Source organism: Triturus cristatus, chromosome 6 (genome assembly GCF_964204655.1).
Source record: "Triturus cristatus chromosome 6, aTriCri1.1, whole genome shotgun sequence".
In the NCBI taxonomy this organism is placed as follows: Eukaryota; Metazoa; Chordata; class Amphibia; order Caudata; family Salamandridae; genus Triturus; species Triturus cristatus.
The window spans coordinates 1,812,724,511-1,812,868,689 of record NC_140589.1 but is presented as its reverse complement, the minus strand read 5'-3'; the positions used below and the strand labels follow the sequence as shown (position 1 = coordinate 1,812,868,689).

Here is a 144,179-nt window from a genome sequence, read left to right as displayed (position 1 = left end):
GTCTGGAACGGTCCCCCACGAAGAGACGTCTTGGTCTTCCGCTTCTCGGGTTCACCCCTGCCCGTCATGTTGGAAGATGCACCCCGGAGGGGCCCGCAAGACCTGGTGAAAATGGCCGCCGGCAGGTCGGGCACCAACAGGCCAAGAAGCTGGCTCGTACGGTCCGGAGAAAGACACGACTCGACCCAAGAGGCTATAATGAGGAGGCAGCGATGACACTAAATGGGGGGGATTGGTCCCCAGCCGAGCGAAACGGTCTCTCAATCAGACCATGTCAGGATCCGGAAACGAAACCGAAAGTGGGGATCAGCCACTGATGAGGTCCCACTGCCGTTGTTTTTACAAAAGGACGGTGCACTCAAGGAAAAGTCTTTTCAAATATCTCAATGGATGTTCCTTTATTCTTATTCAAATCCCAGAAAGATCAAACTCAGCCAACGCGTTTCGTTCTTTACGAACTTCGTCAGGGCATAGATTTTTTAGGAAACGGACTCCACAAAATTCACCAGTGTTGCCTTCCAAGAGGTACAAACGTTCATGTAAAAAAGGTATATAACCTTTCCAAGTTGCTGAAAGGTATGCTTAAAAGTACGATCGTGACCCGTATCATAGGCAAAGTTAAATCAACATTGTTGTTGTATATTTATGCCAAATGTGTTGGCTCCGTATTTCTTTGCAAAGCGCGCTTCTTCTGTTTTTTTTTTTTTTTTTCGCCGGTAACCAGAAGAAGCGCGCTTTGCAAAGAAATACGGAGCCAACACATTTGGCATAAATATACAACAACAATGTTGATTTAACTTTGCCTATGATACGGGTTGACGGACATAAGAATCCGATCGTTATTTACAATATTGGGGACGTACTCACGATCGGGGGTTTTGCCGAGTTCTGGGGGCCAGTACAAATCATCCCAGGGGTTGGCCTTGTTGGTAAGTATCAGCACCTCCGTTTTCTCTGCATTTACTTTGAGGAAGTTGTTGGTCATCCAGTTAACCGTGAATCTAAGAAGATTCCTAACTGATTCTTGGGCTTCTGGTGTTTCTCCCAGCCGCACCAGTAACTGTGTGTCATCTGCGTAGTTAAAGACCTCACAGTTCCTACGCGTGAGTTCCTCCATCAGAGGTTGCAGGTAGATGTTAAACAATAGGGGAGAAAGTGCGGACCCTTGAGGCACCCCCCATGTCACATCCTTAATCCCGGATAGCTGGTCCCCCATCTGAACCCTCTGAGTGCGGCCTGATAAGAAGGACTCTAACCACTTGAATGCCTGGCCAGCAATCCCCAGCTTCGCGATACGGTCCAGCAGGATGGTGTGGCTGACCGTATCGAAGGCTGCCGACAGGACAGAATCAGAGCGCAAGGTTGTTTATTGTCTGCTCTGATTCTCAGCTCATCGGTGACCGTGGCCATGACCAGTTCTGTACTGTGTTGTGGCCGGAAGCCCGCCTGCCTGGCATGCAGAAGATGGTGTTCTTCAAGGTAGCTGGCTAATGCGTTCAGAACATGTTTTTCCAAGATCTTGCTTAGAAAAGGCAGTTGAGAAATAGGCCTATAGTTTTTCAATGCCTTGGGGTCAGTGCCCGCTTTCTTCAGAAGTGGGGAGACTCTGGCTTCCTTCAGAGATGCTGGGAGGTAACCCGCTTCCAGAGAGGCATTCAGTAAATGCAGTAGCTGGGGTTGAATGCCTGGCAGAGCCAGTTTGAAGATTTTCGGGGGGCAGGGATCTATGGAGGATCCCGATTTGATGTGACTAACCAGTTCTGTCAGGTGCTCACCATCAATATCAGGGAAGCTAAGCAGAGCCCCAGCAGACTGCAAGCTGTCTGAACAAGGTTGCGATGGCAAACTATCTGAGAGCGTAGTAATATCCATCAGGATATCCTGTACCTTCTGGAGGAAAAATCCTTGAAAGGTGTCACAGTCAGGCTGACCCAGGCCGCAGCTTTTAGCATTTAGCTGCGTGAGTTCCCTTAGAATAACAAAGGTTTCCCTTTGTTTATTCGTAGCCTCCCTGATCCGACACTCATAAAAGGCGGACTTCCTGGCCAGGATGGCCCGTTTATAGCTGGCTAAAAGAGCTTTATACGTAAATGACTCTGCAAGCCCATAATCCAGTCTCCATCTTTGCTCCACCTTCCGGAGAGCTTGCTTCTTTTTTCTAAGGGATGCGTCAAACCAGGGAGCCCCTTTCCCTTTTTTCCGAGTGAGCTCTAATCGTTCTGGGGCAAGTTTGTCTAAAGCAGAGCGAATCCAGGTCGTGATGGTCGTGGTCTCTACATCCAGATTCCCCTGCTTCATCTTCGGAGGGGGGGAGGAGAGTAGAGTTGAGACTAGAGAATCAGCCTCAATCTTTTTCCAAGGGCGAACCTTCCTCCTTGTTTGTAGAGGGGCCGCTAGTAAGGGATCTCCTGGAACCCAACACTTGATCAGATAGTGATCTGACCAGATGCAAGGACTAACTTCCAAGATCTTCATCAGTGGCAGGGGGGACCAGACAAGGTCAAGAGTATGGCCCTTCTCATGGGTGGGGACCTTTACAAGTTGGTTTAGATGGAGAGTGGCAAGGTTAGTTCCAAATTCAGACGCAGTGGGCCCCCTGGGAGTCTCGTCCCAGTGATAGTTAAAGTCCCCAACCACTACCAGGGACTTATATCTAGATGCCAGATCAGTCAACAGTTCAAAAAAGGAATCATTAAATTCCGGTGAGCTCTGCGGAGGACGATATACTGTCAGAAGTAAAATACATGCGGATTTCAGTGATATTTTTATCCCTAATACCTCTGCACCCGCACAGCTCTCCGCCATGATCTGTGTTACCTTAAGGTTCTTTTTGAACATGATGGCTACCCCTCCCCCTCTACTGTCCTTTGGGCGGTTATACCACAGAGCATCGAAGTTGGGCGGTAAGGCTGCCACAATGTCCGATGTAGAAGAAGTCCCTAGCCAGGTTTCTGAGAGCGCGAGGATGTCTATCTCACCCTCAGCCAGCAGAGTGAATACCTCTAGATGGTGTTTATGTAAGGATCGTGTGTTGAGAGTGGCAATTATCAGACCTTGTGTACTAGAGGTAACGGATCTGCCCTCTACCTGCAACAGGTCTTCCGACCGAAGGCTGGCATATGTTATCTCATCCAGTGTAGTTATCCCTTGTCGAAGAGATCTGAGGGTAGCAGGAGTGTAGACCCACGGCCCAGGGTCAGTACTGGGCTAAAAGATGCAGCCCTGGGTTCTCTCCTGATAACAGGTGAGTCAATCATAATTCGTAGTTCGGCTGATTTTAGAGGAATATTTGTACGTTTCAAAAATGGACACAAACTTTTCTGCTAAAAACCACACAATGTATTCCTATGGAAGGAAATACAAGTTACTGGTAAGTACGCATAGAATTACTTTTCAGGGTCAGTACTGGGCTAAAAGATGCAGCACTGGGTTCTCTCCTGATAACAGGTGAGTAAATCGGAATTCGTAGTTCGGCTGATTTTAGAGGAATATTTGTACGTTTCAAAAAAAGACACTTAGAAACTTTTCGGCTGAAAACCACACAATGGATTCCAATGGAAGGAAATACAAGTTACTGGTAAGTACACTTAGAATTAATTTTCAGGGTCAGTGCTGGGCTAAAAGATGCAGCACTGGGTTCTCTCCTGATAACAGATGAGTAAATCGGAATTCGTAGTTTGACTGATTTTAGAGGAATATTTGTAAATTCCAAAACTCCACACACAGAAGAATTTCCAAGTGAAAGCAGTCAACGTTAGCTTATGGAAGGAAATTCAAGTAACTGGTGAGTACGGTTAAAATTACTTTTCAGGATCAGTACTGGGCTCAAAGTTGCAGCACTGAGGTAACTCCTGATAACAGGTGAGTAAATCGGGATTCGTAGTTCGGATGATTTTAGAGGAATATTTGCACAATGGTGAAGGAAGTGGGCGGGGCCTGAGGTGACATGTGTGCAAACACGCCCTGTGGCGCGTTTTAAGTTGGGGAATTAATCCCTCTTCAATCCTGAGGTCCCCTGGGGGCCAACTAGTCCACTAAGTACCTCCAGTATGCGCCAAGGAGCTGCCTTGCAGAGAGGTGTTCAGAGGCCACGCCCCTTTTTACAACACTCTGCAACGCAGCTCCTTGGCGCTTACTGGAGGTACTTAGTGGGCTAGTTGGCCCCCAGGGGACCTCAGGATTGAAGAGGAATTAATTCCCAACTTAAAACGCGCCACAGGGCGTGTTTGCACACATATCACCTCAGGCCCCGCCCCCTACCTTCACCACTGGGCAAACGCGCCCCGTGGCGCGTTTTAAGTTGGGGGATTAAGTCCCTTTGAATCCTGAGGGTCCCTGGCGTCCAACTAGCCCACCAGGTACCTTCAGTAAGCGCCACAAGGCTGCGTTGCAGAGTGTTGTTAAAAGGGGCGTGGCCTCTGAACACCTCTCTGCAAGGCAGCTACCTGGCACATACTGGAGGTGCCTGGTGGACTAGTTGGCCCCCAGGGGACCTCAGGATTGAAGAGGAATTAATTCCCCAACTTAAAAGGCGCCACAGGGCGTGTTTGCACACATATCACCTCAGGCCCCGCCCCCTACCTTCGCCACTGAGCAAACGCGCCCCGTGGCGCGTTTTAGGTTGGGGGATTAAGTCCCTTTGAATCCTGAGGGTCCCTGGGGTCCAACTAGCCCACCAGGTACCTCCAGTAAGCGCCACAAGGCTGCATTGCAGAGAGGTGTAAAAAGGGGCGTGGCCTGGAGCACCTCTCTGCAATGCAGCCCTGTGGCGCTTACTGGAGGTACCTGGTGGGCTAGTTGGCCCCCAGGGACCCCCAGTATTGAAGGGGAATTCATTCCCCAATTTAAAACGCGCCACAGGGTGCGTTTGCAGAGTGTGCTTGTGAGGGGGCGGAGCCTAGGGACAATTGCGTCTTCTTTTTTTGTTTTTTAAAGGGGGGCTGTGTGGCCCCCCTTCCTTTTACTTTTTTGTGGCCCTGGGGACCCCATCCCCCAGGGCCTCACCACCAAATTAAAATAAAATAAAAAAATTATGGGAAGGGGGCCGCGAGGCTCCCCTCCCGTGGCCAATTCCAGGCCCCGGGGACCCCATCCCCTGAGGCATGGCCAACTTTTAAAATATTTTTATGGAGGGGGGCTGCGTAGCCTCCCTCCTCTGGCCACTTAAGACCCCGGGGACCCCATCCCCCGGGGCTGGCCATTGTTTTTTTTTTTTTTTAATGGGGGAGGGGGCCGCGTGGCCCCCCTCCCAGGCCACTTATGGCCCCGGGGACCCCATCCCCCGGGGCCTGGCCTCTTGTTGGGGATCATGGGGGGCTCCCCAATCCCCCCACGGTCCCAGCCAGCTCCCCGCCTCCTGTGGGAGCCGGCATTGATTTTCCACATGGGGAGCAGCTAATATGCTGCTCCATATATGGAAAAGGAATCTGCTTTGCTTCATTGAAGCGAGAGCAGGTTTCCCTGCTCTCTCGCTTCAATGAAGAAAAGCAGTTTGCAATCGAGGCTCCCGCCCTGCCATTGCAAACAGCAGTGTCCCGGGGGTGGACACCCCGGGACACTGCAGGAGCCGGCCCTGGGGGGTGGCTGTCCCCAGGGCCACAACAAGGCTCCAGGAGGGGGGCCGCGCGGCCCCCCTCCCACATCTGTTAGCAGACCCAGGGGGTGGCGGTCCCCGTGGCTGGGGGGGCCTCAGAGCCCCCCACACCCACTTTTTTGTAGCCCCGGGTGGTGGCGGTCCCCAGGTCTGGGGGGGCCTAAGAGCCCCCCACCCAATATTATTAAGCCCCGGAGGGTGACCGGTTCCGGGGCTGGGGGGCCTGAGAGCCCCCCCACCCAATATTAATAAGCCCCGGGGGTGGCGGTCCCTGGGGCAGTGTGGGGGGGATTGGGACCCCCCCACATTATTTTTTTAAAATGCCCCCGCGATTTGGCCTCCCGGGGGCCAATTACCAAAGAAACGCGGGAGCCCGCGCTTCATTTTTTGTTTATTTTCCGGCCGAAATTCGCGCTGGGTGCGCGAATCTCGCTGATTTTGTTTTTTAAAAAAATGCTTTTTTTGGCCCTGGCGGTCCTTGTGGGACCCCCTGAGCAGGCCTAGTGGGTCAGGGTGCTTCTACCATTCCCCCTTTTTCGCGTTTTGCGCGTTTGTTTCTGAGGTTTTTTGTGCCTCGGTAGAACTGCCAACACTTCCTGATTTGGAGTGTTGACAGCCAATTAGAATACAGCTCGTGCACAGCAGGGTGCGCGCTGGGTGCGCATAGGGTGCGCGGATCCTCCGAGGCCATAGATATATATGGACTTTTAACTGTCATTTTCTCAGGAACTACTGAACGGATTTACACCATTTAAGCAAAAGGCACAAGTCTGAACTAAGGACTACCTCTTTGCCAAATTTGGTGTAATTCCGTTCAGCAGTTCGGGCTGTAGCTGCGGCTAAAGGTCCTATGGGAAATTGCATGGGAAAACGCGTTTTGGGACCCCCCTTTTTTCTGGGCCCCGCTTGACGAATCACCGTGAAACTTTCAGGATTGGAGCGGACCGGAGCTGTCCAAAAGTTTTGAAAATTTCGCGAAGATTCGTCAATCGGCGCCAAAGTTATTCCAAATAGAATGTTGCGGATTTCCTATGGAAAATAGGTCCTAACTATATCTACCTACTGGCGAGCGCCAGTCGGTAATATATATATATATAAATTCACTGAAAAAAACATAGGTTTCAGGGGTGTTATAGTTAGGAATTAGCATTTAAAAAACCTCAGAAATTCACTGAAAAAAACTAATGTTTATTTTTTGTTTTATATATTTTTTTAATATATTTATATTATTTTCTTTATTGGTTTTTTTTTTCCACATTTTTTTGGGGAGTCGCGCACCCAAAGCGTACCTTTCTTGATCGCTGTGCGGAACCTAGACGCCATTTTAGGATTGTTGTGTAGGATCCGCGTAGGATGTGCGATGGGTGCATATTTTCGTGCGAGATCGCTATGCGACCGGTACGCGACTCCAGGCGCATACATGACTGTAGGAGAGTGGCATCGACTGCATAGTTGCCCCCAACTTTTTGCTGATGTTTTGACTGTTTTTATGACTTTAGCCAGGCTGTGGCCCTGCTATCCAGGACCCCAGCCTATCTGCTTCCTCTGTTAAACGATGTGAGTACCCTAGGTACAAACCAATTGGATGCTGAGGGTGCCCTGACAGTCCCTTGTAGATGGTGCCCTAGGTACCCAGGGCATGGGTCCCTCAGTAGGCCTACCAGGGCGGCAGCACTTATTGTGCCACCCTGGGACAGCCATACAAACTGACACCACCAGACCACTACTGTAGTCTGGGTAAGGTGGTGCTAGCACCCCTTACAGGGATATAGGTACCCTATATCCCACCCCATTACAACACATGTACTCATAGGTCACCCCTATAGCAGGCCTTGCTAATCCTACAGGGCAGGGTGCTGAGATATGTGTGAGGGGGGACCTCTACCTGAGTAGGGCCTCTCTGCAACCCTCGTAAAATCATTGCTGGGTTGTTTGTAGTGTAGCCATACCATATACTCTTAACCGCATTATAAGTCTATCGCGATAGCGTGATAACTTGAGAATGGCTACACAGAACCATATCGTGTTTGGTGTCAAACATGTAGGAATCCTACCCCCAGTCCAGCCATGGGCATGAGGGCACGATTCCCCCATGCTAGAGGGGCGATATGGGAAAAGCGGCAGAATTCGGACACCAATTTAAATGTGCACAAGTAGTACAAAATGGCTACTACCCGCCACCCACACGACTCTGGCTGGCTGTTGCTGGGGAAAATCCTAGGCTCGCCAGCTGGACAATAGGGCTCCTGTGGCAGGGAGGTGCTAGCATCTCCCCAGACAGGATATGTGGATTGGAACAGGGTGGGTGCACCAAATGTCCTTTCAGAGTTGCACGTAGGCAGCTGCAATGCCTTCATTCTGCATACACCGCTTGGAACCGGTTCAGGGGCATCCTGCCCCTCGCCCAGGTGGGAAACACACAAAGGGGAGAGGGTGTAGCCACCCTTTCCCGCCTCACCACTCATTGGTGGACACTACTCTGGACACTCCCCTAATCTTGGGGATAAAGGTGAATAACGTGGCCCCAGAGCCTCAGATTAATCTTGGACTTTACAGACTTGACCTTCGACGAGCTGCTGCCCAGCTGACTGAAGAAATCTCCCTTGGGATAAAGGAGTTATCCCCCTGCTTGGCAGGCACCTGAAACACAAGTGACCCGGTTGGATCTTCGCTGCTCTCACGAATTTCGTCGACTTCCAGCACCCTTGAGGTGGGTTTCCTAAGCATCCCAGAGGCCAGTGAGTGTGCACAGCAAACCTGTGTACTGTGGACCGCGTGGGTGCCGAGATTCCCAATACCCCAGGACACTGGCCACCTCTTGCGTAGCCCACGACCCTGACCAGTGGGGAAGTTGTGCTTTGGCCCATTATTGAGCCAAGCACCAAGCAGCATCCGTGCCAAAGATCAGCGCCCTAGCCCCCTCCGGTGGCCCGTGGGCTCCCTTTTACGCACTCCATTTTGCTGCCTTCTGCGGTCCCTTGTCTCTCAACCTGTGGGCCCGAGCGAAGGACAATCTCAACAACTAAGAGTTTCCCTGGTTGCTCCAGGCCTACTCTACAGTCTCTCCAAAGGAGACCTCTCACAGACCTCGTGGGTCTGCACCAGTAGCTGATTTGTTCATCTTGCGTGGGTTGCGGTTGCTAAGGCTTAGTGGATCCAATACAGACACTAACACCGCAGCGACCCTCATCCGACGTGGGACAGTCGCCCTCCCGAAGCTGGCCTTCCTTGAAGCCTCCCGGAGCCCGTGGCTGCAGATCCAAGCTACACCTCTTTCCACTTGAAGCACCCGACATTGAAGGGCTCTTTGCTTTGAGCTCCCTGGTCACTGTGCCATGACCCAGACTCTGTCCCCTCTGCTTTCAGGTTCTTCTCTACAAGTTCTACAACTTCAATCTTCACGGCATCATCGACGCTTTTGACTAGCAGCACTTTTGAACATTTCTCCATTGAAAATCAGCCCGCGACCCGACATCGAAAACGACCTATGCACCCGGCTTCCCTGGGGCAGGTAACAGTGGTACCTCGGTACTCTTGTGGTAGTGGGCTCTTCAATAGCTTAACTCTGAAGTTTTAACTTTGTACTCCTGCTAGAAGTGACTTTAATCTGTTTAAATCTAACCGCAACATTCTCCATAGGCTTTAATAGAGATCCCGATAGCAGCTATTTCCACTGCACGCGCCTCCTGTGGGTCCCCTTCCTCATAACCTGGGGTGGATTCTTAAGGGGCCAGCGGTCCTAAATGCCCTAGGCATTGTCTGTAGAATTGTCGTGGTTCTTATACCACTTTTTTAATATATGGTTTGGTCCCCCCCGGGGCCCTATGATTCCAGTGCTATTTTATTGTATCTATCAATGCTTGTTTGAATTGTAACTTTGCCTCAGCCTCATAAAGAGACTTGTGGGATTCTGTTTAGAATAAATATATATATTTTATATATATACCTGTGTGGACTACTCTTTCATTTGGTCATTCAAGAGGTTATCTATGGTAAAACAATAAGCTTAACACTCCTTCAAGACTTAGCCTGAAGGCTGCTCTCCACAGCTACCACTAGGATAGCTTTCTTTAAAGGTTGTCTTAAACCTATCATCAATAAGAGTCGAATTGGACTGGTGCAAGGTGTCCCTATAACTAGGAGACAGCATATGCCAGGCCAACTTCTCACAATGACACACACGTATTACTTTACGTGACGCTCAATATATGTGTTCGACGCGTTAGGAGTCGCGCACCCTGCGCGTGCACACCAGGGGCCCATAAAAAAGTAGCACCTATCACTAATTTCTATTCTCCCCGTTGACCCCATCCCCCGGGGCCTATATACAACGTTGGGGACCGTAGAGGGAGCCCCAATGCCCCCACGGTCCCAGCCGGCTCCATGGGTCCTTCTGGAGCTGGCACTGCTCCTCTAAAGTGCATGGGCACATTGTTTGACAAAATTTGCGCACGGCCGCCCAGCCGTGGGGGAGCACCATCTTCTAAAGAAGGAGAGGCTGGGGTTTGGAACTGTTCTGCAACCCGTCAGCACGACGAGCCATACTAATCTGCTTGCACCAATCCTACTATAGGAATTAAACTAACTCTGAAATATGAAAGCTGGCGATTGTGAACCCACTTAGGGAATATGGAAATGCTTGAGGAACTAAATGTCCCAGAATGCAGCAGCGCATGTACTATACGAAGCGACGCCCAAGGGAGGGCTAATAATTAACCAAAGCACCGGAAATAAAAGGAGCTTTTGCAACGCCATCAGTTTGAGTACTAAGCCTTTGAAGAAGAGGTATATACCTCGAAACGCGTCAGGCAAGCAACTATAACATTGAGGCAAGTGGATTACTAGTACCGGATGGTAGGCGAGTTTTCGAGTGATCCTCTAAAGTGCATGGGCACATTGTTTGACAAAATTTGCGCACGGCCGCCCAGCCGTGGGGGGAGCACCATCTTCTAAAGAAGGAGAGGCTGGGGTTTGGAACTGTTCTGCAACCCGTCAGCACGAAGAGCCATACTAATCTGCTTGCACCAATCCTACTATAGGAATTAAACTAACTCTGAAATATGTATGCTGGCGATTGTGAACCCACTTAGGGAATATGGAAATGCTTGAGGAACTAAATGTCCCAGAATGCAGCAGCGCATGTACTATACGAAGCGACGCCCAAGGGAGGGCTAATAATTAACCAAGGCACCGGAAATAAAAGGAGCTTTTGCAACGCCATCAGTTTGAGTACTAAGCCTTTGAAGAAGAGGTATATACCTCGAAACACGTCAGGCAAGCAACTATAACATTGAGGCAAGTGGATTACTAGTACCGGATGGTAGGCGAGTTGTCGAGTGATCCTCTAAAGTGCATGGGCACATTGTTTGACAAAATTTGCGCACGGCCGCCCAGCCGTGGGGGGAGCACCATCTTCTAAAGAAGGAGAGGCTGGGGTTTAGAACTGTTCTGCAACCCGTCAGCACGACGAGCCATACTAATCTGCTTGCACCAATCCTACTATAGGAATTAAACTAACTCTGAAATATGTATGCTGGCGATTGTGAACCCACTTAGGGAATATGGAAATGCTTGAGGAACTAAATGTCCCAGAATGCAGCAGCGCATGTACTATACGAAGCGACGCCCAAGGGAGGGCTAATAATTAACCAAAGCACCGGAAATAAAAGGAGCTTTTGCAACGCCATCAGTTTGAGTACTAAGCCTTTGAAGAAGAGGTATATACCTCGAAACGCGTCAGGCAAGCAACTATAACATTGAGGCAAGTGGATTACTAGTACCGGATGGTAGGCGAGTTGTCGAGTGATCCTCTAAAGTGCATGGGCACATTGTTTGACAAAATTTGCGCACGGCCACCCAGCCGTGGGGGGAGCACCATCTTCTAAAGAAGGAGAGGCTGGGGTTTGGAACTGTTCTGCAACCCGTCAGCACGAAGAGCCATACTAATCTGCTTGCACCAATCCTACTATAGGAATTAAACTAACTCTGAAATATGTATGCTGGCGATTGTGAACCCACTTAGGGAATATGGAAATGCTTGAGGAACTAAATGTCCCAGAATGCAGCAGCGCATGTACTATACGAAGCGACGCCCAAGGGAGGGCTAATAATTAACCAAAGCACCGGAAATAAAAGGAGCTTTTGCAACGCCATCAGTTTGAGTATTAAGCCTTTGAAGAAGAGGTATATACCTCGAAACGTGTCAGGCAAGCAATTATACCATTGAGGCAAGTGGATTACTAGTACCGGATGGTAGGCGAGTTGTCGAGTGATCCCCTAAAGTGCATGGGCACATTGTTTGACAAAATTTGCGCACGGCCACCCAGCCGTGGGGGGAGCACCATCTTCTAAAGAAGGAGAGGCTGGGGTTTGGAACTGTTCTGCAACCCGTCAGCACGACGAGCCATACTAATCTGCTTGCACCAATCCTACTATAGGAATTAAACTAACTCTGAAATATGTATGCTGGCGATTGTGAACCCACTTAGGGAATATGGAAATGCTTGAGGAACTAAATGTCCCAGAATGCAGCAGCGCATGTACTATACGAAGCGACGCCCAAGGGAGGGCTAATAATTAACCAAAGCACCGGAAATAAAAGGAGCTTTTGCAACGCCATCAGTTTGAGTACTAAGCCTTTGAAGAAGAGGTATATACCTCGAAACGCGTCAGGCAAGCAACTATAACATTGAGGCAAGTGGATTACTAGTACCGGATGGTAGGCGAGTTGTCGAGTGATCCTCTAAAGTGCATGGGCACATTGTTTGACAAAATATATATATATATATATATATATATATATATATTCCACAGGAAAAGCATCCGTGAGGATTCACCGCACACCAGGGGATATGTATATCAATCTTTAAACACTTTATTTACAAATGTGCAAACGTGCAAATTTCACCCATTACCACCATCGACGCATTTCAACCTCCACAGGTCTTGTTCACGGTTATGTGAGTCCATCTTTACTTTCACTTTTATATCTCTCGCCCACTGTTGCCCATATTGGGGCATTGTGGGACATGTAGTACACACATTTGTCACCAAAGTTCTTTGCTTGTTACTTCTGTTATACTATGTCATTTTATCCTTTTCATTGTGGTTTATAAATACGGTTCTGATACTGTTCACCGCTTTTAAGTGCCATGCACCAATTGTAGCTTGTTTGTGACACGTTATTTTGCTGATTGGAGTATAGTCTAATAGGTGTAGACAGATTGCTAGATGTTGGTATGATTATATCGGCTAAGTGCCCACAACGTTTGTCGATATTTCACTCATATAATGTTAGCTTTGTGCTTGTTGAAGCCTATTCTACTATGTAATCACGGATAGTCATTCATTACATCTCCGTGCCTTTATGATAGCTAAGTGCCCATGCTTTAAAGCTGCTTTTTAATATGACGTCTATTTGTTGTTTCCATGTTCCAAGCTCAGTGCTTTTATTGTTGCAACTGGTATGTCAGTACTCCTTTTATTATTATTTCCTTTTTATTCTGTGTCATATCCATCTACGGCTGGTACTTCAATGCATTATTTAGAGATGAATGTACAGTTCTTCATCCTCGTTCAGGCCATACAGAATTTTGGTTCTGAATCTGATGATCAGTCTCGATTCCAGTCTCCTTAATTTCAGGGTTCTATTGACGCCTCTTTCATGTTTCTGGATGGTTGCTATACCAAAGTATCTGATGTTACGGCCCTCTTGATCTTTATGAGTGGTGAGATGCTTCGCAATGACATAGGTCATATCTCCGTTTTGAATTGCTCAGAGGTGTTCGATGATTCTCTTGGCCAACAACCTAAAAGACATATTGGTACATACTTGCCCAAGGAAACCCAGCATGAATAATAGACAGACAACACTGCGGGACATACCGCCACTTTGTGGGCACTCTTCTTGCGGCAATTGCAGTATATACCCTTTCACAAAAAAGATGAACGAGGTAGATCTGGGAATCAGAACCCAATGGTTGAAAGGACTATCAAACTCATCTTCCCCAAGAGCACTATAGCTGTTTAGCAAATACCATACCCACTGTCTTAATGTGCACTTGCCCTGTACATGTTGGTTGTTTCCTTTTTCCTTTGTCTTATGGGACCTGTGCATTTGCACCATGCATAGCATTGTAGTACATTATGTTACCCTAATCACATACTGTTTACTTGATCCTTGGTACAACAACCTAGAATACCCCTGTAACCGGGGGAAGCAGACTGAGTATAACTCTGCTGGGATCCCAGAAGTGACCAACGTAATTTCCCCTCTTGTATCTCACCAGTCAGAGGAGTGGACCCACCCGGGAGTTCACTATCCCATCTCGGGTAAGGAAAAAGGACCTTGTTTCTTTAACTGGGATGGATTACCGCCAAGCCACGCCCCCAGCGATGACGAGGAGGAGGACTGGCCTGAAAAACACGGAAGCGGGACACAACCAGTGTGTGCTTACACTGGAGGAGGAGAGAGAGGAGACGGAGCGGGAACGGACGGAGAGGAAGAGAGAAACCTGAGAACAGCGAACTCCGTAGGAACGAGAGAGAACCAGACGGTGACGACATCCCAAGGACCGGACGACGAGCGACGAGAGCCAGGAGGCCAACGACTCCGAGAGCCGCCCAGCCACGTTCCCGGAGGAGCGTCTCTCTCGCAGGTACGCAAGCATTTCACGGGCTGGGTGGGACGGAAGGGGAAACCTTCACTAGATGCTTAAGGGGCCGTCTTTCCCCTAGTGTGCTTTTTGGGTATCCCGGTGAATTCCCCTCCCCAGCACCAGATCGCACTGTTTGCTGTGTTGTGCACCAAGAGGTCCCTCACTCCCTTTCCCCACCGACATCGTTTGACAAGAGAGCACTCATACTTGGTTTTTGTTTTGTTTGTGTTTCCTCAACCCCCTGCACTACGCCGCCTTCCGCGGGCCGAGCCACCCCGAACTGGACCGGACAAAGGGAAGACCGAGAGGGGAAAGAAAGAGGGGCTCTCCTGACACCGCCACAGAGACACCGTTGCCGTACTACCGACCAACTTACCTTCGCAAACGTGTAAACAGACCAATAAAACCCGTTGTACCCCCTCATCGCTCTCCCGTGGTTTCTTCAATCCCACAAGTGGTGGAGAATGCGGGCACAATAGCCGCCATCTGTACTACCAAAATGGAAGCGTTGATACAACACCTGGTGAAGGGCCAGGATCAACTTGGATGGGTGGTGGAACAGCAACTAACCTCCGCCCAAGCCGATAGAGAAACCGTGACTGCCCAAATGGAAGGGCTACAAAAGCTGTTAAGCGCCCAGGGGGTCCCTACACAACAGGAAGCGCGAACACCCACCCCGGGACCTTCCAGGATCTCCCTTCAAAAATACCAAGTAGGGGAGGACCCTGATGCATTTTTGCTAAATTTTGAACGGGTCGCCTGCGCTTGTGGCTGGCCAGTGGAAAAATGGCCGTTCTTTTTAGCCCCTTTGCTCATGGCTGAAGCCCAAGCGGCCTATTAGGTAGCCAATGGGGGGGGGGGGGTACCACCCCCTATGTAGAGATCAAAAAGGTGATTCTGGACCACCTAGGACTTGATGCAGAAGCATATAGAGTACGATTTCGCAAAGAGCGGGGCACCCCCGGAGAGAACCCTAAAACGCTGTTTTTCAGGCTGAAGATGGCAGCAGACAAATGGTTGACCCCGACTCATAGCACCAAAGAGGAAATAATGGACCGAATATATTTAGAACAGTTCCTAGAAGCCCTACCCTATAACACACAGAAATGGTTACACCAACACCCTCGTCTGACCACCGAACAAGCCATGGATATGGCTGCCACTTTTCTCGAGCCCAACCCAAACAGCCTGCATGGGAACCAGAGAAAAACAGCCGCCCCGTAGGGACCCGATATGACAGGAAATCTCGGCTGGAACCCTCAAAAGTTCTCTCCCCAAAACCGGTGGTACCATCCTTTCAAGGACCCCAGTGCTTTGAGTGTGGAGCTTGGGGCCACATCGCACGGCTGTGCCCCCAACGGAAACCGTCCGAAAAACCCATGGAAGTCGGCTATGTCCCTAAAGCCATCCTTTATACCGCCGAGATGGGGAGCGCATTCCACGTAAGTGTACGGGTGAACGGGCGGTAATAAAAGCCCTCCTAGACTCAGGTTGCCGGCACTCCGTTATACAGGGGAGGTACGTAATGCCCCACCAGATCATCCCCGAGACCATGGTTCACGTCCAATGTGTGCATGGAGATGTCAAGCCCTATCCAGTTGCCCGTATATCCCTGGGCCTACCCGAGCGGATACAGTGTTCCATCAGAGTGGGTGTGTTGGATTCCCTTCCGGAAGAGCTCATAATAGGGACAGATAACTCCAAGTTCTTAGACCTGTTCCTTGACACACTACAATAGCAGTCCACCCCCGAAAGCAACGGCCAGACCCCACACACACCACTCCCGGCCCTGATAGCCCCTGAACCCTGGATAATAGACAGGAGCTTTAAATTCGCCCAAGTAAATGATGCCTCCCTGGTTAACGCATGGGAACAGGCCCATAGGGAGCAAGACAGTCCCAACCCCGTGTATCCCCGATTCCTCATTAAGGATGGGCTGTTATACAGACAAGGGAACAAGCAAGAACCCCATCAGCTGATAGTACCGACGGCCTTTAGGGAGCAAATCATGTTTTTTTCCCATTCCCATTTAATCGCAGGACATATAGGGAGTGAAAAAACCACACAAAACGTGCTGCGCCATTTCTTTTGGCCAGGAGTGTACAAAGATATCAAAACACACTGTCAGACATGTACAGTCTACCAAAAGAAGAATACCCACCGTCCCCCGGCTGCTCCTCTTCAACCTCTGCTGATTATAGGAACCCCTTTTGAGAGGGTGGGTATGGATCTCATTGGACCTCTTCCCAAGAGCCGGCGAGGAAACCAGTACGCCCTTGTAATAGTCGACTATGCCACAAGGTTTCCAGAAGCCTTCCCGTTGAGGGCCCCTACCACCCGCCTTATTGCAGAGAGGTTCCTAGAATTGTTTTCCAGGGTAGGTTTCCCCAAAGAGGTCCTGACGGATCAAGGGACTCCGTTTATGTCCCGAATGATGAAAGAAGTTTGTGGGCTCCTGCAGCTACGGCAGATCCGAACGTCGGTTTACCACCCCCAAACTGATGGTCTCGTTGAAAGGTATAACGGAACTATAAAATCTACACTGAAGAAAATGTTATCCGTAAATGGTAAGGACTGGGACCAGCTCCTGCCCTTGGCCCTATATGTCATAAGGGGACAGCGACAGAGCAGCCTTGGTTGCTCGTCGTTCGAAATGTTGTACGGCCGGCAACCCCGGTCTCTCTTGGAGATGACCAAGGAGGCGTGAGAAAAAGAAGAAGGGGAACAGGAACGTGGAATGTTGGAATACACGAAAGCCTTAAAATCCAAGATCGGAAAGCTGAGAGACCTCGCCTATTCTAATCTGGAGAAGAACCAAAGTAAACAGAAGACTTATTATGACAAGGGGCGAAAATGGAGGAGGTTGGAAATCGGAGATTGGGCTCTGGTCCTTCTACCGTTCTCCACAAAGAGGTTCCAAGTGGAATGGAAGGGACCTTATCGAGTGGTGGGAACCATAGGGAAAACCAGTTACCAGCTACAAGTGGAGTTACGAAAATGCCAAACATACCACATCAACATACTAAAAAAATGGCTGGGGCCCCCACCAAAGGCGGCACACCTGACTCTCCCGACGCCTGGCCCCTCCCACTCCACCCTGACAGATTTAGTGGTAAATGAGGAGCTAAGAGATCCCGAAAAAGAGGACCTCCTGAAGGCCATGACTCCTTTCGCCCATCTCTTTTCGGACCAACCGGGCAAAACCACATTGACGGAACATCGGATAGAAACAACCCCAGGAAGGATTATTAAACAGCGCCCCTATCGCGTACCAGAGGCCAAGAGAGCAGCAATACAGAAGGAAGTGGAGTATATGTTGCAGTTGGGGGTTATAAGGCCCTTTAGGAGTGAGTGGTCCTCACCCATCGTCATGGTACCAAAACCGGACGGAAGTGCTCGGTTCTGCATGGACTTTAGAGCCCTCAATGAGATCTCCTCTTTTGACGCATATCCCATCCCACGTATAGACAAACTGATAGAAAAATTGGGGGAAGCCAAATACATCACCACTTTGGACCTGACCAAAGGGTACTGGCAGGTACCCTTGCGATAAGAAGACCAGAAGAAAACTGCCTTCGCTACCCCGAACGGACTCTTCGAGTTCACCGTGCTTCCATTCGGCTTGCACGGGGCCCCTGCAACGTTCCAACGCCTCATGAACACCGTTTTCCAGGACTACCAGTCGTTTTCGTCTGCGTACCTAGACGACATCGTGATCTTCAGCCCCGACTGGGAAACCCACTTACGCTATCTCCAGACCATTTTTTTGGCGCTAGACCAAGCAGGATTGCTTGGTCTAGCCAACTCCAAAAAGTCAAGGGTGGGATATCAAAAGGTGAAATATCTTGGGTACGTGTTAGGACACGGCATGATAGAACCACAAATAGAAAAAGTCAGAGCCATTGCTGAAACTCCTTTTCCTAGTACTAGTAAAGAAATGAGAGATTTTTTAGGATTATTAGGATATTATCGCCGCTTCATACCTCAATTCTCCCAAATAGCAGCCCCCCTCACAGACACGCTCAAACAAGAGATTAGAGCCCAGGCCCTCTTATCTCCCACACCCCTAATGTGGAAGGCTTTCAATACTTTGAAGCGAGTCATCACCCCCAGTCCCGTGTTGTCCACACCTGATTTCACCCGGCCCTTCATCCTCCACACGGATGCCTCCGATTATGGTATAGGGGCTGTTCTCTCCCAATTATCCGCCGAGGGCGTGGATCATCCCATCCTATACATCAGTAGGAAGCTTTTTCCCCGGGAATTGAAATACCCTACCGTTGAGAAGGAATGCCTGGCAATAAAATGGGCTGTAGATAAACTCCGGTATTATCTAGAGGGCCGTCCCTTCACCCTTTACACGGATCACGCTCCCCTCCAGTGGATGAAACGGAACATCTCCCTAAACCCGAGGGTGCTGAGATGGTTTCTCTCCCTTCAGCCCTTTTCATTCGCGGTTAAACATCGAAAAGGCGCCGACAATGGGAGTGCAGATTACCTCTCTCGTTTTCCTCTCCCCGATCGGGAGAATCCTAGGGGGGTGGTGTGTAACCGGGGGAAGCAGACTGAGTATAACCCTGCCGGGATCCCAAAAGTGACCAACGTAATTTCCCCTCTTGTCTCTCACCAGTCAGAGGAGTGGACCCACCCGGGAGTTCACTATCCCATCTCGGGTAAGGAAAAAGGACCTTGTTTCTTTAACTGGGATGGATTACCGCCAAGCCACGCCCCCAGCGATGACGACGAGGAGGACTGGCCTGAAAAACACGGAAGCGGGACACAACCAGTGTGTGCTTACACCGGAGAAGGAGAGATAGGAGACGGAGCGGGAACGGACGGAGAGGAAGAGAGAAACCTGAGAACAGCGAACTCCGGAGGAACGAGAGAGAACCAGACGGTGACGACATCCCAAGGACCAGACGACGAGCGACGAGAGCCAGGAAGCCAACGACTCCGAGAGCCGCCCAGCCACGTTCCCGGAGGAGCGTGGCTCTCGCAGGTACGCGAGCGTTTCACGGGCTGGCTGGGACGGAAGGGGAAACCTTCGCTAGATGCTTAAGGGGCCGTCTTTCTCCTAGTGTGCCTTTTGGGTATCCCGGTGAATTCCCCTCCCCAGCACCAGATCGCACTGTTTGCTGTGTTGTGCACCAAGAGGTCCCTCACTCCCTTTCCCCATCGACATCGTTTGACAAGAGAGCGCTCATACTTGGTTTTTGGTTTTTTTGTGTTTCCTCAACCCCCTGCACTACGCCGCCTTCCGCGGACCAGACAAAGGGAAGACCGAGAGGGGAAAGAAAGAGGGGCTCTCCTGACACCGCCACAGAGACACCGTTGCCGTACTACCGACCAACTTACCTTCGCAAACGTGTTAACAGACCAATAAAACCCGTTGTACCCCCTCATCGCTCTCCCGTGGTTTCTTCAATCCCACAACCCCCTCTATAGCCATCAATTTCTCTGCGTTTAAATGAGTGCACTGACCAGCTCTTCTTACAACCTATAGATATGATAGTGGCGGCTGCTACAAGACAGGGGTGGTGTGGCGAAGGGGTTGTGGGGGGGAGAGTGTTGTAAAGAAAATGAACTTATCTGGAGCGGCCAGCCGGCCTCCGACTCTCCTCTTTCCTCTTTCCTCTTCCATCTTCCTTCTTCCTGTCTCAGCCAGCAGCAGGAAGCACCCAGGCACACAGGCAAATCACAATGCTGCAATGGTGTTGTGATTGGTCTTAGCAACGTGGTTCAAAGCTCAGATAGGGACAGGGAGCCTGTGCACATTCTTCACCAGGCTGTGTAATGCAGCCTGATGGGGAACATGCAAAGTGCGCATGTTTGTTTGGCCGGCCCAAGAGGGCCAGCCAAACAGTTGTGTCCCCTTAGTGAGTGCAAACCACTCCTCCCCCTGCTCTAGCCAGCCCCGCCCTGCCGCTGACTGCAATAGTAAAAATAAAATGATAATAACAATACGTTATTGTCATTTTCTTTTTCTTTTTGAGCAGTGGGGCGATACTCCTCCGCCTAAGCAGAGGATCTTCCACTGAGCACAATAAGTATTTCTTTTAAACCATGCAGGTCACTTAAGTGAGGTATGTCTACCTCGGCCACCATACTTATAAGCTTTCAAGCTTGACAGTTAAGTGCATAAGGTAACTTGGCTTGCTGCACAGACCCCCTCCGACGCACATCTGCCTATGATCCAAACCCTGACACTTATCCCTATTCAGAGCCGCTGTGGGACATGCAAGGGACTACACCTCGCATGGTCCACAGCGGAGCCACAACCACACCCGCACAGCCACAGTGGGAACTGCTCCAGAATGGTTCCTGTTCCAGTTCCGAAGTTTTACATATCCGTAACAGCGCCTTTTTGCTTACGACTCATGGTACAGCAGTACTATTTCCTATTTTTGGCAATTAGATCGGTACCAAAAATGACGCCATATCCCACCATGGAGGGTATATTTCCCCCCAATGCCACCTTTAGTTGACCCTGGTTTCTAGGGGACAACACCATATTAATTGAATCCCGTAAAAGCAAAGTTCCTTTTGCCCATATTCGGCAAAGCAGTATCTACCCCATACCCGCCACGCACCTGTCAACTACAATCCTCATACTGCAATGGAGCAGTCAGGTGAGGCGAATTAATCAACCTCTCCCTCGACCTTAAATTGAGACTGCAGCCATCATTGCAATTGCACCTGCGCCTGGGTGAGGAGGTATTATAGGTGCTCCTGCACTGTGTGTCTCTTGATGACGCGAGTGCTTGTGAAATTACTCTAGAAATAGGGGCTACTCTTACTGGGCATTACTGCCCTTCTTTACCACAAATGGTTACTTTAACCTTTCGTTAACTCCATTAGCGAACATCAACTTTGGACATTATGAGGTGTATTTTATGTAGTTGTAATGCCCCCCCTACATTTTGGCAGATTGTGACTTAACCTTTGTTCCTCTTTTTGAAACCCAGTGAACCAGGGTAGTTTTATGTGTGACCTATGAAATTGCAGGCTGACATATACAGGGAAGAGGGTATTGTTGATAAATACTGATATTTTTCTCATATTAAATTAGTGTGCGACTACAGAGGACATTGTCTCTCGCTAGTCTAGATGGTGGGTGTCCCCTTATTGAGAGTAAGATTTGGGGCCAAATGTTTCTTTGTCACTCTTGCATATGTGTTCATGTGTGTTCTGTTTTTTGCAGTCTTTACACGTGTAACCCACATATGAGGTCATGTGCCTCTATTTGACGAAACCTGGCTGAAAGAAAATCCTGATTTTGTTTGTGTAATGTTCTAGGCTTATTAGCACTAAGATCAGGTAAAATTAACTTTCTAGTGCATGGTTTTTACTATTGACTATTTGTTAGTTTTGGTCTTTAGGGATCCTCAGCCCTGATAAATGCCCCAGACGGATATAGCCGACTTAGAATAGGGCAGAAACATGTTGGCGATAAGGCAATGATCTGAGCCATTATGCTCTAGTTCCATCTCGTAGTTGGTTTTAGATACACCAGAGGTCACCACTAATAAAGGTGAAAACATGGTTACCTCTAGGTACTTTTAACTTTATCTAGATCCCCCTGTTTTGTCCAGGAAATGATCTAATTTCAGAATTCCCTCCATCAGGTTTACTAAAAGGTTAAGTTGGCTCTGGTGGTATTGCTCTACTAGGGTGGGTAGAACTTGCCTATGATGAAGCAATTCACATTAAGTGAGTGAGGCTTTCTCTTCCAATAAGATTGGTCTTTCTCCTCCTCCTGGGCTTACTCCATCCATGCGAGAATCTTGGTAATTTAGCTATCAGTGATTTGTACCATAACACTGATAAAAACAGTGTTTCGGAAGCCACCATACATTTATGTGTTTAAGGTCTGCCTCCAGCACACACATAAAGCAACCTGACACCAGTCTTTTGTCACCTCATAAGTTTTGGGTCCTTGGCAGGGAAAGTGAAAACTTTTCCAAAACCAGATGACGGGGTAGCCAGGATGTCTTCCTCTCTTCAAAGGCTGACACAAGGTGTAAATATTGGCCCTCCTGACCACCTCTTCAATACACTCCTGGAACAGTGGAAGACTCCAGAAGGACTGCCATAGTCTCCAGATGACTGCCCTGCCGCTAGAGGCTTCTGTGGGGCCCCCATATACTGCCCCATATACTACCCTGCTTCTACAAGAGGACTGCCATGCTGATAGAGGCTCACCTAGACCCACAGAGGACTGTCCTCCTGCTTGAGGCCTGCCTTGCTGAAGGAAATGTGTACCATCTCCTTGTTCCCAGGAAGACCTGAATGACTCCGAGGGTCAGTTGGCTTACCTCCTGTTCTGAGCTACAGAGACACACACGCTCCAGAGGCCTTCTTTCAGCTGCCCAGGAGATCAGTTGCAAATGGACCTGCACCAGGACCTTCCTGAGGCATGCTGTCTTCTATTAGAGCAAGTCCATGATCCCCAAGAGGTCCCTTCCCCCAGACCAGGACCCATGGCTGGCATGAGAGTGCACTCCTCAAGAGAAGGCTACATCCTGATGTTTTGGACAATCAGGTCGTTCATGCCAACACTTTCCAACTTGCGACAACCTCCAATGCGAAGCTACGGTGAACTCAACTTTTTGTGCTATAGCATCTGCCAGCGATAACAGGCAATGCGTGATCTGCACTACGCACTACAGCAACAACCGCTCGCGGATTCCGACAACGCGAAGCCCGAGCAATGACCGTCTTCGACACCCAATTGGATCTTTGCCATAAAATGACAACTATCCACAACACTCCCACTGCTACTTGTGGCCTCATCCACCATGAACTGGAGTCTTCATGCTGGACTTTGAGAAGGTAACTTTATCAGCAGGACTAACCTAGTTCCTGTATATGGTCCGGGATTCATCCCGGTCGTTCTAAACTTGTGATTTTTTCCCAGTGTAGTACAATTAGATGAATGCAAGTATGCTTTTAGAAGCTACACTTACCAAAAACTTTGAAACTGCATATCTCAAGAGTGAGAAGGTGGCCTGATATATGCTGTCCACTAGTTCTAGTGGGCACCTTGTATCAGTCCAAACAACCCCTTATGGTGATAGCTTAAAGACAACCTTTATTGAAAGCTATCCTAGTGGTAGCTATGGAGAGCAGCCTTCAGGCTAAGTCTTGAAGGAATGTAAAGCAGCTTGTTTTACCAGTCTATAATCTCTTGAATGATCAAATGAAAGGACAACCACACCAGGTATATATTTAAAATATATGTATTTAGGTTAAAACACACCCCTCTAGTCTCTTTATGAGACTGGAGTTCGAAGGACTTAAGTTACAAGTGAGCAATCATCAGTAATAGCACAAATACACGTTTGAGCCCTAGGGGCGTACCAAACCATATACCAATAAAGTGGTATAAGAACCATGACTGAACTAGACACAAGGCCCAGAGCCTGTAGATTCGCTGGGACCCCAAGGAACCACCCAAGGTAGTGACACAGTGGACCCACGGGGACTGTATGCAGTGTGTGAACACAACCGCGGGTTCCCGTTATCTTCTATGGGCAATGTCGCGGTTGGAAATGTAAAGATTAGGGACACTTAGAATCGAGTCAGGCCCAAACCCTTTTGGACTTAAGAAGTTCTAGGGCTAGCACCCACGGGAGCACTGGAGTACTCGAGTTACCTCACCCAGGGAAGCCGGGTGCATAGGTGTCTTTTGGTGTCGGGTTGCGTTGTCAATTGCAATGGAAGCCTGCAAAGAACTGCTGCTGCCGTGAAGAGGAGAAGTGTCCAAAGAGATCCAAGCCTGGATCTGGGATGGAAGAAACCTGAAAGCAGAGGGGACAGAGTCTGGGTCACTAGCCAGTGACCGAGGGCAGGATGGACCAATGCCCACAGATGTCGGGTGCTTCAGGTGAGTTGACGGGTGTCTTGACTCTTCCAGGTCCAGGAGGCGGATTTGAGCTGTCCCACGAAGTCTGTCGAGTGCTGCGGTGTCGGCGACCAGATTGGACCCCACAAGCCTTGGCAACGGCAAGTCACTGGAATTCAGAGAAAGGACTGCGGTGCAGACCAGCAAGGTCTGAGGGACTCACCCAGCGAGGGTAAGTCAGGGCACGTTTGGAGCAACCAGGAAAGCCTAAGCAGAAGAGGAGTTGCCTTCGTGGGGACCTAATAGCCAACGAGCTAGCGATCGCGAAGGAGCCTCGAGCAGTCGCACTTGAAACTGGCCCACGGGTCACTCGTGGAGCGGAGGCCAGCAATCTTCGGTGCAGGAGGTGCTCAAGGCTGGGGCTACTCTGAGCCCAAAGCACAACTTCGAGGAAGTCCCAGAAGATAGTGTTGCTGCAAAAGTTCACGGTGTCCAGGGGTCACGGTTCCACGTCACCCACACTAGCCACGGGCTTCAGCTTTGCTGTGGACTCAGGGTAGCCTCGGGGAAGTATGGAAATCCACCTCTGGGGATGCAGAGACTTCGGCGTCCCGCGGGAGCTTCTGAATTGCAGACCGGACAGTTGCTTCTTTGGTGCCTGCCAAGCGGTGGAGTCACTCCTTGACTCCAAGGGAGATTTCTTCCGTCTTCAAGTCGAAATAGAAAGTCGAAGGTCCAGGATATATGATGCAGAGTTTTGTCCAGGGTAATCTAAAGTCCTAGGGACTGGGTTCCTATACTGATACTAAGTTTAGGGGTTGGACTAACTCTAAGGTCCCACCTAAGGGAGGACCTGGGGTGGGGGTGGTTACACCAGTGGTTTGTCCAGTTTCGCGCCAGAGCAGAGGCTGAGTGCCCCTGCAACCGGTTTGAACTGGGGTATGCACAGGGACATCTTGTGTGCCCCAGGCAGTGTCTTAAAAAGCATTCTCTGAATGCACCCACCCTGCCCCAATACACATCTGCTTGTCTGGGGAGGTGTTTACACCTCCCTGTGACAGGAAACCTATTGTCCAGGCCTCCCCTGCCGGAGTTTCCCTCAGCAGCAGGAGGCCAGACCCGTGTCTGTGGCAGTGGCATCCATTGTGTGATGCCAGGGCTTTAGAAAGTTTTAACCGGGCAGACCAGTGTGAACATGTCTCTCCCTCTAGAAGGGTGGAATGCTACCCCCGCTGCTAGGACTGGCGGGGGGTAGTATTCCAAGATGTTTGACACCAAACACGACATGTTTTGATGCAGCCATTCCAAAGTTAGCATTTACTGCGAGGTTATAATGCACTTAAGAGTATATGGTATGGCTGTATCACAGAACAGCCATAAGGATGTATTTCCGAATGCTGCAGAGGGGCTCAGCTCATGCTTGGGAACCCTCTCACACAAAACCAAGCACTCTGCCTTCAGGATTGTCAAGGCCTGCCATAGGAGTGACTTATAGGTTTATATGTGTTTGTATATATAGGTGGATATAGGTAGCCTATACCACTGTAAGGGGTGCAAGCACCACCTTACCCAGGCTGCACTAGCAGACCTGTGGTGTCGTTTGGGAGTGCTTCCCAGGGGTGGCATAATACATGCTTCAGCCCCTGGTAGGCCTCTGAGGTACCTATGCCCTAGGTACATCGTATACCATATACCATGGGCTTATAAGGCAATCCAGGATCCAATTAGAAATGTACCTAATGTACATGGAAACCATTTTACAGAGAAAGCAGATAGACTGGGGCCCTGAATAGCAGGATCCCAGTCCAACTAAGTCATAAACCAACAAAACACCAGGAAATAAGTGGGGGCAGCCATATAGTCACCTTCCTACATCAGGTTCTACCGATTCGATTTTTGTCTTTCTGGTATCATTGTATCATCAAAGTGTACTCAATTTTCTAAATTGGGTTGGGATTGTTTTCTTGTGCTGTCTTTTCACTTTATTTTTGTTTTGTGCTTCATAAATACTTAACAAAGTGCCTCTAAGTCAAGTCTGACTGCTTTGTGCCAAGACAACAGAGCGCTAAGCACAGGTTAATTTAGTCACTTTTGTGGTTCACTCTGACAAGGTTTGTGGTTATTGCCTGAGTCGGGTTTTCACCCCCAACAACAAATAACCCGATTTCTTACAAAAACTATTTGTGATAAGCAGAAAATGCATCTCTGCGTAAGGTGAGAAAAAATCATGACAGACACCAAAAGGTTAAAGAACGCTGGTGTCAAAGAGATGCAGGTCCAGGTGTAATCCTCTAGAGGACAGATCCCAGCTAATAAGCCGCCTGAATCCCATCCCTCCACACCTCCTATTTAATCCTCCACTCTATCCCTGCCTTAATACAGTGCTAGATTGCTTTATAGTCAGCTATTTTGGGACTCTATGTTATAATGATGCCTCATTCAGAGGCTATTCTTACATTACCCATAACAGTGCATTCTGGGACTTGTAGTTAAGGTTTACTTTAGTGGCAACTATTGGTTCACTCCTTAAAAGTGAAATGCCCAGAACTGTTGAGACTTTATGGCAGAGTCATTGGGAACCCTGTTGATATCTCAGAAGAGTACATTTGGGACCTATAGTCACAATTCCTTGGGGGTAGAGATAATCTTTGAGATGGTGGGTGGGGCTCTGTTGACTTTTACTGTTAATTTGAATGTGATGGTGAGCTGAAGATATTGTGAGTGCATAGACATGTACATGTTTCCACTGTCAGCCCATCTAGACTTGATTTCTATATTATTTGCTGCTTGCCATTTTTATTTTACCTCCTCAAGCAGGCCTGACAGTAGCAGCATGCCAAGGGGTGAGAGACACAGGTGGTGGCAGCTCTGAATGGGGGGACCAGGGTTTTAAATCTCAGTTCATTTCAAACCTAGTCCCTTCTGTCTCTTACTGAGGATTCGAACACTGCAGGAGTTCTGAGCTTTTTTTTCTAACTCTGGCTGTCCAATCAGGCGAGCTCTGCCAGGATGTTGGGGTGAAGATAAAGTACTGAACCAGGTTTTGTTAATGTGCGTGGACCTAGTTCTGAATAATTTGTTATGTTAGTGTCTTTAAAAAGCTACTTTTTAGATTTATTTTGTGATTTTTTGCTCTGTATTCCTCTACTTATTTAAAACGAAGACTCTTGGGGCCATATGTATCAAAATCCTCTTTTGCGATTCTCAAATAGCGATTTTTTGCGAATCCCTATTTGAGAATCGCAAAATGCTATGTATGTAGGATTTGCAATAAATTTTGCGAATCCTACATATTCCTGAATTGCGAATTTCAAATTGCGATTCACTATTAATGAATACCTCCCCATTCATTCCTATGGACCTAGAGGCCCATAGGAATGAATGGGAAGACATTCTCAATTTGCGATCAGCAATTAGAGAATCGCAAATTGAGAATGCAATTTCAAGGGTGCAAGGGTGTCAAAAGAACACCCTGTTGCACCCCTGAAATAAGCATGGGTGCACATGTGTCGCACATACATGCCCTAAAGGCATGTCTGTGCTTCACATTGCACTTTGAAAAATGCAAAAAAGTGCCTTTTTCAAAGAAATCGCAAATTACCACCAACTTGAAGTTGGTGGTAATTTGCGATTCCTTAAGGCCCAATTGCACTTTTTTGGTGCTTCTTACATTGCATTTAAGGAATCTCAAAATTTGCGATTCCTTAAATGCAATGGCTAAATAAGGAATCGCAAATTTTGCGATTCCTTATTTTGCACGCAGATTTGCCTACATACATACCACTTAGCAAAATTACGATCGCAAACACCGAAATTCACACAATTTTGCTTGATACATATGGCCCTTGGATGCTTTGTAATGTTTTCAGTAATGGATGTGGTAAATCACTGCCTCTTACCTTAGCTGTGGGTATTGATCAGTTGCTACTAAGAACAAGAGCAAAGTTTGAGACAAGCTTTCTCTTTTGTTTCAGGGATTTTAAACCACAAAACGGTGTGACTTGGTTTTCACAGTTAATACAGTGCCGTGCAACCTCAAATTTAAACCTTCCATTCTTTGCTTTAGTGTTGGCTGCAGGGTTTAGGTCTAGTGAATGGGCTTGGTGAGAGAGTTTAGGAAAGAAATCCTGTCTGACTACAATTCATGTTTAATTATGTAAAAAGAGCAAGAGAAACTTTTGAGACTTTACTATTTGTTTGTCTTTGCTAAAAGTCATTTATAAACTCGCTGCTGTGATGGTTTGCATTTCAGCAGTATTTTTTTTATTTTTTTATCTTATCATGGGGTTATTTATAATCCACATTACTTCGGCTTTAAGTTATTTGTTGATAATATTTTATTTCCAAAACAAGACTCCTACTGGTGTGTGATTAAAATGAAATGTAAAACTGAAGGCAGCTATTTGCCTATTGGCTACTAGTCCATTGCAATTGAGCCAGGGTATCTTGACTGAGACATTGGACATTGACACAAACTGGTGAGACTTGTTCAATTATTAAACCACATAGTATTGTCCGATTTTCAAATGGGACTGCTGTCCTCCATACCATTAGTGCAGCTCAGCAGATATGGTTGATGACACATGCTTGCTTTGGAGTGTGTATTCATATAGTGGATTTGTAGGTATCCTTCCCAGAAGGTTTCAAATACCCTAACTAGCATTAGTGTGAAACTGAAATGACCCAATATTGCCTGCCATGTCACAAAGGCCTGCTATAATAGACTAGCTTTAAACATGTTTTAATATCTAGATAACCTTGCCAAAGTCAATACACTGAGGATTCATCTCCTTGAACCAAATTATGTGGAAACCATAATAAGGGCATGTGAGGCTGAAAGCATTTGTATTATAATTCCCCCCTTTAAACATCTCTACAGAACATCAAATAACATTTTCAGATATTTTTTATAATGTAATTTTCGACCTGTGTAGATAGATTCTTCTTTTTTAACTTTATTGGCTACTCTGAAGTTGTGCTTTATCCTCATTTAATATATACTCATAGCAGAAAAATTGCTGTTATAAGGTCCAATGTAACTAATGTACTGAAAGGACTAGGCCCGTTGGTTCTGGGTCTGTTCTAGAGACACAATCAGATGGTTCTTTTTAGCAGCTTGAAAGCGTAGCGGGTAGAAAATTTGTTATTGAGACAATCAATGTTCCAAGAATCCTTTTGGACACATAGTAACCACAGACAACTACATGAGGTTAATTAAATTTATTACAAAGCCAACAATTACTGAACATAAAGACACCTCAAGACGAGAGTGTATAAATACATCGGAATGAGCATAAAACCAAATCAGCGCATCCAATTAAGACGATGTAGCATAAACAATACAATTAACTCAAGGATCAGAAAGCATGAGTTCAAATTTCCATTGCATTGAAGGTTGGTGCGTAAAAAGCATTAAATCTATCCCTACAATGGCACTAAAGTGACATTCCTACTTAAGCATCTTCAGCAAGAATGTAAAATTGTGTCAGTATGTGGAGTCTTTCTAAGAAGTCTCTCCAATATAGATGGGTCATACAGCATTAAGCTATCGAGATAGAGCTTGCTCTCAGATGCTGTCTTTCTAAACGCAGAAGAAGTGGGCACTTTTCCTACTCCCATCATCACATTATTCATGGATAACCTTCCCAAGATTCATTGCAGATCACGCCATCTGCTCTGGGTAAGATCCTAAAGGTGTCTTTCCATGGGACAATGGTGTTCTTTCCTTGTAACATTTTGTGCTTGGTTCCCAGGCCTTCTCCTGGGTGAAGCTCAATGACCTTCCTTTATCGACTCAAGCTACAGAATGTAACTTCTCTCCTTGTCTGACTGGTAAAATAAAGACATTATTCTCCACAATGCACATGAAATTCGACTGTTAATTCTAAAGCGAGAATTTCCAGTTTTTGCGTTTTAGGCCTACAAAGTTTAGCTAACTTAAGAAAACATCACATGAGCTTTACGAATTGCATGAAAAATGAGACACTTTCAATTAATGCATTTGCCTACATGTAAAACAACACAATTAATAAACATTTTTAGTACTTGAATAATTGTCAATTTCACAACACAAGTTCTTCATGTTAGTGTTTTCTGCTAGACACATTTACCTTCCACATTCATTTTCTATGTTACTTTTCAATGGCCTAAACACTTCATGGTTCAAGTTAATACATTTCACAATTCTAACACGTCATGTTAGCGCAACAAAGGATTATATGTGGGTGTGCGCGATACATGTAATTATAATGCACCCCTACAAAGAAAATGCAATTTTTGCTACATCAGTTCCCCACTCAGATGACGTTGAGTCATAACAAACATCCTTAAAATCACTGTAGAGTAGACCGATCATTATAGATGTTGTAGGTAGTCTTCTCTGTCTAAACTCCTCCAAACGCTTCAAATTCTCATAATGACTGTCCTGCAGTCTTTCCAGCCTTCTCTCTCTTTCCCTTAAGAAGTTCTCAACTTGCCTCTCTTTGTGCCATGTGTATGCTATTATCATACCTACAAAGATGAAAACACATACTACAACAATTATGATTGGCTTCAAGATATATCTAAGAATTCCCTTTCCTAGGTTAGCAAACAAACTTCTAACTGCACCAAATCCCTTTCCAATATTATCCCAGACTCCCAGATCATGTATATCAGTGATATTACTTACATATCCCCTTAAATCTTTACTTTTATCAAGTACATAAGTACAACACTGTTGAACATTCAGCATCCGACAGAATCCACCTACTTTTGCCAATAACACATCTAATGCAAGATGATTTTGCATCACCATTGCCCTTATCGAAACCATTTCCCTATCTACTGTTAATAATGACTAAGCTGTGGTAATCGACAACTTATCCACAATGGTAGTTAACGTCTTGATCTTGATGTCGTTTAATACCACCCCTAAACTAGGTATAATCACCCCAAATATGTCTTCTACAACTTCACCAGCACTCAGTCCACGTTTTTCTCAATGGTTCAATTTTTCCTCCAAACCTTCCAGATCTTACACATGGTATATCTTTGGAAACACAACTGCCTCATAACACGTTCCATACCAACTGTTCGGAAGCGATGCCTTCCAGAAACAGAGTCCGTAAGCCACTCAACCTTGGTGAAAAAGGCACAATCAATGACAGAAGTGCATTAGCCTCGATTCCAGGAACTCCTAGCACAGGGGTACTCACAAACTTTCTCTTGGGGGCCAAATTTACAGTGCGGTTTGTGGCCGAGGGCCGCACCTTGGGGGCGGGGTCATTGGGGGAGGGGGCGGGGCTAGAGCAACAAAAAAAAACTGCGACCATGAGGTGGAACATAGGTCCCTGCAGCGGACGCCTTCGTCCACTGAGCCACCGGACCCGGCATACACATATCTCTCCATCTCCCTCCCTCCCTCCTCCGTCTCCCTCCCTCCTCCGTCTCCCTCCCTCTTCCGTCTCCCTCCCTCCTCCGTCTCCCTCCCTCCTCCGTCTCCCTCCCTCTTCCGTCTCCCTCCCTCCTCCGTCTCCTTCCTTCCTCCATCTCCCTCCGTCTCCCTCCCTCCTCCGTCTCCCCCCTCTCCCTCCATCTCCCTCCCTCTCCTTCCGTCTCCCTCCCTCTCCGTCTCCCTCTGTCTCCCCCTCTCTGTCTCCCCCCTCTCTGTCTCCCCCCTCTCTGTCTCCCCCCTCTCTGTCTCCCTCCCTCCCTGTCTCCCTCCCTCTCTCTCTCCCTCTCTCCCCTCTCTCTCTCTCCCTCTCCGTCTCCCTTCCTCTCCGTCTCCCTCCCTTCCTCCCCCTCTCCCCCTCTTCCCCTCTCTCCCTCCCTCTCCGTCTCCCTCCCTCTCCCCGTCTCCCTCCCTCTCAGTCTCCCTCCCTCTCAGTCTCCCTCCCTCTCAGTCTCCCTCCCTCTCAGTCTCCCTCCCTCTCTGTCTCCCTCCCTCTCTGTCTCCCTCCCTCTCTGTCTCCCTCCCTCTCCTTCCCTCTCTCTCTCCCTGTCTCCCTCCCTCTCTCTATCTCTCTCCCTCTCTCTCAATCAGTTTGTCTCCCTTTCTCTCTGTCTCCGTCCCTCTCTGTCTCCCTCCCTCTCCATCTGTTCTCCCTCATTCCCCCTCCCTCCCTCTGTCTCCCTCCCTCTCCCAACTTGTCTGTCTCTCTCACGCTGTCTCTCCCTCCCTGTCTCCTGCTCTGTCTTCCCTCTCTCCCTCCCGCTTTAAACTCATCTGCCGCTCTCACTAGCTGCAATCCCCACCTCCCCCCCCCCCTGCCCGTCACCTCACCCGGCGCTTCCCTGGAACACAAACAGACGCCGCACCCAAGTACTTCACAGCTCTTTTAAAGGCCAAGTCACTTGTTAATGAGGCTTTGTTATATTTCACCTCTTCTTAGCGCCCCTGCATCTCCCCTCATTCAGAGTGGAGATGCAGGGGCGCTAAGAAGAGGTGAAATACAAAAAAGCCTCATTAACAAGTGACTTGGCTTTTAAAAGAATCGCCCGGCCCCCATAGCTCCGCGCTGCTGCAACCGGCGGTGCACAGGTATGCACAGGTACGATGTCTGCAAGGTCCGCGGGCCGCCAGGGAAGGCTTGCCGGGCCGCTGGCGGCCCGCGGGCCGTACTATGAGTACCCCTGTCCTAGCAGGATCTTGACAATCAGAATCGATATCCCGGACCTTGCTGCTGCTGGCATTTTTAACCAGATAAGTCCACTTGGGAGACAATATCTCCGACCCGGCACTTGTGTTGTCCTGGACCTCCTAGTACTTTCTGTGGCTTACTCAGCATCACTCAGATCAGACTCCAAAGATTCACGCTTCGGTGCACGTTCTCTTTCAGATGCAAGTCTCAGGTGTCCCTGTCTCACAAGCCACGTTTCATCTTCAGCATCTTTCTTTCTTGAATGCACACGACCAATTTCCACACCAGTTTCTTCTACTGAGTCAGACTCTATATCACTTGCAACAACAATAATTTTTCTACTGTAAGACTGTCACACCTTCTAGTTGGATAAGCTTCCACCCATAGAGAAAAGATGCAGACAACCACCAAGATGTATCTCAATCCAATACACACAGGCATCTCAACAAAATCGCAGATTGAAAGGACCCCCTGATACTCTAATATGGCTCAAGGCAACAACTGTTTCCTTCCCAGTATTCATTTGTTGGCACATGACACACCGGTAACACACTATTTCTGCAATCACGCGTAACCCCGGATTGAACCAAGTCTGCCCGAACAATCTCTACATTGTATACCTTCCTCTGTGGGCAGCTCCATGAATGTGCCTTGCCATTGGGTTTAACAGACAATCAGGTAAGGTTGTATGTTGGAACAATGAGTTCCTCAACAACGACTACCTCAACAACGCGGTCTCTACAATGACCCCATCTTAACAACAATGGTTTTTACCACAGATTTTTGTGGTAAAGGAATGCATGGTAAACGTAATCCCTCGCACCCCTTAAAAACTAACCCAAACCCCTCCCATCCCCTAAAAACTACCCAGTACTCCCCCACCCCATAAAAACTAACCTACACCCCGTAAAACTACCCCAAACCCCACCACCACTAAAAACTATCCCATACCCCTCCCACCACCTAAAAACTAACCCCAATCCCTCCCATCCCCTAAAAACTAACCCAAACCCCTCCCACCCCCTAAAAACTACCCCATATCCCCCAACCCCTAAAAATTAACCCAAGCCCCTTAAAAGTATCCCAAACCCCACCACCTTTAAAAACTATCCCATACCCCTCACACCACCTAAAAACTATCCCAAATCCCTCACACCTCCTAAAAACTAACCCAAACCCCTCCCACCCCCTAAAAACTACCCCATACCCCACCCCTAAAAACTAATCCAAACCCCTTAAAACTACCCCTAACCCCTCACCCCCTAAAAACTACCCTGAACCCTCCCACTTCCTAAAAACTACCTTGCACCCCCACTCTCTAAAAGCTACCCCGAACCGTCCCACTCCCTAAAAGCTACCTCGTACCCCCACCACCTAAAAACTACCCTGAATTCCTCCCACACCCTAAAAACTAACCCAAACCCCTCTCACCTGTCCTGTTCCTGTCCTTCTCTCCTCTCTACCCACCCATCCCGAACACTAGACCGACTTAGCCTTAACCACGCACAGGTGTGGTTAAGGCTAAGTTGTCATTCGGGCAAGTCGTTGTTTGCTTTGCGTGAATTCGGAACTCATTGTTCCAGAGTTGTTGTTCCGGATGTTTCCCATCAGGTAACACTGCCGTACCATCAGCTTAAACCCATATGTCATTTTCTCCTTTCTCACAAACCTGAATCAAACCCGCTTGTTCCTGATCTGTGTGTTCCATTTGCAAATACCTGAATTCATCCCATGTGTCTGCAACAACTAGCATCATGCTGAGATTGGTCTTCTCTGCACTGTCGCCAATGTATTCCCCATTGAAAATGCATGCATATGTAGCACAAAAGCATATCTGTTGCCCATGGTGAAAAAGACGTCTCCTCTTCCATGGGCTGCACACTCAATGACAGCCACTTCCCCTGGTAATTGCAGTGATTCTAGCAGTTCTCATACATATTCCCCATTCCTAATTAGTGAACCTGATGATGTTAGGAATCCTCTGTGCGACCATAGCTGTCCGTAGTCATGAACCACACCAAAACCGTACTGGCTATCAGTATAGATGGTGACTCGGATCTGTTCAGAAATTTGACATGCACGGTTCAAGGCAATGATTTCAGCTACCTGTGCAGAGTGTACTTCCTGTAAGCAATCAGCTTCCACAAGGCAATCCCAATATTACCACTCAATGGTACAGTACTATTAAAATATCACACTTATATACCTCAAGTTCCGGAAATATATCACATTTATTAAAAGGAGAGTTTAACAATAAAAAAGAGAACAGACGGAGCAAGAAGACTCCATACCGGCGGAATAAGTTGTGAGCCGTAAGGAACCAATACGAGACGTGTTATAAGGGTATGACAAACGGACCCCAGTCTCTGACAAAACAATTTGATTTTTACTAAGAAATACGCCGCGTGATACTACGCAAGCGCATCCACAGATACCGCAACTGAAGTCTGTGCACTTCGGCGTATTGAAGTAAATATACGGAAACCAGTACGTAAGCCTTCCGCCTACAATCATTTCAGGAAGTGAGCTCATAGTAGTAGGCAGTATTTCCAAAGGTTCGAAATTAAACCAGAAGTAACTCAAGCCTATAAATTTGTCTTGATAAAGATGGTCATATAAAGTTCAAACCATCGAAACGCGTCGACGCCAAAGATACACACAATCTAAGGGACCGCCGTAGAGGATTGGAGATAGCAGTTTCAAATATATCCCAAATCACGGTGTAAAATCACGGTCATTCAAGATGTGTCTTAGATGACAAAGTCTATTGTCTGTTTTTCTGTTATGCGGGCTCATAACAGTTTGTGTTTTGTAATTTTAAAAATGTATAAAATGTATGTTGATATGAATTGATTGTTTTTAATATGTACTGCATTGATTGATTTAGGATTTTTTATTGTTAAACTCTCCTTTTAATAAATGTGATATATTTCCGGAACTTGAGGTATATAAGTGTGATATTTTAATAGTACTGTACCATTGAGTGGTAATATTGGGATTGCCTTGTTGATACTTGTTATTTGGTACCCCTTTCCCTTTATTGTACGAGGGGTCGCTCTCAGTCCACTTTACAGCAATCAGCTTCCACCACTCCATAGATGGTACAGAGAGTAAAAGCTGTCCTCAAATTACCTTCATTGTCTCTTAAGCATGAACCATCAACAAAAAGGACTTGATCAGGATCAGACAATGGCTCATTGACAATGTCTGGTTTCTGCTTGGTGCAGAGCTCAGTAACATCCAGACAGTCATGGTCTTCACAATCTTCCCCATCAGCATTTGGAACAGGTAACAAGGTAGCAGGATTTAATACAGAACAATATTTCAGGGTCACATTCTCAGAAGCAAGCAAAATTTGCTCATATCTTGTCAACATGTTATTTATCAATTGCTGTGTTTTGGTCCTCGTCATCAGCAGAGGTCACGGGAGAGGGCAAGCCAAACTGAATGCAGTACATAAACAGTAAGTTGATGACCCATTACAATGCTTTTACATCGTTCAATACTACCACCTGCTGCAGAAACCGATTTGAGACATCCGGGCAATGCTGAAGCTGCAGGATCTAATGTAGCTGAGAAGTAGGCCACTGGTCTATAGGCACCTCCATGTGTCTCTGTGAATACAGAAAGAGCACAACCCTCTCACTCATGACAGAATAATGAGAATGCTTTGTTGTAATCTGGCATTCCTAAAGCTGAAGCGCAACACAGGCACTCCCTCAGTTCCAGAAATGCAAGCAAACAGTCGTTATCCCAAGGTACCAGATCACACACATCATCGTGTTTCAACATCTGCAAAGGCTTCACCATCAAGGAGAAATGAGGAAACCACTGATGGTGGTAGCCATTCATGCCCAAAAACATCCTGACCTCCTTCTGGGTAGTAGGCGGATTTATTTTCATGATGGCCTCCACTCGCTCTGGTGACACCTTCCTTTTGCCTATTTCGATTCGAAGACCCAAATACTGTACTTCAGTCAGACAATACTGAAGTTTATTCGGCGACACCTTATGCCCATTGTCTGCCAGATGGTTCAGTAAGGCGATAATATCGTCCTTACAAGCCTCCTGTGTTTCAGATGCAATGAAGAGGTTGTCTATGTACTGGACTAGCACTGCATTTTGGGCCAGAATCAAGCTCTCACGTTCAGTATCTGATTGAATACTGGTGGACTTTCATTATACCTTTGAGGGATACAACACCACGTTAAGAAACAAGTCTCCAGACAGAAAGCAAATACAAATTGGCTTTCCTCGTGCAATGGGATGGAGAAAAATGCCTGACAGAGGTCAATCACTGTGAACCATTTAGCCTTGCAAGGGATTTGAAACAAGATCACATATGGATTTAGTACCACAGGACAACATGGAATCACAACGTTATTGACCTTTCTAAGGTCCGGAACAATGCAATAATTTCCAACTTGTGTCTGCAATCCCATGATGGGCGAGTTGCACGGACTTCCCATGATCTCCTTTAAAATACCCCGTGCAATCATGGACTCAATTAGAGGTGTAATCACTGCCATACTTTCTGGGGTCAGGTTGTACTGAAGTGTTCTCACAAACTCTGCATTAGGCTTAATCTGTATGCGGTCTGGCTCGAGTCCTCGATTCATTCTGATTCCCTCCCCAGAGAAATCCCATACCACTGGAGATACAGTGTCTCACAAATCCAGTGACATGTCTTCCACTGTCAGTAAAGGAAACAAGACAATTTAATGGTAATCATTTGTCTGCAATTTAAACCCTCTAGGTGTACAATAGATGGTACAATTCAATTTGTACAAGAGGTCAATCAAGAAGGTAATGTGATGACCATCTACGTCTGCCTCCACATATAGTCCACTCTGGTCTACCTCTAAGACTGCACCAAGTGTACAGTCTTTCTCCCCCCGCAGGCACTGTCATAAGGATCAAATCTATCCAGCGCTTCCATTAAGGGCATCTGACGATAGGTTTGATTGCCTTGTAAGAATCATGGAGGTTGGTGCACTTGCACTAACTGGTTCTGATTCCCTCCCGCATTAGGGATTTCAGCCTAGTCACTGTCCCTAACTGATTTACCCCATCTTCCACTTGCACGTTTTCTCCCTGCACCTGGTTCGCAGGGTTAAGGCGACACTCGTGCTTCCAATGACCATCTTTTTTATGGTCACAACATCGATCCCTGTTTTAGGATCTGTGGGGAGGCCTCTTCCTCTTCCCTGTCACGTCGGTCCTGCAACTGACATAACTTGGACACCTCCTGGAATGTTCCCTTGACTGCAAATTATTGTTCCTCCTGTTGCCTGTACCTGCTGTCCCTTTTGTGCATTTCGCATTTGAACCAGCATCAACTTCTCCTTTATCCTCCTATGCTCGGAATCCACCACATCACTGCAGCACCTGACGTACTGTAGAATTTCATCCATGGACTTATTTTGCCAGCAGAGTAGGTGTTGCTGGATCATGAGGCTAATCTCCGGCCTCAACCCTGTTGCGCATTTTGATACGATTGTCCCTTATCCTCATGGTCGAGTGTACACAACCTGCTGTACTGCTTAAAGGCTTGCAAGAGTCTTTTGTAATAGGCATGCACTGACTGTTTAGGCTCCTGGTTCGTTCGATCTATATTACCACAGTCAATGTCTTGAGAGATCATTTTGGACTACAACCATGTGATCACCTTATCATACTTTTTTATAACCACTGGTGAGGGACCATGGGTTACTGGATCCTTCTCTGGCTCAGCAGCAGGCCACTCGATAGCTATTTTACATGCAGACCACATATCACTAGGAACCAGAATTTCAAACAAGGTATTTAAGTCAATCCACAACACCTTTAAGATCTTAACAAAGTGCTTGTACCACTCAGCAGGCTTCTCCCTTAGCCTCCCTTGACGCTTCAATCTGTGTTGGTCTAGGCAAAGGTCGCAGCGCAAACATTGCTCCTCTGAACCAACCGAAATGAACCAAAGCGTGGAAATGACAATTCACCCTGCTTTTTAGTGATGTTATGCCAATTTTGAAGGCAGATTATGGTACGAAGCCTAACATATATCACCATATAATGTGCTTGAATAGCCTCTTCGCCCACTCGAGTAATAACCCCTTCATCACCCCTGAACACATCTCGCAACACCCTAATAGATCGCATGATTTCAATTGCAATATGTTGCTCAAAATATTATGATGGAACAATCCTTTTCCAACCACAAATTCCAGATGACTCCCAACCAATCCCAGTGTGGCGTTACACCAACCGACCTATCGCAGCGCGACACTCTGACACCACATTCACTCCTCACAGCGGCTCACCCTCCTTCATAATTTCTCCATACGTATTCACTCACAGAGTTGTCTGTAATTGTCTGCCATCTAAAAGATTGATAGAATTCAATTATAAAAGAACATTCACACACAGCAACCCTCGACCTGTACACAAGGTCCACTAAAGGATTCCCATACGTCCCATTCACACAATGTTCCATGTCTTAGGTGGAACTTCTGATGAAGCCTCACAACAACTCCTTAATTCTTCGGACAGGCACTCACAATCTCAATCTCTGTGTCTTCTACACCTTTAATATATCTGGGAATCTTAGGCCTCTTCGGGACCTGCAACTCAAATCTCAATCCTTGGACCACACCTGCCCCAAAACCACATTCACTCGACTTTCACACCAACTCCTCAAAACATCACACAATCAAATATTTCCCTCAATCTAACACACAACATAGACTCTATTAATATTCACTCCTCCGCTCACCGCTGATCTAGCCGCACCATCAAACTCCGTCAGTCTCCGTCTGATTCCGTCACCTTCCGTTCATGGTGATTGGGCTCTATTTTGGGGCTTTTGGGATACTTAGTTCCACGTTTCTAGACTAATTCTGGATTTTCACATCGCTTTATGTGCTAAGCATCCTACACTGCTACCAAATGAAAGGGCCAGGCCCATAAGTTCTGGATCTGTTCTAGAGTGACAATCCGATCATTCCTTTTTAGCAACATGAAAGTGTAAAGAATTCATTATTGAGTCAATCAATTTTCCAAGAATCCTTTTGGACACAAAGGGGCACATGCATCAAAGGTAGGAATTGCGAGTCCTTAATAGCGATTATTAAGGAATCGCTATTAAGGAGTTGCAATTACCTATGCATGTAGGTTTTGCACAAAAAAATGCGATTCCTACATATTCCTTAATAGCGAATCGCAAATTGCGATTCGCTATTAAGGAATGGTTTCCCATTCTTTCCAAAAGGCGACCCTGAAGTACCCCCCAAAAAGGTAAGTATGCACATGTGGTGCACACAGATGCCCTAAGGGCATGTCTATGCACCACAATGCACTTTGAAAAATGCATTTTTCTGCATTTTTCAAAGCAATTGCAAATTACCATCAACTTGAAGTTGATGGTAATTTGCGATTCTAAATTGCGACAACGCAATTTGCAAATGCATAATGCATTGCATTTAGGGAATCGCAATTTGCGATTCCCTAACTGCATTCACTAAAAAGGGAATCAAAAAATTTGCGATTACCTATTTTGCAAATTGCTTTTGGGTTGATGCATCCCAAATGGCAAAATACCGGTGGCAAAGGGGCCAATTCTGCATGTGGCCCATAGTAACCACAGACAACTATGTGAGGTTACTTTGATTTATTACAAAGACAAAAATAACTGAACATAAAGACACCTCTAGAAGACAGTATATGAATACATAGGAATTAGCATAAAGCCAAATCGGCGTATCTAATTAAGACGATGTAGCATTAACAATACAATTAACCCAAGGAGCATGATGCACATGAGCTTGTGTCCAAATTTCCCTGTATCGAGGGTTGGTGTGTAAAAAGCATTACATCTATTCCTACACTATCACTAAATTGACATCCCTACTTAAGCATCTTCAGGAAGAAGGTAAAATTGTGTCTGCATGTGGAGTCTTCCTAAGAAGTCTCTCCACCATCGATGGGCCATATAGCATAACGTTATGGAGATAGAGCTTGCTCTCAGATGATCTCTCTCCAAAGGCACAAGAAGCAGTGGGCATTTTCCCTCTTCCCATCATCACAATATTCATGGATAACCTTTCCAGGATTCATTGCGGATCAAGCCATCTGCTCTGGGTTCAATCTTAAAGGTGTTTTTCCATGGGGCAAGAGTGTTCTTTCCTTTCAACATTTGTCCTTGCTTCCCAGGCCTTCTCTTGTGTGAAGTACAATGGCCTTCCTTGATCAACTCAAGCCACACAATGTAACTTTTTCTCTCCTTGCCTGATTAGTAAAACAAAGACATTATTCTAGCCAACAAGAACTCTTTTTCACCTGCAACACAAAACTTGAGAAAGAACAAATTTCACAATGCACATGAAATTTGACTGTTAATTCTAAAGCAAGAGTTTCCAGGGAACTCCATTGCAGGCCTAGCAAGTTTAGCTAACATAAGAAAGCATCACCTGAGCTTTACGAATTGCATGAAAAATGAGAAACGTTCAATATATGCCTTTGCCTCCATGTAAAACAACACAATTAATAAAAAATTTTAGCACATGAATAAGTGTCAATTTCACAACACGAGTTCTTCATGTTAATGTTTTCTGCTAGTCACGTTTACATTACACATTAATTTTTAATGGCCTAAACACTTCACGTTTCAAGTCAAATACATTTAACAATTCTAACATGTCATGTTAACGCAACAAAGGATTATATGTGGGTGCGCTCTAGACGTGTGATTAAAATGCTCCCCTACAAATAAAATGCAATTGCCGCTACATCAGTACTAAATGCTAAATATTTGGTAAATATTTGAGGTTGTGTTTTTATTGGGAAGAAGAGTGGAAATGCTGGATGGTAGGAATTTTATGAATCCCCACAGATTTTGGACATTTTCTTCACCGAAATTAGAGGAAAATAAAAAAATATTCAAAGTTTTGAGTTTGAAGGCCATTGAAATCTTTGCAAACTACACCACCCTTTCCTTGCTATTTTGTTTTAAAAAATGTTTGGGCCTTGAAGGTTTCTCTGGGTGCTGACCGAGTCCTGGCCTAAATACCACCGCTACCCACATCTCCAGAATTGGTTAATTTTCAGGACAAAATCTTTTTTCTTAATTTTTTTTTTTATTGAGCAACTTGTTAAACCATACAATCAGTTCCCCCCGCAAGGGTAGGTTTGCAGTTCTTTCTGTAACATTGCATCCAGTACAAGCTATCATCATACTTCAAACTGACCCTCATCCCCCAGCGCCACCCTACCCCGGCACTTTTATAGTTATTCATGGTTTCCAGTAATGATACAGTTTGGTTTACATAGTCCCATATGATAGTCCCACGACTCCCGGCAAGCGTTCAATAATCATTTGTTTAATGAAGTATGACAACTCTGGATGTGTAAGAAGAAATCCAGAGAGGGGAGCCCAAAAGTCTTTTGGGCGAGATGCCTCAGGCAGCTCTTCTGCGTATATTTCCAATTGGTCCCTAAAATATATTAAATCCTGGAGCCACGCCTTGACTGTTGGTACAGCTCGTGCCCCCCAGCAACATGCCACAGCCCTCTTAGCAAACAGAGTCACTATGGCCACTAGTCGCCTATTACAGGGCTTAAGTTTCTGCACCCACCCCAGCAAACACACCTCAGGCACACACTCAACAGGCTCCGTAATGATATCAGTTAGCACCTGTGTCACACGAGCCCAAAAATTTGAGATACCAGCACAAAACCACGCCAAATGTATAAAATCCCCGTCAGCATGGCCATAACGCATGCAGTTCGCACTCTCACGTAAGCCAAATCTGTACAATTGAGTCGGTGTGTAATAAAGCTGGTGTAAATATTTAAAATGGATGATGCGGAGATTGCAATTTGCCGTCAGGTGCCCCGTTAAGACAGAGCAAGACTTCCAAGCCTCCAACATCAGTGGAGAGGACAGGAGGCCATTCCACCTCGTAAAAGAAGGGGATTCACTTATCTCCTGTTCCCGGAGAGACACATTATATAATTTAATAATGAGACCACTCCTGTTTTCGCCTCCTAAGAACGCCCGTTAGGCTAGCAGCATTCGCGGTTCATTAGGGAACTCTGGATAAACGTCCCGGATCGCCTGTCGGAAATACCAGAAGTGCGCAAACTGCGCTTGGGCGCAAAGATAATATAATTCAGGGGCCTCGAATCCACCACGGTCAAAGGGCTGAGCCAGGACATTCCAACTGCAGCGGGGTTTCCCACCCCCCAGACAACGCTAAGAGGGCTAACTGCAATGTCACGAATAAAGCTTTATTCAAACAAATAGGAATGTTAACAAATAAATATAGGAGCTTAGGTAAGAATGACATTTTAATGACCGCAATTCGGTCCGCAAGCGAAAGTGGAAGCTTGGCCCAGTGCGCAGCTTGATCTGTAATCTTATCGATGACCTGGCCATAATTAGCTGTTATCACTACCTCCGGATCCCTATGGAACCATATGCCCAAATATTTCACTGGGTCGATGGCCCATTTCAAGGGATAATCCAAGTCAAATTCTGCAGTACCTGCCGTTAACGGAAATATGGTAGATTTAGTCCAATTGATGCCCAGTCTCGAATACCTCTCCAATTTGACATATTCACCTAGAAGCACAGGTAGGTAGGTGGCTGGTTCACAGACATAGAGCATCATGTCGTCGGCGTACAATGACACCACCAAAGGTCTCTGTCGGAACCGCAGAGCCTCCTGGGCATGCAATTGCCGCAGTTTATATGCCAGAGGCTCCAGTGCCAATGCAAATAACATAGGCGACAGGGTTCAGCCCTGTCCCGTGCCACGTTTGATAAAAAAGGGATCGGAGACCCAGCCATTCACACGGATCCGTGCCACGGGCGCTATGTACAGGAGGTGTATCCATTTTAAAAAGAATGGCGGTAGGGTAGGCCCATCCGCAGGAGGACAGTGAACATAAACTCCCACTTAAGGGAATCGAAGGCCTTAGCCACATCTAAGAGCACGGCTACTGCTTGAAAATCGTGCTCAAAGTAGTGAAGGGTTGAAAAGATTGTGCGGAGATTGTGCATTGTTGAGCGTGAGGGCACAAACCCCGACTGATCAGGTAGTACCAGCTTGGGGACCAGTGGCTGAAGCTTGGTTGCTATCATCTTGGCCAATATTTTGGCATCAATGTTTATAATGGAGAGGGGCCTGTAGGAGTCACAGACATTAGCTACCTTGTCTGGTTTCAGAAGCATAACGAGCAGAGCTTCCTTCAGGGAGGGAGGTAGGTCACCCAAATCATACACTTCAGCATATACTTCTAAAAGGCGCGGCGCCAGAGCATCCACATATGCCTTATAAAATTCACTAGGGAGCCCGTCTAACCCAGCTGCCTTGCAGGTCAGGAGGGACATTATGGCCCGCTTGACATCTTCCACGTTGAACGGTTGCGTAAGATATTTTCGGTAGCTAGGAGGGAGCAAACCTAGTGCCACATTGTCCAAGTATGTGTTAATTTCCTCCGCACCCGTCTGTTCCCGATCCCCATTTAGGTCTGAATAATAGTCCAGCACCACTTTGCTAAATTCAGTAGTGCCAAATTGCTGTACACCCTCCCCGTCCAGCAGTTCGGTGATATGGGTTTGACTACGCGGGGCCGCCAATTTTTGTTCCAGTGAGCAGCTAGGGCGTCCTCCCTCTCCGTAGTAACGAGCAGTGCACCTTCGGGACCTATGCGCCATTTCTTGATCCACGGTCTCATTATGTTTTGTTACAAGATCACGGATCTCAGCCAATGTTTCAGGAGCAGGTGTGGAGGCGTAAGCTCGCTCCGGTGCTGCTATTTTCTCAGCCAGCTGTTGGATTCTGCGCCGTAGGTCCTTAAGGACCCCTGCCTGGGCGCCAATATACACTCCCCGAATCGTAACCTTAAAGGCTTCCCACAGAATTCCCTGCTTGTCAACTGTCCCCTCGTTTTCCCCGAAGACGTTTTGGATGGCCTCCCCCACTGTGTGTCAGAATACTTGATCCTTCAGGGATGACAGCTGCAGTCTCCACGCGAAAGGAGGTCTTTCATAGCCCGGGACCTTAAGCTCCAGGAGGACGGGTGAGTGGTCCGACAGCGTTCTTGCTAAGTGTTTCACATCCATAACACAGGTGCATGCAGTCTCAGACAGCAGCCAATAATCCAGCCGGGACCAAGTACCATGCACAGCTGAGATAAATGTACTCTCCCTGGCCCCCTGGATGCCTCATGCGTCACACATCCTGCAAATTCCCAGCCTCCATTATACCCAAGAGCGAGGTAAAAGACAGTCTATGTCGCGTTGCCCCCACACCCAGTGGCATCCAAGCAAGTATTAAAATACCCCCCACAGATAATTTTCACTGTGGGGAAGGCCGAGACACGCTGCCATACATCCGCAAAAAGGGGCAGTCATCCACATTGGGACCATATACATTCACTAAGATCACACTTGTACCCTCAAGCGTTCGGTGCACAATGGCCAGCCGACCCTGATCATCTGTGTCGGTACCATGAACCTGAAATGGGCCCCCTTTCTTGACGAGAATCATCACCCCCCGGGAGTATGAGGAATAGGATGAGACACTCCGCACCCCCGCCCACGGTAATCCCACGTTCCATTCAGAGAGGGTCGTGAGGTGCGTCTCTTGTAACATGGCCACGTGCACATTTAGCCTGTCCAGGCTCGCTATCACTGTTCGTATTTTTTTAGGGCTGTTAAGGCTCCATACATTCCACGTTAAAAATCTAAAATTACCGCTCGTAGGGCCCATAGCAAAAAAAACCTACACATTTTAAATACATTATGGTGAACATTGCAGCAAGTGTCAATAGTGCCAAAGATCTGGGGACTTTGGAGGTCACATCCATGCCTAATCGGGAAGTCAAGGGACCACCATATATCCCTGCATAGATATGTAAAACACTCGAAACCTTGTGCCAAGTGGTGGACTACGCCATTCAGATAGTGCCAACTGTGCCCACTCCCCCCCACCAATCCCCACCCACTTCGGCCACCCCAACTAGCCAAAGCCATCCCTGTGAAGAAGTAACATCCCCCCCAAAGGGACCAACCCAAAAACATCCCATCCCTCCCAACACAGGAAACAAGTATACCAATACAGATGGGGTACTCCCATGTAGAGGGCGTCAGCACCCTTCTAGCCTCCCAGCTAGTAGGAGGTGGCTGAGCAACCATGGCAGCTATGCCCTGCACTTCTTAGCACATCATCCCCCCTAACCCTGGTCAAAGGATAGCATAGATCGTCAAGTACTCCCATTTAGATTCACCTGTGGAGAAGAATAATGGTGAGTGACAGTATTAGGCAATTCAAGCAATAACAAACAACCGGGCTACAGTGCAGAAATAGGCCATTGAGTCCTTAGTTTTCCTCTGTGTCAGAGGCCACCTGCGATTCTCGCCTTGTTTGTTTCAAATGTTTAACATGTTCAAGTGCGGCCTTGGGATTAGTAAAAATTTTGGAGTTCCCCTCTGGACCTATACGCAGGCGAGCGGGGTATAACATGGCATACGGGACCCCCTCGGAGTGCAGAATTTTTTTACAGCCCCAAACTCCCGCCTTGCGGTCTGCACCGCAACTTTGAAATCAGGGAAGAATGAAAGAGAATTGCCCTGGTGTACGATTTGACCCTTGTCACGGGCCATTCTGAGAATCACATCGCAATCCCTGTAATTTAACAGTTGCGCTATAATTAGGGGGGTGGGGCGCCCGGTACAGGCCGCGCCTCGAGGGATCTGTGCGCCCGTTCAACTATAAACATGGGGGATAGCTGTTCATCACCAAAAATCTCTTTGACCAAGTTCTCAATGAATAGTTCCATCTTGCCAACATTCGTAGATTCCGGAAGGCCCACGTCACAAACAGGCCTCCAAATCTTCATTCTTTGCCTGTATCAGGAATAACACCTTCACCATGTTTAATGCCTTCCCCGCTACCTTGCTCAGACCGTCCTCCGTCGCCGACACGCGTTGCTCCACTTCACCCATTTCGGGAACTGTACTTTTCAAGCTGCGCAGACATGTGATCTAGTCGGTGATTGACCGCAGCCATTGTCCCCTCTATAGAATGCAGACTACGCTGCATGGCCAGAAGTGTTGTCGCAAGGGTGGGGGTCTCAGTTGCCGGGCATCCGCCTCCGAGTCTGAAGCCACTCTCTGTGAGTACTTGGTAAATTTGCGTGCCTCAAACGTGATGCGGGGTTGTGATTTGTCCGTTCGCCCCATGGTTGAATACAGGCTAGACTCGTAGGCTCAGTTGGTTCAGACAGAGCAGGATGCACCTCGTGAGGGCCCAGTCGCCCCATCGCAAGACCTCTGCAACTCCCTCGCCTCCTACTTCCACAACAAGATCGCTGACATACACAACAGCTTCAGAACACAACCAACGCTCCCCACGACCAAACCAACGCCCCCCACCACCACCCTCAACGCCTGGACACTCTCGAAGACACCATCAGCACGATGAACTCCATCCACTCCGGTTCCCCAACCGACCCCTGCCCTCACCACATCTTCAACAAGGCCGACGCTGTCATCGCACCCCACCTGCGGGACATCATCAACACCTCCCTCAACACCGCCACCTTCCCTGAGAGCTGGAAGCACGCCGAACTCAGCGCTCTACTAAAGAAACCAACGGCGGACCCCACCGAACTCAAGAACTACCGCCCCATCTCGCTCCTCCCGTTTCCAGCCAAAGTCATCGAGAAGACCATCAACAAGCAACTGGCAGCCTTCCTCGAGACGACTGGTTCCCTCGACCCTTCCCAGTCAGGCTTCCGGGCCAACCACAGCACCGAGACCGCCCTCATCGCTGCCACAGACGACATCCGAACCCTGCTGGACAACGGAGAAACAGCGGCCCTCATCCTCCTGGACCTCTCCGCGGCATTCGACACTGTCTGCCACCGCACCCTAGTGCAGCGCCTCAGCAACGTCGGGATCAAGGAGAAGGCACTGGAATGGATCATCTCCTTCCTCACCGGAAGGACACAGAGAGTCCGCCTGCCCCCGTTCAGATCAGAAGCCACGGAAGTCACCTGCGGCGTCCCTCAGGGCTCCTCGCTCAGCCCCACCCTCTTCAATGTCTACATGAGCCCCCTTGCGGCCATCGCACGCCAACACAACCTGAACATCATCTCCTACGCCGATGACACCCAGCTGATCCTCTCCCTGACCAACGACCCCGCCACCGCCAGAGCCAACCTACACGAAGGGATGAAAAACGTGGCCGAGTGGATGACGACCAGCCGCCTGAAACTGAACACAGACAAGACGGAAGTCCTCATCCTGGGCTCCTCACCCTCCGCCTGGGACGACTCCTGGTGGCCCCCCGCCCTGGGCAACGCACCCAAACAGACCACGCACGCAACCTGGGCTTCATCCTGGACTCCTCCCTCTCCATGACCAGACAAGTCAACGCCGTCTCCTCGTCCTGTTTCAACATCCTGCGCATGCTACGTAAGATCTTCTGGTGGATCCCCACCAAGACCAGGAAAACAGTCACCCAGGCCCTCGTCACCAGTCGACTGGACTGCGGCAACGCCCTCTACGCCGGTACCACCGCCAAGCTCCAGAAGAGACTCCAGCGGATCCAGAACGCCTCGGCGAGACTCATCCTCGACGTCCCCAGACGAACTCACATCTCCAGACACCTGAGAGACCTGCACTGGCTCCCGATCAACAAAAGAATCACCTTCCGGCTCCTCACCCACGCACACAAAGCCCTAAACAACCAAGGCCCGACCTACCTCAACAGCCGCCTCAACTTCTACGCTCCCAAACGCCACCTCCGCTCGACCAGTCTCGCCCTCACAGCCGTCCCCCGCATCCACAGAGCGACAACAGGAGGTAGATCCTTCTCCCACCTGGCCGCCAAGACTTGGAACGCCCTCCCCACTGAACTACGCCTGACCCAAGACCACCTCTCCTTCAGGAAGAAGCTCAAGACCTGGTTGTTCGAGCAGTAGCGGACCCCCCCCCCCTAGCGCCTTGAGACCCTCCGGGTGAGTAGTGCGCTTTATAAATGCCTATGATTGATTGATTGATTGAGTGAGTCACCCACTTCTGCAATTAATTTCCTAGCGTTACAATCCCATATAGTGTAGTCCACCTAATCAGGGGGATGAACCTCACTGACCAAACAGGATAGTAGGCCTCCGGATGCAAGTGCCCCCTCCAAGTATAGCAGGCTGCAGCTTACATAATGTTGATATTGTACAGGCCCCAGCGGGGGCCCCCGAGGCAGGTTAGAACGTAGCCTTCCCAAGCAGTTTTCCGGTAAATACTCGAAATTTCGGATGGGGAGCCTCACCCACACGCAGATGCGACCCGCCTCAATGCGCCCCCCAGGCAGCGCCCAATGTGCCTCAATGTAATCACTTCAGGCCCCTCTCTCAATCAGTGCCAAGGCAATTCAGGCCCCAGGCCGGGCCCAGCCGACCTCTCACGAAGAGGCCACCAGCACGGTCCGACTCTCTCCCACGCACCCCAACCCTCAGTCACAGCTCGTGGGCCACAGCTCTTCCCCTAACCAGCGCCACCTCCGCGGTCACCAGTCACATGGTAGGCCACCCCCCACTCACCGCAACTGACGCCGAGGGCCACCGCTCTTCTGTGTAGCTGCGGGTTGTTTAGGTTGAAGCGTCCTGGCCCTCCGTTGTCGTCTCTCCGGGGACTGGCGTGAGTCCTCTCGTGCAGAACAGCGGTCCGGTGATGGGGTCGCCTGGAAGCACAGAGTGCGAGCAGTCTTCCTGGACGACTCCACCAACGCTGCAAGCCACAGGTTAGGCCGCTGCACAGCGATCCTTGGGTTGCGCCGGCGACGCCATTTTGGGGGATAATCTCCTGGCGATGCCGCGGCGGTTCCATGCGACAATTTTGGCGTCAAATCGGGCAGGACACAGCAGGGGTAGGAGTCGCTCCGTTTTTCAGCGCTTACTGGCAGTGCTATAGGCGGATTCTTGGCGGATTGTAGGCTCAGCCGGGCAGAGCCTCTCTAATGAGCGGCCATCTTGCCGTGCGTACAAGCCTCGCCCCAGGACAAAATCTTAATGTTACCTTGTGCCTTAGGGGCCTTAGGGATCCTTTCATTTCACGGGGCAGCATTTTCCTCCCATACTGACTATGATTTTGGAAAATAAAACGTTTCTGATGTCTTTAACAGAAGCAATTCATTTTCCAGTACTGTCAATGACCCATTGAAGTCCACTGCACTGTGAAAGTAGTGCGAGGGTTGTCAACGGGTCATCTGCCCTAAATCAGTTAAAATCCACCAAATTCATGCAGCCTGATGTCCTGTCCAACAAGAATTGCTGACAAGCTGTGGGAATATGATAGCTATATGTATTAACGTCTTTGTTCCATGATCATAGGGGACTTTTCCAGTTCCAGGAGGACCACAGTATGGTAGGCTTCTGGGACTGGGGAACAGCAAAAAGCACAGTGGTCAAAGAAAGGTGGATTGTGTTTCTAATAGCCATGCACAGCCAAGAGAAAGTCTCAGTTGCCATACATGGTCTATGCAGAAGAGGGCTAGAGAGAGCATAAAACTTATTGAGAAGTACAAAGAAGATAGAAGACAAGCTAGAGAGGAGAAGCCTTAAAAAAAGAGAGAAGAGTAAGAGAAAGAAGGCAGAGTAAATAGAAAAAAGCAAGAGAGAACTGGATAGATAGGAATGGGAAGATAGATGCAGTGGGAAATAGAAAGGGATAGCGGGGAACAGGTTGAGAGAGACAGCAGGGGCAGAGATTGAGAGTGAATAGAGAAATTAAGAGAGAGCCTAAAGGAGTGAAATGATAGGTACATGTAAACAAATGGTGACTGGCTATTTTGAGTGAAATGTATAGCTTATGTTTTGGCAAATACACCTAGCCCAGTGTGATTTCAAAGCACAATTTGGCACTTTATTTTCTAAAAGGGATTATAGTGTAAGAGTCACAGATCACCTTGCATAGTGGTCTTTAAAATTCAGCTTTTTGCTAAATGCTTAATAATGGCACCCACTTTTTAATTGTGACTATATACTCTTTGTGAGAAGTGCCAACACTTTCTCTTTTAATGCATATCAGCCATGTCTACATTTGTTGGTATAGTCGCTGAAAAGTACAACCTACTGGCTGAGAAGGTAAAGTTCTGTTAAGGAGTTGATTTTGCATTCTAGTGTACATTTAAGTATGCCAGTGTCTTAACTGTTTCATAAGATGAATCTTGACTTTTATCTGCACTTGTAGTAATGGCAAAAAATCTCTCTGCAAGTAAATATTTCCAATTTCTAGTACACATCGCTTTCTACATTCACCACTCAGAAAAGTGCATTCTCGTTCAAGTGATGTTAACCACATATTGGGTGCCACCTTGAGGTCCTATGCAAGGAGTCTATTGCATGTGAAAGAGTAGAGGGAGTCCATAATTCTGGAAGCGGAGGACTCTGAAGCATTCAAATGAGAGGTACCATACCATCACCATCAAAGAGACAAGTTATTATAGAGCAGGATCCTAGATGCAAACTGTGAAACCACCACTAAGAGCCTTAGAGGCAGTGCTGCTGCTAGTGACTTCAGCCAGGCCACAGACCTCAAGTGGACCCATCACCAGCTCACACTACCACATATCCTTTACCATGCCTACCTGTATTGCTGGTCGATATCTAACAAAGGTCTTCTTTTGTACAACACCTTTGGCACAATCTGCCTTCTAACTTTGAGGGGTATATGCCAATGTCAGAGCCTGCCTCAAGTCCATGCAGTTTTTTGTAGTGCTTTGATGAAATGTAATTGAAGTATCCATCTTTCTTCTCCACCCTATAGTGAAATTAATTGAGGGACTTCCCCTGTAAAGTGACATCTTAATTATATTCAATTTTCATCATTGGTGCATCCCTAAAATGTTGAAAACACACTGTTTGATACTAATTCGCAAATATGTTCTTGATGGATATACAAGGTCTTTGAAAAGTTATTTTAAATTAGTTGCAAGTTAAATTAAAACTTCACTTACAAAGTTGCTCTGAATTAGGAAACTCCACAATTTATGAAGCAAATGAAGTTTCCTAACTTTCCTTGATGTGAGGTTTATCCTTTCGGGCCGTCCAGGTGTGATGATTTCCTGATGCAGAATGTCCCAGGTAAAACGTCCTCCAGGAGAAAAGAAATTTAGTTTTGAGGTTGTACATCCAGCGCTTCAGGTAAGAGTGTTGGAGGGAGGGCTCCGAGCAGAGGTCAACTTATTTTCTTTTAAATGTGAAAAGCTTTGCATTACACAAAAATTAAACAGTTTAGAAAATACACTAAGCTACCACTCTGCCTACTTTACTTTACATCCTTCTACTTTATTAACCATCCAATCATTTGGATTTAGCGTTGATTCTCAAAAAGCTTTTAAGTCCTTTAATTTGTACCTCAAAAGATCTGTATATTCCTTCACATAGAATCACACTGTGTGCACCCTGAATATCAAAACCAGAATACCAGATTATCAAAGACAGAATATCGCTTCAGAAATATCTACAGGTAAGTAAGCATAGTTTTTCTATTCCTTACGCCACATATTTGTATGTACGCAATATATATATATATATATCTTCCAGGTATTAAGATGGGCAGTTAGGAATAGTAAATCTATATTTCCCTATATGCATTTACCTTTAGATATTCTGTCCTTCATATTCTTGTACCTCGAGGTTCTGAGGGGGTCAATCTTTAGTAGTACAACCAGTATTTGGGAAATAATGCACCTATAGAGCACAGCTTTAATGTTTGGTCTACTATGCCCCTGATCTATATACATGCACTCCTGCTAGTGCACACCTGAAGGTCCGTAGAAGCATACACTCTTCTATCTAGATATTTCTTAAGGGTCTGTTCCCACAAAGCACCTGCAGATAAATAAAATAGTATTTGTACAAAATCCTTCTTACAAAAACTATTTGTGATAAGCTGGACATACATCTCTCTGCCAGGAAGGATAAGGATGAGAAAGAACCATGACAGAGGTAGATAAGAGTAAGTTATGTTCTGTGAGGGATATAGGGCTAAATCACATTTTGAAAAGCTTCAGCTTTCCCATTAAAACTTGTATTTATTTATTTTGGGGGTGGGGACGTTGCTAAAGATCCTAACTGCAAGATGGCTGCCGCGTAGCGTGGCTTTGACTGCCAAGAACTACAATCTGACATTTATCCTGACGATATGCGAGGAATCAGACTTGCTGCCACCCTAGCTCCTAGCCCAGCAGGACTGACGACCGATTGAGCCAACTTGGGGCAGAAATTTGGCACGGGGATCCAGGTTGCAACATTGCAGCTAGTGACGCCTAGCAGACCACACTGCTGCCTTGACCTTGATGCCACTATGTGCTGCGCCCTACTTGCCCAGGTGCGATGTGCGAGATGGGAGAATGATCAGCACCGGGGTCGGGAACGCTGGCCTGCGCTCCAGACCAGAGGACTTATGAAGGCTGCGTGGATGGCCAACCTGAAACTGGGAGGCAGCGCAAGGTGAGTCCTCAGGAAGGCCCGATCTTGTGATGCTTAAGCTCTACCGGACCATAAGGAGTGGGGCCAGCCGTGATGGTGGTAGTAGCTCTAGCTGCCCCTGCTTCCTCCGCGGCGTGTTGACTGCCAGGCGTTGCATCCATCTCGAAGCCCCAGGCCTCTGCCTGTCCCCCAGTGGTGGGGGCATATTACTGGACTTACCTGCCTTAGGCTATTTAAAATCGTGTGGAGCCTACACTGTCATTGTGACCCCTCCCCCCAGGGCTGGATGAACGCATGCCTGAGCCTGCAGAGTGGGCACCATTACATAAACTGCATTTGGGTCTGCTCTTGCCTCCCGGGGGCCTTTTCCTGGGAAGTGAGGGGACCTGAATGCCTTGCAGACGGCTACTCTGAGGGCGAATTGCCAGAACACACCTGAGGATATTGACTTTGTCCCAGACCCTCAGTCTCTGTCAGCTATGATAGCTTCTCGTAGAGTTCGTTGAACACCTCGGAGTTGGTTCGTTGCACAAAGGGTTCCACCTTTTGATCGTCTCACCTCTGTCTGCTATTATAGCACAGATGATAGATCGAATCAAGCGAGGGAAGGAAAGGATGGGGACAGCAGGGAGGGAGACCTGTGAAATAGAAACACACAATTAGATAACTGTATCTATGCGTATTCTAACTAGAGGACATTTACTCTGGAGAATACTCTTTGGAGGCCTTTAATACCTGTAAAAGAAAATAACACCGGATCTCATTTTCGTCATGAAAGGTTCTCTCTTCTGTGATTTTACCAGGGCATGCCTTCACCCTATACTTCAGAGGGGGGATGTGACTCACAGGGAACTTCCAGCCTCTTGAAATGCCCCCTGCCTGTTACTTAAAACACAACAGGTAACAGATATTGATTCAATCAAAATAAACAATGTGTCTTAGTAAGCCAGTCGTTGTGAACAATTCTGACTGTGCAAACAAAATCACATTTAGTGAACTCCTCCGTTTCTCAACACGGCTTCGGCAAGGTTTATTATGCACTCTGTAGTTGCCGGTTCGAATCCCGGCTTCGGCCCTCAGTGCTCCACCCAGTTATCAACGTGCTCCAAAATTCATACTGCTCTATCGGAGTATGAGGTATTTGCTTAAAGTTAGTGCCAGAGCCGTTTACTTCACGGCTGCTCTCTCACACTCCAACTCCGCACACATACAGGTTTACTCAGTACATTCCATGAACTCGCTTCCAACCTTTGTCGTTTGTGCCAAAATTGTAGCCTCCCCATGAACAGGAGACTCTTACTACGTGAAGATTCACAAACGTGGGTAATACCTCAGCCGCCAGCGTTCCACCCGTACCCAACCAACACTTGAATGTACTGGAGTCTTTTTTGGTGCTGGTGCACCCTTACCCGACCACTTCAGCCCACCGTTTGCTTTACCAGACTGTCTGCACTCGGAAACACGAAAGGAACATCCAGCACCGGCTTGGCGTTTCAGACCCTCCTTTATGGGCGAGTGGCGCCGGAAAACAGCGTCACGCGCTGGACACTGCGTCATCACGCCTCAGGCGTGCCGCATTGCCCACCGGGAAATGTAGTTTCTTCCCTACGGGCCATTGCAGAACGCACTGACAACGTTCCCCTTTGGTGCTCCTAACAGTCTCACACCATAGGGAGAAGTGACAATAAGCAAACCAAACTACAGTTTGAGTCCTGCCGCCTCAAAATCACTGTGGACTTGGATCATGAGGCCCAGGGATAGGAGTCCCTGGACTGCGACCATGCCTCAGTGCTGCATCACATTTGCTCCATGTTCCTGGATCTTAAACATAGCGTCGGAGGTTGACCCTCCCCGCTGACTGGTTTGATCATTTGAAAGAAAAACGTGAGGAGCGCATAGATCATTAGAAGTGCTGTACATCAGACGTTGAAGATAACTCGTCTGCTGGGCAGCAGTTACTCAGAATGGAGAAAGTCATTGAAGTAATTAGAAATAAAAATGAGGATCTTGAGGTGCGCTCCCGATGGTATAATTTGGGGATCACTAAATCAATGGCGATGGATCGAATGTAAACTTACGTGGGAAGCATGCTCAAGACACTATTTGGAGAAGTAGAAGATGCGCACCGCTCCTCAGAACAGCACTCGCATCCTTGTGCTCCAGTATGACCAATAATTGCTTGCCTCCTGAATTACATGGACAGGGATACCACATTATGCTTGGCTCGGGACCGCGGTCCTCTCCAATATTGGGGAAACGCCATCTCCCTTTTCCAGGATTTCATGTTGGAGAGGCAGCTTCCCAGTGAAATGCACGCTGCAGAAGACTAGTGCCATGTACTCATTACGAACCTTTGGGTCCTCCATAAGGGGAAACCATTTCACGTACCCCAAGACTGCAACCAAGTTTGCTCAGAGCATCGATCCTCTTACCACGAAGGCTGCCTCTTCATCAGACGGGTCGAGCTGTGACCGCTTAAGAAAAAATGTCTAATCATTGTAAGAACTCTGTGCAGTCTCCTTCCAGATCTGGCTGAGGTCTGGGGGTTCCCCCGACCTCTGGATCCGATTGTGGTAGTGGGTGGAAACCACAGTCACTGAGGGACTACCGCATGAACGAGTTTGACGACCCATCTTCGGAGCTGTGGGGATGGCATCTTCATGGCTCCAATACCCCCCCTCACCTTTCCTGGCCACCCAGACTTCTAAGCACTGGGGAGTATGCTGGGACCTCTTGATCCGTCTTGAGATGATTCCCAATTTGGTTCTGTTTGTGAGTTTCTTTGAATGTATGGTGGGAGGGGTGCTGTGATTCAGCTTGGTTAGGGGGGCCAAAGTGGGAGGGGGGAGTTGTGTTGGGTTATTTGTTGTTCTCTGTTCTGCACCACTTATCTCTTTGCTAGCCACACTGTCATGCATCCTCACAAACATTTGCTGTAAAGGTAGTTTCTATGCTACAAGGTTACTTGCCACTTAATTCTTGATGGCTCTTATTAAATGCCTGACCAGGAATGTCCGAGGGCTAATTGATCAACTTAAGACCCGGCAGGTGCTGAGTTATCTGAATGGACACCATATAGACATCTGCCTGTTGCAAGAATTGCACCTAACCTAAACGTATAGGGTCCACCAACAGGCTGGATGGACCACAGAATCCCATGTCTCCCAGTGCTCCAATTATTCATGGGACTTAGCCGGGCTCATCCGTAGGGGGCTGCCATGGCACACATGACGCTTGCTTGGCGATCCCTCGGGCAGATTTGTAAATCTAACAGGCACACTGCAGGGACACTCACTGATCCTTATTTACATATATGGCCTGAGCGTGGATGATCCCCTTTTCTTTGCAGAGAATTGGAGGCTGATAGGCAGTGCTATGGGGGGAGACATATGGTTCTGGATGTGCGCAGGGACAGGTCCCATGACTCCCGCCACTGACGCCCGGGGGCTGGGACACTGGTACACACTTATTGCTGACTACGACCTAATGGATATTTGGTGCTCACTACACGCATCTAGCACAGAGGGTACCTGTAGAACAACAATCCACAACACTTGGTCTAGAATAGACTACTGGCCTGTTACCAGGGACGTAGTACTCTGGACTATCAGTCACCCATCTCCCCAGAATGTCATCCGACCATGCCCCCATCCAGCTGGAGATAGCATTCTCCTGCGGCTTACCCCCACTGCACTCAGATCAAGTTTTTAATTCTCACATTAAGGCAGCAATTATTGACTGCTTTGAGCATAACGCATACTCTGTCAACTCTCCTTCCACAGCCTGTGAGGTGTTTAACGGAGCAGGTCCTCACCAGCTACCCCTCAATGCTTGTGTCTCCTTCCTCTGTGGGACTCCTCTTGCTGCACTGCTGATAGGGCTGCTCCTGCCCTAGGCTGATTAGTCCATGGTAGCGAGCCTGTCAGCCAGCTTTCAGTTTTTTTTTGTTGGCTGACATTTTTGCTACACACTGCATCTTCTCTGTTTCTCACAACATACTTCCAGCCTCCTTCTTCCTGCTGGATGCCTTCCCAGAACCCCTTCCTTCTCCCAGGACCTACCTAATGGAGGCTGCAGCCTGTCACCATTGAAGAGGTCCTCAGCAGCACCCCCTCGCTGTTCATTAGTGTCTCCTTCCTCCGTTGGTGTCCTCTGCCGGACTGATGATAGGGCTACTCTTGCCCTGGTCTGATAAGTCTTTGTCAGCCAACCTGTTAGCCATCTTTCTGTTTTCCTCATTTTTCTCTGCTGGTATTTTTCCTGCCTGCTGCACTGACCCTGTTTCCTGCCACCTTCTTCCAGCCGCTTACCTCCCGATGCCCCTCCCGGGACCTACTTAATGGAGGCTTGTCTGTGCCCATCTATGCCTAGACCGCACCCTGCCCCAGGAACCCTGGCCATCCGGGCACCCACAGCGACTCCATTGCAGATCTCCAAGCCCTGGACCCCAGAGGTTGCAACAACGGCTGTTTCACATCTCCTCGTTCGAAAGCAGGACCATCACCTGCAACCACTGTCTGCCACCCCAACGTAGGACCTCCTGCTCTCAGAGAAACCTGTACCACTCCGCCGCCCGAGATCACTCTGCCTCCTGATCAACACCAGATTGCTCTGCAAACATGCCATCAAAGTTTGTGACACCATCTCCACCCTAGCCCCCAAAGTGACTTTCATCACCGAGACCTGGCTCAACCCCTCCTACGCCCACTACATCATCACCGCAATGCTGAACGGTTACAAGATGACACACTGGGACTGCATCAAAAAACACAGAGGGGGCATTGCCATCATCCACAAAGAATCAATCCACTGCACCACCACTGAAGACACCACATCAATCACGGAACACTTCAGTTTCCAACTCCACAACAACGACAAAACAACCATCAAAGGCATCCTTGCCTACCGACCCCAAGGACCACTCACTTGCTTCTGCAACACCATCACACACTTCATTGCCTCACTCACCATCGAATCCAAGCACTACATCTTCCTCTGAGACCTCAACTTCCACTTGGATGACCCCACAGACATTAAATCCACCAACCTCCTGAAGTGCTCTGATACTCGATACCTTCGGGTCAAGCTCGTGCTATATAATACTCCCTTAAATTTTATTTTTTTTAAACGAATGGACATCATCGGCCTCACCCAGTTGGTTACAGACTACACTTACAGAGCAGGATACACACTAGACACTATCTTCACATCAGCCATAAAGTCAAATACAGCATTTTCCTGTAACAGGAACTCTGCAGCTCACCAGCGAATCACTTGCACAAGATATCCACCATCTACAGGAACTTCATGCTCCAATGCACTGACCTCCTCACCCTCCTCATTCCAACGGAAATCTCCCCAGACCAACAGCTCACTACACCAAACACCTCAGCCATCATGAACTCCATTCACTCGGGAGCAGCCACCGACCCCTGACTCCACTGCCTCTTCAACTGAGGAAGCAGCAAGATCAGCCACCAACTCACCACTATTCTCATGCATTTATTCGTGGCAGCCACTTTGCCAGAAGCATGGAAACACACAGAAGTCAGATCGCTCCTCAAGAAACCCTCCATAGGCCCCAGCGAACTCCAGAACTGCAGCCCCATCTTGCTGCTCCCTTTTCCCGCCAAAGTCCTGGGGAAGGATATCAACTGACAACTCACCGAACACCTGGAGAGAAATAACGTGTTAGACCTATCCCAATCAGGTTTACACACCAACCAGAGCAACAAGACCTCCCCGATCAATGCCACGGATTACATCTGCACCCTACTTGACAGAGGCGAACTGGCGGCTTAGATCATCCTCAAACTCTCTGCCACTTCCTACTCTGTATCCCACCACGCACTCATCAAAAGACTGCACCAAATCGGGATCAATGAAGACTCACGCAGATGGATTGAATCATTGTTCACTGGACGTACGCTGAGAATTTGCCTACCTCCCTTCACCTCGGAACCCACAAGCATCATCTGCGGTGACCCTCAAGGCTCATCCCTCTGCCCCACCATCTTCAACACCTACATGACGCCTCTATCCGACATCATCAGAACCCACAATATCAACATTGTATCCTATGCCGATGACACCCAGCTCATCATCTTGCTCTCAGCAGACCCCGCCACTACTAAGACCAACTTCCACAACTGCATAAAGAATGTCGCAGCCTGGATGAAGGACAACTGTATGAAGCTCAATATGGACAAGACCGAAGTGTTGAGCATTGACAATCACGCCTCCCTCTGAACCCAAACCTGGTGACCTGCCGAACTCTGACCCACCCCCACATCAAAAGACCATGCCCGCAACCTCAACATCATCCTGGACAGCAAACTCACCATGAAATGACAGTTCACCACATTCTCCTCTGTCTGCTTCCACACTCTCCACATGCTCCGAAGAATCTTCAAATGTCTCCCCATACGCACGAGAAAAACAGTCATGCCCTAATCAACAACCGGCTGAGCTACGGCAATGCACTGTTTGCAGGAACCACCACAGAACTCATCAGAAGGCTCCAGACAATACAGAACTCATTGGCCAGAATGATCCTCAACCTGCCCAACTGGACCCACATCAGGAACTCCACTGGCCCAACTGGCTCCCCATCCAAAAAAGATAACAATTCAAGTTACTGACACATGCTTACAAAGGGGGCTAATGATCACATGGTGGAACTAGTGGATGAACAGCAAACTGCGCATATGACCTTTGACCCTGCCATCAGGTAGGTCGCCCCCCCAGCCGCCACACGGTCCCCCTGTGTAGCTGCCCCCGCTGTCGCCTGCTCCTGCCTGCTGTAACGTGAGTCCTTCGCCGTCTCCTTTTGCCTCCTCTGGTCTTTGCCCCCCGTTTCTCCTGTTGCCTTGTGCCTTTACATTTTGTTGCCTGTTGCCATCTGTTTTGTACCACCTTTCTTTCCACTGTAGTGCCCCTTGTGCCCCCTTTACCCCGATTTGCCTTCTATATCCTCTTCCCCGTTTTCCGCTCTGTGCCACCTTTCCCGCCGCTGCGCCCCTGCGGCCCTGCCCCCCGCCGTTCCCATTCGCCGCCCCGCTCCCGCCTCCCAGCTGCTCCTCCCTCCCACAGCCCCTCATATGGAGGCCGCCCAAAAGCGGGCCTAGGGCAAGCCTGTCTGCGCCCGTCCACGCCTGGACCGAGCCCAGCGCCAGAACCCCTGGCCCCCGCCGTAGCCGAGCTACCCGACTGAGATACGACTCTGCCGCCCTCAACGCACTCAACACCGGACGACCACCCGCCTGCTACCGAGCCACCCCGAAGCGAACCCATGGACCCTTCACCTGTCAAGCCTGCAAATTCCCCTGCCTCCGAACCGGCAGACCTCCCACCGGACCTAACATCGACAACAACCACCTCAAGTGCATCCTCATCAACACCCGCTCCGTCCATAAGCACGGCGTCGAACTCTGGGACCTCCTCGACATAACAGCACCAGACGTCACCTTCCTCACGGAAACCTGGATGAACGCCTCCTCGGCCCCTGACATCGCCATAGCCATCCCGGACGGCTACAAGATCACCCGGAAGGACCGCGTCAACCAAACCGGAGGAGGAATCGCCATCATCTACAGGAACACCATCAACATCACGACCAACGACGAAGACACACTCTCCGCCGCCGAACACCTACACTTCCAGATTCACACCGACCCCAAGACCACCCTTAGAGGAACGATCATCTACAGAGCCCCGGGTCCGCGCACACAATTCAGCGAAACCATCGCCGACTTCATCAGCCCGCACGCCCTAGCCTCACCAGAATACATCCTCCTAGGGGACCTGAACTTCCACCTGGAGAAAAACAATGACAACAACACCACCACCCTGCTCGCCAACCTCGCCAACCTCGGACTCAAGCAACTGGTGAACACCCCCACCCACCTAGCTGGCCACACGCTCGACCCCATCTTCTCCGCCAGCACCCACGTCTCCTTCAGCCACTCCACCGCGCTACACTGGACCGACCACAGATGCATCCACTTCACCTTCAAAAAGACTACATCCCACCTCCGCACTCAACAAATCCCCCGCAGATGCTGGAGCAAAATCACCACAGACCAGCTCCTCTCATCACTGAGCCAGAACCCGCCAGCCGACACCGCGGACACCAACAACGCAACCCACAACCTCGCACAGTGGATCACCAATTGCGCCGACGACCTCGCTCCACTGAAGAACCCCCCAGGCGAGTCCCGCAACAGGAAATCCTCATGGTTCACCGACACCATCAAAAACTCAAAGAAATCCTGCCGAACCCTCGAAAAAATCTGGCGCCACGATCGAACTACCGAAAACATGACTGCCCTCAAGAACGCCACTCGCGAACACCACCAGCTGATCCGCACCACCAAAAGGGCATCGTTCAAAGAGCGGCTAGACAGCAACACCCACAACAGTCACAAACCGGCGTTCAGGAAGGTCGACCCTATCCTCTATGTGAGGACGCTGGAGGCTAATAGGCCAACTCTGCCTCAAGACCTGGATCGCTGTCTAGCTGCCTTATCCAACTGGCTTCAAGACTCCCTGGCATTAATCGCCACCCCGACCTCGGCTAGACAGACTAGGGACTCTCCCTCAAAACCTTGGTTTACGGAGGACCTCTATCATCTTAAGCAGGGATGCAAGATATTGGAGCGCTCTTGGCGTCTCAGCAACTATTGCCCGGTAGCTAAGGCTAAGCTCAGGCAGGGCCAGAAACATTACTATAAAGCTATCTCTTCTGCCAAAAAGGCCTTCTTTTCCATCCGGATTGCCCAGGCCCAGAACAACCCAAAGGAAATGTTCTCAATCGTCCAGAGCTTTATGTCCCCTGCAGCGCAGAGCAGCATCCTACCGGTGACAATCGATTGGTGTGAGACGCTTTCAACAGTTTTCCGGGATAAGATTTTAAAGATACAGGGCAGCTTCTCTCGCCCGGCTGTGTCTGATGGGTCCACAGTCCCTCTGGACTCATCGGCCTCCGCTCCAGGTGTCTTGCCTTCTGAGCACTCCCTGTCTAACTTCTCTCCGGTGGACTTGTCCTGCACTCTAAGAATTCTGCAGGGCCTGAAGTCCGGCTCGCCGGATGATCCGTGCGCGGCAAGACTCTTGGCCTCTGTGGCTGAGACGGTGAATGGGGAAGTCAACCACATTATTAACCTGTCTTAACAGGCGGCCAGGGTCCCAGGCTGTTGGAAGCAGGCCAAAGTCTTCCCTCTGCTGAATAAGCCTACTCTTGACCCCTCGACTCCGAGTAATTACAGGCCGATCTCTCTTCTTCCTAGCATGTCGAAGGTTTGTGAGAAGATTGTGAACAGACAGTTGTCAGAGTTTGTCGAGGGGGCGGGTCTTCTTCATCCAGCCCAATCTGGCTTCCGCCCTTCCTTCAGCACGGAAGGTGCTCTTGTGGAAGTTTCTGAGGCTATTCGGGAGTGTCTAGACGCCGGCGGGAAGGCAGCCCTGGTGCTGCTCGACCTGTCGGCGGCCTTTGACACTGTCCCCCACACACTACTGTTGCGTAGACTGTCGGAGATCGGGGTGTCCAACCTCGCTTGGGATTGGATTAAATCTTTCTTGGATGGCCGGCTCCAGCAAGTCTGGATACCTCCGCTGGTCTCATCACCTCTTCAAGTGAGCACGGGGGTTCCTCAGGATTCTTCCCTTCGCCCCCTTCTGTTTAACATCTACCTCACTCCCCTGGTGGCTCTAGCGGAGGGGTTGGGGGCTAAGGTCATTGCCTACGCAGATGACACTCAACTTCTGTTTACTTGGGAGAAGCAGGGGGCCTCGGTTGACCTTGTGCAGAGGTGTCTCTCCTCTGTTTTTAAGTGGATGGCTGCTGCCCAATGAAAGTGTAACAAGGATAAATCCGAGGTTCTAATGTTTGGTGACTTTCCCCTTGGATTTAGAGAGTCCATCTGGCCTCTGGATTTCCCTCTGCCTGCCTCCACGAGTCAGACCGTGAAGAACCTGGGAGTCTTCTTTGACTGTAATCTGTCTTTTGCTAGTCAGGTTAAGCGCCTTACAGGCTGCTGTTTCGGCCTACTCAGAATTCTGAGAAGATACCTTCCGCTTCTTCCTCAAGCGGCTAGGGAATCGGTTGTTCGGGCATTGATTCTATCTCGACTTGACTATGCCAATGCTCTTTATGCTGGGATCCCAGCTTATGCGCTTAATAAGCTTCAGGTGACCCAGAATGCGGCGGCCCGCTTGTTGGGTGGCCTGGCTCCCTGGCAGAGCATGCACGTTTACCGCCGCCTCCTCCATTGGCTTCCAGTCAAGGCTCGTGTGACATTTAAAGCTCTCACTATAGCCCATCGCGCCTTACATGGGCAAGGCCCCGGCTACTTACAGAAGCGCGTCTTGTTTTATGTGCCGGGGAGATCCCTACGCTCCTCATCTCTCAGACTGATGAGGATTCCTGGATTTCAGCGGCACAGGCTAGGGGGCGCCTCCTTGATTGTGTTCGCTGGACGCGCATGGAATGCGCTCCCCCTGTCGCTTCGCACTGTTGATGACCTTGGCACTTTCAAGAAACTGCTAAAGACACATCTCTTTTTTTAAGATCTGGTTACAGCTTGTCTTCCCCTTGGGCCGCGCCGGGACACTCCTCGGAGTAGCTGCGCGCGTAAGAAATGTAGATAACATAACATAACATAACAACAGCAAGGAACTCTTCAGCATCGTCAAAGAGCTCTCCAACCCCAGCGCCAGCAACAACGACATCACACCATCACAAGACCTCTGCAACTCCCTCGCCACGTTCTTCCACCGCAAAATCACAGACATACACGACAGCTTTGGACCCCAGACTCCGCCTCCAGTCACCGAACCAACGACCCCCACCACCATCCTCAGCACCTGGACCCATATCAGCACTGAAGACACCACCCACGTCATGAACACCATCCACTCTGGCTCCCTCTCGGACCCTTGCCCCCATCACATCTTCAACAAAGCCGACATCATCATCGCACCCCACCTCCGGAACATCATAAACAACTCCTTCACGTCAGCCACCTTCCCTGAGAGCTGGAAGCATGCAGAAATCAACGCCCTTCTGAAGAAACCCACAGCGGACCCCAAGGACCTCAAGAACTTCCGCCCCATCTCTCTTCTTCCCTTCCCGGCTAAAGTCATCGAGAAGACCGTCAATAAACAGCTGACTGTTTTCCTGGAGGCAAACAACTCGCTCGAGCCGTCCCAGTCCGGATTTCGAGCCAACCACAGCACCGAGACCGCCCTCATCGCAGCCACCGACGATGTCAGGACCCTGATGGACAACGGAGAAACAACCGCTCTCATCCTCCTAGACCTCTCGGCTGCCTTCGACACCGTATGCCACCGCACCCTGAAAACCCGCCTCTTCAACACTGGGATCCAAGGAAAGGCCCTGGACTGGATCACCTCATTCCTCTCCGACAGAACCCAGAGAGTCCGCCTACCTCCTTTCTACTCAGCGGCCACCGAGATCATCTGCGGCGTACCTAAAGGCTCCTCGCTCAGCCCAACCCTCTTCAATATCTACATGAGCCCCCTCGCTGCCATCGCACGCAAACACAACATCAACATAATTTCCTACGCCGACGACACCCAACTGATACTCTCCCTCACCAAAGACCCAGCCACCGCCAAAACCAACCTCCAGGAAGGAATGAAAGACGTCGCAGAATGGATGAAACTCAGTCATCTGAAGTTGAACTCAGACAAGACGGAGGTCCTCATCCTCGGAAAATACCCTTCCGCCTGGGACGACTCCTGGTGGCCCACAGCGCTGGGCTCTGCACCAAAACCCACGGACCACGCACGCAACCTGGGATTCATCCTGGACTCCTCCCTCACAATGATCAAGCAAGTCATTGCCGTCTCGTCATCATGTTTCAACACCCTGCGCATGCTCCGTAAGATCTTTCGGTGGATCCCCACCGAAACCAGAAAGACCATCACCCAGGCCCTCGTCACCAGCCGACTGGACTACGGAAACGCCCTATACGCAGGAACCACAGCCAAACTTCAGAAACGACTCCAGCGCATACAGAACGCCTCCGCACGACTCATCCTCGACATCTCCCGCCACAGCCACATATTCGCCCACCTGAGAAACCTGCACTGGCTCCCCGTCAGCAAGAGGATCACGTTCAGGCTCCTCACCCACGCGCACAAAGCACTCCACGACAATGGCCCCGAATACCTCAACAACCGCCTCTCGTTCTACACCTCCACCCGCCAGCTACGCTCTGCCAGCCTCGCCCTCGCCACCATCCCACGGATCTGCAGAACCACCACCGGAGGAAGATCGTTCTCTTACCTGGCAGCCAAAACATGAAACTCTCTCCCGGACACCTACGACTGACCGAGGACCATCTCACTTTCAGGAAACATCTCAAGACCTGTCTTTTCGAGCAGTAGCGACTCCCCCCCCCCCTCCCTCCAGCGCCTTGAGACCCTCACGGGTGAGTAGGGCGCTCTATAAATGTACTAATTGATTGATTGATGCTTACAAAGGGGGCTAATGATCACATCGTGGAACTAGTGGATGACCAGCAAACTGCGCATATGGGCGTTTAGACAACACAGAGTGTAATGACCACATTTTACTCTACTCTGTACACTCCATACTGCCACAAGCCACATTAGGCATGACCTCCTACCTGGATGCTGTCCGGTTGCTCTGGCTAGTTGATGGACACCGCAGGTTCCTTAAACCATTTACGATGGAAGATCTTATATAGGCAATCAATGTTTTGCCTGGAGGTAAGGCACTGGGCCTGGGCGGACTTACTATGGCCTTTTACAAACAATATGCTCCTATTGTGCCACCTCATCATTTGGCCATGTACAAAGAGTCCCTGACATGTGGTGTGCTCCCGCCCGCACTGCGAGAGGTGCCTATAGTTACCATTTTGAAATCTGATAAAGCTACCCAGAATTTTGACTCATATAGGCCACTTTCTATGACTAATGTTGAAATAAAATATTCCCTAAGTTGATTGCCTCTCGACTTCACCTCCTGCTGCCTATGATCGGCAACCCTGGCCAGTCATGCTTTGTACCCGCTGCTCCACAGCTCATAACCTGCACATCTTTTTTGCCCTCCTGCATTCAGTTAACCCTCATCTCAGTGTAGCGACAGAATTGATTGACGCCACTAAAGTATTTGATCTGCTAGACTGGCCTTACCGCTCCCATCTCCTGACTCAAATTGGAATCGGCGACAACTTTCTGAATCTTATTAAATTACTCTGAGCCAAACCTGTGGTCCGACTCAGAGTTAATGGTGCAATTCCTGCACTCATCCCCTTTGAGATCTCGAAGGATGCAACAGGGCTTCCCCCTGTTGCCTATTCTATTTGCCATTGCGATGAACCCCCTGGCTGCCCAGCAGAGGCAACATCACTCACATCGTGGATTTGTGTTAACTCCTCTGAGGATTCTGGCCTCAATGTATGATGATGCCACTCACAATGTCCAAAGCCCTCGGAATAATTCAGATCCTATTATATGTGAACTCATTTGATTTGGTGGACACTCTGGCATCACCATTAACTGCACCAAATCTATAATTTTCCCACTCTCAGTGCTGTCTGACATTGGCGGGAGACCGGTTAGGTACCTGGGAGTCTGGCTCAGTCGGGATTTGGACAAACTGTGGTTGGCAAACTATGGGAGACTGATGGCTTGGCTGGAAGACAGAGTGGTGGCCTGGAAGCGACAGCACTGTCGCACATGGGGAGAATAGCTGTAGCAAAGATGGTGGTACTCTCCAAGTTTCTAGATTTTCTTCCGCAATCCCCCAGTTCTTCTGATGCCTCATTTCTGCAGACAACTTAAACCGCACCTGATTGTGCTGGCATGGGCAGGTTGACAGCCCTGGATGTTGTGGAAAGTGTTGACCCTCCCCTTTGAGCAGGGCGGCTTTGGTGCTCTGGATTTGGTTCTTTATTTTCACTGTGCACAGGAGCAATTTACACCCCACACAGTTCCAGCCCAACATAGCACCTGACCACGACCATGGGGCCCCCAGTCACCTGCTGACTACCTTGTACCAGCCTCCTAAGCACCCTCTGACTCGGATTGACACCGTGGTTTGCATAGTCTGGGTGCTCGAGATGGACTACACTGGAAGGCGTGATTACACAGTACCACATCTCCATCGCCATTGATTTAGTGACCACTAGTAAGCGCGAATTATACCAGTGGGAGCGCACCTCAAGATCCTCATTTTAATTTCTAATTACCTCTCATTAACTGCATGCAGCTCTGAGCGCCATGCATAGCACCTTTCTGGAGGCCTCTCCGACGTTCCTAGCGTTGGACACAATGATCAGTAATGCGCCCCCGCACAAGCCCATTACTCCTCTTTATATTATGAAGCAGGAGAACGTCCCGATATGTACTCTTGCGGAGTGGGAAAACTGGTCCACTGACTTGGAAGGTCTCGTTGGCGAGGTAAGAGGTGCTACTGTTGCGCTCAATCCACAGACCATTTGCTGAATTATCAACTTAGTTTGATACATTTTGAATATTTGCATGGAGTATATTGTACACCGTACAACTATACAGGATAGGCTTGGTAGAAAGTGCGCGCTGCTTGTGATTTGCTGCTTCTGATGCCACGTTTCTACATTTAGCATAGGAATGCCAGGGGTGAAATGCTTTTGGTTTGGGGTTGTTTTATACTATTGCCTTAATTATGGATAATGCACCTGAAAGGTCACCAGTGGTGGCCTTACTTGGTTATGTGGAAGACATCCTCCAAGTGTAGGGTGGCCATCCACTGGGCTAGATATCCTGTACCTCTGGTGGCCGGCTGGCTGCGGGATGCTGCCTGTTGCCAAGAGCCGCTGGACACTTACTGGGGACTAATGCCCATGCCTGAAGGACATGTGGGCTCCCTTAGTGGCTTTTCGTCTTGCGCAAAAACTGCAGAACTGACCGAAGAGCAAGGTAGCTCTCCAGGAGATGCTGCTTGACACTGCTGGACTGTGCCCTACAGGACCTATGTTCTGATGCACTGGGGACGCCCCGGTCTGCCCTATAGCTGATGGGATAGGGTAGGGAACTTCCATGACAGGCGCCGGGAGTAGACTACTCTCTGAGGGGGGACATTAATGTACTGCTGTGTTATAGGGACCACACCTGTGTTGTGATGATGTGCAGTACTGTCTGTATCAGGTCAGTGGCTTGCTGTGTGGCCTTATTCCTTTCTGAACTCGATTGTGGTTTGTATCCTGTATATGTCCTACTTTCTACATCAATACAAGTTTATGAAACACAAAACAAAAATTGGATTTTTTATATATTTTTATTTGTGAATTAATATATTTCAGAATTTGTGTATTTTTTTGATCTGTATTTCTTTTTGCAGTTTAGCGTATTTTTTGATATTCAGATTGGAGCAATCGTTTGGGCTGGGGGTCTCCTGCTTCCAATGGCGATTTAGTGGAAGTCCACAGAGATCAAAAGGTTAATGACCACTGGTGTCAGATATGTAGGTCCACGAGTAATCCTACAGAAGACATATACCAACTAATAAACCAACATAATCTGCGCCTCAACACCACCTCTTTAATCCTCCACTCTATCCCTACCTTTGTACGGTGCCACATTGCTTTATAGTCAGTTATTTTGGGACTCTCTGTTATAATGATGCCTCATTCACATTTGCCATAACAGTGCATTCTGGGACTTGTAGTTAGGGTTTAATGTAGTTGCAACCATTGGTTCACTCCTGAAAGGTAGAATGCCCAGGACTGTTGAGACCTTATGGCAGAGTCATAGGGAAACCTGTTGATATCTCAGGAGAAGACATTTGGGGCTTGTAGTCACAGTTCCTTTGTGGTCATTTGAATGTGATGGTGAGCTGAAAATAGTGTGAGTACATAGACATTTATTTTTGTTCAATTGTCAGGTCATCTAGTCTTGATTTCTATATTATTTGCTACTTGCCATTTTGGATGTTACCTCCTCACACAGGCCTGGTAGTAGCAGCATGCCAAGGGGTGAGTGACACAGGTGGCTGCAGCTCTGAATGTGGCTGACCAGTGTTTTAACTCTCAGTTCATGTCAAACCTTGCTAAGCCCTGCCCCTTCTTTCTCTTGCTGAGGATTCCAACACTGCAGGTGTTCTGAGTTTGTTTCCAACTCTGGCTGACCAATCAGCTGAGCTCTGCCCTGTGATATAAATCCCTGCTCCTGTCCAGCCTCTGTTTGCTTGAGTCATTTCAGAGCGTCATTCAGAGCATGTTGGAGTGAAGATAAAGTAATGAACCAGGTTTTGTTGATGTGCGTGGACTTAGTTCTGAAGATTTATTTTGGTAGTGTCTTTAAAGAGTTGTTTCTAAAATGTATTTTGTGATTTTCTACAGTGGATTCCTCTACTTATTTAAAACACTCTTGAATGCTTTGTGTACTCTGAAATGGGTGTGGTAGATCTCAACCTCTTGCCTTATCAGTGGATGTTGATCAGTGGCTACTAAGATCATGAGCAAAGTTAATTTAATTTGAGCCACGCCTCTTTTGTTTCAGGGATCTTGAACCACAAAACAGTTTTGTTTTCACAGTTAATACAGTGCATTGCAACTCCCAATTATGCCTTAGCTCCTCCCCTTTAGTGAGGTTCTGGTGTTCAAAAGCTGCTCTGTTTAGGTCTAGTGAATGGGCTCGGTGAGAGTTCAGGAAAGTATTCCTGCCTGACTGCAACTCCCGTTTAATTATGTAAAAAGAGCAAGAGGAACTATTGAGATTTAACCTTTTTGGTTTTGCCAAAAAATGATTTTTAAATCCCTTATTTGATTCAGTTTCAATTATTTCAGCTGTATTTTATTCGTGTTACCTTTATATGGGGTTATTTATAATCTACATTCCCTCAGCTTTATTTGTTCAAAAAATAATTTTAATTCCAAAACGAGAATCCCAGTGGTTCGGGATTAAACTGTTAAACCGAAGGCAGGTATTTTCTTTTTGGCTACTAGTGTATTACAAGTTAGCCAGGGCATCTTGACTGAGACATTGACACAAACTAGTGAGACGTGTTGAATGTTTAAAGGACATGGCATTGCCCTAGGTTACTCAATGGGCCTGGTTCCTCCACCCACATGAGGGCAGCTCAGCAGACTCGGGAGTGCACAAGCTTGCTTTGGAGTGCGCATTCACAGTGGAGTCACAGGTAGCCGTGCCAGGCGGCATTGACATTTAAAATGGAAGATTATATGAAATAGAAGGTAGAACAGTTTAGGAATGTTGGCCCTGCTCGCAGCGCAGTCACTTTAATATTAGTTCTTTAATTCACTTTGCATATGTATTCAGCTGTGTTTTAGGCTTCCAAATACGAATTAGGGAATGGATGTAATGGGTACAATTGTGGTTACATCCTAGAGTTTAGGCTGTCTACAGGCTGGATTTAGTGTTATGAAATAACTACTCCCTTATTACATCGACTCTACTTGTCTGTAATCCGATCTATTCCCTAGAGGCGGGGCATACTCCCTCCTCTCATGGAACAGGAACAGAGAATAGTGTTTAAGCCCTTTCCATGGAAAGAGTGAAACATTGGTGCATATTTGCTTTTTCTTCAAATCTGCTGAACTAAAAGTCTCATCTCTACTGAAACTACATGAACTAATATAATGTCCCTGCAGAGTACTTTTAAAAGCGAAGAAGCTGGAACCGCTTTTAGGGGACTGAAAGTGTGACTGAGCAGATGAGATGTTGATAGAATGAACAGTATTTAACAATCCCATTTAACATTCTAGTAGAACACATGACTGTCTGCAGCTTTCGCATTTTGCTGTATTTCTAACGCCTCATGGCTGCCATATATACTCTCATCCTCTTAATGCTTGCATCATCTTATTTTCTTTAATTAAACCTCTTGGTCCAGGATTTTTGGTGACTATCTGCTTTTAAAATGTATCCACTGCATTTGGGTTATTCCCTTGTGGAACAGGATACAGGCACCATACCACTCCGAGGGCGTGGGGCCTCTAGTTATGAACCTAAAAATGCACTCACTTCTTTAGACAAAGGTAGCCCAGGAAGAAGATGGAACAGACGCGTCTGGAAAGGCTTCTCATTGTGAAGATGGAAAGTAAATAAAGAGGACGGTTGCTTTAATAGGGGAAGCAGAGCTGTTAAAATCCAGTGCAAAGTTCACCTAGCCGCCCAATTACGGTTTGATGGACCAGCGCACCTTTGATAGTGTCCCTCAAGGCTGAAGATCAAAATGCATAAGCTGAATCTAGCTCAGCTCAAATGCCTGGCCTGTCCAGAAACAGTTTTAATTTTCGCACTTATTGAAACATAATTTGCATGATGGATTTGTAGTGCAAGCAACGAACCACTGTTAGCATGGCTTCTCAAGAGCTCTTGCACAGAAGGCCCAGGCAATGCGATGCAGAGGCTGTAACCCTTTTTATTGAATAGTATCTGTAATTTTGCTATGATAAACTTTAGAGTAAGCTTTGGCATAGTGTGAGGGTATCCTTTCTATTAAAGGGTTGAGATTGACGTTACTTACAAAGTGAATTGCCCTTATGTAAGGTGCAAACATATATTTGTTCGGCTTCTAAAAAGATTTTCCTGGCTTTCAGAAGGTTCTTGATGGTTGTAGTGAAGGGACAGTCAGAGCTCAACTAATTCACCAGTGTTGACATACCCTTCTGACAAACAAGCTTGGTGAATGTAGAAATGAACCAACTAATTGTCATGCATTCTATTCCTGGGCTTTCATGTAACCACCTGAGGCATTCTGGGTGATGTAGTCTGATTACTTCCCTTTAATACGGCCAGCAAACCTAAGGATTCTGCAGTTGGAAAGCACTGGGCTGAAAACAGGTACTTGTGGTCATTTTGAAAGTAACAGCTTGTTTCATGAGGAAGATGCTTTAGCAAGAGTGTCCACTTAGTAAAGTGGAAGGCAAATACATCTGTAGGTCAGTAATGCGCCCCCGCACAAGCCCATTACTCCTCTTTATATTATGAAGCAGGAGAACGTCCCGATATGTACTCTTGCAGAGTGGGAAAACTGGTCCACTGACTTGGAAGGTCTTGTTGGCAAGGTAAGAGGTGCTGCTGTTGCGCTCAATCCACAGACCACTTGCTGAATTATCAACTTGTTTTGATACATTTTGAATATTTGCATGGAGTATATTGTACGCCGTACAACTATACAGGATAGGCTTGGTTGAAAGTGCACGCTGCTTGCGATCTGCTGCTTCTGATGACACGTTTATACATTTAGCTTAGGAATGCCAGGGGTGACATGCTTTTGGTTTGGGGTTGTTTTATACTATTGCCTTAATTATGGATAATGCACCTGAAAGGTCACCCGTGGTGGCCTTACTTGGTTATGTGAGAGACGTCCCTCCAAGTGTAGGGTGGCCATCCACTGGGCTAGATATCCTGTACCTCTGGTGGCCGGCTGGCTGCGGGATGCTGCCTGTTGCCAAGAGCCGCTGGACACTTACTGGGGACTAATGCCCATGCGCTCTAGCCTGAAGGACATGTGGGCTCCCTTCGTGGCTTTTCGTCTTGCGCAAAAACTGCAGAACTGACCGAAGAGCAAGGTAGCTCTCCAGGTGATGCTGCTTGACACTGCTGGACTGTGTCCTCCAGGACCTATGTTCTGATGCACCGGGGACGCCCCGGTCTGCCCTACAGGTGATGGGATAGGGTAGGGAGCTTCCATGGCAGGCGCCGGGAGTATACTATTCTCTGAGGGGGACACTAATGTACTGCTGTGTTATAGGGATCACACCTGTGTTGTGATGATGTGCAGTACTGTCTGTATCAGGTCAGTGGCTTGCTGTGTGGCCTTATTCCTTTCTCAACTGCATTGTGGTTTGTATCCTGTATATGTCCTACTTTCTACATTAATACAAGTTTATGAAGCCAAAAACAAAAATGGGATTTTTTACATATTTTTAGTTGTGAATTAATATATTTCAGAATTTGTGTATTTGTTTGATCTATATTTCTTTTTGCAGTTTTGCGTATTTTTTGCTATTCAGATTGGAGGAATTGTTTGGGCTGGGGTCTCCTGCTTCCAATAGCGATTTAGTGGAAGTCCACAGAGATCAAAAGGTTAATGACCACTGGTGTCAGATATGTAGGTCCACGAGTAATCCTACAGAAGACATATACCAACTAATAAACCAACATAATCTGCACCTCAACACCACCTCTTTAATCCTCCACTCTATCCCTACCTTTGTACGGTGCTACATTGCTTTATAGTCAGTTATTTTGGGACTCTCTGTTATAATGATGCCTCATTCACATTTACCATAACAGTGCATTCTGGGACTTGTAGTTAGGGTTTAATGTAGTTGCAACCATTGGTTCACTCCTGAAAGGTAGAATGTCCAGTACTGTTGAGAATGGCAGAGTCATAGGGAAACCTGTTGATATCTCAGGAGAAGACATTTGGGGCCTGTAGTCACAGTTCCTTTGTGGTCATTTGAATGTGATGGTGAGCTGAAAATATTGTGAGTACATAGACATTTATTTTTGTTCATCAGGTCATCTAGTCTTGATTTCTATATTATTTGCTACTTGCCATTTTGGATTTTACCTCCTCACACAGGCCTGGTAGTAGCAGCATGCCAAGGGGTGAGTGACACAGGTGGTGGCAGCTCTGAATGGGGCTGACCAGGGTTTTAACTCTCAGTTCATGTCAAACCTTGTTAAGCCCTGTCCCTTCTTTCTCTTGCTAGGATTCCAACACTGCAGGTGTTCTGAGTTTGTTTCCAACTCTGGCTGACCAATCAGCCGAGCTCTGCCCTGTGATATAAATCCCTGCTCCTATCCAGCCTCTGTTTGCTTGATTAATTTCAGAGCGTCATTCAGAGCATGTTGGAGTGAAGATAAAGTAATGAACCGGGTTTTGTTGATGTGCGTGGACTTAGTTCTAAAGATGTATTTTGGTAGTGTCTTTAAAAAGTTGTTTTTAAAATGTATTTTGTGATTTTCTGCAGTGCATTCCTCTACTTATTTAAAACACTCTTGAATGCTTTGTGTGCTCTGAAATGGGTGTGCTAGATCTCAACCTCTTGTCTTATCAGTGGATATTGATCAGTGGCTACGAAGTTCATGAGCAAAGTTAATTTAATTTGAGCCACGCCTCTTTTGTTTCAGGGATCTTGAACCACAAAACAGGTTTGTTTGTTTTCACAGTTAATACAGTGCATTGCAACTCTCAAAGAAGCCTTAGCTCCTCCCCTTTAGTGAGGTTCTGGTGTTCAAAAGTTGCTCTGTTTAGGTCTAGTGAATGGGCTCGGTGAGAGTTCAGGAAAGTATTCCTGCCTGACTGCAACTCCCGTTTAATTAGGTAAAAAGAGCAAGAGAAATTATCGAGAATTAACCTTTTTGGTTTTACCAAAAAGTAATTTTTAAACTCCCTTCTTTGATTCAGTTTCAATTATTTCAGCTGTATTTTATTCGTGTTACCTTTATATGGGGTTATTTATAATCTGCATTCCCTCGGCTTTATTTGTTGAAAAAAAATTGTAATTCCAAAACGAGAATCCCAGTGGTTCGGGATTAAACTGTTAAACCGAAGGCAGGTATTTTCTTATTGGCTACTAGTGTATTACAAGTTAGCCAGGGCATCTTGACTGAGACATTGACACAAACTGGTGAGACGTGTTGAATGTTTAAAGGACATGGCATTGCCCTAGGTTACTCAATGGGCCTGGTTCCTCCACCCACATGAGGGCAGCTCAGCAGACTCGGGAGTGCACAAGCTTGCTTTGAAGTGTGCATTCACAGTGGAGTCACAGGTAGCCGTGCCAGGCGGGATTGACAGTTAAAATGGAAGATTATATGAAATAGAAGGTAGAACAGTTTAGGAATGTTGGCCCTGCTCGCAGCGCAGTCACTTTAATATTAGTTCTTTAATTCACTTTGCATATGTATTCAGCTGGGTTTTAGGCTTCCAAATACGAATTAGGGAATGGATGTAATGGGTACAATTGTGGTTAACATCGTAGAGTTTAGGCTGTCTGCAGGCTGGATTTAGTGTTACGAAATAACTACTCCCTTATTATATCGACTCTACTGGTCTGTAATCCGATCTATTCCCTAGAGGCGGGGCATACCTTCTCCTCTAATGGAACAGGAACAGAGAATAGTGTTTAAGCCCTTTCCATGGAAAGAGTGAAACATTGGTGGATATTTGCTTTTTCTACAAATCTGCTGAACTAAAAGTCTCATCTCTACTGAAACTACATGAACTAATGTAATGTCCCTGCCGAGTACTTTTAAAAGCGAAGAAGCTTTAACCGCTGTTAGGGGACTGAAAATGTGACTGAGCAGATGAGATGTTGATAGAATGAACAGTATTTAACAATCCCATTTAACATTATAGTAGAACACATGACTCTTTCCAGCTTTCGCATTTTGCTGTATTTCTAACGCATTATGGCTGCCATATATACTCTCATCCTCTTAATGCTTGCATCACCTTATTTTCTTTAATTAAACCTCTTGGTCCAGGATTTTTGGTGACTATCGCCTTTTAAAATATATCCACTGCATTTGGGTTATTCCCTTGTTCCCTTGTGGAGCAGGATACAATCACCATACCACTCCTTCGAGGGCGTGGGGCCTCTTGTTACGGCCCTAAAAATGCAGTCACTTCTTTCGACAAAGGTAGTCCAGGAAGAAGATGGAACAGACACGTCTGGAAAGTCTTCTCATTGTGAAAATGGAAAGTAAATAAAGAGGACGGTCGCTTTAATATGGGAAGCAGAGCTGTTAAAATCCAGTGCAAAGTTCACCTAGCTGCCCAATTACGGTTTGATCGACCAGCGCACCTTTGATAGTGTCATTCAAGGCTGAAAATCAAAATGCATAAGCTGAATCTAGTTCAGCTCAAATGCCTGGCCTGTCCAGAAACAGTTTTAATTTTCGCACTTATTGAAACAGAGTTTGCATGATGGATTTGTAGTGCAAGGCAACGAGCCACTGTTAGCATGGCTTCTCAAGAGCTCTTGCACAGAAGGCCCAGGCAATGCGATGCAGAGGCTGTAACACTTTTTATTGAATAGTATCTTTATTTTTGCTATGGAAAACTTTAGAGTAAGCTTTGGCATAGTGCGAGGGTATCCTTTCTATTAAAGGGTTGAGATTGACATTACTTACAAAGTGAATTGCCCTATGTAAGGTGCAAACATATATTTGTTCGGCTTCTAAAAAGATTTTCCTGGCTTTCAGAAGGTTCTTGATGGTTGTAGTGAAGGGACAGTCAGAGCTCAACTAGATCACCAGTGTTGACATACCCTTCTGACAAACAAGCTTGGTGAATGTAGCAATGAACCAACTGTCATGCATTCTATTCCTGGGCTTTCATGTAACCACCTGAGGCATTCTGGGTGATGTAGTCTGATTACTTCCCTTTAATTCGACCAGCAAACCTAAGGATTCTGCAGTTGGAAAGCACTGGGCTGAAAACAGGTACTTGTGGTCATTTTGAAAGTAACAGCTTGTTTCATGAGGAAGATGCTTTAGCAAGAGTGTCCACTTAGTAAAGTGGAAGGCAAATACATCTGTAGGTCAGTAATGCGCCCCCGCACAAGCCCATTACTCCTCTTTATATTATGAAGCAGGAGAACGTCCCGATATGTACTCTTGCGGAGTGGGAAAACTGGTCCACTGACTTGGAAGGTCTTGTTGGCGAGGTAAGAGGTGCTGCTGTTGCGCTCAATCCACAGACCACTTGCTGAATTATCAACTTGCTTTGATACATTTTGAATATTTGCATGGAGTATATTGTACGCCGTACAACTATACAGGATAGGCTTGGTTGAAAGTGCACGCTGCTTGCGATCTGCTGCTTCTGATGACACGTTTCTACATTTAGCATAGGAATGCCAGGGGTGACATGCTTTTGGTTTGGGGTTGTTTTATACTATTGCCTTAATTATGGATAATGCACCTGAAAGGTCACCTGTGGTGGCCTTACTTGGTTATGTGAGAGACGTCCCTCCAAGTGTAGGGTGGCCATCCACTGGGCTAGATATCCTGTACCTCTGGTGGCCGGCTGGCTGCGGGATGCTGCCTGTTGCCAAGAGCCGCTGGACACTTACTGGGGACTAATGCCCATGTGCTCTAGCCTGAAGGACATGTGGGCTCCCTTCGTGGCTTTTCGTCTTGCGCAAAAACTGCAGAACTGACCGAAGAGCAAGGTAGCTCTCCAGGTGATGCTGCTTGACACTGCTGGACTGTGTCTTCCAGGACCTATGTTCTGATGCACCGGGGACGCCCCGGTCTGCCCTACAGGTGTTGGGATAGGGTAGGGAGCTTCCATGGCAGGCTCCGGGAGTATACTATTCTCTGAGGGGGACACTAATGTACTGCTGTGTTATAGGGATCACACCTGTGTTGTGATGATGTGCAGTACTGTCTGTATCAGGTCAGTGGCTTGCTGTGTGGCCTTATTCCTTTCTCAACTGCATTGTGGTTTGTATCCTGTATATGTCCTACTTTCTACATTAATACAAGTTTATGAAGCCAAAAACAAAAATGGGATTTTTTACATATTTTTAGTTGTGAATTAATATATTTCAGAATTTGTGTATTTGTTTGAACTATATTTCTTTTTGCAGTTTTGCGTATTTTTTGCTATTCAGATTGGAGGAATTGTTTGGGCTGGGGTCTCCTGCTTCCAATAGCGATTTAGTGGAAGTCCACAGAGATCAAAAGGTTAATGACCACTGGTGTCAGATATGTAGGTCCACGAGTAATCCTACAGAAGACATATACCAACTAATAAACCAACATAATCTGCACCTCAACACCACCTCTTTAATCCTCCACTCTATCCCTACCTTTGTACGGTGCTACATTGCTTTATAGTCAGTTATTTTGGGACTCTGTTATAATGATGCCTCATTCACATTTACCATAACAGTGCATTCTGGGACTTGTAGTTAGGGTTTAATGTAGTTGCAACCATTGGTTCACTCCTGAAAGGTAGAATGCCCAGTACTGTTGAGAATGGCAGTCATAGGGAAACCTGTTGATATCTCAGGAGAAGACATTTGGGGCCTGTAGTCACAGTTCATTTGTGGTCATTTGAATGTGATGGTGAGCTGAAAATATTGTGAGTACATAGACATTTATTTTTGTTTGTCAGGTCATCTAGTCTTGATTTCTATATTATTTGCTACTTGCCATTTTGGATTTTACCTCCTCACACAGGCCTGGTAGTAGCAGCATGCCAAGGGGTGAGTGACACAAGTGGCGGCAGCTCTGAATGGGGCTGACCAGGGTTTTAACTCAGTTCATGTCAAACCTTGCTAAGCCCTGTCCCTTCTTTCTCTTGCCAGGATTCCAACACTGCAGGTGTTCTGAGTTTGTTTCCAACTCTGGCTGACCAATCAGCCGAGCTCTGCCCTGTGATATAAATCCCTGCTCCTATCCAGCCTCTGTTTGCTTGATTCATTTCAGAGCGTCATTCAGAGCATGTTGGAGTGAAGATAAAGTAATGAACCAGGTTTTGTTGATGTGCGTGGACTTAGTTCTAAAGATTTATTTTGGTAGTGTCTTTAAAAAGTTGTTTTTAAAATGTATTTTGTGATTTTCTGCAGTGCATTCCTCTACTTATTTCAAACACTCTTGAATGCTTTGTGTGCTCTGAAATGGGTGTGCTAGATCTCAACCTCTTGTCTTATCAGTGGATAGTGATCAGTGGCTACTAAGTTCATGAGCAAAGTTAATTTAATTTGAGCCACGCCTCTTTTGTTTCAGGGATCTTGAACCACAAAACAGGTTTGTTTGTTTTCACAGTTAATACAGTGCATTGCAACTCTCAAAGAAGCCTTAGCTCCTCCCCTTTAGTGAGGTTCTGGTGTTCAAAAGTTGCTCTGTTTAGGTCTAGTGAATGGGCTCGGTGAGAGTTCAGGAAAGTATTCCTGCCTGACTGCAACTCCCGTTTAATTATGTAAAAAGAGCAAGAGAAATTATCGAGAATTAACCTTTTTGGTTTTACCAAAAAGTAATTTTTAAACTCCCTTCTTTGATTCAGTTTCAATTATTTCAGCTGTATTTTATTCGTGTTACCTTTATATGGGGTTATTTATAATCTGCATTCCCTCGGCTTTATTTGTTGAAAGAAAATTATAATTCCAAAACGAGAATCCCAGTGGTTCGGGATTAAACTGTTAAACCGAAGGCAGGTATTTTCTTATTGGCTACTAGTGTATTACAAGTTAGCCAGGGCATCTTGACTGAGACATTGACACAAACTAGTGAGACGTGTTGAATGTTTAAAGGACATGGCATTGCCCTAGGTTACTCCATGGGCCTGGTTCCTCCACCCACATGAGGGCAGCTCAGCAGACTCGGGAGTGCACAAGCTTGCTTTGAAGTGTGCATTCACAGTGGAGTCACAGGTAGCCGTGCCAGGCGGGATTGACATTTAAAATGGAAGATTATATGAAATAGAAGGTAGAACAGTTTAGGAATGTTGGCCCTGCTCGCAGCGCAGTCACTTTAATATTAGTTCTTTAATTCACTTTGCATATATATTCAGCTGGGTTTTAGGCTTCCGAATACGAATTAGGGAATGGATGTAATGGGTACAATTGTGGTTAACATCGTAGAGTTTAGGCTGTCTGCAGGCTGGATTTAGTGTTACGAAATAACTACTCCCTTATTATATCGACTCTACTTGTCTGTAATCCGATCTATTCCCTAGAGGCGGGGCATACCTTCTCCTCTAATGGAACAGGAACAGAGAATAGTGTTTAAGCCCTTTCCATGGAAAGAGTGAAACATTGGTGGATATTTGCTTTTTCTACAAATCTGCTGAACTAAAAGTCTCATCTCTACTGAAACTACATGAACTAATGTAATGTCCCTGCCGAGTACTTTTAAAAGCGAAGAAGCTTTAACCGCTGTTAGGGGACTGAAAATGTGACTGAGCAGATGAGATGTTGATAGAATGAACAGTATTTAACAATCCCATTTAACATTATAGTAGAACACATGACTCTCTCCAGCTTTCGCATTTTGCTGTATTTCTAACGCATTATGGCTCCCATATATACTCTCATCCTCTTAATGCTTGCATCACCTTATTTTCTTTAATTAAACCTCTTGGTCCAGGATTTTTGGTGACTATCGCCTTTTAAAATATATCCACTGCATTTGGGTTATTCCCTTGTTCCCTTGTGGAGCAGGATACAATCACCATACCACTCCTTCGAGGGCGTGGGGCCTCTAGTTACGGCCCTAAAAATGCAGTCACTTCTTTCGACAAAGGTAGTCCAGGAAGAAGATGGAACAGACACGTCTGGAAAGGCTTCTCATTGTGAAAATGGAAAGTAAATAAAGAGGACGGTTGCTTTAACCCCTTGTGTGCCCATGACGAGCTGGACTCGTCATGGGCCGCGGTTGCGCTGTGCCCATGACGAGTCCAGCTCGTCATAAACCCCGCCCGCTAATGTAACGGCCGGCACAGGGCGGGGAAAGGGCGTGGCACACAAGGGGTTAATATGGGAAGCAGAGCTGTTAAAATCCAGTGCAAAGTTCACCTAGCCGCCCAATTACGGTTTGATCAACCAGCGCACCTTTGATAGTGTCACTCAAGGCTGAAAATCAAAATGCATAAGCTGAATCTAGTTCAGCTCAAATGCCTGGCCTGTCCAGAAACAGTTGTAATTTTCGCACTTATTTAAACATAGTTTGCATGATGGATTTGTAGTGCAAGGCAACGAACCACTGTTAGCATGGCTTCTCAAGAGCTCTTGCACAGAAGGCCCAGGCAATGCGATGCAGAGGCTGTAATACTTTTTATTGCATAGTATCTTTATTTTTGCTATGGAAAACTTTAGAGTAAGCTTTGGCATAGTGCGAGGGTATCCTTTCTATTAAAGGGTTGAGATTGACATTACTTACAAAGTGAATTGCCCTTATGTAAGGTGCAAACATATATTTGTTTGGCTTCTAAAAAGATTTTCCTGGCTTTCAGAAGGTTCTTGATGGTTGTAGTGAAGGGACAGTCAGAGCTCAACTAGATCACCAGTGTTGACATACCCTTCTGACAGACAAGCTTGGTGAATGTAGCAATGAACCAACTGTCATGCATTCTATTCCTGGGCTTTCATGTAACTACCTGAGGCATTCTGGGTGATGTAGTCTGATTACTTCCCTTTAATTCGACCAGCAAACCTAAGGATTCTGCAGTTGAAAAGCACTGGGCTGAAAACAGGTACTTGTCGTCATTTTGAAAGTAACAGCTTGTTTCATGAGGAAGATGCTTTAGCAAGAGTGTCCACTTAGTAAAGTGGAAGGCAAATACATCTGTAGGTCAGTAATGCGCCACCGCACAAGCCCATTACTCCTCTTTATATTATGAAGCAGGAGAACGTCCCGATATGTACTCTTGCGGAGTGGGAAAACTGGTCCACTGACTTGGAAGGTCTTGTTGGCGAGGTAAGAGGTGCTGCTGTTGCGCTCAATCCACAGACCACTTGCTGAATTATCAACTTGTTTTGATACATTTTGAATATTTGCATGGAGTATATTGTACGCCGTACAACTATACAGGATAGGCTTGGTTGAAAGTGCACGCTGCTTGCGATCTGCTGCTTCTGATGACACGTTTCTACATTTAGCATAGGAATGCCAGGGGTGACATGCTTTTGATTTGGGGTTGTTTTATAGTATTGCCTTAATTATGGATAATGCACCTGAAAGGTCACCAGTGGTGGCCTTACTTGGTTATGTGAGAGACGTCCCTCCAAGTGTAGGGTGGCCATCCACTGGGCTAGATATCCTGTACCTCTGGTGGCCGGCTGGCTGCGGGATGCTGCCTGTTGCCGAGAGCCGCTGGACACTTACTGGGGACTAATGCCCATGCGCTCTAGCCTGAAGGACATGTGGGCTCCCTTCGTGGCTTTTCGTCTTGCGCAAAAACTGCAGAACTGACCAAAGAGCAAGGTAGCTCTCCAGGTGATGCTGCTTGACACTGCTGGACTGTGTCCTCCAGGACCTATGTTCTGATGCACCGGGGACGCCCCGGTCTGCCCTACAGGTGATGGGATAGGGTAGGGAGCTTCCATGGCAGGCGCCGGGAGTATACTATTCTGTGAGGGGGACACTAATGTACTGCGGTGTTATAGGGATCACACCTGTGTTGTGATGATGTGCAGTACTGTCTGTATCAGGTCAGTGGCTTGCTGTGTGGCCTTATTCCTTTCTCAACTGCATTGTGGTTTGTATCCTGTATATGTCCTACTTTCTACATTAATACAAGTTTATGAAACCAAAAACAAAAATGGGATTTTTTACATATTTTTAGTTGTAAATTAATATATTTCAGAATTTGTGTATTTGTTTGATCTATATTTCTTTTTGCAGTTTTGCGTATTTTTTGCTATTCAGATTGGAGGAATTGTTTGGGCTGGGGTCTCCTGCTTCCAATAGCGATTTAGTGGAAGTCCACAGAGATCAAAAGGTTAATGACCACTGGTGTCAGATATGTAGGTCCACAAGAAATCCTACAGAAGACATATACCAACTAATAAAACAACATAATCTGCACCTCAACACCACCTCTTTAATCCTCCACTCTATCCCTACCTTTGTACGGTGCTACATTGCTTTATAGTCAGTTATTTTGGGACTCTCTGTTATAATGATGCCTCATTCACATTTACCATAACAGTGCATTCTGGGACTTGTAGTTAGGGTTTAATGTAGTTGCAACCATTGGTTCACTCCTGAAAGGTAGAATGCCCAGTACCGTTGAGAATGGCAGAGTCATAGGGAAACCTGTTGATATCTCAGGAGAAGACATTTGGGGCCTGTAGTCACAGTTCATTTGTGGTCATTTGAATGTGATGGTGAGCTGAAAATATTGTGAGTACATAGACATTTATTTTTGTTTGTCAGGTCATCTAGTCTTGATTTCTATATTATTTGCTACTTGCCATTTTGGATTTTACCTCCTCACACAGGCCTGGTAGTAGCAGCATGCCAAGGGGTGAGTGACACAGGTGGCGGCAGCTTTGAATGGGGCTGACCAGGGTTTTAACTCAGTTCATGTCAAACCTTGCTAAGCCCTGTCCCTTCTTTCTCTTGCTAGGATTCCAACACTGCAGGTGTTCTGAGTTTGTTTCCAACTCTGGCTGACCAATCAGCCGAGCTCTGCCCTGTGATATAAATCCCTGCTCCTATCCAGCCTCTGTTTGCTTGATTCATTTCAGAGCGTCATTCAGAGCATGTTGGAGTGAAGATAAAGTAATGAACCAGGTTTTGTTGATGTGCGTGGACTTAGTTCTAAAGATTTATTTTGGTAGTGTCTTTAAAAAGTTTTTAAAATGTATTTTGTGATTTTCTGCATTGCATTCCTCTACTTATTTCAAACACTCTTGAATGCTTTGTGTGCTCTGAAATGGGTGTGCTAGATCTCAACCTCTTGTCTTATCAGTGGATAGTTATGTGGCTACTAAGTTCATGAGCAAAGTTAATTTAATTTGAGCCACGCCTCTTTTGTTTCAGGGATCTTGAACCACAAAACAGGTTTGTTTGTTTTCACAGTTAATACAGTGCATTGCAACTCTCAAAGAAGCCTTAGCTCCTCCCCTTTAGTGAGGTTCTGGTTTTCAAAAGTTGCTCTGTTTAGGTCTAGTGAATGGGCTCGGTGAGAGTTCAGGAAAGTATTCCTGCCTGACTGCAACTCCCGTTTAATTATGTAAAAAGAGCAAGAGAAATTATCGAGAATTAACCTTTTTGGTTTTACCAAAAAGTAATTTTTAAACTCCCTTCTTTGATTCAGTTTCAATTATTTCAGCTGTATTTTATTCGTGTTACCTTTATATGGGGTTATTTATAATCTGCATTCCCTCGGCTTTATTTGTTGAAAGAAAATTATAATTCCAAAACGAGAATCCCAGTGGTTCGGGATTAAACTGTTAAACCGAAGGCAGGTATTTTCTTATTGGCTACTAGTGTATTACAAGTTAGCCAGGGCATCTTGACTGAGACATTGACACAAACTAGTGAGACGTGTTGAATGTTTAAAGGACATGGCATTGCCCTAGGTTACTCCATGGGCCTGGTTCCTCCACCCACATGAGGGCAGCTCAGCAGACTCGGGAGTGCACAAGCTTGCTTTGAAGTGTGCATTCACAGTGGAGTCACAGGTAGCCGTGCCAGGCGGGATTGACATTTAAAATGGAAGATTATATGAAATAGAAGGTAGAACAGTTTAGGAATGTTGGCCCTGCTCGCAGCGCAGTCACTTTAATATTAGTTCTTTAATTCACTTTGCATATATATTCAGCTGGGTTTTAGGCTTCCGAATACGAATTAGGGAATGGATGTAATGGGTACAATTGTGGTTAACATCGTAGAGTTTAGGCTGTCTGCAGGCTGGATTTAGTGTTACGAAATAACTACTCCCTTATTATATCGACTCTACTTGTCTGTAATCCGATCTATTCCCTAGAGGCGGGGCATACCTTTTCCTCTAATGGAACAGGAACAGAGAATAGTGTTTAAGCCCTTTCCATGGAAAGAGTGAAACATTGGTGGATATTTGCTTTTCCTACAAATCTGCTGAACTAAAAGTCTCATCTCTACTGAAACTACATGAACTAATGTAATGTCCCTGCCGAGTACTTTTAAAAGCGAAGAAGCTTTAACCGCTGTTAGGGGACTGAAAATGTGACTGAGCAGATGAGATTTTGATAGAATGAACAGTATTTAACAATCCCATTTAACATTATAGTAGAACACATGACTCTCTCCAGCTTTCGCATTTTGCTGTATTTCTAACGCATTATGGCTGCCATATATACTCTCATCCTCTTAATGCTTGCATCACCTTATTTTCTTTAATTAAACCTCTTGGTCCAGGATTTTTGGTGACTATCGCCTTTTAAAATATATCCACTGCATTTGGGTTATTCCCTTGTTCCCTTGTGGAGCAGGATACAATCACCATACCACTCCTTCGAGGGCGTGGGGCCTCTAGTTAGGCCCTAAAAATGCAGTCACTTCTTTCGACAAAGGTAGTCCAGGAAGAAGATGGAACAGACACGTCTGGAAAGGCTTCTCATTGTGAAAATGGAAAGTAAATAAAGAGGACGGTTGCTTTAACCCCTTGTGTGCCCATGACGAGCTGGACTCGTCATGGGCCGCGGTTGCGCTGTGCCCATGACGAGTCCAGCTCGTCATAAACCCCGCCCGCTAATGTAATGGCCGGCACAGGGCGGGGAAAGGGCGTGGCACACAAGGGGTTAATATGGGAAGCAGAGCTGTTAAAATCCAGTGCAAAGTTCACCTAGCCGCCCAATTACGGTTTGATCGACCAGCGCACCTTTGATAGTGTCACTCAAGGCTGAAAATCAAAATGCATAAGCTGAATCTAGTTCAGCTCAAATGCCTGGCCTGTCCAGAAACAGTTTTAATTTTCGCACTTATTGAAACAGTTTGCATGATGGATTTGTAGTGCAAGGCAACGAACCACTGTTAGCATGGCTTCTCAAGAGCTCTTGCACAGAAGGCCCAGGCAATGCGATGCAGAGGCTGTAATACTTTTTATTGAATAGTATCTTTATTTTTGCTATGGAAAACTTTAGAGTAAGCTTTGGCATAGTGCGAGGGTATCCTTTCTATTAAAGGGTTGAGATTGACATTACTTACAAAGTGAATTGCCCTTATGTAAGGTGCAAACATATATTTGTTCGGCTTCTAAAAAGATTTTCCTGGTTTTCAGAAGGTTCTTGATGGTTGTAGTGAAGGGACAGTCAGAGCTCAACTAGATCACCAGTGTTGACATACCCTTCTGACAGACAAGCTTGGTGAATGAAGCAATGAACCAACTGTCATGCATTCTATTCCTGGGCTTTCATGTAACCACCTGAGGCATTCTGGGTGATGTAGTCTGATTACTTCCCTTTAATTCGACCAGCAAACCTAAGGATTCTGCAGTTGGAAAGCACTGGGCTGAAAACAGGTACTTGTGGTCATTTTGAAAGTAACAGCTTGTTTCATGAGGAAGATGCTTTAGCAAGAGAGTCCACTTAGTAAAGTGGAACGCAAATACATCTGTAGGTCAGTAATGCGCCCCCGCACAAGCCCATTACTCCTCTTTATATTATGAAGCAGGAGAACGTCCCGATATGTACTCTTGCGGAGTGGGAAAACTGGTCCACTGACTTGGAAGGTCTTGTTGGCGAGGTAAGAGGTGCTGCTGTTGCGCTCAATCCACAGACCACTTGCTGAATTATCAACTTGTTTTGATACATTTTGAATATTTGCATGGAGTATATTGTACGCCGTACAACTATACAGGATAGGCTTGGTTGAAAGTGCACGCTGCTTGCGATCTGCTGCTTCTGATGACACGTTTCTACATTTAGCATAGGAATGCCAGGGGTGACATGCTTTTGGTTTGGGGTTGTTTTATACTATTGCCTTAATTATGGATAATGCACCTGAAAGGTCACCTATGGTGGCCTTACTTGGTTATGTGAGAGACGTCCCTCTAAGTGTAGGGTGGCCATCCACTGGGCTAGATATCCTGTACCTCTGGTGGCCGGCTGGCTGCGGGATGCTGCCTGTTGCCAAGAGCCGCTGGACACTTACTGGGGACTAATGCCCATGCGCTCTAGCCTGAAGGACATGTGGGCTCCCTTCGTGGCTTTTCGTCTTGCGCAAAAACTGCAGAACTGACGAAGAGCAAGGTAGCTCTCCAGGTGATGCTGCTTGACACTGCTGGACTGTGTCTTCCAGGACCTATGTTCTGATGCACCGGGGACGCCCCGGTCTGCCCTACAGGTGATGGGATAGGGTAGGGAGCTTCCATGGCAGGCGCCGGGAGTAACTATTCTCTGAGGGGGGACACTAATGTACTGCTGTGTTATAGGGATCACACCTGTGTTGTGATGATGTGCAGTACTGTCTGTATCAGGTCAGTGGCTTGCAGTGTGGCCTTATTCCTTTCTCAACTGCATTGTGGTTTGTATCCTGTATACGTCCTACTTTCTACATTAATACAAGTTTATGAAGCCAAAAACAAAAATGGGATTTTTTACATATTTTTAGTTGTGAATTAATATATTTCAGAATTTGTGTATTTGTTTGATCTATATTTCTTTTTGCAGTTTTGCGTATTTTTTGCTATTCAGATTGGAGGAATTGTTTGGGCTGGGGTCTCCTGCTTCCAATAGCGATTTAGTGGAAGTCCACAGAGATCAAAAGGTTAATGACCACTGGTGTCAGATATGTAGGTCCACGAGTAATCCTACAGAAGACATATACCAACTAATAAACCAACATAATCTGCACCTCAACACCACCTCTTTAATCCTCCACTCTATCCCTACCTTTGTACGGTGCTACATTGCTTTATAGTCAGTTATTTTGGGACTCTCTGTTATAATGATGCCTCATTCACATTTACCATAACAGTGCATTCTGGGACTTGTAGTTAGGGTTTAATGTAGTTGCAACCATTGGTTCACTCCTGAAAAGTAGAATGCCCAGTACTGTTGAGAATGGCAGAGTCATAGGGAAACCTGTTGATATCTCAGGAGAAGACATTTGGGGCCTGTAGTCACAGTTCATTTGTGGTCATTTGAATGTGATGGTGAGCTGAAAATATTGTGAGTACATAGACATTTATTTTTGTTCGTCAGGTAATCTAGTCTTGATTTCTATATTATTTGCTACTTGCCATTTTGGATTTTACCTCCTCACACAGGCCTGGTAGTAGCAGCATGCCAAGGGGTGAGTGACACAGGTGGTGGCAGCTCTGAATGGGGCTGACCAGGGTTTTAACTCTCAGTTCATGTCAAACCTTGCTAAGCCCTGCCCCTTCTTTCTCTTGCTAGGATTCCAACACTGCAGGTGTTCTGAGTTTGTTTCCAACTCTGGCTGACCAATCAGCCGAGCTCTGCCCTGTGATATAAATCCCTGCTCCTATCCAGCCTCTGTTTGCTTGATTCATTTCAGAGCGTCATTCAGAGCATGTTGGAGTGAAGATAAAGTAATGAACCAGGTTTTGTTGATGTGCGTGGACTTAGTTCTAAAGATTTATTTTGGTAGTGTCTTTAAAAAGTTGTTTTTAAAATGTATTTTGCGATTTTCTGCAGTGCATTCCTCTACTTATTTCAAACACTCTTGAATGCTTTGTGTGCTCTGAAATGGGTGTGCTAGATCTCAACCTCTTGTCTTATCAGTGGATATTGATCAGTGGCTACTAAGTTCATGAGCAAAGTTAATTTAATTTGAGCCACGCCTCTTTTGTTTCAGGAATCTTGAACCACAAAACAGGTTTGTTTGTTTTCACAGTTAATACAGTGCATTGCAACTCTACAAGAAGCCTTAGCTCCTCCCCTTTAGTGAGGTTCTGGTGTTCAAAAGTTGCTCTGTTTAGGTCTAGTGAATGGGCTCGGTGAGAGTTCAGGAAAGTATTCCTGCCTGACTGCAACTCCCGTTTAATTATGTAAAAAGAGCAAGAGAAATTATCGAGAATTAACCTTTTTGGTTTTACCAAAAAGTAATTTTTAAACTCCCTTCTTTGATTCAGTTTCAATTATTTCAGCTGTATTTTATTCGTGTTACCTTTATATGGGGTTATTTATAATCTGCATTTCCTGGGCTTTATTTGTTGAAAAAAAATTGTAATTCCAAAACGAGAATCCCAGTGGTTCGGGATTAAACTGTTAAACCGAAGGCAGGTATTTTCTTATTGGCTACTAGTGTATTACAAGTTAGCCAGGGCATCTTGACTGAGACATTGACACAAACTAGTGAGACGTGTTGAATGTTTAAAGGACATGGCATTGCCCTAGGTTACTCCATGGGCCTGGTTCCTCCACCCACATGAGGGCAGCTCAGCAGACTCGGGAGTGCACAAGCTTGCTTTGAAGTGTGCATTCACAGTGGAGTCACAGGTAGCCGTGCCAGGCGGGATTGACATTTAAAATGGAAGATTATATGAAATAGAAGGTAGAACAGTTTAGGAATGTTGGCCCTGCTCGCAGCGCAGTCACTTTAATATTAGTTCTTTAATTCACTTTGCATATGTATCTAGCTGGGTTTTAGGCTTCCGAATACGAATTAGGGAATGGATGTAATGGGTACAATTGTGGTTAACATCGTAGAGTTTAGGCTGTCTGCAGGCTGGATTTAGTGTTACGAAATAACTACTCCCTTATTATATCGACTCTACTTGTCTGTAATCCGATCTATTCCCTAGAGGCGGGGCATACCTTCTCCTCTAATGGAACAGGAACAGAGAATAGTGTTTAAGCCCTTTCCATGGAAAGAGTGAAACATTGGTGGATATTTGCTTTTTCTACAAATCTGCTGAACTAAAAGTCTCATCTCTACTGAAACTACATGAACTAATGTAATGTCCCTGCCGAGTACTTTTAAAAGCGAAGAAGCTTTAACCGCTGTTAGGGGACTGAAAATGTGACTGAGCAGATGAGATGTTGATAGAATAAACAGTATTTAACAATCCCATTTAACATTATAGTAGAACACATGACTCTCTCCAGCTTTCGCATTTTGCTGTATTTCTAATGCATTATGGCTGCCATATATACTCTCATCCTCTTAATGCTTGCATCACCTTATTTTCTTTAATTAAACCTCTTGGTCCAGGATTTTTGGTGACTATCGCCTTTTAAAATACATCCACTGCATTTGGGTTATTCCCTTGTTCCCTTGTGGAGCAGGATACAATCACCATACCACTCCTTCGAGGGCGTGGGGCCTCTAGTTACGGCCCTAAAAATGCAGTCACTTCTTTCGACAAAGGTAGTCCAGGAAGAAGATGGAACAGACACGTCTGGAAAGGCTTCTCATTGTGAAAATGGAAAGTAAATAAAGAGGACGGTTGCTTTAATATGGGAAGCAGAGCTGTTAAAATCCAGTGCAATGTTCACCTAGCCGCCCAATTACGGTTTGATCGACCAGCGCACCTTTGATAGTGTCACTCAAGGCTGAAAATCAGAATGCATAAGCTGAATCTAGTTCAGCTCAAATGCCTGGCCTGTCCAGAAACAGTTTTAATTTTCGCACTTATTGAAACATAGTTTGCATGATGGATTTGTAGTGCAAGGCAACGAACCACTGTTAGCATGGCTTCTCAAGAGCTCTTGCACAGAAGGCCCAGGCAATGCGATGCAGAGGCTGTAATACTTTTTATTGAATAGTATCTTTATTTTTGCTATGGAAAACTTTAGAGTAAGCTTTGGCATAGTGCGAGGGTATCCTTTCTATTAAAGGGTTGAGATTGACATTACTTACAAAGTGAATTGCCCTTATGTAAGGTGCAAACATATATTTGTTCGGCTTCTAAAAAGATTTTCCTGGCTTTCAGAAGGTTCTTGATGGTTGTAGTGAAGGGACAGTCAGAGCTCAACTAGATCACCAGTGTTGACATACCCTTCTGACAAACAAGCTTGGTGAATGTAGCAATGAACCAACTGTCATGCATTCTATTCCTGGGCTTTCATGTAACCACCTGAGGCATTCTGGGTGATGTAGTCTGATTACTTCCCTTTAATTCGACCAGCAAACCTAAGGATTCTGCAGTTGGAAAGCACTGGGCTGAAAACAGGTACTTGTGGTCATTTTGAAAGTAACAGCTTGTTTCATGAGGAAGATGCTTTAGCAAGAGTGTCCACTTAGTAAAGTGGAAGGCAAATACATCTGTAGGTCCAGTAAAGCACAGAATAGCTCCAACAGTTGAGCTTCATGCATTCACTCACTTTCTTTTTTTTTTTTGTTTTATATGGCGCAAACTTGACCCGAATGCACGGGGAGATTCAGTGATTTGCACAGAATCACAGGATGTCCAGAATCACAGGGGAGATTAAGTGATTTTCACAGACTCACAGGATGCCCAGAATCACAGGGGAGATTCAGTGATTTGCACAGAATCACAGGATGTCCAGAATCGCAGGGGAGATTCAGTGATTTGCACAGAATCAGAGGATGTTCATTGTCATTGCCTTGACTCGAACCCAGTTCCCCAGATTCGAGATCCACTGCCCTAGCTCTTAGGCCAACTCCTCTCCTCTCTCAATTCACTGAGTTAGCCTATACACAGCAACCTTTTCAAAGAGGAAAGTGGGAGATTTAAAACAACAAAATATGACTCTGGAAAATGTATTTATCCCATTGACTTCTATATAAGGCGGGAGGCAGCCAAAATAGAGATTTTTTGCTCCCTCTGAATTGGGATGCATGTTAGCCATAGGCACAAGGAAGGGTGGTATGACTGCCTCTGGTATAGAATGTTTTTGTGCCCTCTAATTCTAAGTTTAAAAAACTATCTATTAAGATTTTCTTTCAGGATTGTGGAGTTAACCTGGTGATAAACATAATCAAAATGGAAGCGATAAGTAAAAAGGTCTTAATTTTGCCCCGAGTTTCAGGATTGATGGTGTTGCCCAAATTATTTCATACCCTAAACCTGCAGTCCAGAATATGCATCCTTCTATTGTAAGTTTTGAAAGTGGACACCTCATTAGTGGACCCTTCATTGTCGGATAATGCATCCAAGGCCTGTATAGGTATCTGACTTCTGTAGCTACTCCTGTTATCTGTAAGGAAAAAAACTAACCTGGGTCAGGGCACTTGGTTTGTCCAAAATTCAGAGGTAAATGCCTGGCAAAAAGTGTGCAAGCATTCAACGCCAAGCTGTGTTGCTGGATGGTGATTATGCACAATATGAGTTAGATATATAGTGCAGTATGAACTACCTCATCGGAACCTTCTTGTCAAATACTAGAGGGATATTTACATATATACTACTCCTAATACAGAGTACGGATGATATACTTTTATGATGAAGCCACAATGCATTGATCTTGTACAAGGTACCCACTGTGATGGCTTCAGACCCTTCCAGTGTAAAGTGATTTATACCTCAAATCATTCCATGTGCATATCGTCCTAGTATCAGGTGCAGTTAACAGGGTCTACCAGGCCCTATCTATAGATTTGGAGATCTATATACATGCACTCCTGCAGATGTATTTGTCAAAGTCCTTGATCGTGCCTAAGGGACCGCTCCTACAAGGCGCCCGGTGCTACATAAAATAGTATGCCTCCAAAATCCTGCGAAGCATTCCAAGCCACTAAGGCTGACTTGAAATTGATGCTTAAGTTCAACTGTAAGCTTGGTTTAAGAAACTTCATTTGGTTCCTCAACTTGAACCAGCAGCTTTGTACATATGTTCTTTGAGCATGATCTAAAGACTTAGAACTAGTCCAGTTATTCTATTTAAAGGACACACTCTTACAAAAGAAATACCAGTTCTTGACCAGCTGATCATACATGTACAGAGTGTCTGCATTGGGCACCAGGATTTCACATTTTGAGTGAAGTGATTGCAAACTATGAATTCCTATTGGCTCCCACTGAATAATTGAATGAAGGGCTCAGTTTACTCTGATTCTGCAGAGGAGTATCTTGTAACCCACTCCCTCTAGCCAGAGTGTCTTGGCAATGGAACAGTAACTCTATCCTCCATTGGCATCAGGCACCTGATCCAGCGGATTACCAGCTCGGGTTACTCCCACACACAATATACTCACCTGGGCCCATAAACATTAATACAATAGCTAGTAGTACTGCCGGAGTCAATTTTGTTTTACCTGCAAGACTGTTATCTTTACCCAAATCTTGCCAATTTAATCTCCTTGACAAATGAATTTCCTCTTGTCAATGAATCTAGTAGCTAGTAGCATAGATAGAAATAAACATTTAAGGTTTTCCCCAATAATCACACTCGGAGTTTTAAAAGTTTTATCTAATCAATAATTTTGTTAGTCAAAGATCAAATACGGGTTAACATAGTTTAATTCAGGGAAGAAATCAAATTTAGTTCACATAATAACTCTCAATAAAATATTGTGATGACAGTACCTGTAAAGGGAGAAAAGAGAGAGCAGGTACCAAGACAGATTTCACATAATTATATTTACCTTGGGTGATGGATGAACCCAACTCTTTAGTAAGGGTCAGGTGGAAGACAGAGGTTCAGGACCGGGAAGGTGACCTCTTCTAAGTGCAACGCCAGCGTCGCACCCCTCTCTGGCACTACTCTTATAAAATTTCTCTTCCCCAACTCCCCTTCTTGATGATTGGATTATCGATCAGTATTTCAGTCTCTCGAGCAGGGTCTCTGCATCTGCAGGGTCCGAGACAGCGTCTCGGACAGCGTCTGTGGCAGCATACATGTCGGGTCTGTGACTGGTCGAAATGACGGGTCTGACATCTAACTAACCAACATCAATTATACTATTCTGTGTTCGTGTACCACCTATCTCTACTCTAATCCCATTTATTTATATATATCTTTCGCATTAGCAATTAGTAGAACTTGCAAGTTTAGTTTAAGCAGAATCACGCACATTAACATGTGAGTTTCAAGCGGCCAATTTAAAAGCTATTGCGTAGCTGCAAAGGTTTCCCTCCAAGCATAGAATGTCATACTACGTAGATGCAGTAGACGCATGCACAGTGAAATTCCCGCGTTTTGTCACATTTTAATGACTCGGGTTACTGGTTAGTAATAAACATAGGCAAGCGTCCCCTAGATACGATATATTGTGTATAATGCAAGTATAAATATTCACAAACAGGTTGATTATGGTGTTACATGTTATTCGAGAGGATTGCTTCCGAGCAAGTTTCTTCTTTACGAAACCTTGCTCCATCAATCCCCTCTCTGATGGCATTTTATGCCATCACCAATATCCATTACTAATTCAGATGCCAACTTTAGCACTTTTCCATTTCTATTTCTTCTTCAACCCTTTCATTTCTTTCTTTTTCCCTTTTGTGTTGTAACCCCCTTATTCTTTTGTAAAAATCTCCCTTTATTTCTTCTAGTTGTATTTCTTCGTATTTTCTCTATTCCCTTTTCATTCACTCCATACTCCTTCCTTTTCTTGCAACTTTTGTGACAAAACATAATTGCTAAAACTAATAAGGTTGCTCTCATTATTGGCATTATTATTTAACCTAAGATTCCTTTGCCTACATTAGAAAAACTTCCTATAGTAGAAATGCTATTTTTAATTTCTTCCATACACTGTCAACTTCCAGTGGTTTCAAATCTTCTAATTTTGTAATATTTTTAATATATCCTCTAATTTCAACACTTTTATCAGGAATGAAAGTGCAACAATGTTGCGCTTTCATCATTTTACAGACTCCACCCTCTTTTGCCAATAATATATCAAGAGCAAGTCTATTTTGCAAAGCCATAGACCTGATCGCAACCAATTCGGTATTGATCATCAAGAATCCTCCAGCGGTGTCCGTAGATAACCGATCCACTACTGTAGGAAGCTGACAAATTTTACGAGAATTCAGAATTACTCCCACTGAAGGTATCAATGCACCGAAAATGTCACCTACTATTTCAGAAAAACTAGCTCTTTTTATGTGTTGGTTCCTTTGCGTCTTCATTGCTTCCCGTGCTTCTTTTTACATGGTACTCTTTCGGAAATATTATTCCGAAGTAGCAACTAACGTACCAATTATCAGGCAATCTGAAATAAGCGTTATTGCCACATATATAATAAATTCCAGGAAATACTGGATCTGTTCCACCTTTTAGTCCCCATGCCCCAATAATCAAGAAATTATGGTTGCATTCACTGCAACCAATAAACTCATTGTTATATTCGGTCTTTAATCTTCCCTTTCTTTTCAAAGTCCAAGGACATAGCAGCATGAGTCTTGCCAGTTCTATAAACTTCATCTTTCTCAGCCCACTGAGGTATCTGCGGTTTTGGTTCAGAAGCCCTTCTCTGGAAGTCCTGTCTCCTTTGCTCAACTAAGTTCAAAAATATCTTTTCTTCTTAGTGTAATCTACATGTTAAATTGTGCTTGTGTGCTTCAGCCTTATCTATAGTCTTAATTGTTAGAAAATATTCTCCCATAAACTGTGAGTCTCTAGTACTAAGAACTGGGTTCATGCTCTTTTGCTTAGGAACCTCGGAAAAAATCACTTTTACATTAGAATAATATTGCAATTTTCCTGTTCTATAAAATAAACTTGCTAAAACACTACAAGAAATACTATATGTTAATGGAATATGAGGATATGTCACACCTTCTGCTACTGATGCTGGTAACTTCATACACACAAAACAATCACTAACTTCCATAGTGTCCACATATTGCACTAACAATTTTGTAAATACATTTAAAGCAGTGTCATTGTCTGTCACAGTGTGTGATATGTCTAACTCATCTGGTGCTACTAAATCTGTCTCGTCTTGTTCTCATCTGGTGCTTCTAAGGCTACCCTATGTCTTTTAATGTTAGCTACTCTCTCGTGTGTGCTATTCTTTTATACTGTAGCCATTATATAAGGAATGGCAACTGTTAGTGCTAACCAAATTACAAGTACTAAAAATACGCTACATATACATATTTTACAACATTTCTTTACACAATTCGATTTTCCAGCAGCTCTATTGTCAGACATTTTCTTTTGGACAAGAAGATTTCTCTTCTTTTAATTAAAATATAATTTTGCAATGGTATCTTTGGGTAAACAATTTTCTTTCAAGTTGGCCTCACTTCCTCGTCAATTTGCTCTGCATTTAATTCTTCATCTTCATTTATTTCCAAATTCTCAAAGTCTTCAATAATAACATACGTCCATTCAGGACCTTTGAATTTATTGTTCAGTATTTTCAATCTTGTGCTTCTTCGTTTGGAATTTTCATTTAATTGTTCATTCAGACTAGATACTTAATTTACTTGATCCGGTTCTTCATTTATTGTCTTGAGTCAGCATCTCACTCTCTTGATAACACTAGGCCGATTATCGCCTTTTCTGACTCTTTTGGCTTGCACTGCACTTTCACTTCGTGTTATTTTGTTTTCATTAGTTTGTGGCACAACTTGGTTACTTTTGTTTTCAGAATCTCTATCTGACCTTGTCCAGGGCTTATTCCTTCAGTGTCACCTGCCTGGATGCGTTCTTCTTCCTTATTCTGACCCTGTTTAGGTTTTATTTCAATTTGTTTTTCTTCTTCTACCTGAACTTGTTTTTCTTTTCCTGTCTCGTCCTGATCGGGTCTCACTGCACTGCTCAGGTTCCCTAACAATCATATTTTCACTTACCTGAGCGCGTTCTTCTGCTCCTATCAGGTCCTCACTCTTTTCCTGACTTGGCTAATCTAGTTTGGCTCCTCGTTCTTACAATTACTTCAGGTATCTCTATCGGAATCCAATCATCCTGACTGGTGCTTGGTTGTTCTTGGTCAGCTACGTCTGGATCTGCTACTCTGGATCCTTCAGCTGTACAACCTTCAGCATTCCCAACTGCTTGAGTCAGTTGAGGTCCGTCTTCGTCAGGTGCTGGTACTCTCTTGATATGGCTTGCATGAATCCAATTAGGCAACCTGCACATTTTACTGCTGTTGTTGTATCCAATATAACCTGATTTTTTCCCACCTTGATGCTAGACGAGATTCTCGTGTGATTCTTCACAACTACCCAGTCGCCGGGGTTCAGATCATGTGCTTGGTTCGGCTGCCTGGCAACTGCGTGTTCTCCAACCTGGTGAGAGAGAGAACTCACTTGGTCAGCCAACTCTTCGCAATACTCTAGTGCCAAATCATCAGATATATTCAACAGCTTGTGTCCTGGTATGCATGCTTGTCTCATTGCTCTTCCCATGAGTATTTCACGGGGTCTCAATCTGGTATTCTTGTCTGGAATACTTCTGAGTCCCATCAGAACAAGAGGTAAAGCATCAGGCCAGTACAGTGGGGTCAACGCACACACCTTTCCCAATATTGACTTAATTGTGCCATTTACTTGTTCTATCACTCGAGAAGCCTCTGGGCGGTATGTGCAGTGTAGCTTGTTCGATTTTGAATGCTTCACTAATTAACCGTATTATTTCATTATTAAAATGAGACCCTCTATCTGATTCAATAGTTACTGGAAAACCAAAACGAGGAATGAGTTCTCTCAATAGGAGTTTGGCCACGGTCAGGCTGTTTCTTCGGGTTGGGTATGCTTCCACCCACTTTGAAAATAAACAGGCTATGACAAGTACATATTTCAAACCTCGACAAACAGGCAATTGAATGAAATCTAATTGTAGTCTTACAAAGGGACCTTCTGCCTTAACAATTCTTCCCATACTGACTATGGTTTTCTTGCCGGGAATCATTTGTTGACATGTTAAGCATCTCTGGCAAAGACTCTCTGCGACAGTCCTGAACTTTGCATTAAACCAATCTTGTCTGAAATGTCTTATCATTGCATAACTGCCTATGTGAGTGTCTCCATGATACATACTAGCCATTGGTGCAAGCATACAGTCTGGCATTACTGGTCTGCCATCTAAGTAAACCCATACACCGTCGTCTGCCCTTCTCTGACAACTAACTTTCTCCTACTCCTCTCTTTCTCTTGTTTCCACGTCATCTTGTAGTTCTCTTGCTTCTTTCCATGTTTCTAATCCTGAAAGTAGCATAAGTTGGCAGCTGAATCCACATGTTTCGATTTTCTTGTTCACTACCATTTTATATTTGGCGCAGTGTTGGGAAATCTGGCCAGCATATTGATTACCTGCTGCCATATGGTGATTTCCTGACTGATGTGCAGCACACGTGACCACTGCCACTTCTTTTGTCAATTGTATTGTCTCAAGTAATTCTTTCACAAATATTACATTTTTAATGGGAGACCCTGAAGAGGCTTTTACGTGGCACTGAGAGAGACCGACGTGTTTTGAGCAGCGCACCACCCTTGACGAATGTGTGACTACAGGGGGTCGCCCTCTTCTCCTCTGCCTGTTCAAGCGATTTATGAAATAAACTCGTTGAAGAGTAAAGTTACCAACTAAAACAATTCTCCAGTGGAGTAAGAACCCCAACTGGGGAGTGTACAAGGGGTAACTAGGATAAGAGCATAGGGATCCATATAGTCCTGATGAAAGCTGGATAAAGACGCTATAACCAGCTGAAACATGTTGACCTCTATGCAGACGGGGGTAGGGAGTACATAATTAACTCACACCACCACCACTCGTATATCTCCTTTTTTTAGTTCTGACGAGGGAATCCAGGAATACAATTATTATACAGATATCCCTCAGTTAGTTTTAACATTATTAGTCTCTGCACTTAATTCAGGATCCTTCCTTATCTGTGTATGTCTTTCATTGTTGTATTGTTTACCCCTCCCTATTGCTCCGTCTCTAGCGTTGGTCTGCGCAGAGACGTTAGTAGCAGCCCTATGATGAAGGATGCCACAATTTATTGTGGGTGAGGGCAGTTTTTACAAGTACAGTGTGCTCCCCTGGTGTATAACGTTCAACATACGGAAACAACAGAAGTCTTACCCTACCTTTTTTGTGTGTTGAGACCCTGAAGAAGTCAGAAGTTTCGCTGCATCCAGAGCTGGCCAAAGTCATGCACAACCCCGTAACCATACTGACTATCAGTGTAAATGGTTACTCTCCAATTTCTCACATTTTTGCAAGCTTTAAATAAAGCTATCAATTCGGCTACTTGTGCAGACCTGACTCCTGGTAAATAGGATGCTTCGACTATTCCTGACAATTTAAACACAGCGTAAGCAGCATGGCAAGCGGGAGGGTTAAGAACAGTACATCTGACTATGGTCACGTTTTCAGCCCCTAGTATAATCCTTTCGTATTTTGTCATTCTACTAGGAGTAAGATACTGAGTTCGGGTTCTTGTTAAAAGAATTACAACTGCATGTGGGACGTACACTTTTACAGGGTGTCCCATCACAATAGACTCACTCTGTTTCAAACTCATGCACATTGCTGATACTGATTTTAGACATCCAGGTAATACAGATGCTACAGGGTCCAAAGTAGCAGACAAATATGCCACAGGACGTCGCATTAGACCATGTCTCTGTGTTAAGACTGAGTGCACAATTATCTCACAACAGAACAGTGCAAATGCTTTCAAATAGTCCGGCATACCTAAAGCAGTTGCTTCACACAGACATTTTCGTAATTTTACAAAAGCTTCCATGCTTTGATCATCCCACTCTATTGGGACTTTTGCTCACTTCTTTGTCATTTGTATCAGGGGTTTTGCCAGTAGAGAACCCTACAATCCATTTTCTGTAATACCCTACGACACCACGGAACATCCTTATTTCTTTTTGGTTTTGTGCCAATTTAATTTGACTTATTATTTTTATTCTCTCAGAGGTCACTTTTCTTAGTCCTCTCTGTATCTGATGTCCCAAATATTTAACTGTTTGGCAAAACTGTAATTTCTCTGGGGACAGTTTGTCCACCTTTAGCTAGATGGTTCAATAAAGCAATGGAATCCCTGGTGTTTGATGCGACCAACAGGTCCTCAATATACTGTACCAGGACTGAATTTCTTGGCAGCACTAATATTTCAAGACACTTTTTCAAGATTTGATTAAAAATTGTACTATTCTGTGTTTGTGTACCACCCCCAAATGTTTCAATATTGTGTTTTCCCCTATTCTGATTGGACAGGGCAAAGAGGTGAGTTCATCACACCATACTAAATGTAATATTTTACTTAAGGTTCATTGTTCTATGTTCCCGCCCCTTAATTCACTTTCCCAAAGCTTTATTCCCACCCGCATTTCATATTTTGATCAATACAATTTGTAATATTTGTTGCTCTTGTCCGGGTTGATGGGTTAAGTTCTCATGGGATTTTTTCCCAGCTTGACCTTGGCTGGGTTTCAACGATGTCAACATGGTTCCGGGCAGGATTCAGTGAGCATGCGCACAGACCAAGTGGGGTAGGGATTTCAGTCACCCTCTGAGGCCCAAATACGAACTAATAAAGTCAAAGAAAAACATGTTAGAATACGAAAATAAATGATTTCCCTGTATACCAACTATCTCTACTCTAATCTCATTTACTTATCTATATATATATATTACCTACTGGCAGTCGCCAGTAGGTAGTTCTAGTTAGGACCTATTTTCCATAGGAAATCCGCAACATTCTATTTGGAATAACGTTGGCGTCGATTGATGAATCTTCGTGAAATTTTCCGGTCCGCTCCTATCCTGAAAATTTCACGGTGATTCGTCAAGCGGGGGCCGAGAAAATAGGGGGTCCCAAAATGCGTTTTCCCTATGCATTTTCCCATAGGACCTGTTGACGCAGCCACAGCCCGAAGCGCTGAACGGAATTACACCAAATTTGGCAAAGAGGTTGTCCTCAGTTCAGACTCGTGCCTTTTGCTTAAATGGTGTAAATCCGTTCAGTAGTTCCTGAGAAAATCAAAAGTAAAATCACATATATATCTGGGCGGAGCCTAACCACACATCTCATCGTGAGATTTGATTGGCTGTCAGCACTTCATCCAAGAAGTGTTGGCAGCCATCTTGGGACCAATATACATGATAGCACTTCATTAAAAAGCATTGCAGTTAATAGAAGGTTTTAAGACTTTAGTTACATTATAAATCATTTGTTGATGGTACCATACTCATTTTAGAAATTGTGGTGTGTTCTAAGGTGATTTTACCATGTGAAAAAGCCTTCTGCTGTGATATCATGAATCATGTTTGAGAGAACTATTTTCTCATGCTTTTCCCACAGAGGTTTGGAAGGTGATCTATAAGCTAAACTGAGAGCATATTTTCTGTATATTCATATTATCTTTCTCAGTCATGTGAGAATGAAGTCTGACATTCTCAGTAAAACATGTACATCCAACAAGGGCAGAGACTGTCAGTTGATTCCTTTGTGTTCTACTGCAGCTTCCCAGAGTGTTCTAAAGAACAACTAGAGCGCTAACAGTCCTACTTATGACAAAGGTATGGCACACCTGAAGCCATCTTGGTTGGAATAAAGCGGTAACTCTTAAAACATTTAATTTAAAAAGGAACAAAATGAGGGGGTTCATTTTGCCATAGAAAGTATGATTAGTGCTGCAGAAAGAAAAATTAGGGCACATTTTGACTTCTCAAATCCTCTTCTATTTCATAAAACAATTCTGACATGCAGACTGAAACATGCACTTTGAATACCAGCAGCAGACTTCCCTGGTGAGCAGTAGCTTTACTACAGTGATCTAATGAGCAACTAGTGCTAACATTCAGAATTTATGGCAAATGTGTGACACATCTGAATGCCTTCTTGATGGAACCAAAGTAAAAAACTGAAAGTATTTCTTACTGAGGCGACTGCAGTAAATGAGGAAATTAGGAAACTTCATAACAAATACATCTCCCAAGATGGCCACCAGAGACAAGAGCCCAAATATAGCCCAAATATCACCCAGATGTAGCCCACATGTAGCCCAATGACAGAAGTGTGCAAAACACTTATTTTTTGTGTATTTGCAGTTTTATATAGTGCAGACTTGTCAGGTATTGGAGTGCTTTACATGAGCATTGGTTACATCACACAAGATCAAATTCATTTTGGTTGTAGACATGGGGAGATTAAGTGATTTGACCAGAATCACAGAATGTTGAGCTGAAGCAGAAACTCCAACCTGGTTCCCCAGTTGCAAAGTCTGCAGCTCTGGAAGTAACACCACATCCTCTCCCCTAGGTGCAACATTTAATCAAGTGGTCAACTGGATAAAAAAACATAAAAATTACAAATAATTTAAAAGTTCTTTGTCGCCATTTGAAAACTCAGAAAATATGTCCTCATTTTAGTCTTTTAGAGCAATAACCATAATTTTGATGCAAATAAGACCCTCTCATATATGTAATTTCTAAAGGAAATACTCTAGGTATTAGTTTTGATTACATCAAGATGACGTCAGGCGTTCCACACTTTTGTAATAAATATAGAATGTTATCAATCTAGTTGTTCATTGGGATACTGTTGAGAGGCAGAGGCCAGGGGCACGGACTCTGAAAATTAAAGGCAGGTAGGAGAGTGCAGAGGCAACAATTTGATCACACTGGGCAGGCAGGAAGGGCAGTGACAGCACAACAGACTATGGAGGGCAGTGGAAAGGGGGGCAGGGGCAACAAACCAACAATACAGGACTGGCAAGAGAGGCTGTGGCAATATAATAGACCATTGTGGGCAGAAGGAAGAGGCAGTGGTAGTACAACCATACATGCCAACAGACCCGTTTCAGCCAGGAAACGTCCAATGTTTTTAAGCTCAAATGGGCTTTTTCTGATCTGTCTCCTGTCTACAATCTCCTCTTTTTTAATGTAACTCAAAGGGGAAAATCAATACCCCAGTTTTTTTTCCAAATTGCCCTCTTACCAAGTTCAAAATGTTCGCAAGTATGGTACATTGGATCATGGTAGGCAGGAGGAATTGGGGTAGGGACATGGACAGGAGGGACATGGAGAGGTGCACCAAACTGACCCTACAGGGCAGGCATCAGGGTTTGCAGCAGCACAATACACCACACAGCGCATGCGGGACGGGAGTGCAGCACAACAATCCATAGAAAGCAATAGGGAGGGGACAGGACCATGCACATGGACAACGGAGAACAGAGGGGAAAGAGGCAATGGTAGCTAGCTGACCATAATGGACAGACAGGAGAGAACGCTGCAGCATAACAGACCATAAAGGGCAGGAGGGACGGACCAGGGGCATTACAATGGAACAGACAAGCCAGGAGGGAGGCAATAGGGGTCTGCACATGGAAACAGAGGGCTGGGGGCAAGGGGGCAGGGCAGGAGCAGCAAGATGACCATGGAGGTCAGGCAGGATGGGCACTAGAAACAAGACACACCATGGAGAGCAACAATGAGACTATTATGGCATACACACAGACCATGGAGGGAAGGTGGGGGGGCCATGGCAGCACAGAAGACCATGCATGGCAAGCGGGAGGGTTAGTGGCAGCACAATGGCTATGATAGGCAAGAAGGAGGGTGCAGGGGCATGCACAAAGGACCATGGAGGATAGAAGGGAGGGTCAGGACCTGGGCACAGACAGAGTTCAGGGGAAGGGGCCTCACAACAGACCGCGCGGGGCAGGCAGGAGGAGCAGTTGCAGCACAACAGACCAGGGAGGGCAGAAGGGTGTGGCAGTAAAATGGACCATGGAGGACAGGAGGAAGGGGATAGGGGCATGGCATGTGGGCAGGCAGGGTGGAGGTGGCAGGGACAGGTTACAGTTATCTGACAATGCTAGGCAGGTGGGAGGTGAATGGCAGCTCAACAGAACACTCAGAGTAGATAGGAGTGGCCGGTCCATGGAACATGGTGGGCAAAAAGGATGGAGCAGGGGCATGCACAAAGACATCTGAGGGCAGGGGTAAGGAGAATAGGGGAAGCAAGCTAAGCACAGAGGCTAAGCAGGAGGTCAATGATGGGCCATAGAATTGGGCAATGGAGGTCAGGAGGAGTGGACTGGTACATCACGCTAAATGGAGGGCAGTGGCATCACATCAGACCATGCATGGCAGGAGGGAGGAGGCTAGTTCATGGATTCAGACAACCGAGGATAGGGAGGAGGTGGATGGGGCAGCAAGCTAACTGTTCAGAGAAGGTGGGTATTAGGAACTTTATTGTTTTAAAAACGGGTGTCTGTGCGAACTACTTAAAATATGAACAAGTATGCAGCATAATCTCACTTTTATTCAGGAAGAAGAGGACGTTTGTGACTGTGACTCCAGGCTCACTTGGCAGAAACACCCCCTGACCCTCCACCCCCCATCGCAAAATGTAATGCCTGTGAAAAGGGTAGGTGGACGCAGTGTTTCATAGAGCATAGTCCTGAGAACACGATTGAAAATGAAAACTAGATATAGTATATGGTATAAACTATGTACCAAAAAGTGTGATACAAGATGAACTGGGGCGTGAAATATAATATGCAATACATTGTGCGCAATGACAGATTCATTGGAGAGCGCGAGATAGCACAGGCACTAGCGCGCGCTATCCGATATGCGCCTTGGAGTGTAATATGCACAGGGCAGTGTTGTGTAACCTAACTAGTCTCTAAAGTGGTAATATAAAATATGTGCTGGGTAGTGTAACGTTGCATATGCACTGTGACAAAGATATGGATCCTAGATTGTAATATGTATGGCATAGCGCTGTGCGTTATAACATAGGCATCGAGGAAGGCACGTTAGATGGGGAAATATAACCCATGCGAAGGCAAGTGTGGCATGACATATTCACGGGGTGGTGTTACAGTGGACATGGGCTAGAGAGTGTCTTAGCATACGCACTAGCTGGTGGAATACAAAACAGAGGTGTGAGGCACTCGGCGGGCACTGGTGGGTGTAACACAGCATTGGGCTCAGCCAGGAGCACGCTGTGACTCTCAAGTGAGGTTCGTCACCTTTCCAGAGTGTAAAATAAAAAGTATTACACATCCGGCGGTGGATGTGTGTTTTATTAACCGTGAGGGGGGTTTCTTGCATAGTTTGGTTGAGTTTTTGTCGAATCCCCTTTGAATTGCTTGGTGTGCGTGTATATTAAATGTGCCCGTCAATAGCTGCCCATGTTTGTATCAATAAACGACAAGGGTGTCTACTTGGAGAGTACCCACCGGCGGGGGCGCCGGGATTAGGAACGGTAGGGTGTCAGACACGTCAGCTTCACTAGCGGTGTAAATACATTCCATGTGGATTCATTCTATGCATAGTCGCCTTTTAATGAATAGCATGCAAATTGTCATGGTGATAGGTACATACGGTTTGTCCAGCATGTCCTAGGTGTTTCTATAAATATATATTTTTTTAAAATAATAAAAAGCAAAGGCCGGCCCTGATGGATGGAGTCCCCGGGGCCATAAGTGGCCTGAGGAGGGGGCAACGCAGCTCCCTCCTAAAGAATTTAAAAAAAAAAAGCCATGACCCGGGGGTTGGGGTCCCCGGGGCCGATTAAGGCCTTGGGAGGGCCAAATGTATTTTTTTCAACAAGATAAATTAGGGTGCAGGCCCTGGGGAATGGGGTCCCCAGGGCCAATAAATTAGAAAAAGAAGGGGAGCCACACAGCCCTCCTTTTTAAAAAAATGAAATAAATAAAAGACTGGCATCGCGTCGGAGGCAAACGCGCCCCCTGGCCATTTTTAAGTTGGGGAATTAATTCCCCTTCAATACTGAGGGTCCCTGAGGGCTAACTAACCCAACAGGTATCTCCAGTATGCGCCAGGGAGCTCTATGCAACGCAGCTCTGTGGCGCTTACTGGAGGTACATAGTGGGCTAGTTTGACCCTAGGGACCCTTAGGATTTAAGGGGACTTAATCTCTCAACTTAGAACTGCCACAGGGCGCGTTTACACAGTGGTGAAGGGAGGGGACGGGGCATGAGGTGACGTGTGCAAACACGCCCTGTGGCGCGTTTTAAGTTGGGGAAATAATTCCCTTTCAATCCTGAGGGACCCTGGGGGCCAACTAGCCCACCAGGTGCTTCCAGTAAGCGCCGCTGCGTTGCAGAGAGGTGGTCTAGGCCGTGCCCCTTTTTACATCTCTCTGCAACGCAGCTCTGTGGCGCTTACTGGAGGTACCTAGTGGTCTAGTTGGACCCTAGGGACCCTCAGGATTCAAGGGGACTTAATCTCCCAATTTAAAATGGCCACAATGCGTGTTTACACAGTGGGGAAGTGAGGGGACGGAGCCTGAGGTGACGTCTGAAAACACGCCCTGTGGCGCGTTTTAAGAGGTAGTTTTAATCCCCTGCCCTATTATATACTAGGGGCTTACAGAGGAGGTCATGCTGATCACAGGGGGACTGCAACGCATAGTGTTCCCTAGTGTATGTAGGTGTTTCCACTGTTTTCTGAGTGTCTTTTAACATAGCACTGGCTCTAGGACTAGTTAGTCAGACTCAGTTAACACCAGTATCCGTCTGAAAAAGTTGAGGGTACAGGATGATTTTGCAACAAGGCTTCTTTCTGCTCTTCTGTTTGTTCTTTCTGCATGTTATCCTTCTTCCTGCACTTTTCTTCGTCTTTGAGGACTTCTGTTGCTTCTTTCTGCATTTCTTTTTTTTCTTTCTGTGCGTTTTTTCTTCTTTCTTCACATGTCCTATCTCTGTTGGCATAGTTAGAAATTAGCATTTAAAAAACCTTTGAAATTCACCGAAAAAAACATAGGTTTCAGGCATGTTATAGTTAGGAATTAGCATTTAAAAAACCTTAGAAAATCACTGAAAAAATCATAGGTTTCAGGGGCGTTATAGTTAGCTGGACTTTTCACTCGTACAAAACCATTGAAATTACCCCGTTAGTTCAGCTAACTATAACTCGCGTGCCCGCAATGCCCTGCTGATGACGTCACATATTACATCACTCATGACATGGTCAGTGACATCACTGATGACATCACTGATGACATCTCAAATGACATCACTGATGACATCATCCAGTGAATGTGTGTTTTTCTGAAAATTACATTTGTTTTATATATGTATATCTCAAGGTCGATGGAAGAATAAATGGGTAAATAAGTGTCTAAATGGATGATTTGTTTTTGAAAAATTGATTGTATAACTGACTGATTAAGTGTATCTTAGTGAATACATGGCTTAGTGAGTAATGTTTAAATATGTAAATATCTGTATCAGTCTCTCACTTTGTGTATAAGTGGCTGCATGGGTTGGTGAGTAGCTACATGAGTGTCTATATAGGTTATTAGTTGTTTTTTGAGTATCAGTATGAGTGTCTGAGTGTCTGTATGGTTCGGTGGGGGGTATTACGTAGTGCATAGGTGCATGAATGAGTGACTCACTGTTTGTATGTGTTGAAGACAGCATGTGTGCAGGACTGTATGGGTGGATGAGTGTGCGCATGGGTGTGTTAGTGAGTGAATGACTGTCTCAATAGTGTCTTTATGAGTAACTACATATGTTTTAAACTAGTATATGTGACTATTGGTGTATATAAGTGAGTATATGTGAGAGTGAGAGATTAAAAGAGTTCCTGTATGAATAAGTATGTGTTTCTATAAGTGATTGTTTAAAAGACTAAGTATGTGTAAGTTTCTGTAGAAGTAAGTGTGGTGGTGTGTGTATAACTGTATATGCAAGTAAATGGATGTTTGATTCTTTATTAGCATGAGTGACTGTGTGATTAACTCTATTGATGATTGGCGTTGTGTAACAGGATGTAGAGGTGTATGAGTACATATGATGAGTGAGTACATGTATGAGTGACTGTATAGGACTGTTGGTGAATGAGTGGATGTGGATCTTAGAATTACTGAATAGGTTGTTGTAACTGATATTGGTATGTCCATTGTTTTGAAAATGTTAGTTTCTATTTTTGAATGTGTATCAAAGGTTATATTAGGGGGAGAGGAGGTCTGCCACTCTATCACAAGGATGATGTCATCAGTGATGTCATGAGTGATGTCACTGAACATGTCATGAGTGATGTAATACGTGACGTCATCAGCAGTGCATTGCGGGCGCGCTAGTTATAGTTAGCTGAACTAACTATAAGGGGGAATTTCAATGGTTTTGTACGAGTGAAAAGTCCAGCTAACTATAACTCCCCTGAAACCTATGGTTTTTTCAGTGAATTTCTAAGGTTTTTTAAATGCTAAATCCGTACTATAACGTGCCTGAAACCTATGGTTTTTTCAGTGAATATATATATATATATATATATATATATATCTTTCGGATTAGCAATTAGTAGAACTTGCAAGTTTAGTTTAAGCCGAAACACCCACAGTAACATGTGAATTTCAAGTGGCCATTTTAAAAGCTATTGCGCAGCTGCAAAAGTTTTCCTCCAAGCATAGAATACGTCATACTACGTAGATGCATTAGACGAATGCGCAGTGAAATTCCCGCCTTTTGTCGGCCATTTTAATAACACTCTGGTTACTTGTTAGTAATACACCCAGGCAAGCGTCCCCTAGATACGATATATTGTGTATATAATGCAAGTATTAATATTCACAAACAGGCTGATTATGGTGTTACATGTTATTCGATAGGATTGCTTCCGTGCAAGTTTCTTCTTTATGAAACCTTGCTCCATCACAGCTTCCTGGTTGTCTGCCTTATGCACATTGTCTAACATGGTGCTAAAATTCTCAAAGAAAGATTTTCCGTCCATCATTCACAATTCAATTTCATTGTTTTGTCTCTGAACTTCTCTCCTGGTTTGCCTTCACCAATTAGAATCTTGATTCTTCCATCAAAGCTTTAAAAACTCCTTTCTTAAGTTAAAGGTCGGATTTCAGATCAGTTGCCAATTTGCCAGGGACAAGGCAGGGTGTCAAGACTTCCAGAACCATAGCCAGCATTAGATCAGTGCCAGCAAAAACTCAACGGTCATTAAAGCAGGGCTCCAAATATCCATGTTGGCGAAGGCAGCATAGAGTCACCACGTTGTTCCTGCGGCGCTGTGTACAGAACCTGAAGAAGCGAGTATCCCAACATGGCCGCCGAAGGGGATTACAAACAGCGAGGAGTGAGCGCTCTAGTCTTCGAGAGCGCGCGAGCAGCTGTGGAGATGAAGCGCACAGCCGCTCTGGAATCTGCGCACTTCAACTGACCTCTTCACCGGAGTCACAGCGCGGCTCTGAGTGAAGTTCTTGTTCTAGGGGATTCCTGTCAGCGCTTCTGTTTTGGTTGTTCTTATCGCATGCGCAACGTGGGATTCTGGCAAGTGACTTTAATTGAAGAATTCGTAGTATGTATTTAGTTGGTGCCACTTCACGAAATTCTAGTTAGTTATCTCTGGTATCAGAATTGGGGTCAGTACTCCTTCACAGTTCAGTCAGTTCAATAGGACAATATTAGTTTACTCATAGCTAGGTTTTAAGTCATTTAGTGTCTACTTCAAAGTTCATTCCTTGAGTCGGGACTTACTCCATTACAATTCCTCAAGAGTGTTGTCAGACCATTCTCCATTATTCCTTCGCTTGACTCTTGTGAGGATAAACAGAACATTGCCTGTCATCAATCACCTCCTGGGGCTTGTACAGATTATACTGAGGGTAAGAGACTTCGTCTGTTATTTTCCAATTAATTCACAGCAATTGTCCAGAGTGTTTCTTGAATTCTTTTTCAGAGGTAGTGGGCATAGGAATCAGTGTCGACTCCAGTGTTACTTGAAGCTTCTGACAGATTGAAGTGCCGACCTTTCACTCGAGTCGACATGGCTGAGGGATTTGATATGAACTCCTTGGCGGGAATCCTAGAAGGGTTACAGGCCCAACTTACACGTTCCACAGAAGAGAATAGAGTCCTGAGGGATGAGGTAAAAAGGTCCCAACAAGAAACGCGTCACGTTCAACAGAAATTAGAGGAACTCTTAGCGGGAACAACTCCTTTACCTAGCTTCAACTCCTCTCAGAACTCTGGTGCAGAAGTGGCCACGCAAGTAATTCATTCAGTGGCACCTATTGTCCCCTTAGCCAACCCAGAACGCTTTAGCGGGGACCCCCATAAGGCCCAGATTTTCCTGACCCAATGTTCTCTACATTTCTTGTGCAGATCAGTAGTGTTCAAAGAGGATCAAGCCAAGGTCGCATTCATGTTGTCTTACTTGAGCGGCGACGCCGCAGCCTGGTCTATGCCGTTGGTCTCTCGAAACGACGCAGCTTTGTACGATTTCAATCGTTTCAAGAAAGAATTTCTACGAATATTCGACAGAAGAACGGCCAATCAAGCCACCGACAACGAACTCCTAGACCTTAAGCAAGGCAATCGAGAATTGGTAGCATATATAGCTCAGTTCAACAAACTAATCGTCGAGACAGATTGGCCCGACAGTAAACGTGCGGCGATATTCTATCGTGGTCTCAAAGATGAAATAAAAGATGCATTGGCGCAGATCCCGAAACGTCCTCAGGAAATCTCAGAACTTATTGATTTAGTTCTTCAAATCGAGCATCGATTGTTTGAAAGAAGGTCAGAAAAGAAGCGAGACTACAAGTTGTTTGTGCCACGCCTAGACCGTATGAGACCCGAACCCTCAAAACCTGATACGGGTACCGGAGAGGAACCAATGCAAATAGGTTCCATCAGGGGCCCTCTCTCTCAAGAAGAAAAAGATAAAAGGCGAGCAAATCAGTTGTGTTTGTATTGTGGTACCTCGGGACATTTTGTGAGGGAGTGTCCGAAGAGAAACAAGAGTAACCAGGGGTTAAAAGATCGATCCCACCAGTAACAGGAGTTGCCCTGGTGGGATGTTCCGAACAGTCAACTCATGAACCTCAGCAACTGATTAACACATTGCAGTCAGCGGCCCCCCATCTTACAGTATTTTTTACAGTCAAATTCGGAACCCAGGATTTGGAAGAAGTCTCAGTCATGATTGATTCGGGGGCCACTGGGAACTTCTGTGACCTGAAATATGCGCAAGAAATGGGCATAAAGGCGATCAAGAAGAAGAATCTCGAAGTCGTAAAGGCAGTCGACGGCTCCAATTTGACTTCAGGACCCATAGTAGAAGAAACAGAGACCTTAGAATTGGAAGGGTTGCAGGGTCATCGAGAATTTATTAGATTTAACCTCATAGACGCACCCCAGTTCCAGCTGATTTTAGGGTTACCATGGTTGACCACGCATAACCCGATTATTGATTGGGAGAGGAGAACAGTCAAGATGAACTCGGAATTTTGTCAGAGGAATTGTTTTACTAAGAACTCAGAAGAGTGCGAGGGATCGCCGGCTACGGAGTTGGCCAAGTTGTCGCTCCACATCTGCACTGTTAGCGCAGTGGAAATACCAAAAGAATACCAAGATTTGGCGAGTGTGTTCGACAAAAGGAATGCTGAGAAATTACCACCACACAGAAGCTATGATTGCAAGATCGAATTGGAAGCCGGTGCCAACCTGCCCTGCAGTCGAGTTTACGCACTCACTGAAAAGGAGAACATCTACCTCAAAGAGTATTTGGAAGAGTTTACCAGGATGGGATTCATAAGGCCATCAGTCTCCAGTTTCGTCTCCGCTTTTCTTCCGGCCAAAGAAGGATGGGACTCTCCGCACGTGTATCGATTACAGAGCCTTGAACCAAGTTACAGTGAAAAATCGGTACCCATTGCCACTAATCAATCAACTATTGGATCAAGTCAAAGGAGCAAAGATTTACACCAAGCTTGACCTGCGTGGAGCTTACCATTTGGTGAGAGTGGCCGAGGGTGATGAATGGAAAACAGCCTTTCGGACCAAGTATGGGTTGTTTGAGTATCAAGTGATGCCTTATGGGTTGAGCAATGCCCCAGCAGCATTTCAAAACTTCGTTAATGATGTTCTGAGAGAATTCTTGGACCGAGTGGCTGTCGTCTATATTGATGACATATTGATTTTTTCCGACAACATGGAAGATCATGTCCAGCATGTGCGAGCTATACTCCAGAAGCTTTTGGATAACCACTTGTACGTGAAATTGGAGAAGTGTTCTTTTCATGCCGAGAAGGTGGAGTTCTTGGGATTCATGTTGTCCGCAGCTGGGGTCGAGATGGATAATTCAAAGGTCCGTGCCATTGAGGAGTGGTCATCGCCAGGAAGTGTGAAGGAAATCCAAAGTTTTATTGGTTTTGCCAATTTTTACCGGAGGTTCATTCCTAATTTCTCGTCTAAGGTCACTCCCATCACTCACCTGCTAAAGAAGGGACAAAAATTTGTGTGGACTGCAACTGCAGAACAAGCCTTCCAGGACTTGAAGACGGCCTTCATTAGCGCCCCCATTCTAATGCACCCTGATCCGGAACAAGCCTTTTTCGTTGAAACTGATGCATCAGACTTCGCAACCGGAGGAATTTTGTCGCAGAGGAACAAAACGACGGGACAACTGCATCCGGTGGCCTACCGGTCCAGGAAGCTGTCGGACACGGAGCGCAATTAGTCCATCGCCGACAAGGAATTACTGGCTGTTCGAGAAGCATTCCAAGATTGGCGACACTACTTACTGGGGGCCAAGCATACTGTCACTGTGTTTACAGACCATCGCAACCTCCAATTCCTAAAGTCTGCTAAAACACTTTCGCCACGTCAATTGAGATGGTCCTTGTACTTCTCAGAATTTGACTTCGTGATCACGTACAAACCAGGTGCGAAAAACGGGAAGGCCGATGCTCTTTCGCGCATGAACCCAGCAGCCGAAGAGAAACCTTCAGTCGAAGAACCCATAGTTCCATTGAAACAAATAATCGGAGCCATGCAAATGAAAGAATTCGATGAACAAATTCAGCAAGTCTGCTCAGAAGAGGATCTTCGTAAGTGGGCCGAGGCAGATGGTAAAAGAAACCTTGTCGAAGGACTCCCATATCATGAAGGCAAGCTATATCTTCCAACCAGAAAACTCCAAGAAGAGGCTTTGAGAGGTTGTCACGATGATCGGATGGCAGGCCACAAAGGGGTCAAGAAGACCGAAGAACTGGTCCGGCGACACTTTTGGTGGCCAGATCTGGCAGCCCAAGTAAGACAATATGTTTCGACCTGTGAAATCTGCATCAAAGGGAAGCCCAGTCGTCAGGCCCCGCAAGGGTTATTGCAACCCTTACCTAACGCACCCTACCCCTGGCACACCGTGACATTAGATTTAATAGTGGATCTGCCCTCTAGTCAAGGTAACACAGTGATTTTGGTGGTGGTGGACTCATTTTCCAAAATGGGACATTTCATTCCTTTCAAGACTGTACCCACAGCTTCGCAATTAGTACAGACATTCAACCAACACATCATTCGGGCACACGGAATTCCACAAGTAATCATTTCAGATAGGGGGTCACAGTTCATGTCGAAATTTTGGAAAACCTTTATGCACAACTTAGGCATAGACGCACGTTATTCAACTAGTTATCACCCCGAGACAGACGGTCAGACCGAGAGGTTGAACCAGGAACTAGAACAATATTTACGCCTCTATCTGTTAGAGCAGGATGTTGAATGGTCCGAGTTACTGTGGACTGCAGAATTCGCATACAATAACGCAACTCATGATTCCACAGGGTTCACTCCATTTTACTTGAACACAGGCAGACATCCAGCTATCACACTGGGGAAACAGATTGGGGAGGTCCCTGCCGTAGCTAGAGTAATGGAAGAGCTACAGAGCTCTTACAAAAGAGCTTTGAGCAATTTAATCAAGGCCAAACAATCCTATAAAAAGCAGGCAGACAAAAAGAGAAGACAAGGCCCACAGTTTAAAAAAGGTGACCAGGTGTGGCTATCCACAAGACATTTGAGATTAAAGGGTAATCGGAAGTTTCCGCCTAGATTCATAGGGCCATTTAAAATTCAGAAGATCATAAATCCTGTAGTGGCGAAGTTACAATTACCAAAGTCATTGAAAATTCATCCGACCTTCCATGTTTCCCTTCTGAAGAAAAGTCCAGACAAGGTCAGGTTAAAAAACTCTCCACCCGCCATAGTGGTAGAATCGAGCGAAGAATACGAAGTCAGCAGAATCTTAGATTCCAAGGTGGCGAGAAACAAACTGTATTACTTGATAGAGTGGAAGGAGTACGGACCTGAGGAGAGGTCGTGGGAACCAGCAGTCCATGTAAATGCCCCACGACTAGTTGAAGCCTTTCATCAGGCACACCCCAACAAGCCCGCTGTGGAAGGACCATTCTTGAAAGGGGGTACTGTCAAGACTTCCAGAACCATAGCCAGCATTAGATCAGTGCCAGCAAAAACTCAACGGTCATTAAAGCAGGGCTCCAAATATCCATGTTGGCGAAGGCAGCATAGAGTCACCACGTTGTTCCTGCGGCGCTGTGTACAGAACCTGAAGAAGCGAGTATCCCAACATGGCCGCCGAAGGGGATTACAAACAGCGAGGAGTGAGCGCTCTAGTCTTCGAGAGCGCGCGAGCAGCTGTGGAGATGAAGCGCACAGCCGCTCTGGAATCTGCGCACTTCAACTGACCTCTTCACCGGAGTCACAGCGCGGCTCTGAGTGAAGTTCTTGTTCTAGGGGATTCCTGTCAGCGCTTCTGTTTTGGTTGTTCTTATCGCATGCGCAACGTGGGATTCTGGCAAGTGACTTTAATTGAAGAATTCGTAGTATGTATTTAGTTGGTGCCACTTCACGAAATTCTAGTTAGTTATCTCTGGTATCAGAATTGGGGTCAGTACTCCTTCACAGTTCAGTCAGTTCAATAGGACAATATTAGTTTACTCATAGCTAGGTTTTAAGTCATTTAGTGTCTACTTCAAAGTTCATTCCTTGAGTCGGGACTTACTCCATTACAATTCCTCAAGAGTGTTGTCAGACCATTCTCCATTATTCCTTCGCTTGACTCTTGTGAGGATAAACAGAACATTGCCTGTCATCAATCACCTCCTGGGGCTTGTACAGATTATACTGAGGGTAAGAGACTTCGTCTGTTATTTTCCAATTAATTCACAGCAATTGTCCAGAGTGTTTCTTGAATTCTTTTTCAGAGGTAGTGGGCATAGGAATCAGTGTCGACTCCAGTGTTACTTGAAGCTTCTGACACAGGGTTGCAGTCTATCCCCTTTCCTCTTCGCCCTATACATGGAGCCATTCGCTCAGAAAGTTAGAAATAACCCAGGTATTCGGGGGTACACCACGGGGGGATAAACATCTTACCTCACTCTATGCTGATGATGTGTTGGTTGCGTTAGAATATCGGGGAGGTTGCTTCTGAATTTTCTGGATGAGATGAGGCGGTTTGGGGTGATCTCAGAGTTTTCTGGGTGAGACCTGAGACTGTCTCTCCTAGGCACATACAATGCAATAGGCTCCACAATCCATTTCGTATTTGGGCCTCCAACCCGCCCTGACTATAGCAGAGGTGGTGACCCTGAATTATAGCGCTTTGCTGGGGAGAGTAAAGGTGGATCTCGCATGATGGCGGCTTTCAGCTATCCTGGATTGGGTGGGTGGCAGCCATAAAAATGATTCTGGCCAAAATCCTATACTTATACCAGACCCTCCCCTTAAAGCCCCAAAAGGGGACATTAACACAGTTACAAAACGAGTTACAGAATTCCATGTGGGTCGGTAAACAGCCACAGATGAGCGGCGAGCGTAGCTGGTACACGCCACTCAGGGGTGGTTTGGGGATTCCGTGCCTGATGCATTATTAGGCCTTGCAACTCGGGTACCTGGTGAAATGGACACGCCCAAGTCGGAAAATAGATGGTTATTTATGGCTAGGGCGTTAGCGGGAACGTCCTTATGGAAGATCCCTTTTCTCGCCCACACCATCTGTCCAGTGAGCCTCTACCGGTCTCTGGTCTCCTCTCGGAGTCTTTATATAGCATAAACTTGGTATCAGAGTGCTTTACACAAGCACTAGTTGCGTTCCATGATGACACATTCATTTTTTTTTGTTAGGCACGGGGAGATGAAGTGTTTTTCCCAGAATCACAGGATGTGCGTCCTTGCTGAGACTCGAACCTGGTTCCCCAGATTTGAGGTCAACCGCCCTAGCCGTTAGGCTGCATCTTCTTCCCTTCCTCACCCACACTTAGTGTGGGACTTGGTATCGAGTTGATGTTTTTTTTTCTATGCTCTACCCCCCCCCCTGAACCTCCACCTCACCCTGGTGGTGGGAAACCGGTACTTTTCCCCAGGTCTCAATGTTACCTTTTTTGTAGTCTGGCTGAGGCCAGAGTGTCGGTCAGCGGGGCATTTTTGACGTGGAGGGCACCATACATTTTGATACTATGTGGGCTGAACTTGTGATACCAGAAGGGGAGAGGTTCTGTTACTCACACAGATGCAACACTGGCTGATGCAGCAGTCTGTTAGAGGCAGCACAACGACCCCTGACTCCGTTTGAGAAGTGGCTGCTGCATAAGGACCCTGACAAGCGACTGATCACTGAGCTGTATGAGTTCCTGCGAGACTGAGACCTGGACTTAAAGTCCCCGGCACAACTCAAATGGTAATAGGAAATAGGCAGACAGCTTTCCACAAAAATGGCATGATATATTCTATAGGGCAAGACCTACAGCCACAAATGCCTCTGGTATGGAGTCTGCGACGAATACCGCTAGATACTGGTATTTGTTACCAGAAAGTTTGCATCGGGGGAACCTGGAGCGTGGTGATAGGTATTCGTGGAGTTGCGATTCACGGGGTACCCTGGTCCACAAATTGAAACTGTTCTGGGATGAGGTCTTACTGGACAGTGACACACATTTTGATACACAACTACCAAGGTTCCCTTCTTACACAGTGCTGGGGCTCCCTGATCTGCTCACATTCCTGCTTATATCTAGTTGAGACCAACACATTGCATTAGATCTGGGGGCAGCATACCAATCAATACTAGCCTTATGGGGAAGAGAGAATCCCCACGTGTTCAAATTGGCTACACTATGGCACGTTTTGGGAATGGAGAGGGTTTCTCTTACTTTGACCCAGCGAGGAGACTCATACTGGGAACTAGAAGCCGTTACTTGGCCTCCTTTCACAGGAGTTCCCGGAACTTGCTTGCCCTAGATACCTACGATTGCTCTGGCTAACATCTCCCCGGGATTAAACCCATGACCACCCAGGCTTGGGTGGGGTTTATCATGCATGCAACCCTTTGTAGTACACTTAGCATATCTTAGGACATCCGGTTGGGAGTTGTTTTTTGAAAAGTTGACCGTGAGGTTTGTAGCAGCTGTAATGCAATATAAGAAATGTGGTGCTCGTTATTAGTCACCTCTAGTTTTCCACTATAAAAACTATTTAAACCTAAAAACTCCTTTTATCTCTTCAAGGGTATATTGCTTTCCAGCATGGGTGTATGTTTGTGCACCAGAAATAATAAAATTGCATTTTAGTCATTGTACTTTCCGAGACTGTGTAGCTATGTATTTGCTTTTTTCCTTTGAATATCTGCAGGTGAGCTGGAAAGTGTAAGTTTGATCCTTTGGGGAAGAAATCTCTGTAAATGAACTGAGTTTGGTTGTGCTTGCTCATTCTTAGTTTCAGGCTCATAAGTCTTTTTTTGATGCATGTTATGCACAAAGTGGTCTCTAGACCACAGGAGTGCTTGATATGAGACTTCAGTGCTTGTCAACGGTAACCTGCTTCTAAAATCTGCTCTTCTACAACATGACACATGGATATTTAATCACTTTTTGTCTTCTAAATTTAATCTGACATGCGTGCTCCGCTTTGTAATCCAAATTTCGGCATGGAGTGAAAGTGAAATTTGTCGCCAAAAATATTCAATTATGATAGCTGACAAAGTTCCCCTCAGCTGTGCAGTGTTCATTATAGTACCAAACCTATTGAATCCTCGAGTGTCTGACCCAAAGCTGAATGTTCAGGACGTTAGATTGCAGGCAATGTACTTTAGGGCTAATTCTGGTATCTTCAGTCTTGTTGGAAATGGCCCTTTTTGCAGGGTTTTCCCCAAACTTTTTTCTTCTTCCTCCTATTTTTCACTGACCTGCTGTTGGGTTTAGGGCTCTGGACACTTTACCACTGCTGATCAGTGCTAAAGTGCATATGCTCTCTGTGGGAAGGAACTTTGTTTAATTAATAAAAATCATTACAATAGTAAACATGCATCAATAATAATAAAAACATGTGTCTATTGCTAAAATATTTACACATGGTGCAGGGGACATGTGTTTTATCTCAGTACTATGTTTTGGTTACAAACCCCCCCCCCCTTTTTTTTTCTTATTTAAGAATCTTCCCAGGAGGGGCAAATTAGTCCGTTTTGTATTGTCACAGTGAATTGAAAGATAGAGTTCATCAAAAAATAAATTTAAAAAATCTAAAAATCTGTTTGTTGATATAATAAAATATTGACTTCATCTAGGCGATACAACTTCATTGAGAACAAATAAAAAGCAGTTAGGGGCCGTGGTTGGCCCTTCTGGTTTAACGTCTACTAGGGCCATGGAACAGGACCCTAGCTGTTAAAAGTTAGTGATTAATACTACTGGTAGCGCTGTTCCATTAATATGGTAAAATCTCAAGAAGTTCTCAAGATGGCGACCGAGACGGCAGCGTAGACTCCCGGCTCCGTGAGCCTCCGCACCCCGCACGGATATCCTGCAAGAGATCCTTACTCTGCACCACGAGAATGTGTTCGTAAGCGAAAGTGGCAACCGATCGTGTGACCCCGAGGTTTCTGACTGCCATACAACCGGAGAAATCAGCGATCGAACTTTGCGGCCCGTGCGGTCCCGACGCCGGGACCTCGAGTGGGCACCTTGGCCGGGTGGCAGTTGAACAACAGCGGCCTGTGACGACTGGGTGGAGCCGGTCCACCGGAGTGGAGCCCCCATCGGCCTGCATTTTGCCGTGGCCGCTCCCCCCTATTGAGCGCCGCGGACTGAGGACATGCCCGGGTGTACGATTTCCGGATTCTGTGGCGTTTGCCCCTGCGTTTGATGGTGAGCTGCCTGGGCGCCGTCCCTGGCCCGCCTTGATCCTTGCGGGCTGCTCCCGGCTTTTTGCGGGCGATGGTCCGTGGCGGAGACGACTGTTGCCTGTGACCGTGCAACGGCTGGATCTGTGCCTGTCCCGGGATCCCTGTCTTCAGCGACGTGGCCCTTGAGGCGTTGTTCCCCTGGTCCTGGCCCCTATACGAGTCGGGCCCTCCCAGCGGCCATTTTGCCATTATGCAGCCAGCCATCCTGTCCGCGGGGACGCAGCGGGACTGGGGGTGTGTGACTTTCGGGAGTGTGGCGGAGCGATCGGAGGGAGCCGCTCTGGGATATGGCGACCTCCTGGAGGCCCTGGGTGCCCTTCATTGCTCCTTTGCTCATGGCGCCGAGGTCCTGGGGGGGAAGCTAGATGGTGTGGTAACAGCGTTGGGGCAGTGGCGGCATGCTGGTCCACAGGTACGCAGTGGCTTTCCACACTGCACACAAGAGGAAGATGTTGCGGCCCCCCCCGCGATTAGTGTACAGCCGGACACCTCGGACAATATGCTACCGTGTGGTCGGCTAACTGTGAACTTAATCTGTTCCGGAGGTATTGGACCTGCGCGGAAGATGGTGGCCTTGTCCCGTGCGCGGTCTCCGGCGGCCCGGGGACACTTCCAGCAACGTGTATCTCATTTGGCTGCTCCAGCCTATCTGGTCCTTGTGGGCAGTGCAGATCCTGGGGCAGCACTGGAAAAGACGCCCCTCCATGAAGCGGTCTGTGCGGATGCCCAGAGACTTCCACCCCACCTGTGTGCGGCGTTTCCCGACTGTTTTTGGACACTCCTGTACTTTGGGACATTGGACATGGTGCTGGGTCAAGGGGCAGGTACGGGTAGAATCGCAAAAAGCGGTCAAGGCTGAGGCTGATCCTTCGAGGGTGGTCACTTCATAGATAGGCGGACTCATGGTTGTGCGCTCCTGGGGTCATTCGAACATTTGGTGTGTTATGCTTCCCATTCTCCCCCCCCCCCTCCCCTATTTTTGTTGATATGATCGGCTTGGTACCGCTAATTGTTTGTTGGGGGGAGACCTCACCGTGCGGGAGGGAGAAGCCGGGGGTATGTTTTGATGGCCCTCCTCCAATTTATTATATTCTCTCCGCCCACCCGTCTGGGGGGGCCCTTTCTCACTCTCTTTTTCCCTGTCTCTTCTATATTTCGGGTCTAGTTCCAGGGCGACAGGCACACTGCTGGGGGGTGGGGCCATACTCATTCGCAGAGGTGCAGGGTGGGGGGATGGGGGAGGGGACTCTTTCGTCTTTATCTCCTTTTCTATGGCCTCCTTTTTCTCCACTGTTTCTTTTTGCTTTCTTTTTCTGGGATCAGTGCGATACACCACCCTGATTGTGAATCGTTTGCTCTTCATGTGTGCCACAGTCTCTGGGGGGTTTGCTGGGCTTTAGGTACGGGGACCAGTAGGCGCAACTATTTTTGATGTTTCTCCCCATCCGTACTTTCTCGCGCCTGCGCCATCGCCTCACTGTATTGCTGCTTATTGTTTGTCTTTTATCCTGACCCTTCTCGCTGTTGGCAAATTGTCTGGCACCTGATCCTATTCTTTCGTTTCATCATAAAATGAAAAACCCTCTCTCTCCTGGTGCCCTACCTGCGCGGCTTATTGGCCGGACTATATTGGACTGAAGACTTCGCTCTCCGAGGTGCCGCCTGTGTTGACATTTGCTTTTATTATCCTGATTAGTTAGCGGCCGGCCCCGGGGGGTTGTAGGCCCATACGTGTAAATGATTGAAACATCAATAAAGGTTTTTCAAAAAAAAAAAAAAAAAAAAAAAAATGGTAAAATCTCTACAGATGGTGGTTTGAATGTTCCTGGGGCGCACAAGAGGACAAGAAGTGATCCATATGAAGGCAGCCATGGTCAACTGCTGTTTAGTGGAGCAGAGGACTTAATCCTCCCTTTTGTGGTTGACCGTTGTTTGCTTGCTGGCTCTCCGATTATGAATCTTCTTGATGCTCTTGTCAAAAACTTTGTGAATTGGATTTTGAGCAGTGAGTTATCTGGGTTCATTGATACAAGGATAGCTTGTCGGCACGTGCGAATGCCAAGTTTATTCCATTCGCTCTTTAACAAGATCTTCCGGTCATTGAGTAATGTAGGACAGAGACATGCCACATGCTCAATTGTTTCCTTGCTACTCCTGCACCCTCTGCACATTACATTGGTGTTTACGCGTTGCCAGCTCGGCAGATGATACAAGAATGGCCATTCGCCCATTCTGAGGGCCAGGAATCTTTTTTTCCACAGCACAGAGTAGGTGCATGACAAATATGGGGCCATAGTCCCTGGCTTGAACCGTGATACAATTGTCCAGGCATGCTTACGTTGGGCCAGTTGGGCTCTATGCTCTTTGTAAATTGTATTATGGATTGGAGTTACCATGATTGGCATATTTGATTTACTGGTAAGCCCCTAGTAAAATGCACTGAGTGTGCCCAGGGCCTGTAAATCAAATGCTGCTAATGGGCTTGCAGCACTGGTTGCGCCACCTACACAAGCAGCCCTTCAAAGGTAACTCAGACTTACCACTGCAGTGTCTGTGTGTATTCTAGTACTGCCATGTCGACGTGGCAAGTGCACACACTTGCCAGGCTCTAACCTTCCCTTTTCTTACATGCGAGTCATCCTAAGGTAGGCTCAAGGTACACCTGTGGGCAGGGTGCAGTGTATATGAAAATCAGGACATGTCTTGATGTGTGTGTCATGTCCTGATAGTGAAATCACTATTGAAAGGCTATCTGGCCCACAGGATAGCATGGGAGGTAATTTATAACATCTTATAAATATAACTTCCCATTGAGACCAGATAGGAAAATAAAGTTTAGTATGCCTGAATCTAAAGATGCATCTTTTAGTAAAGGTAATGCTTACATTCTGTGTTTGAAAATACCACTTTTAGAAAGTAAGTATTTTCTTGCTTGGCCATCCTATGTGCCTCTGCTAGGATGTGTATTGACTGTCTGGCTTTGGAGTGACAGTGGCTGGGGATGTGCAGTGGCTCCAGAGAGTCTGGATGAGTCAGGGCTGACTAGATCTGGGCTGTATTCAGAGTAGTGGGAGGAGTTTTCACTAGCACCTGAATAGGCCCAGTCTGCATTTAGAGTAGTTGGAGATTTCCTTGCACCTGAATGGGCCTGGTCTTCTGTAGACAATGATGCCAAAGAGGACCAAACTGGTTTGGACGAAGCACAGACACTCTCTGCCTGAGAGGACAAAGGGAATTGGAGTATAATTATTGGGGCCCAGACCCCAGAACTTTATAGCTCTTTTGGACCAAGAAGACTGCCAAGAAGAAAAGGTGGAGAAGCTGTGAGGAGGAACTACCACTTTGCTGAGTTCTTTGCTGTGTTGGCCTGCAGTGGCTGCTTCTGTCTTGGGCAGTGAAAGGACTGGACTGAACTTTCTACAACTTCTTTATTGAGTTTCTCCAAGGGCTTGAGGTAGAGCTTGCCCCCTGTTCAAAAAGTCTCAGGAACAAAAAAGACTTCAGCACTGGGGACTGTTTTTTGTGCTGCAACAGAAGAAAAAGCAACCAGACGCCGCTGCGGACTCCTTGTCCTGAAGGCACCAGAAGGCACCACAGAGGGTACCGTCTCACTGCAACCGTGGTCTCACCGACGACGCCACCTGACGCCAACACCGAGCCGCTGCTTGCTCAGCGACGTGTGGGCACTGCACTTCGCACCGCTTTGCTTCACAACACTTCCTTGGTATCCCTGATGACACCACTGTGTGCACCGTGGTTCGAGGGCACCGCTCATAAGTTACACAACGCACCGTCCTCATCCCACACCACAGCCTTGGCCCACCAACATGGAGCCATCAACTCTAGTTCAACATTTGACAGCTCTCCAGCAGCAACGACACTGCTGCTTGCACCCTGACCTGCCAGCACCGCGTCAAGCGCTGCATCACTACGAACGGCAGCCCTGGTCTCACCGACGCCGCTGGACGACAGTCACCGAGCCGCTGCCTGCACTGCGACCTGAGGGCACCACATGCCGCACCACTGCATTTCGCACTGTAGCCTTGACGCCTGCCGACACCGGTGTTCCTGACTTAAACCACGAGGAGTTAGATCTGCAACGCGTGTGACTTCAAGGGCCCGACGACTCCTGCACCGACTTCGAACAGACGCCTGCGGAGGCCGACCTCACGGGGCTCGAGAGGTCTCTGACGCCCTAGATTTCTAAAGGTACTGTTTTGCAAGTCTGCCGGAAACCGTAGCTGGCCTGCGACGCCACGGTCAGCCAGAACTGTTTGGATTTGTTCACAACGCTGTGATTGCACCAGATGGAGCTATCAACTTCAAGGAACTGTATTTCAAGTCTATTTTGATTACTGAAGATTTCTGAGAACTGTATGGTGGATTTTTAAAATGTTTGGTCTTGTTTTAGATGTATGGAAATTTTTGATATTTTTCTAAACTGGGCTGGTGTCATTTTGTAGTTCCGTCACTGTATTACTGTTATGTGCAAATGCTTTACACATTGCCTCTAAGCTAAGCCTGACTGCTCATGGCAAGCTACCAAGGGGGTGAGCAGGGGTTATTTTAGGAGTGTAACTCACTTATCCTGACTAGAAGGAAGGGTCCCTACTTGGACAAAGGTTTAAACCCTTGCCAACTAGAGACCCACATTTCTTACAAGTCTCTTCCAAACAGCTGTGAAATCCTACATTTTAGTACTTGGATACAATAAAAAGTAATTTGTTGCTTTCTGACTCATAACTGTTTGCCGGGTGAAACTCCGGTACAGGTTTTTATGCTAAGTATCTTTTTCCTTTAAATCTTTTCATTTGCAACAATTCATGAGCAGAGTGTTTCCCATGGTTCTGCAATCTAACCTAGCTCTCAACCAAACTCCTTATCTCTTTGTACCATGCATGGTCATCTAGAGAAATAGCTGCCCAGTCAGACAAGTTAACAAAACACGTGAATCCCACTTGAGGCTGGCAGATGAATTTGAACCCGTATTGAGCTACCAGGCGGTGAATAAACATGCCTTATATGAAATAATACCTATATACTGTCCATGCACATAAAGGAGTGAATAAAGGTTTGAGCCATAAAAAGTCTAGCAACAAGTAAATATTATATCTAAGTGGAGAGCAGTAACAGGTACATTGTTTCTACAAAGTTTGAGACAAGCAGAAGCTTTAACCCATAGCTTATGGTTGTGGAATGACCTTACCAGTTGACATTTTCATTACTATCAGGAGTATTCCTTTTCCCTGTATCCTTTCCAATCTACCAAATAGTATTACCCTCTTCACATATGTTTGGAATCCAGCATATATCAAATCCTGTATTCCAAACCTGAGTCTTGGGTCTCAAACGGGTGGATGCTCTGGGTACCTGGAACCAATTGCATATTAAGTGAGACATGGAAAAAAAGATACTTTGAATGTCCAGTAAATTAAGTATAATGGTTGTTGAATTGATTATCCTCTCTGAGGTGATCACACCACGATCATTGGCATAAACTTGCTATTGCTGTCCAATCTTATTCATTTAATAAATGAAGCAGTCTAATTGTCCTGCCCAATATAGGGGAGTTTGGCTTTTCTTCTGCTCAATGTGATTTGCACTGTTTTAGGTGTCCAGAGGTGGTTGTACTTGACATAACTGATACTTCAGCGTACGGTTTTAAAGTCTATTTTTTTGTTATGATAAACCTGGAATATCAAGTATATCTTGAAATGGTATCCAGAGAAATACCCACTGAAAATGACTGGACTGGTTGACCAAGGTCTAGACCATGGGTACTCACAAACATTTGCCCAGGGGCTACAAAGTAGGTTCTGTGGTAGGGCCACACTGATGCCAGCAGGGTTGCGGTGGGGGGTCTGGGTGGGTCAGGGATTGTGTAAAGAGGTATAATAAATGTTAAATGGGCAAGCATTTATTTGCAGGGTAATAAATGCTTGCCTTTGTATTTAACATTTGTTTCAGAATTTTAGTGTTCATAAACTAAACAGCTCGTGCTGTAGTTAACCGGGGGAGGGGGGCGGGGGGCATGCAAAGGTCAAGAGGGCCACAAGTGGCCAGTGGGACGTACTTTGAGTATTACTGATCTACACCACGTAGTGTGGACAGCTATTTTATTTCCAATAATTCCTTCATGGTTATTCATACTGTCATCTCATAGGAAAGTAATTCCATACCTCAGAAATAAATATTAATGTTTATTACAAACAATACATAGACTAATTGCATAGGATAAATACCTAAAACGAAGTAGAATACAGGAATAAACTATTTTTTTAAACCCTCACAGGCCCAAAAATACCTTAAGGAACATAGTCACTCACTGCTAAGTTTTTCTTCTAAAATGTGTTCAGCAAACAGAGAAATGTGTTTAGTGGCCAAAGGATACTGTGCCACACCTAGAGCAATATCTGCACAGCCCCTCAGAAAAAAACTCACTATTGTTTGGGTAACTAATCATGCTTATAATTTGGACAGAAATACCCCAGTGAAATCTGATTCCTGATATAACTCTAGTGCTGGTCTTGAGTATACCTAGGCATGCATTGTCAGTGGAAACAATCAATTAGAAATTGAATCTCTACTTATACAACACAAGTGAGTACACAATTAGGAAATGGTCAAACATGACGATTTGATCTTTTTTCAATAGAAGTGCTAATGTAACATGCTGTGCATGAAACATCTGTTTAGTGGAAATAGTAGTAAATATATGAACACAAACAGTTAAAATATGTATCTCAGGATATTAGTTCAATTAAATTAGTCCATATGTTGAACACACCCAGGTTGGACAGTCAATACAAGAATAAAACGAGTATTCTTTTTATATCCTCATTAATTGGGTTAATAGTCTCTCTTCAATCAGACCAAAACAGGGGCTTATACGCTCAATTAGAATAATCATTGTGCGGTACATTGTAGGGTAAAATCCTGACCAGTGATTTCTATAGCATCACCTGTTCAGTTCCTGCCATGACTGTTATGTCTCCCATTGGGGAGTGTGATTATCACTACTGCTAGAAAGTGATTTACTGTGTTGTGTAAATAATGCAGCATTTCTTACCATAATGCAGATATACTATAGTACCGGTTTTTTCTGTTTTTTGTGATGTATTAGAAATAAGCAAGCATGTGGTGTGATGGTGTCTTCTAAAACAGTGCCTGGGTTTCTATCGATAAATGTATTTAGGTGAAGGAACTGTTTTTTTTATTGAATTAAGCCAAGTACTTGGAGATCAACTGGATTTGTGTAAAGACATTTAAAAGGATTATTTTTGGAATTAAATAAAAAACACCCCTACAAATTGCTATTAATAAACCAATATTTTTTCATAAGTAATTCTATTGTACTTACCAAAGTCAATAGGCCTGCTATAATATAAATATGTGCGCAGCTCTGTAAACATTAGCGTATTAAATTCTGACCCATTGGTTTTGCTAATAGTTGGCTTTTTTTATGCTAATTAGTAAAAAAGTGCTTAGGTTCTCCCTGGAGCCTTCTGTTTGGGTGGAAGGGAGGTGGGAAAAGGTGCCTTAAAAAGGCTATAGGGAAATAATGAACTTGTACTTATACACTTTTTAAATTTAAAAAATCATTTTTTTGATTTTGTAGCAGACAATGGGGCGCAACGGTGCACCAGAAATCACAGGTACATTGGAGTGAAAGTACAGAGGTTCAGATTCTACAGTAATACAACACATTATCAACTTGTATGCATGGGCGGTTCCTCTGAGAGCAGAGGAGCATTGCCCCACTCCCAAAAATGCTCCCCCGGAAAACCTCAGAGATTGAAAATAAATTGGTAATAAAGTAAATGTACTTCTCCAGAACAGTGTGTCAGGACAGGGCAGGTCCACAGCTGCTGAGTGGCAGCAGTGAGCTGTTCACTTCAGTTTAAAGTGCACGTCTTTTTGGCTGGCCGGCTTGCGACGGCCAGACTGGCATGCGCATTTTTAACTTCTCTAACCTGGCTGTCTTAAGGCAGCTGGGTTAAAGCAAGCCTCCAATGCCCTTGGGAGTGCTGAGTGAGGCCTCTCCCTCCAATCCAGACGCTGCTCTCATGCTGGTGAAAGCAGCATCCGGATTGGTTAGGAGAATTTGCTGGAAGCAGAACAGACAGAGTGAAGGTGTCTTGTAGCAAGCATGGTAAGTGGGCATTTCTTTTTATTTACACTTACCACTCACTTTGTGTGCATGCATGGACGGATCACACATTTGACCGCCCTCCACTCAAACTACATGCCAGCCGCCGCTGCTTATCCGCAGTGGTCATTAGTTGAGAAACATGGCATGTGAAACTGTCATTTGCCATGAATTATGGGGACATCGTTGAATGGGATATAGCCTCACTTTCTCCCATATCTATACCATAGTGTGTTAACCAATGACCTCATAGCTTGTGGCACTCCCTGGCCCTATAGATTACCTTTTCGGAGCATTTATACATTATTGGACACTGAACCAGTTGTTAACCTCTGTTCCAGGGACCCCTAGGGTTCTCAAAGCCTACTCGGGGTCCCGTGACTGCTTGTAAGATGAAAAATAACAAATTGGTAGTGTATATAAATAAAGAAGCCCAATGTTCAGTCGAAATGTTTAAATGTTTTTGTAAATGTAAAGGAATTTGAAACTGCAGGTTAAAAAGTTAGTTTCCATCAAACAGAATAAAGTATGCACAATGTGTGGCCTCAATTTAATTAGGGAAAGCTCCAACCGTCCCATTCAATTCAATTCAATTCAAAAACTTTATTCGATCATAAATTAATGATCATAAAAGTACATACATACATAGGTATAAAAAACATGAGGATTCAGCAAATTTTAGATTAATCACATGTCATGAAAATGGTGCTTTTCCTCAGACATATCGATTTTAAAATATATACAGCAGTAAAATAGCAGATGTCCTGTGAATTAAGTCCAAATAAAAGCCCCATGGCTGAAACAATATTAAATACATTATATTTTTTAAAAAGCGGTTTCAGGTATACTTTTCGAAGATGGAGATAAAGAGGGCATAACAATAAAAAATGCTCCGTACTTTGTTTAGTAGTCCCGTCACACGGACAGGGGGCGGTAGTATAAGTCTTCATTACAGGATACGCAACAAGCAAATGAACAGTCCCCATCCGGAGTCGTGTCAACACAAATTGGTGGGAACGAATAGTAACCAATTTAAGGTATCCTGGAGGCCCCATTTCTTCCTTATTATATTTGTCATAAAAGACATGTGAGGAGAACTGGACAGTAGCTGCGTTACGCTTCATCATGCTAACCCTCAAAAATTCATGTTTAATCTCAGTCTTCGTGATATCTAAAACACAAGAAGGGTTATCACCAACCCTAAAATTAAAAAGAACATCAAATGTTCGGATAATATAGTTAAGCCACGGGATGCGGGAACATTTATCCAAGTGAAGACAATCGGAGATTATCTTTCTTGTAAAGCCAGTCTGTTCCTTCGACCAAATAGATCTCCATACTAACAGGGGTCTTAGTCTGATCAAGTCAGATAGATGTTCTAAACCAGACTCTTGATGGATCAACTTTGTTGAGGAAGAAGATGGCAAACAAAGGAGTTTTTTAATAAATTTGTTCTCCTCTACCTGGAGCATGTTGTTATTACAATGGCCCCACACTCCTGAACCATATAGGGCCAGAGCAACACATTTATGTCGATATAAATACAACATGTCTAGTATCCGTCTTGAGCCTAGTTTGGATGCAAACCTAAATAAGCCAAAAGAGCACTTGGCCATTTTGGCTCTTACATTTATCATTTCGGAGGTCCACATCCCCCCACTATTAAAAGTGATACCCAAATAACAAAATTTGTCCACCACTGTTATGGTTTGGTCCATAACTGTAAAGGGCCTTAGGTTCTTAATTTTCTTCCCACAGGGCATTATAAAAGTTTTTGAATTATTAATTTTTAATTTTCTCCCCTTAATAAAATCTGCAAATTTATTCATTAGTTTTTGCAACCCTAAGGGGGTTTGTGAGAGCAGAACCGCGTCATCCGCATAAAGCAAAATTGGGATGGATAAGCCACCAGCAGTCGGTGCATCTGCACTTGTGGACCGTAGTTCCGACTCAATTGCATTAATAAAAAGGGAGAAAAGGAGAGGTGCAAGGACGCATCCCTGCCTAATACCGGATCCTATTTTAACACTGGGGGTGCATTCCCCCGATTGCCCGTATCGTATCTTGGCTGTCAGATTCCTATAAAGTTGGGCCAGGAAATAAATAATATCTTGAGGGGCACCCATGTCCAACAAGGTTGACCACAGAAGACCATGGTCAACCAAGTCGAAGGCACTGGACAGATCGGCAAAACAAAGAAACAACGAGCCTTGTTTGGCTCGTGTATATTTACATATAATAAGGTCTAGGTTAATGCACTGTTCTATAGTGCCCAACCCCTTGCGAAATCCATACTGTGAATCTGCAAGGATCCCTTTATCTTCCACCCATTCCTCCAGACGACTCAATAATACTCTACTCATAATTTTTAGGGAAGCAGTAAGGAGGGAGATCGGGCGATAGTTTTTTGCCTCACTCCTCTCCCCTTTTTTATATACCGGAATAATAATTGATTCCCCCCAGGTCTGTGGAGCCGCAATCGTCGCAGCTGCATTAAAAACCTTTGTTAACAATGGGCTCCAAATGGAAATCTCGGCTTTATAAAGGTCAACGGGTACCCCGTCCGGGCCCGGCGCCTTTCCCCCCTTACTAGCCCGAATGGCTGCATCTACCTCTAGGACTGTGATATTGAGAGGTATGGGGGTTAAAGCCATGGTTTCACTATCCCCCCCAACAGCTAGTCCTTCGGGGTTAAAAATACTAGTAAAATGAGCCACCCATTGTTCCTCAGATACCTGGGCTGACATTACCGGGACTTCTTCATTTTGGAGGAAGGGACTATTTACAGTGGACCAGAAAAGCTTGGTATCCTTAAGGTCCACTGCCTTGGTCAAATTGTTCCAAGCCTCTTCCCTTAATTCCTGTTTCCTATCCCTCAGATGAATTGTGTATTCCCTTCTGAGGGTATTAACTGCTTCCTTATCTCTGGGTTTTCCCTTGAGAGCAGCTTTGAGTCTTTGTAAGGATTTGGTGCATTCTCTGTTAAACCATCCCCCATTAATCATAGGGCCCTTTTTTTTTCTTCCAGTTAAAATTTCAGCAACATTTTTATTAATAATGTCGAAACTAACTAGAATATCAACATTATTCTTTCCGGGTTCAAGACAGCATTCCACCTCGTCAATACAGGCAGACACGATAGTACAAAGTAATTGTTCCTCGTTTTGCCTACCCCATTTAATTCTAGGGCCATTAGGTCTATGTGGGACTATATCTGTCACTTCACCATGTAACGCCTTTTCTTTGTCCCCCCACAAAGAAAGATACATTGTTAAACAGTTATGATCACTTAGGGCCGGATCTACTATTACAGGTAAGGAACACAGAGCTGTAATACTGGTGGAGACAATGAGGTAATCGATAACCGTGGCACAGTTCCTACCAATAAAGGTTGGTACCGAATTACCCTCACTGTCTACCCTAGGTAACATAATACATAAATCCATTTTAAGCATAAAAGTGTTAAGGGAATCCCCATAGGCCGAATGCATAAAGTGGGTCTGATCTTCCCCCACGTCATCCCCATGCCCACACACCCTATTGCCACCAAATGGGCACATGTAAATGTTAAAATCTCCGCCCCACAAAATATCAAAATGCACATCACTGCACCCATATAGTCTTTCCACCTCCGCTTCAAGTTCATCAACCATATCTGTATTTGAGTGGTTAAAGGCATTATTGTAGTGATTTATAACTAAAACATTTCGCCCATTCCTATTTTGTAACCACAACAACTGAGAGTGTAGACCGACTGTCCGGTAGATTTTTACTCGAACCGGTAGCCTCACAGAAAGCAGTATCACCATTCCACCGCTGGCTCTCCCCATGTTGGATGGTTGGGCATGGCAATTATAGGCAACATACCCGTCAAGATAGACATCTTCGGCCGCCCAAGTCTCCTGGAGACACAGGATATCAAATTGGGTTATAAATTCTGACCATCCTAGACATTCTAACTTGTTATTCCATCCAGCAATATTCCAGCTCGCCATCTTATATCCCCGTTCCATTGAACTAACAGCCTCAGTGGATGGTGGGGATAAGGTGTGGACATGGGTTAATTCCCCTGGCACGGGATCTACAGATAATAAGGTCAGGCTTGTACTTCCATTGGCCGGGGTAAAAGCATCAAAATTACAGTGAAGCTGGGCAAAACTACATGTACTGCCCCCAGAACTACATGTAACATTGTATCCATTGGGTGTATTAGTAACTATTGAACCTTTTTCCCCCGTTCCTCCACCCGTGTCTCCCCCTATATCACCACGGAATTCCTTCTCCTCCTTCCCCGTGGCTCGATGGCATCAATCGCAGTCTTCCAGGCCACTAAACACCTCAAACCTGTTGGTGGTATCTAAGGGTGTAAAGGGTTTGAGATGATCCATTCTCCTATGTGTTAGGGGGTTATATCTTGGGCCTATAGTATTCCACCCATAAAAATCTACAGCTAATGGTAGTTGCCTGTCGCTAAATATAGGACCATTATTGTAGACAGGTGGGCGATATGGGTTTGGAAGCATTTGCCTCAATAATGGTGGGGGGGGAGCTCGCTGTGATTGATGATTTGGTGGGAACACCACTGAGCGAGGGTAAAAGTATGTTAGGGGACGGGGGGTAATCGGTTTACTATCGTGGTCTGACGGCCAATTAAGTATAAAATGGACGGCATTCTGATCTCTAAAATTAATGACCACAATGTCTCCCTCAATATCTTTGGGTCTTCCTCCCAGCCAAGGAAGGCGGCGGACATGTATAATTTCTCCATTGATATTATTTGCAATAGGTCTGTGTAGACTTAGCCAGTGTGATATTTTATTTTTCAACTGGGTAAAGCTCTCCCGTTTGTCCTTCTCCAGCTCTGGTACCCCAGTAAGGACTACTACAAGGGGTACTGCTTCTGGTGGAAGTTCTGGAAGGGGACCCTTGTTATAATTATAACCGTCCCATTCAAATTTAGATTTTTTTATTTGTGAAAATAAAATATTAAGTTATTTGTGTTTTTGAGGGCATGTTTCTGTATTTTTCGTGTATTGTTTTGGGGTTCAAATCTCCGGAAATGCTCAGTGGGGGTCCCCGGCTTCCAATAATGTCTCAGTGGGGGTCCCGAGCTCCAGTAATGTTTATGTGGGGGGACCACAGAAGTCAAAATGTTAAGGACCACAGCCTGCTCAGGTCTCTATGCCACTGATTTATATTTAAGAACATTTACAGTATGTTGATTGCAAGGTGAGGACAGACCCAGTCTGTTTACTGAAAACACATTACATACACTGAATGAATAGCTATTGCCTTTTGAGCCAGTATGTTTTATCAGAAGAGCCTTAGCACATTCGTCAGCATACCACAGGAGCATGTGTCGTCTCATGACTGGTGCCTTCTAGTACTCTTTCCAACGTTGAGAAGAAAAATTCAAACTCTACAGTATCAAAATGAAAAAATAAATGTTGGCAGCGTCCTACCTGCAGTCCCTGGTCTATAATCCTAATTCACTGTCTTTCATTAGCAGTGGGACCCTCACAGTACTAATCCTCTGTTCCATCCTGCTTTCTCTTCTAGGTCTGTTTATGTGACAGTCAATATTGTGCCAACGCTGCTTCTAGTGGATGGTGAGTTGTGGTGTGTTTGGGTTTTTTAATGCATTTATCTTTTATCGAGACTGCACCTTGTCCTTTATGTGATCAGTGTGCATTCATGACCTCTTCTTCCTATTTTATGTCCATTCTGCAGGGCTGTTGTGGGTGGCCCCAGGTGACCGACAGCGCCTGGACCTCCGTGTGCGCTTCCGCAAGCCACGGGAAGCTTCTATGATCCTACGGAATGTCAGTGGCCAAGCAAATGCCCACAAAGGTGGCACGGCGCAGGATTTTGCCAAAGCCTTCCCCTTCCCTGGGCTCACTGAGAGTAAGGCAATCCACTCTGACCCATCTCCTCGTGCTGAAAACCTGTGATTTCTGCTATCTTGTTAAAATGCCACCGCTTTACAAGCCCCCACATCATAATCTTGTTTTGTATTCGCTAACATACCCTGTGAATTGTTTAACTCTTTGGGGCTTAAAATGTGGACCAGCCAGAGGGCACCAACCCACTGCACCCTGAGCGCAGTGTGACCTGCGCCTGGCATCCAGGCCACCGCCAAAGATTTGTTTTTCTTATTTCTGAAATCACAAGCCAGGTGGCGATCACAGGGAAGTTTGGACTAAGCATGATTTGATGGAAGGGCTGCAAGCAGTGTTTGGATTTGTAATGCTGGAGCAATATCTAATGCAAGTGCAAATTAATTGAAAAAACATTAAAGCTGGAAAGCACATGCGGTGATCGAAGTCGGTAATCCAGGATAGTTCTGAACACAGAAATATTTTGGGTGCCAAAGCTTATGTCCATACGTTTTGTGTGCTGCGTGTTTATTTCATCTGTTAAGACTGAGTCCCATTTTCTGATCACCTTGTCTACATGTTTCTTCCATAGGTCAGTCACTGGACAGACAATGCTGCAAAAATGGGGGCACCTGCATTTTAGGAAGTTTCTGCGCATGCACCAAACACTTCACCGGGAGGTTCTGCGAGTTTGATATCCGCACCAGGTGACTTATGCGGCCTCTGTTGTACTTTGGATGTGTTTGTATGCCGCTTCTGCTGGAAGTAGTCTTTATTCCTGTTTGTTTCCCTCATGCAGCGACTGTGGCTCAGTTCGTAATGGCGACTGGTTGGAAAGGGGCTGCTCGTTCTGCAGATGCGTTTACGGAGTCATGCACTGCTTCTTGAAATTCCAAGATGGCTGCGGTATGGACGATCTTCCTTTGAAAGCTGATATGTTGAAAGTGGAAAAACTGTAGCATGGTCTGTTGAAATCCCACTTCATGACAACCTTCCATCGAGAGGAAATAGCGTAACACATCTCATTCTTCTCTCTGAGGGATGTTTGAGTTGGGACCAGAGTATGGAGGGGTGGCTGGTGGTGACAATGTAGATGTCTTACTGCTGAGCCACGAATCCCATTTGTTATTTAGTAAAACGTTTAACTATCACGGATGAAGCCGTGTGAGCAAAGGAGGGGTTCACATGCAATCAAAGTAGAACAGTAGTGAATGAAGCCAGTTGGATGAATAGTAAATTGGCAAAATGATGGCATTTTTACTTAGGTAGACTCTGAATATGTGAGGTAAATCTTTAAAGAAGGATAAAAAAGTTGGATTGAGTCTGAAGTCATCTTTGTTGTGATCCTGCCCTCCGATGGAAGACTGCAAAACCTCTAGATATACATAAACTATATACTAATGATACAAACAGCTAAAAATACAATAAAATAATACAATTACATCATCTGAATAAAATATATAAAACATGCCGATCTGTGATGGAACAGGGACATAGAAAAAACGGAGGTACTTGTGTAAAATTGTTCTTATTCCTTGAAACCCTATTTGTCATGTAGTGCAGCTAGCTTACTCTGACTTTAATTGCAAGGCAGACAAACTGCACACGTTGAAGATCTTGGACCCACCTCTGAACATAAAAGTGCATATGCAGTCTTGATACTGAAATCCTTTCTGTATGGCATTGTAAGGGGCATTTTCCGCCTTCACAACCCACCCCAATCTCGAATTTATACAAAATCCACTAATAGTGATAATCTATAAAGATGTTTGGGGTTGTCTAAACAATACATATACAAGATGTTTTTCACTCGTACAGTGGTTTGTCTGTTGCATAGATAGTTTGTAACTGTTTTCCGAAATTGTTTTTTAATGGGTTATATTTTTACAAGGTCCCCCAATTTCTTATTGAGTAATTCTCATAAGTACACGATGCTCAGATGAGCCAGTAAGATTGCTTTGTAGGGGTAATACTATACAGCTAGAACAGTTCATGTAATTTCTGAACTACAAATCTGTGACCCAAATGTTCTCTCAACTATGGCACACAAACCCTCCCACACAACCACTCAACTCAAGAAAAGGGTATTAGTTCTCATGTCCTTGGGCAATGGCCACCACCCAATTACTTGGTTCAGCAGGGCACTTAATGGGGTAGTGCGGAGGGAGTTGGTGGAGGCTAAAGATTGTTGGGAAGCTGACTAGGGTCAAGAAATTATAGATGGGGAATGGAACAGGATATTGACGTGTACTCAAAGTATCAAGGAACACTCACTGTCGTAACGAAAAGTGAGGGGGCCTCCCTGCACGGTACCTAGAGGGGCCCCCTCCGGGCTTAATCAGGAGCTCTCCGGGAAGAGTGCAGTGCCGAGGGGGCCCCTTGGAGCTTGGGGCCCCCCCGCACTGCGGGGGCTGCGGGGGCCTGTGTTACGCCCCTGGGAACACTAGATTAAAGCTTACACCGTACATCTTACACCAAAGGTATCTTTCCCCGTGGAAAATAGCAGACATGTTTGGGGGTATCCAAGATATGCCCGAGATGTAGTTACTTGTTGGTAACTTGCTTTCATATGGTTTGGTACAGTGCATGGGTGCAAATAGTTTCTCGTTTTGGAGAACATACTGGGTGGACAGTAGCCTTCATCGAAGAAGCAGGCAATAGATTAATAGACCTGGCATCAGCCTTGGCTCGTAAATTGATATTTTGGAATTACAAGGTAAAAGTGGGCTCTACCTTTGGTTGGAGGTGGAACAATCCACAAGAGAAGGGAGCGTGGGAGGTGACCTGGAGTTTACGAAGTGCTTGGATCACCTTGTACCAGAGAGGGAAGAGGTGGTTGGATCCACAGGAGCAGACTAGAGCCCTAGAGAATTGAGACCTTTTCCTCATGGGTGTGGTGAGATATGGGAAATGACCTTGTCCCCACCCTCCTTGAATTGATTATATACAAGAGATATCTTTTTTGCTGAATCAGCAGAGAGGCAACACTGTTGAAAATTATTGTGTTAGAAGACTGTGCAAGTTTGAATTGTTGTATTTTTTATAATTATATGTAGAACCTCAGTCATATATTCTATTTCACATGCTGATTGCGTGCAAGAAATGCTGGAAGTTCCACAGACCTTGAGGTCACATGACATATGGTTAAAACTAATGTAAGAAGTTAACACTGAGCATTTCTCAAGCAGCGAAGAGGCCCTAAGGCCATTTGATAGTTGCACCCAAGGCTTCCAAATAGGCACTGATGTGATGTGGTTTGATAGAATAGCTTGTGTGCCAGAGATCTATGCATTGTAATCAAGGAGTCAAAAACTTTACCTTCGAATGATCTAAAAAAAGGCAAATTCTGTCCCATAGAACAGGGCATGTGCGATATTTGCTTCCTACACCAAGTCGCTGTAAAAGAGGTATTTTTCCTAGAATATAGTAAGGTCTTTGGAGACCCACTTCATGATCAACCAACTTTCAAATCGACTAGTTCTTGAGAGAAATGGTGGATACATTTTGATAAAATGCCACTCATAAATATGCTTATTTGTGTTCTTGCTCAAACGAGAATTCCCTCAGTTGTCCAGTTAAACTTTGTCTACTTATTGTGTTTTAGAAAAAAAGCTTTCTAAACCACGTAGGCCGACTGGGCTGTGGTCGAATAGGATTACAAAATGTGCTTCTATTAAGGTGACCACTGGCATGTTACCCAGTTTTCGGCCAAACATCAAATCCGAACATAATCTAATGTTCCAAGTATATTGTAAATGTATGAAATAAACGTAATGCCAAAATGCAGCTGTGTTTAAGGCCATTGCATAAACAGCTTCTCTTGCTTTACGCCTTATCTGCACTTATTAATATTTGGCACCAGGTACCGGTGAACACCTATTAGCATCCTCAGCAGGGTATTTGTGATCCAGAGAGCTGTCAACTAGTGCCGCAACAAGTTTCGTTTAACCTTATCAGTCTCTAGAGTCTGAAACCTTTGAGTCAATGGTTCGAGAATCTTCAAGCTCTACAAAATGTAGCTAATTTCATCATTTAGGCATTTCAGTGGTACACACAATTTGATTTAGTGTCTGAGGGCTTTGTCACCGATGTTTGAATAAGCCTTGCATGTATGCACTGCATGTGGTTTGGCACCACATGCACAGGAAATACACCAGGACTGACCAAAAGGCTAGAAATTGATGTTTGTTGATGAAATGGAGATGTTGCAAAGAGAAAAGGATATTGCAGGGTGTATGTTTGCAATTTTATTAATGCAATCTGCTAGACTAGCATAGCGTTTGTCACCCACCTTTGAAGGCAGAGGTTTTTTTGGTGGGTTGCACACATGTTAATCTCCTGAATTCAGGACGTGACCCGGTGGAAGTTGCCTCCTACAGACCACTGTCCATGAAGGCCAGAGGCTATCAAATCCTTAGCAAGGTGCTGGGGGCTTAGTTACTGGATCACATGCCTGCATAGATCCACCAAGGTCAGAACAGGTTTATACTGGGCTGGTCCACAACACTAAACCTACATAGATTGCACAGACTGCTGGAGGAGGCCCTGATGCTCTGGCCCTACTGTGTGCTCAGTCCTGGATGTTGAAAAAGCATTTGACACCCTGGATTGGCACTACATGTTTGGGCCCTGCAGTGTGTGGGCATTTGGTTGCAGACTCCTGTGGATGATTAATCTCCTTATGCTGAGCCATCAGTAAGAGTCAGGATAGTGCAGAAGATCGCACAGCCGTTCACTAGCAGGGGCAGGCATCAAGCTTTATTCTCTATAAGCCAATGACGTTCTTGTGTATATCAGATGTGGGCACCAGTGTAGAAGTTGCACACATCCTAGACTTCTTCAAAGCCTCCTCAGGACTGGGGATTAACTAAGACCTATATATTTCCGCTTCATCCTGACTGTCTTGTGCAGGTTATTGCAGTTGGTGTTCATGTCCTTCGAATGGAACTGCTCACCTTCAACTACTGGAGCTTTAATATTTTTCATTTGATGCAGGAATTAATGGCAATCTCAAAAAGGTGATTTCTTTCTTGTGGCCTCTGATTGCCTTTTGGTATTCCCTTCCCCTACAGTGCAGGGCTGGGTGGCAATCTCAAATGGTGATACCTATATTGCATCACATCCCTACTGCTTCACAGCCCCTGTTGTACCTTTCGTGTATTGAATGTGATGCTGGAGGGGGGCCTTATCTGGAAGACAGGGAGACACAGAGTGTCCCCATCCAAACTGCAGCTGCTGTCTGAGCACAGAGTGTTGGGGTCCCCAGTGTTTGAGCACTGTTAAGCAGCCTAACTCCAATGGCACACCCGGTAACTGGCTGGGCTCTTCCTACTAGAAGGAATGGAAATGGAGACTGAAGCGTGGACTCTGATGCAGGAATTGTCCCTCCCCAGCTCCACACTTCCAGCATCCTCTAATAGCCTCTTTCAGGTGGCGCATCACTGCCATTGCAGAGCGCTGCAACTATTGTCTGGGGTTCCCGTGTTGCCCTAAAGATTCCCCTTGTCTGTGTCCAATTAGGGAACCACAGCGCCTTATTCTGTCTTGCATATGTTACCAGTGTACTGTGGCCATGTATTCGTAAAGCAGTAGAGTGGCTACTCCCCCCTCCACCTGATCAGGAAACCCACCGCAGGATGAATCTGGGAGCATTTAGACTGTACCTTCATTAATTATTCTTGAAGGGCCTTTGGCTCAAGGTTTCTGTTTATGTATTCATGGTTCAAAGTTGTTACACCATCACAGTTTACTGGGCTGCGCTGGCCTTGAACATCTATGCTACACAATACTGTGATTGCACTGTTGTACTGTAATGCTCAAACTAAATTAGGGAGGTACTGTTCCTATCAGAGGATGAGAGCAAGAGGCATTATAGTGGACATGACCAAGGGAGGAGATCCTAAGGACTGTTTCTTGGCACCTTCACACATCCCTGGGGATGTCATGCTTCATCACTGGCCTTTGTGCTCCTTGTCAGGCCAGCACTTCAATGCTCTACAGGTCCCCCAAAGGGTCACTTTAGCAGAGAAAGGTGTGTTAGTGACTAATTTTTTTAAAACTGTCCAGGAGATATCAAAATAATCTTTAATGTGAGGACCCTGCTCACAGGGTTAAACCATAAACAAGGTTGGTGCTACTATTGGGGAATGATTTACTCAAGTGGCTTCAAGATTATGGATGTAGTGTAATCAGATACACATGTTTCATGCCTTAGGGTCTGAAAATAATCAATAGTGCTTCTTCAGGACCGAAAAAGGAGATGGAGATCCTACCCCACACCTATGTCATGATGTGTTGTGAAGGTATTCCCTTGATAAGAAAGATACCTGGTTAAACTTTAAAAATGATTGTCCAAACCTAAGAGGCAGAAAGGAGAAGTAAGAATTTTTTTTATTCTGCATGTTTTCTTATCTGGTATGTGAATCCTCACATTAAAGAATTTTGATATCTTCTACAAAGTTTTAACTTAGACACGTTCACACACATTATCACCCCCACACCTAGGACACCCTCAAACTTGCACTTTTAACCATATGGCTTAAAAACAAAAGATCTCTGCTAAAGTGACCCTCTGGGGGACCCGTAGGGAATTACAGCGCCAGCCCTACGTGGAGCAAATAGCCCAATTATGACGCATTACATCCCCAGGGATGTGTGAGGGCAACAAAAACCATTCCTTAGGATTCCCTCCCCAGGTCTCGCCCACCATCTTGCATCCTTAGCTTGTCTTCTGATAGGAACAGTACCTGCCTAATTTGGTTTGACCATAACTATTGGAACCCAGTTACTGCACCTTCATTGCCTCCCATTCCCCCGCCCCTCTTTGTATTTTTGGTACTGTAATGCCCAACTTTTACAATGTATATGTAAAGCATCACAACCCACTGGAAATGGTATTAAAAAAATTGAAAATGTCAATTTAACTCTGCCGACATACTAATGGTGCAGTTCATGCTTCCTACTAGCCATTCACACCTCTGCCGGGTGTGAGGTAGGCCATATTAAACGCTTAACCCTCAACTGAATGGCAAACGCAAAAGTGACATCTATCCTTCTTTTTCAGATCTGATAAAGTATGAAGATGAAATTTTGGGATTGAAATCTGGGAGCAACACGTTGACCCAACAAGCATTCATCTTGAAACTCTTGGTGTTCTATCGATTTGTGTGGATGTTTCATTAACCCATGGCCCAGCATGGGTGCTGCCAATCTTCCTAGTGTACATATGTTGGTGTGGGTTGGGAGGGGGTTAAGGTAGGGTTTTTGTGTATGTTGTAATGTTTGCATATGTCTGAAAGATCTGTCATCACAAATCATTTTTCTTCCAGTGGAAGAATAGATGAACTCTAAATGTATAACGTAGTTATTTATTTTATATTTTTTTAAATCTGTAACTAATACTATCATGTCAATTTTCCCTTCTTGTAATTGTCTAGAGTGCATCAGTGTTGGCTTTATCAGAGGGTGAGTGACAAACATTTGTGAGTGTTTTTAAAATGTTGATAGAATGTGTTAGTGTTTGTTTCTGGGAAGTTATTTTTCTGATGTTTCTATCTTTTTTATAAATTTCACTCTACTCATTCCATTGCCACCTTTTTAAATGCTGCTCATATTTTTAAAAATGGCTTCCAATTTCAATCAAATGACTTTGATTTCAGAACACAAACATGCATGTCTAAATTAAGTACTCTCAAATGAGAACTCCGAGGATAGCCATAACACTACAAGGTGTCTGGGGATTAGAGTCCCCCACCATTTCATGCTCCACTTTAAATTTATTGGTCCTACCCCTTTCCTGCGTTGTAGTTGTCTTGGTACAGTGCATGCTTTGCAATGCAGCCTTGGAGTAGCTGGGTGTTTCTGTTCATACACGCATGTATGGTAAATGAGTTTTTATTTTGTGGTGGCAGTGTATGATGGGAAAAGACAGTGACTGAGAGGTGCACCAATAATGTACTTTAAAGGAGTTTTGTGCTTCTTCCTGCTGGTGCATGCAAGGGTCCATTCCTTGAAAATTCGCATTAACTTGGGGTGGTCCAATTTACCTTGAAGCAAGAGTGGGCGTACTGATACTGGCACCACCTCCTTGTTATGTAGGGAAGGAAGGTACTTCCAGGTTCAGCCTGATTCTGGGTGCCCAGTGTTTATTCCTCTTGACCTCATACATGGGACTGAAGATAGGCTGACCTATCTCCTTGTTACACTTGCTCACACTTGATGCATGAGCCTCTTCAGTTATTCTGTCACAGGAGTGTTATGTTAGCACAAAAGCACCTTTCGTTGCTCTCTGTAGAACTGCCTTCATTACAGGTTTAAAGGTGGAGGAGGGGCGTTAAATGTCTTTTGCTACAATAAAGATTAGTCTCTACATCTCTCGTCATCTGTTTTTATTACTAGATAATTTGTACAATGACTAACCGTGTTAATGCCACATACATAAGTATATTTTAAAACATTATTCAGTATTCTGTTAAATTAGGGTTGTATTAGATTAGACATTTTGACTTATTGGCTAATCAGTTTAAACCAGGAGTCTCCAACTGTTTCTATAGTGAGAGCTACTTCTGCTCAGTGAAAATTATGAGTTACTAAAAGCCAAGCAACTCGTGCATTGTTCCCAGGGACCATCACTCACTGCTTCATTGACTTTAAGGCTAATTTCCTGGGACCCAAGTTACTGTTTGAACCAAATACTTAGTTTCCTAGCTAGAAACAATGATCTGAATGACACCAGGTTCTTTTTCACCGTGTTTTAAGACCTTCCAGTTAACAACTGTTATAGAAATAACAATGCAGCTCAAGTAAACATATAAGAAAATTAATCTTACATTCAATATGGTACTGAAAGATGTCCTCTGCCATGTAACCTGGTAGTTAAGGCAGTTCTGAAGAAGTCATTAACAGGACGGTGACATTTTTTGCTGAATAACGTGTATGGATTCAAAGGGATATTACTCTTCAATTTTGTTTCATGTAACTATAGGGTGCATTAAGGAAAGTGCTGCATCTGCCCTTTACACTCCATTTTTTGCAAAGGTTATGTTACATTTTCACGTAGAAAATTTAATGGCATCAGTTATGTTGGAAAATATATTCTCAATGCTCCTTTTACTCTCGTCTTGTCAGTAAACGTTGCTTTGTTCTTGCTAATTAAACCAATGAATAAAGTTGAAAGATGCAGAAAATAAACATCTCTTACATATCAGTGAGAAACAGGACACTGCTTGGCATCTATCAATCCCCTGTAATCTGAGGTGTAGCCTGAGAGCAACTCTGATGCAGTCATTCAAATCTTTCAGTCAGATTTGTTCAAAACTTGGTTTTTACATAGTCCATATCAGAGAAGGCTTAGTCTCAAAGATAAGTGGGCCCAAACGTGGAAAAACATTTAATTGCAGGTGTTCTTGTAGGTTTCAGCAACCACAAGACTCCAAAAAATTGCATTAGGTTGCCTTGCTTTCAATAAAATGTAGTTTTGAAGAGTGGCAATTTCCATCTCCATAGTGGCAGACTCCTGGTTAAGCAGCACACTGATTTGTACGGAAATGTCACTAACATCCACTTGCATAAAGGGGTTTGCAGTAAACATCACACAGGGCTCCAGCTGCTCAAAAGCACCAATTGTCATTGAACTTCTGATTAAACCTCATCAGGAGACAACTGTATGTGTCCAGGAGCTCAGTCTCTGCTTTGATTTCTGAAAGGATTTGGAGCACTGGTGCCACTCCAGAGTAAGAAAAGATAGTCATTGAACATAGTCCAAAAGACAAGGTTTAGTCAGTTCCTCATTCTTCTCAACCCACACCATCTGTTGCTCCCACCATCCCATGAACATACATGCATAGCTCTCTGCGAAGCAACGCCTTGTGGCAGTTCGATCTCTTGTTTGTACCACTTATCCTCAAATAGAAAAAAGTTATTCTCCAAGCAAATGGTAAGCAGCACTAGCAGCATCATAGAATGCTCATACACAAAGATTGACTTATCACTGAAGAAATGTCTACATGCTGCAATCCCCTTTGGATGTTCAATACACGTATACAATGCGACCACATCAATGGTAGTTAGCCAAAAGCTGTCCTGCCAGGGTATTCCCTCAATCCTATTTATAAAATCCGCACTGTTCCTACAGTATGAGGGAAGACTAGGAACATATGGGAACAGGAATGAATCTAAGAATACAGATTTATTCTCCAGGAGGCTCCCACTGGCTGACACAGTAGGCCTGCCAGGTAGATTTGACCTATCTTCGTGGATTTTTGGCAGCATGTAAAAACATGGTGCCACCGTTTTCTTCACATGAGAAAGTGACACTCATCCTCCCCTAAAAGTTCTCTCCTTCTCCAGTCTAAAAGTTTCAAAAAGAAACAGCTTGTAGCTTTATCATACAGCTCTCTAGTTGATCGTGTGTAGCCTCCTGATAATATAAGCTGGCTATTTGCCTCCTATTTGTATTTATTAATATCCCATAGCACTATGTTCCCCCCCTTTATCTGACTGTTTGACGAAACTCAGATCCTTATTTAGGGTACTCAAAGCTGCTCTGTGTTGGAGTTAGGTTATGTGCATATCTGTTCTTAGTGTTAATCCTGATTTTCATTAGCTCACGTGTGATGATTTCATGGTACATGTCTAGGTTATGTGGCAAGTTGGGGTTAAATTTAGATTTTGACCTAAATCTTGTGGTTACTGTCCCTCCGGTTTCAAGGCCCAGCTTTTTAACAGATCCTCCTCCCCTTCCCAGTCCACAACCTCCTCATTTAGTTCTGCTAGACTTGCAAGAAGATCAATATCTTTGACACAAAGACAATCAAAAGTATCATCCTTATTAGGCAGACCAATCCCACTCCTTGGATTATTTGCCCTTTTTCTTTTTAAAAGGAACATCTTCAAGAGCTTGAGTTTCCTTATATATAAAAAAAATCAATTTGAGTTCTACTATAGTCAGTTAGACGTGGGTCAGAATGTTAGGCCAAATTTAAGGAGTGATTGTTCAGACTCAGTTACATGGTGCAAGGACAGATTCGCCACAGTAAGGTTCTCCTTACCCATCATTTCCTCTTGGTCTGCCGAGTTGTTCTCCCATGCAGCATTGTCTTACGCGTTTGTGTGCTCCCCTCCTTGTTTTCCTCTTACGTTGCTTTTTCCTCTTCCTGCATCTGGTAATTTTGGCTTCAGTCTTGTTGGACTGTAAAAAATGATATTCTTCCAGAGATGTGAAGGGCAGCATGTCTCTCTTTGTATTCCCAGCTACATCCTCCAAGTCTGAGTAGGTTCCTGACCCAGATTCTGATGTAACCAACTCCTGTTGTCTCAGGGCTCCCACTTGCCTGAATTGTCGTATGGCGGCATCATACATGTGTATATGTATATATCTATATTCACTGAAAAAACCATAGGTTTCACACACGTTATAGTTAGGAATTAGCATTTAAAAAACCTTGCAAATTCAATGAAAAAACCATAGGTTTCACACATGTTACAGTTAGCTGGACATTTCACTCGTAAAAAAACATTGAAATTCCCCCGTTATAGTTAGTGCAGGCACCTATAACTCACGCGACCGCAATCCTCTGCTGATGCTAATACTGTATTTAGACACTTACTTGCCCATGTCTTCTTCCATTAAATTTTAGCTATACATATATTACAAATATTTTTTTTTCATAAAGACACATATGTCAT

The 144,179-nt window shown here is 45.7% G+C and overlaps 1 protein-coding gene across 2 annotated transcripts; it reads left to right on the top strand.

The window, feature by feature from the left end:
* Nucleotides 1-74,031: 74,031 nt before the first annotated feature.
* Nucleotides 74,032-140,862, top strand: LOC146822062 (cryptic protein-like). 2 transcript variants are annotated; one of them, XM_085609424.1, is made up of 6 exons: nucleotides 74,032-74,088; nucleotides 132,178-132,227; nucleotides 132,349-132,522; nucleotides 133,087-133,201; nucleotides 133,294-133,400; nucleotides 139,558-140,862. In XM_085609424.1, exons 1-6 carry the CDS (start codon nucleotides 74,069-74,071, stop codon nucleotides 139,674-139,676), a joined length of 585 nt encoding a protein of 194 aa, XP_085465550.1. In that variant the 5' UTR covers nucleotides 74,032-74,068; the 3' UTR covers nucleotides 139,677-140,862. The 2 variants fall into 2 exon arrangements, with proteins under 2 accessions (XP_085465550.1, XP_085465549.1); XM_085609423.1 differs by lacking the exon at nucleotides 74,032-74,088 and adding an exon at nucleotides 88,162-88,221.
* The last annotated feature ends 3,317 nt before the right edge of the window (nucleotides 140,863-144,179 follow it).

Bases quoted from the DNA above. Each gene is read 5' to 3' on its own strand.
- LOC146822062 (XM_085609424.1), top strand. From the start codon at position 74,069: ATGAACCGGGTTTTGTTGAT. The intron at 133,202-133,293 runs GTGACTTATGCG...TCCCTCATGCAG, and splicing joins GAGTTTGATATCCGCACCAG to CGACTGTGGCTCAGTTCGTA. The intron at 133,401-139,557 runs GTATGGACGATC...CTTCTTTTTCAG, and splicing joins GAAATTCCAAGATGGCTGCG to ATCTGATAAAGTATGAAGAT.